The 144179-nt window shown below is 46.0% G+C and overlaps 3 protein-coding genes across 3 annotated transcripts; 1 reads left to right on the top strand and 2 right to left on the bottom strand.

Moving 5' to 3' along the window:
• Positions 1-44386: 44386 nt before the first annotated feature.
• Positions 44387-87054, bottom strand: Efnb2 (ephrin B2). Its single transcript, XM_038328363.1, has 5 exons — positions 86793-87054; positions 65120-65403; positions 49690-49782; positions 48859-48972; positions 44387-47520 (listed from the first exon to the last, which is right to left on the bottom strand). Exons 1-5 carry the CDS (start codon positions 86921-86923, stop codon positions 47132-47134), a joined length of 1011 nt encoding a protein of 336 aa, XP_038184291.1. The 5' UTR covers positions 86924-87054; the 3' UTR covers positions 44387-47131.
• A 5881-nt stretch (positions 87055-92935) lies between these two features.
• Positions 92936-114729, bottom strand: Arglu1 (arginine and glutamate rich 1). The gene is made up of 4 exons (XM_038326592.1): positions 114222-114729; positions 108444-108669; positions 106148-106231; positions 92936-93758 (listed from the first exon to the last, which is right to left on the bottom strand). The coding sequence occupies exons 1-4, from the start codon at positions 114557-114559 to the stop codon at positions 93594-93596; spliced, it is 813 nt and encodes a 270-aa protein (XP_038182520.1). The 5' UTR covers positions 114560-114729; the 3' UTR covers positions 92936-93593.
• Positions 114730-136303: 21574 nt separating this feature from the next.
• Positions 136304-137497, top strand: LOC119813665 (zinc finger protein Pegasus-like). The gene has a single exon (XM_038329068.1). It carries the CDS (start codon positions 136304-136306, stop codon positions 137495-137497), a length of 1194 nt encoding a protein of 397 aa, XP_038184996.1.
• The last annotated feature ends 6682 nt before the right edge of the window (positions 137498-144179 follow it).

Below are 144179 nucleotides of genomic sequence, written 5' to 3'. Positions count from 1 at the left end.
GACTAGGCAATTTGTCTAGGAAAAATATCCTGCCCTGTCATCCCAGACGGTCCTGAGCTCTTTGTTATGTTTTGCTTGAAAAGTTTTCTCTTAAATGTCTGTCATTCAGAAGGTGCTATTCCAGAGGGAAAAAAGAAATGATAAAGAATTGAGAGACAATAAAAAAATAGTTTAATATAGAGCAGTGTTTATTTAAAAGCATCTTAGTTAGTACTTGTTCAATCAATCCTAAAAATCTTTTACCTGGATTACATCAGATTATCTATTATAAACAAAGAAATGTCTTAAAGAATTACAATCTTTTTAGATGCGTATATGTGGGCTCTCTCCTTCATGGGCATGTTTGAAAGAAGTTTGTAGCAGACGGCAAGCTGAGTGACTCCTCAGAGGGAGAGACGGGGCCATGATAAAATAATAACGTCTACAGTCAAAATCAGTGCAAACAAACACTAGGTGTTTGGTAAGCGTGTTGGTGTCTCAGATAGAATAATTGATGCATTCTGTGATTTGAGTCTAACCGATCCACACTTCAGTTTGATTTCTCTCTCCTCCATGCCACCTCCTTCTGGGCTCCAGGAACGTTGGGGGACAGGTGACACACAGGGACAGAATACCCCCCCAACATCGCAGGCATAAGAGGCATTGACACTCAGAGACCACATTTGGAGGTGCAAACTTTTAAAGAATATGTTCACAGTAACTCATATTTACAGCATATATTTACAGCAAATCCTTGAAGAAGGAGCCTTTGCCCTTCGTTCGTGAAAGTCAAGTCTGTGAAACAAGGAGTAAGGAGTAAGCCCTGGGTGCAGTGGTGTAAAAGTAGGACCGGTTGATATTCCCTGAAACCGGAGGAGTGCAGGCAAAAGCCACTTAGAGGATTCTTAGTAATGAGCTGATTAGTGGACAGAATGTCTCCTTTTGGCTTCCTTCAGCCCTGTTGAGCAGAGAAAGGGCTCGGACGCGGGGTCAGCACAAGGGAGACAGAGTCTCTGTAGTGAACTTGACACTGACCTTCCAGAGTTCATTCTCTCTCTCTCCTCATGCTGAGATATGGATTCAAACCCAAAAATCAGATTAGGAGTAGTGTAACTCACCCACAGGGTTTTCAATTTAAATAGACTCTAAAGTGAATCAAACACCTTGCCCCGAGTTCCTCTGTACTCCGCAGAAAGAATAAAATTTCTCTTCTCAGAGAAAGCAATGTTCTGTCATATAATCAATGTATTTAATAACTGAGTGAATTGGGATTGCTTCCTTTCCTAGCTAACACTAAGGAATGTGCCATCACATCCGATTGTATCGATCGTTAAGAACCAAAACTGGCAATCAAGAAAGACCATTTTTAATTTTATTTTTTAAAAATAAACAAAGGGAGATTTTTGAACACAGCAAATTTGACTATTATAGCTTTTTGTTATTAAAATACTTAGATTCCTAGATTTCAAACAATCAAAATTTTATGTTATATTTTAATATGAAAATGTTTCAAATATGTTTGGATCTGCCTGGACTCTCTCTATATATATGTCTGTATACATGTGAATGAAATATATGAGTTTCAACTTTGTCTGTGATAATTAAAAATAGCTACTTATCATATAACCGCTTTCTGAAATTACTTTCTCAAATAACATAAAATGCCAAGAAATGTCAAATGCCTGTGTTGCAAGAGAGGAACATTTCTACCTGTTTCTTGTGATGAGGGCCGGAATTTCATGCCACTGGCACTGTGAATTTTAAGGAGGTATTTAAGCAAGGTCCTTAATGACATGCTGTGTAGGCATTGACTGTGGTGATTTAAGGCAACCCAGTGAGAAAAGAAGTGTCAGAGGAAGACTGGCAGCTTCATACCTTAAGGATGCTCTTAATTCATCATCGGAAGGGTTGGGACACAGCAAAAGCCGGTTGTACAGTCTCCACATTGACACCCAAATCACTCTGCGAGGTAACCATGGCAAATCTGGGACATCAAGGGCTGATCCTGTGGAAAGGTACTTACCAGAATGACAAGTGCCATATGCTTACCTAAAAGTAAATTTTGCAAAAAGGCCGTGGGGACAGTAGTCCCTCCAGTCTGTGGATCCTTTCAAGGGAAGGTGTCTGGGACCTTAGCAGTACCTTCCAGATTCCCAAGATGTGCACAATTACCTCTTAGAGAGGAACCGGAGTTGGGAGGTCTCAAGGGCTTAGACGACACCGTGAAATAAATTGCGACAATTACCCGTGTGCTTTTCCAGGAGATGGATTATGTAAATCCTGTCTGGGGACTTCAAGAATAAAAGACAGAGGAATGTCCACTTTATGAAATTGCTATTAAAATGTGACCTGGAGTTGAGGACAAGGTTAATTATTGGTTTTTAACTGAAGTATCATTCCACTTTAATATCAGCACTCGGGTCTTAAATATTGAAGCAAGTCACATTTTGCAGGGACAATTACCTTTGAATGAAGAATGGCAGGGCTCTGGTCTTTGCTGACCCTTGTAACTCCTGCAGGGTAATCCATGGCAACTCTGTTACCACAGCAACCAAGGACCACGCACAAGAATAGGCAAAGACCGTGAAATCTGATGTCATACTCTCATAAGATATAAATTGCAAACGATATTCCAAAGTGGATTTGCTCAGCGCATGTTCTAAACTCTAAATTAGTTGGAAGCGAGCACGGAGCTACCCGTGGGACAGACAGTGGAGAATCTCACACTGTTGGATCCAGAAATCTTGGAGTGGCCTATTAAACGCAACGCGTAGAGACGGCTGCAGCGCGGCTCCTCCGGGGCTGTCCTCCACCACCTCTCCACCTTCCCTAGAAATCACTGTTCACTGCCTTTCCTGAAAACAAAACAGTTGATATCTTAGAGCATTTCTATTGGTTTGATCCATAAAAAAAACAAAAACAAAACAAAACAAAAAAACATAGCTCCATCTCCTGCGTCATAGAAACCACAGACGTTGATCACATGTCCAGCCCCTTTGCATCGTGAAGCTTTAAGGCTTCGTCTTTCTTTCCCATCTTTGAAAACTGACTTCAGTGTTGACGGTGAGGACACTGGGGGACCGAGACTCCTAACTAACTCTGTATTTGCTGTGGCTCTCAGTGCCTGCAGTGTTATGCTGTCATCAAGCATGTGAATGGGGGTTGGTGGAAGTGCTGCTGTGTGTTCCTTTAGCAGAATTTTGCAGGTAGACGAAACAGAGTCCCTCTGTGAATGGAAGGGGGCATGCATGTCCATGCACGTGTTCCTATGTGTGGGAAGGTGTGCATGCACATACATGTAGACATTTGGCAGAGGTTGATAGCAGTCACCCTCCTCGGTGGCTCTCCAGATCACACTTGGAGCTCACTGTGTCTAGACTGGCTAGTGGGTGAGACCCACAGACTCTCCTGTCCTCCCGTCCAGTGCTGGGGTCACAAGTGCACATCACTAAGCTTTGCTTTTCATGTGGGTTCTGGGAATCTGAACACAGACCCGCATGCTTGCATGGCAAGCATTTCACCAGTTGACTCATTTCCCCAGACCCATGAAAAATGCCCCCTTACGTGGTAAACTGAAGACCAAACATGGAAGCTAGCACTGAGTTTTGCATGAGGGCTCACGTGGAAGGTTTTAGAGACATGAAAACGTGGCGGTTGTCACATCAGTGTGATGGGCCCCTTACCTCACTTCAAATATAGGTCCAGTGTGTCTAGGATAAGACTTGTCTCAATCTGGAGACACGTGTCACCCCCATTCCTTAAACCTCCAAAGTCTACGACAGGAACTATCAGACTCACAGGGAAGGGGAGGAAGTAAATGATTATCTCTCTATCTCCTTTGCAGGTTAATGGGGCTAAAGGAGGTCTAAACCCTGGGTTTCCCAGGTCTCTGCCCACTGGGGATTTGACAGTGAGGCTCTGCGCATCCCCGCGCTGTTGACAGATCTCTCTACAAGCACTCTGCCTGCCTGTTTCCCAGTGGGTAAGTGAGCATTTCTTTCTCTTCCTTTTGGGTCTATTTATAGTACAGACATGAGCCCCAAGTCACTTCAGAGAACAAAGCAGAGTGTATTTGCTCTGCATAAGAGGGTGGATTTAGGCAACACTGCCACCCGAGAGTCTGTTGTCCCTTTGGACACTAAAAAGACAGGCACAGCGCACCTGTTGGTCAACCGTGAGTTTATTTAGGGACTCGGGTGTCTTTAGAAGACACAGTCCGTATGCTGTGGAGGGAATCATACATCAGACATGCTTCGCAAGTGAGTTGTCAGAACTGTGAACAAAGGAAGCACAGCCTGCCACAGCCGATCTGTGGGGTGTACGGGAAAGGGTCTCTGGTAGGGGGCCTGAGATCCCGTCAGAGAAGGTGGGAGGGAGTTCCACGAAGACACAACACTACACGAGCAGAGCGAGAGAGTGGACAGGTTCTGGGTGGCTATCTGGGAGGAGACAGGGATCACAGCAGCAATGGCTACAGTCCCCAAAACCTTCAGAATGTGGAATCTGTGCTACAGCTCCCTTTCTATCTCCTCCACCCCTGCTTCTCCCCACAGCACAGGCCAGACGGGTGCCAGTGAGCTCCAGAGAGCAAGGATGCTGGAGCAGAGCAGCTGCGGACTGCTGCGTGCCGAGTCCCTAACAGCAAACGTGGGCAGGAATCCAGGTGTGGTTTGCCTGCTTGCCCTTGACCCAAGCTTGACGCTGAAGTCAGCCCGGCCGCAGGAACACTGCGGAGAGATGACGGGATGGTCTTCAAAGTCACTCCCACAGACAGACCTCGTAAGCAGAAGCGGGTCTACCTGGTGAACATTCCAAGACAGAAGTCACACGATTTCACAACCCCGTCTCAAAAGTGGCATCCCATCTGGGCATGGTGGCCACACACTTTGATCCAGACACTGAGGAGGCAGAGGCAGGTGGATCTCTTTGAGTTTGAGGTCAACCTGGTCTACAGAGTGAGTTCCAGGACATCCAGAGTGACTCTGTCTCAACAAAAAAAAAAAAAAAGGAAGAAAGAAAAAAGAAGGAAGAAGAAGGAAGGAAGGAAGGAGGGAGGGATGGGAGGGAGGAGGAGGGAGGGAGGGAGGGAGGGAGGGAAGGGAAGGAAGGAAGGAAGGAAGAAGAAGAAGAAGAAAGAAAAGAAAGAAAGAAAGAAAGAAAGAAGAAAGAAAGAAAGAAAGAAGATAAAGAAAGAAAAGAAGAAAAGGAAGACAAAGCAGCAAAGCATTTCACAAGATTGGTCGTTTTCTGTTAGTCGAGGGCTGTGCCCTAGATGGACTAGGACGAAAACCTCCACATTTCTGCGTGTTTGGCCAGCTGCTGATGTAATGCTAAGAGCTGAAGACAATGGAATCCTCCACAGTTACATTAATAATCTCAGGTAACCTTTACCAGGCATTTATTAAACCCTGGGAACAGTATTAAATTCATTATTTACTTTAGGTCTCATCACAGCCGTGTAAGATGGCAAGCATCGTCTCTCCTCAGCTGAGAAAAGTGCAATTAATACGGCCAAGGACAGCCAGGCTACCCTCAGAACGGGGATCCAGACCTGATTCTGGTTTGCCTCTCCCTGAATCCCACTCATTTAACCCCCTGTGTGTTGCGTACCTCCAGTATCTGTCTGAATCTGTGACCTTATTTAATTATGGTCCTTCCAGGTACTTCAGAACAAGGCTTAGCATTCACAGTGCTCTGGAGAGTGACACAGTACCACAAAGGAAGATGTTCAGCCGGGCCTTACACCGGCAGCTCGGCACACTCAAGATCAGCCCTCGGAGCACTGAGTGCTATTATTGCTGAAGAGGAGAGAAAATTGCCCATTCACAGATTGAATTGCAGACCCGCAGTCCCAACCCTGAGGTAGGCGATCTCATCCAATGCTGAGTACCAGTACATCCGCCTCCCGCGTTCTCAGTATTGTAGCCTCGCGAAGCCTGCCAGACACAGTTGACAAAAGTAGCTGTGCACAAAAGCCAACTCTCTGAGGACAATGCATAAAATTCTCGCTGAAACTCAACGCAAAAAAGTATAAATTTGACACCACAGTGAACAAACATAAAAATAGAGAAATTCCTTTCAAAGAGCGCTAAAACTAAGAACTTGAGAGATTAGGAAGTTAACTGTGATGCTCACCCTCACTGCATGGTTCACAGATGAAGTGAGCTTGGCTCTGCTCTATAATGACAGCCTTGCCTTGTTTCTGTTAATTTATACTCTATTCCAGGAGCCCAAAAACCTTTTACGCAAGTATTCCATGCCCAAGAGGCACGAGGCTACGGGGAATATTATTACCCACATTTTGAATGAGCAAGCAGACCCTTTGCTTGCAACATCCCCTATGAGTCGTTCCTTGCCTGAGCAGGTGGACAGAGCCGCAGTTCGGTTCTTGGTGCTGACCTGGACCACGGCAGGGAGGTACAGGAGACGGGATACTCACTGTCCGCGTGAGAGAAGACACTAAGTGTTAGGAAAGGTTGGGTTCCGTGAGCAAAGAACGAAGACCTGAAAGGGAAAGAGATTTCCTAGGACTCTGAGGGGTTGACCCATAAAGGTGAGCGAGAGGGAGGAGAAAGAGAGAGAGACAGAGACAGAGAGAGACAGACAGACAGAGACAGAAACAGAGACAGAAACAGACAGACACACACATACAGAGAGAGAGAGAGAGAGAGAGAGAGAGAGAGAGAGAGAGAGAGAGAGAGAGAGAGAAGAGCGAGCAGTAGTGTTAGAGGTGTGGGAAGTCTGGGCGTTGGAGAAGTATACACTAAAGGCTGAATCCCACCTCAGTCCACTCTTTGGCCTTGCTGACCACACTTTATTTCTGTTTAGTTTAGCGCAACATACACATGTCTGATTTTGTTGCTTGCTTGCTTAGGCTGTACATTTAATGTGTGTGGGACCTAACATGATGATATTAGGTGGGGTCTCCAGAAATGATTAAATCAAAAGCAAGGGCCAAAATGAACAGGACTGCTGTGTGCGTGTGTACACACACACACATGTGCATATGTGTACATACCCTTTGCCCTCTTAGCCTTCCCAGCCATGAGAATACCATGGCACGGTGCTGTCTATGAACCAGGAAGCACTCACTAGACCCTAAGCCTGCTTGTGCCTCAGTCTAGGCCCTCAGTTTCCAGTGCAACGGCGTCTAAGTGGCAGCTGCTGATACAACACTTGGTCTGTGGTCTTTCCGCCCCAGCAGCCCAAATGGATTGCAATTGTCTGCTTAGCGTTGCTCTCTTTGATTTTATAGTTGTTCTTATCCGTGTGCAGCCTGCTAGAACTAGAAAAGGACAACATCTATGACTGCACGCTATAGGAATGCTATGCCGGTCCCTCAAGGGCACATTTCCAGGACAGAACCTGGCTTTCCTTGTGCTTCCTGGTGTGAGAAAAGTCTGTTCTCTCTCACTTTGGTTGATGACCCCTCTGTGGATAAAGCTTCTTCTCCTGTTGGGCAGGCACTGCACTGAGATCCGCTTCTGGACTGTGCTATGTTTAGGATGTGAAATGTCCCTCACAGGCCCAAAGGTCAGAACAGTGGGACCCCAGAGAATGGTTGTTTTAGAAGGGTGGGGACTCTGGGCTCTCTCTGCTTTATCACTCACCAAGTTCAAGCCAGTTCCTCTGCCTTTCCCACAGCTGGTGAGAGACGATATGCCTCCCAATCATGGCCAATAAGAACACTGAGGAATATTCAATAACAGTAGCCATCAGAGAAGTCCAAATAAAAACGACATTATTGAGATTCCTTCTCACTCTGGTTAGAACAACAGCAAAGCAGGAAACAAGTGGCCATGCTGTCAGAACGTGGGCAGGAAGAGTCTTTATGCACTCCTGGTGCAAACGCAAAGGAGTCCAGCCACCACGGAAATGGGTAGAGAGTGTCCTCTGCAAACTGAAAACTAGACCTACTGTGTGACCCAGCTATATCACTCCTGGGTGTCCACCCACACACAGGACTCCATGGCAACACACCCCAGAGACACCCACAGCAGTATCTGCTGCCTCCCTCTTCATAACAGCTCAGCTACAGACCAGCCTAGGTGTCCAGCAGCAGAGGAACTGGTGGAGAAAATGCAGGCCGTGTGCACAGCGGAATTTGATTCAGCCATAAAGATGAGAGAAGTTGAAGCTGGATGGGGTGGCTCAGTCAGCAAACTGCTTACTGCAAGCCTGAGGCTCTGAATTCAGGCCCCCAGCATCCAAATAAAGAGCAGAGGCATGAATCTATAATGCCAACACACAAGAGGCAAAGACAGGAGGGTCTCTGGGGCTGGCTGGCCGGTCAGCCTAGCTAACGGGCACATTCCAGGCTCACACCTTCTGTCTCCAAACAGTAAGGTAGAGAGAAACTGAGGAAGCATCCTAACATGAACTGCTGGCTCCACGTGTGTGAGCATACATATGTCCATTTGCCCGCACATAGACACACACATACACCAGGACAGACAGAGAGACCAGAGAAGAAAGATGAAAATGGATGCACCTGGAAATGATCATGCTAAGCAAATTAAGTCGGTCTCAAGAAAACAAACACCACCTTTCCCTTGTTTTGGGTTCTAGTCTTTATAGACACATAAAATCAAACACATACAGATGACATGAAAGTAGAATCAAGACTCTCTTGGGGAACAAAGGAGATTAATAGGGTGAGAGAGGGGACAGGGGCAGGACGGGAATTACTCAAAGTACATTTTATACTTCCATGAAACCGGCCTCTTGTAGCCCCATGTAATAAAATTAAGAGGCCTTTAAAAAAATAAAAAGTGAATCATTGGCTTTGGAGACAAAAGTCCAGAGCAGCCTCTCACCGGCTCTTCTCCACCGAATGTTCTCAGGCCTTCAGAACCTGCTCGTGCTTGTCTTTCTCAGAACCACACAAATATAAAATGCCGTGAGCTTCAACCCTGAGCCGCGAGTTTGTTTGGGGATTAATCTGTTTTGAGCACACCAGTGGTTTCGCTAAGGACAGCAGGATCCATCGCTACACCTCCTCCCGAGCATGGCTGGGAATAGGCAGCCCAAGGTCTTGCGTGGGGTGTTCTGGGGCTCCCTGTTCCCTCTGGGGGCAGAGGGACAATCAGATGTCTGCCTGTCTGCCACCGCTTCTACAGCAGTGTTCCCACAGGGTCCTTGGCTCCAAGGGGGCTCTGACCTATCGAAGACGCAGATCAGCCTTCACTTTCTCTGGAACGTTTTCCTGTTATCTCCCCCAAATACGAAGGCATTGTGTCTACTTTGCTCCCACAATAAACAGACACAGGCTACTTTTTACATTCTTTTGACATTTTTGAGCCAAGTTTTTATTCTAAAAATGTATTTATTTATCATCCTTTCCAACTAAATAACAGGTCAGGCTTCCCTTTTCCATTTCTGTTGTCTCAACACAGTATCTACCACAATTGTTTGTTGAACAAATGGTTAAATTCCTTTTTAACTTGGACGTCTTCACATGGAAAACTAAACCCTAATATGATAATCTTGAGAGTTGGGTCCAGTGCAGGGAGAACCTTCACAAGAGAGAAATCTGTGACCTTATCAAACAGCAGAAAGGAGGGAGCTAACAGCTCTCTGCTCTCCCCTGTGTGTTGACACAGCCAGACAACCTCAACAGACCTCAAGTGCTGGCCTCTTTGCATCTCAGCCTCCAGATGAAGAGAAATAAGTCTGTGTTGTTTACAAAGTACCCAGGCTTGGGCAATGTGTTACAGTAGCACAGATGGACGAAGATAATAATTAACCAAAACTCTGTCTTTAACCCTAACTTCAGTTTATATCCCGCCCAAGTCTCCCTGTAACCATACAAACTCGAAAGGTGGGACAGAGGGTGGGTGTGGTGATATTTGTTTGTGCTATAACAAGTAAAGCTTGCCTGAGGCTCAGAATGTGGAGCAGCCACTAGTTAGCCATAGAGGCCAGGCGGTGGTGGTGCACACTTTAATCCCAGTACTCAAGAGGCAGAGCCAGGAAGATCTCTGTGAGTTCAAGGCCTTACTGGGCTATACAAAATTGATCCAGCCTGAAAGAGAAATGGGCAGCAGTGGTGGCTCACACCTTTATCCCAGTACCTGGGAGTCACACACTTTTAATCCCAGCACTAGGGATTAAATCATTACCTCGGTCTCTCTGGGATCTAACACAACGCCACAGACTGGGAATATCTTACGTAATGGAAATGAATCTCTCACAACTCCCCAAATATCCAAGAGCAAGATGCTAACAGATTAGGGGCCTGGTTGGTGAGACTTCTTCATGCATCCTTGTCTTCTCATCCCAACCATCTGTTGAGGGAAGGGAGTGGTCTCTATGACGTGACACTTCTGAGAGCACCGCCAGGCACAGGGACTCTGCTCCACATATAGTCACATCCTAAAAAGCTTCTCTTTCTGTGCTACCAGCCCAGGTGAGGATTGCAACCTCTGTGTTTGAAAAGGGACGGAAATTTTCAGACCATAACAGCCTCATCCTGTGCTCAACTAGAAAGCTTGAAGAAACACAGGTTGTCCACACCAGTCCTCCCGGGCTTGTTTGCTCCCAAAGCCAGAGCAGAAGAGTGAGAGAGACTCAGGTGCTGAGACAGGGGACTCGGGGAAGTCAGCATGCACATGGACGTGGACAGGAAGAATCTTGTCTGAAGGAGCTGGTGAATCCAAGATGGAGCATGCCTTCTCTCCACTCCCAACAGGTCTGAGATACTCCTGGGTGGGGTGCTCCCCTTTAAATCGCTCCTGGCTGCAAAGCCTTCTCTGCTAGCAGGGTGAGAAAGCTCAGATCTCACGTATGGTGGGATCATTGTGGATCGCTGGGCAGTGCCCTGCCCTTCCATGAAATGAAGAGGCCTATCTCCAGCCTGTCACCTTTCCCAGGACATCAGAGCCTGGCGCTGTGGGGCTATAATCCAGACCGTTCCTGAACCACACCCCTGAGCACATGGGGGAGTTCCCTTCTGCTTGATTTTCTCAACTTTTCCACAAAATGGAAGTTTCTCTGGCTGCTGCTGGGCTGCCAGGAAGGATAATAGGAGGCTATAAAGTTCCTTCTAAGTATAAAAGCATGTTGTAGAACATAATAATTTCGATGGTCATTAGGTTTTTTTTTTTTTTTTTTCAGAGTTGCTTGGGAAGTGGTGGTTTACCCAAATTTCTGAGCTTGGGATAATTAAAGAATAATTAAGCTGTCTTGCCCCAAGCACCTGGGCATGAGTGTTAGACACACACGGAGTGAGGTTAAGCTGAAACGCTGGTTTACTCTGGAAAATGACAGGCTTGTTTTGCAAGGTGTAGTAATTTCCTTGCTACGGACTCTCGGAGCTGAACTCCGCAGTGATGAAATGGCAGCTCACATCGCTCATCGGCCCCAGAGTTTTTCTTTCATGCTGGATAGCTGTTAAAATCAAAGTCCGTAATGGCCCAGGAATGTTTAATTCTTTACATACGGACGTTGTTATCTTTGCACTCCTGATTATTTTCTTAATCTGCTTTCCAGCTTACTTATTTTATCAGCTGAAAAGCTGGAAAATATCCTTATGACCGAATGCTTTGCTGTTTATTATTTTACTTATTTTTTCAGCCAAACCCTAGGATAACATTCTAATTTGATAATGTTCCATTAAACACATTAATAGACGAGAGAAAAATACAGCAATTGGGGAAGATTTTAGTAGTCTTTAGTAGAATGCATCCTCTAGCACAAAGGAACTTTTGTTTAGCATTTCAGGCATTTGGTACATCTGTGACAAATGATTTACATTCATAAGCTCTAGGGCTACCAAACGGGCACATTGGGAGAAGCATAAGCTGGGAGAGATGTCCCAGGAATAATGTTCAAAAGCAGCATTGCTAAAACCAAAACTCATATGGGCCATGCTTGGTGACACTCGCTGTCACCCCAGCACTCGGAGGCTGAGGTAAGAGGGTGGCCACAAGTTCAAGCCTAGCCTGAACTATGTAATAGGACCTTATATTGAACGAAAACCAAAACAAGCAAGCAAACAGGAATAAAAGCAATAGCAAAAATCCTCCTATACCCTGAATCCAATACTTCTTGTTACAACAACAAATCACTTAGTTTGCCTTATTTTTTTCTGAAAACGGATAGAGGAAATAACATGAATTTGTTATGGCGTCAAAACGATCAACTGTGTCCAGAGAAAGGTGCCCATAGAGTTTTGAAAGGAAGTCAGAACTTGGGTTCTAAGCATATTCCATTTCATCCACAGTAAAGCTAACTTATCTGCCATATGATGTCTAATTAAACTGAATCTTACTATTCCTGCCTATTTTATTCCGTTCTTAATTTTTTTACATTAATTTATTGTGAGTGTTCTCTCTCACATACATACACACCCTCTTTCTTTCCCCCCTCTCTCTCACACACATACACACACACACACACACACACACATACCACGGAGTACATGTCAGGTTTGGCAGGCAGGACCTACCCACCTACCCACCAAGGAAGCTTGCCAGCCCTTGGAAGTATATATAATGCAAGGAACTTCTCCACTGTTAGTATTTAGGCTACTGCTCTTGTATGGTAAACATGGCAATCAGGAAGACAGAAAACCCAAATCACTATTTGTTTTCCCAGTTAAGGAGACATTGCTATGAAGATAATCACACTAACCCACTGATGTGGGATTCCCCTCTGTATGCTGTGTGAATACCATTGGTAACTGCTTTGGGCCTATAGCAAAGCTACAGGGGAACAGAGCTAGGCGGGGAAAACTAAACTGAATGCTGGGAGAAAGGAGGAGGAGTCAGAGAGAAGTCATAGAGCTGCTGCCAGAGACAGACACGCTGAAACTTCGCTGGCAGGCCAAGACCTGGTGATGATGCACAGATTAATGGAGATGGGTTAAATTAAGATGTAAGAGTTAGCCAATAAGAAGCTAAAGCTAATGTGTCAAGCAGCGATTTAAATAATCCGTGTGATTATTTCGGGGCTAAGCCCCAAACCAACAAGCGGCCTCCCTGCAACAGGGATGTTCCAGTGCCTGTCCCACGGCCCGCCACCCTCTAAACTGTCACAGGCCCAGCTGTGGTGGTTATTTTGGGATCAGAGCCAGCTGAACTCCTGGAGATGGTGGTAGTTTGATTTGGATGATAGTCCTGCACAGCAAATATTTCTATAACAACTCAAAAGTAAGCGTGTGTACAAATGTCTGGAATAACAGAGCACAAGTTCAAATGTCCAGAAATGTTAGAACACTTTAAATTTCTTTATCACAAAGGTGAAATAGCTAAATAAGTTTGTTTCAGATAATTAGGGAAGAAAATACATGCGTGTTAGCTGTGTGTGTATGTGTGTATGTGGTGTGTGCGTGTATGTGGTGTGTGCGTGTGTGTGGTGTGTGAGTGTGTGTGGTGTGTGCGTGTGTGGTGTGTGCGTGTGTGTGGTGTGTGCGTGTGTGTGGTGTGTGCGTGTGTGGTGTGTGCACGCATGCACGTGTGTGTGTGTGTGTGTGTATGTGGTGTGTCCATGTGTGTGGTGTGTGCGTATGTGTGCGTGCATGCGTGTGTGCATGCACGTGTGTGTGTGTGTGTGTGTGTGTGTGCGTGTGTGCGTGTGCAGTCCCAGGCTGTTTCTCACATGGGATTAGGGCATTGTTAGCCTCTGTGACAGAAGCTTAAGAAATTAAGCAAATGCTAGTTGGTTCCAAGATCAAGCACTATGTCCATTTTCATTTTTTCTGGGGTTGACATCACTTTTCTTGCTAATAGAGAAGATGAAACCACAGAGGCAATGAAAACTTCCCGGGGACAGGCCGGGGTTGGCGAATGGGAGATGGGCCATGTGAGCATGAGGAGAGTCTTGTGGCGGTGCGTGTGCTCTGTGTGATGAAGGAAATGCCTCATTTGTCAAAATCCACAGAAGGTCATGGGCGGCAAGACGTCTCAGTGGGTAAAGTAGGTAAAGCAGGAGACTGACGGTCAAGTCCCCAGAACCCACATAAAATCAATCAAACAAAGAAAACACCCAAATGAGCACTACAGTGTGAGAAGGCTGGGACTCCCTGAGCCAATCTAACTTCGGTGAGCTCCAGACCACTGCAGGATCCTCTCTCTATGAGCAAGGTGGGTGGTCCCTTAGAAACTACAGCCAAGGGTGACCTCTGGCTCTAATCATGAACACAAATGCACACACACACACACACACACACACGCACGCACGCACGCACTATCTCACAAACACACTTCACCCAAAACGAACCCTGCTGTGGATACAGACTCTGAAGGATTCCCTACTGTGATGAGCAACCCTCTCTGTGGGAGGCATTGAGTCTGGGGAGCCTGATGGGTAGGGAAAAGTTTCACCTTTGATTAGCTATATTCTGAGAGAAGACTAGTTCTTTCAACTTTAAACATTAGGATTATTGTAGGAATAAAAACTTCTACCTAAATGGGTAGTGGTGGTGCATGCCTTTGATCCCAGCACTTAGGAGGCAGAGGTAGGATTTCTATGAGTTTGAGGCCAGCCTGTTCAACAGAGTGAGTTCCAGGTTAGGCTCCAAAGTTACAGAGAAACCCTGTCTTGAAAAAAACAAAACAAAACAAAACAAACAAGAAAACCTTCTACCTGAAGGAACTCCAGCCTATGTATGTGTTTTCCTACGGGACACGAATTCAAATGCTAGCTAGGACAAAAAAGACTGTTTTTCCTCGCAACTATCTCAGCAGAGCATAGCCAAAAACCTCTCCTTCCTAAACTAAATACCGTGTAGCACTGAATTTTCTAAGCCTGCTTTCCTTCTAAGTTAATCTATACATTGGCGATCTGTCTCGTCACTTTCTACAGGGAAGGACTTTCCCCTGTTCACTTGACACATGCATCCATTTCGTACTTTTCCCTAATTGTTTCCAGGCCACAGACACCTACACCCCTAAGAGAGAGGGAGGCAGGGGAAATGAGTATTAATAGCTTAGAGCCCAGTGAGGGTTTCTTTGTTGAATGAACAGACAAACGAATGAAAAGAATCATGTGACTTATAGATGTGTCACTAAGTTGCTGGCTCTGTGGTCTCCTGATTGTCCTTCTGTGTCTTTCTCCTTATTTCTTCTTTGCCAAAGGGACTCCAGTCGTATTATACTGGGACTCGCCTTAGTCATTTCTTCTTGGGGGCTGGGACATGGCTCAGTGGTTGAGAGCACTGGCTGTTCTTCCAGAGGTCCTGAGATCAATTCCCAGCACCCGCATGGTCGCTCCCACAATCTATAGTGGGATCTGATGCCCTCTTTTGGCAAAAAATCAATAAAGCACTCATATACATAAAATAAATAAATAAATCTTAAAATAAATCGCATCCTCTTGACCTGTTGATCCCCGCTAGAGTGTCTTTCCAGATCAAGCTGCACCAGGAGCAAGGACTTATTCTACAGGAAGCCACAGCTCACGCCTCCCAACGTCTTTTCCTTACCAGCAACCAATGTCCTTCCCTCCCAGATAACACAGCCAAGGCAAGCAAACAGCCTCCCAGCGATACTTTAGACAAGCTCACCTTTGCAAAAAGCATTTGTCCCAAACAAGCTGAACTCAAAACTTAAGAAGAAATAGTCTCTGTACCTTTAAAGCGTTACAGACCAAACTTAGCAGGATTTTCAAAAGATATGAGAAGATGAAAGACGGAGCACATGATAATTATCTCTCATGGTGTAGTTAGGCCTGCATGGCCAGAGGCCCTCGGGCTAGCCTGTTATTATGCTGTGCTTGAATTACTGTGTGTGTGTGAAGAATGCTGGCCCAGCTTTAGTGTGGCTGCTCTGGGAGTCCGTGCTGCTGTGGATTAAGCCTGGTATCTGTGCTGTGGTGGGCGGTGCACAGAGGATCCGCACACACATAGCGTGTGGGGCTTGAGTGGGGGGCAAGTAGAGAAGAATGGCAGAAGCCGATATACTTCAAGAAGAGCTTACGCCATTACTAGGAAATGCTAGGAATTTAATATGAGGGAGAAATGGTCCCAACCACAGGAGTGAGCAACTTGGAAGATAGAAAATGGTTTGACAACTTTTATTTTGAAGGGGAAATAACAAATGAAAATAACTATGGGAGGGTAAAGGGTCAAATGAAGAGAGAAGGCCGTCCCTGTGCGTAGTCATGGGTCTGAGGGTATTTTCCGAGCGAAGTGGTGTCTCTCACAGGAGATGCTGAGATGCTTTGGGGAATTTCTTGACAAGCTAGCAACTGCAAGCTTTAGCCTCTGAAGCACGAGGATCCTGAGAACTCATGGTGTGGGGAGATGTGAGTGTTAATTAAATCAGCAAGATTACCAGAGGCAGGCAGGGTCTGCTTCGTGAGTAGTCCAAAGGGGAAGGTACTTTAGGAAATACGATCATCGAGAGCTCTCCTACAGGTGGAAGGAAGGAATGGGAGTAAGCCACTGGTCTGTGAGGTTGGTCAGAGCCAGAGGACAACACAGAGCCAAGTTTGGGACCCTTGGGAATTGGAATTATCTGTGCGGTTGTGAGACAGAGATGTTTGGGGGAGTCTGACACAGACGTTTGAAGTTCTGGACACTTGGCTGAACTCATCATCCCAAGCCTCATCCGTGATGACATGCAGTGAAGGTCAGAATCCCTGAGAGCCGTGCGGGAAGACATGGCGGTGGAGACTTCCAGAGTTAGAAACACCGGGGTTGTTATTTGGTTATTTCCTGGACTTTTCTTACATAGAAAGCAAACCACACTATTCACAGTGCCCCACAGAATTTTAGAGTAGTACTGTTTCCTGTTTGGACCCAATTCACCTGGAAAACCCCTGTTTTTCTTCATGGTGACAGCTGTTCTTCTGGGTGTCATCGGTGAATAGAGGTTGTCCAAGGCACAGCCAGTGTTGAGTGAATGTTGCTAATGTAGCCGGGCTCACTGGGTGACAAGAACAGAGAAGCTGGGGAGAAATTATCCTGAATGAGACAACAACTCAAACTTGTAACTCTTTCTCTGACAGCTAGCCATTATGGGAGAATTTGTGTTTACCGGTCTCCTTTGCATCTGCCTGCCTGGATTTCTTAACAGCAAACTACTTCTGGTAACATGGAAGAAGAAGTGTCAGAGCCAAAAGGTTGAGAAGCGGACTTTGATGGGTTGACAGTCTCTAAGAATCATCCATCCAATAGGAAAAAGAAAGCTCTTCAGATGATATCCCATGGAACTCAAAGAAATAAAAAAAATTCAGAGATTGGTCAAAGACAAACCACTATTAGCAAACCTCAACAAAAGTGGGAAATATTGAGTTTTATCAAAACAGCAACTGACACATAGCCTCCCCTTGCCTCCAGCGTCACTTGGGCTACCTATAAAGCTGACAGGCTTTATAGTCAAAGGCTGCTTTTTTTTTTTTTTTTTGATTTTTCTAGACAGGGTTTCACTGTCGTTTTTTTAGAGTCTGTCCTGGAACTAGCTCTTGTAGACCAGGCTGGCCTCAAACTCACAGAGATCCGCCTGCCTCTGCCTCCCAAGTGCTGGGATTAAAGGCGTGCGCCACCACCGCCCGACCAAAGGCTGCTTTTTTATCATGAGTTTCAGAGTCTTCCTGGACCAGACATGGTTGGGAAGAAATTTGGGACGGGAAACTGTAGAAGTTTGATGTGGGAACAATGAATAAAAACACGTCTTTGCTCGAACCATGAATGTCTAGCAGTTCTCAATGTCTGTCAACTACCCCAAGTAGAGGCTTGCTTGGATTTGTGGCTAAACGCCTGCCATTTAAGAGTGGCAGAGTGAAGACACCAGGTGAGGGCATGAGATAGCCATGAGAGTTTGCCAGTCCTGACCGTGGGTGGAAGCCCAGATTTCAGGCAGTGGGAAAGGAAGTAGGCAGTCTAGTCCGTATAATGACTGTAATCCAGGTCATGGATGATACCCAGGTGAACAGCCATGGTTGCGAAGAAAAACATGGCTGTCTGCTTTGAAAAAAAAAAAACTCAGGCAAAAGAGACAACACACAAGAAGCAATAACGCTACAAAATTTGTGGGTGCCTGCAAATAAGGAACTTTGCCTTCCACGTAGAAAACGTCCAGAAAAGAACCAAATGCACACTTGTAAAGCAACTGCTCAGACAACACTTATGACATTCTTGTACATTTGTGTGCATGTGTATGGGTACAGACACGAGGTCAGAGGGTGACTTTGGAAACAGGTTCTCATCTTCCACCTTGTTGAGTCTGTCTTGTTTCTGCAGCTAGGCAGCTTCTCCAGGGTAGCTGACCTGAGAACTTCCGACCAATTCTGTCTCCACATCTCAGCACAGCAGTCTTGGAATTATAGGTGTGACCACTGTGTCCAGCTGTTGACTTTCGGTGGCCGGGGGTGTACACTAAGCACCTTTACCCACTGAGCCATTTCTCCTGGCCCTGTTTTTTCTTTTTTTGGTTTTTCGAGACAGGGTTTCTCTGTGGTTTTGGAGCCTGTCCTGGAACTAGCTCTTGTAGACCAGGCTGGTCTCAAACTCACAGAGATCCGCCTGCCTCTGCCTCCCGAGTGCTGGGATTAAAGGCGTGCGCCACCACCGCCCGGCTGGTCCTGTTTTTTGTAGTGTTCAGAAAGACAAGCAGTAAAATTTCTTTGATATGGTGGACCGTCCTCTCTTCCTGTCTCCAATCCTGTTCCACCTGCTTGGGGGTAGCCATCATGAGAACTTCATGTGTATTTACCGACCACGTAAAGGGACTGCAGTTACATCTCAGTCCCTCTAACGTGACCACGGATACTATGTCGTACCACACCATGTAATTCTACGTCTTACTGTTTGAAGTCCAGCGGTACACATTTCACACCTGTAGGGTTCGGGGCACATCTGTCTGACCCTAGCCATCATGGGGTCACTCTGCTCTGTTGTATGTATGCCCACCCGGCTTCCTCATTGTGGGGCACCTCGCCCTTATTGTAACTGTATGGTATCGATGCTGCCGTGAAGACCTCGGCTCACGCATCCTGCTACATCACTGTACGTTTGTCTAGGATTGATGCCTGGGACCGCATGTCTGGCGCATAACAATGCCTACCGAGCCCCCTGAAGTTATTTACCCGCTCTATAATTTCAACAAAATACATCAAGCCTTCTTTTTTCTTGCTCTCTTTTTTTTTTCTGTGTGGTTTCTAACAAAAGCAAAATTGGCCATTCACTTGTCTAAACTGTACGGTTGCCTGGCAATTTATCCAAATGATTCTATGATTGATGGGTCTCCATGCGAGAAAACCTCACACAAAGCTTGTGATACTTGATGCTGATTTTATTACCGCTGGCCAAGTGCACAGATAACCCTCTCAGGGCCAGCTTCTGTGTCATGATGAAGACTAGAGAAGTGCCAAGTGCCACTGCTGGTTTCCTGCGTGCTTTTGCCAAGGAACTAAGAATGGGACATGCCGCTTGGAAAGAGAAGTTCCACATGCCAGGCTGGGGCTCTCCGTGTCCGCTGCTTCCCTTGACCCAGTGGTTGTTCTGAAAGAGGACATTGCAGTGCAGCTCTCAGTGGGAAGGTAACAGGGACCTAGGATGACATAAAGCTGGGATGAAATGCAAATGATGCAGTTGGCTTGCACTTGGAAGGTGGGACCGTTTGTTACAGCGTCACAACCTTGCTTATCCTAACTCACACACAGGAAGAAGACGCCAGAGGAGGGCGGCAGGTACGGCCAAGTTTGAGATGAGTTAAGTGAACAGCTGTGACCACTAAGAAAACACATTTCCTGACTGAGTGATTAATGAGAGATTGTCTTTTAAAAAAAAAAAAAAAACATAAATCAAGAATCTCTGTGATTCCTTTTTGCTTCAAGACAGCCATGGTACACTGTAAGAAGTGGCTAATGTATCCCCAAGCACGTTGCACACATACTCACACTACATATTTGTTCAACCAGGTCTCACATATACATGTACTACATGTTGCTGCAGAATGAAACAGGAGAAACCCAGTCTTCCAATTCATGTGAAGAGCAAGAAACAGTCTGAGTATCTGCAAAAGCTTCCTTCCTTCTCAAAACTCTAGAATTAGAACCTGCGATTTCAGGAGAGACATGTACTTGTTCTCTCTTCTCTGGATATCAAGCTACATTTTGGTTGTGTCTCTCTCTCTCTGTGTGTGTGTATATATATAATTGTTTTGTATAAATATATATGTATATATGTATATATATATATATGTAGGACACGTTTTTTATAATTTAGTTTTATTTACTATTACTTGGTAAAGGATTAAGGGGTTAGAGGAAATGGTTTCATGGGTAAAGGTGTTTGATGCCAAGACTGAGTTCCTGAGTTCAGCTCCTGGGCCCATGGGGTAGAAGGAAAGAATCAGCTACCCTAAGTTGTCCTCTGACCCTGCGTGTTCACCATTGCGCAGCTGAGCTCATGCACACGCACACATAAACAAATCTTTTTAAATGAAGAAGGCTTAAGATATTCAAGGGACTGCTAAGCTTTTATGATTCTCAACTTTAACTCACTATCTCTCTACGAGTTAACTTTGGAAACTCAGCTGTTTTGATACGTGGTCCAACTTGGGCTCTCCTGACATCTGTGGCTGCAACTGTATCTTTTAATTGTTTACTTTTTAAAAAAAATATTCTTTTCATCACATCATGTCATCCTCATTGTTAATGTTTAGCTTTAAATCGTCTCTTATTTATAAGATAACACAAATAGTAATGGTGGAGGTATTTTGGGCTAGTTATTTTGGTACTATATTTGACAAAATAAACAGCTGGGAATGCTCTAAAAAGCAGCAAAGGACATAAAATATGATGAGGATGTATGGCTTGGAGTTATTTAAGAAAACAGCTTAATTGGAACATGAAGAATTGGAAATATGGGAAAATTACATTTGTTCACAATTAGGTGTCTTGGTACGTGAGAGTGGGGGAAAACCATGAGGATGGATAACCCAGCCCCGTGGAAACTCACTCAGACGTCTTAAACAATAGATATTTGTTAATATAATGTGGAATCATGCTATTACACGAAAGGGACACTCAGAAAAGCTCAGTGCTTGACTCTCCAGCTCGGAAAGCCCCTGAGCAAACTGCACCCCAGCTATGGAAAAGTGCCTCCTGGTCCAGCTGAAGCCACAGGAGTGGCGCCGGCAAAGAGGAAGTAAGAGAGAGGAGGTCCTGGCTGGCCACATACGCTTGTCCAAGGTCCAGCAACCAGCAGGTGGCCAAGACCAGGCTTGAACTTGGACTGTGCCAACCCCGTTTTCCACTCCAGAGAGGACAAACTTGCAGTCAATGGGGCTGTGCACGGAGCACAGACTTACTTACTTTGGTCTTGTATGTGCATTTATTGTTCCAGTTTGCTTGTTTCATGAAATTTAGAAAAGCACAGTTAGTTAGAATCGTCCCTTTCTCATGACTCCCAAGGCTCCTTCCTTCAGGCACCTGCAGGCTTCACCTAAATCATGGATTCAGCAAGAGGACCACAGAGGCTCTGTCCACCATGGGAAACCATGTGGCCACTCCAGTCCTGAACAGATTCCTGGGGCAGCCATGTCTCAAGACAGGTTATGATAACGATGTTGAACAAATGTTCACTGTCCCAGTTAGACTCCTTCCTCTAAGATACTAACACCCCTGCCCCCCTCAGACCCAGGAGAGAAACCATAGTTCACCTTCAACGAATCCCATTGGATGCTTACACTTGAGACACTGTATCACCAACTGCCAAGCCTCCCTAGCCCTGCTCTGGGTGCTTGCTGGGTGCTTGCTCCTTTTCCTCTGCATCCCTTGCTACCGGGCTCCTAGTTTAATCTCTGTTTATACCTCCCCTTGTCACTCCAGCTTGATGCATAGGTCACCTCTCTTAGAAGACGACCTCGGCTCCCTGCCTGACTCTGGCTTTCATCGCTCACTCCTCTTAGGCTCTTTCATAAAACAAACACCCTCCTGGCAGCCCTAGCCTTGTCCGCTGGCCCCATGACCTTCCCTCCTTCTCCAGGTTCTCAGAGGGGCCACCTAGTAGGAACCGCTGCAGCTGCTCCATTGCAGTGGGTCGGCTTCTTCCGGCTTCCGTCAGCTTCCCAGCTTATTTGGTCTGTTAGCTTAGTTTGCATGGCTTTCTGAAGCAAGTGATTGGGAGAAACAGGAACGTGTAATATGGTGGATACAAAGTAGAGACAGAGCCGTGAGAAAGGTGGGAAGGGTTGTATTTCTTAAAAAAAGGACCATTGAGGAGCGGAACGTGTCTAAAGAGAGGGAGGAGAACAAGAGAGGATACTGAGGGAGCTGCAGATAAAATAGCACCTGCATTCCGGCATTTGTAAACTCCATATTTAAGGATCTATCTGAGCGGCATTCAAGCATGATTGGGGGTAAGGAAAAGATGCACCAAGAGGAAGGAGAAGGCGTAGGAAGGACAGAGAGGATAGGACCAAGGCAAAGGGATACATATGTGAAAATGTCATAATCAAACCTGTTACTTTGTATGCTAACTTTAAAAGGTAGTAACATAAGAGATTAAACTATAGTGATTCCAGCGCTGCTTCAAACTTTCCCAAGGCTTCCCCTGCAGCCACAGCAGAGGGTGACATGCTTTGCCCTGGCTGTAAGTCAGCTCATTTATTTCCCGAGGCAAACGGCCTCTCTGCCCAGCCAAATAAAAACACCAGCTACGACTAAGTGCTAAAAAGATAGGTTCACGAGGAAACATCTTTATAGCTAGGCACTATTATTTTATTTTTTATTTTTGCATATGAAGGATAAATAAACCAACCCTTCTACCAAGGGAGAATTTTGATTGACTATAAAATGAATTTCCCCTTTGAGAGTAATGTGCACACACACACACACACACACACACACACACACACACACAGCACAGTAATATCTTCTAAGCTGGAATGTTGTATCCCTGGGAGCCAGGCTCGTCCTGGGTCTCTGGCTGTCTCCGACACGATCTCATTTTACTGAACGCCACTATGACTTGCTGACTTTAATTACCACTTAGCACCTGGAAGCGGACACTTTGAAGACCAGCAAGAACGGCTCTCCACTATTTTCTCTTGACAGGCCTTTTGTGCGAAATAGACTCATCGTTTCATTATCCTCGGACATCGGATTGTTAGGAGCTGTGGCTGTCTCCCCTGCAGCGTGTCGAGGCCTGACAGCTCTTGAGTAGTGTGAGTGACATCGCATTATCTCCGGCCACCCTTCTGACCTGCCCTTTGCCTCTGTGGGGGAGGCCACCTTAAGCCCTTCCCTTAGGGGCCTTTGAGAGCTGTTCTTTTAGAAGTCCCAACACGAGTGCAAGCCAACAAGGGCTTCTCAGAGAACTTCTTTAAACGTTCAGCTGAATGATCTACCCAGAGTCCTCCCTCACTCGATGGCTTAGTGGCCCAGTGTTTACTTGACAGAGGAGCCAGTCCGGTGGATGGCAAGGGGAAATGCTGAATTTTTAGTAGCCATGGGCACATGCCAATCTCCTGGCTTCAAAGCAAATGCCGGGCCTCCCTTGCCAATATGAAGATGGGCATTCCTGTCCCTCATTCTCTGTTCTGGGCCTGCAGCCTTGGCTGATAATATTTTTAGAAACACCATCCTTCAGTTCTGAGGAGGCAGGGGAGCCAGAGGGCGATAGGGTGCCTTTCACTTTGCATAGTGATCTGCCAATCTGCCTGGCCTTGCTAGTTTGCACAGGAACTGCCATCAGCTGCCTCGTCTGGGGTGTCAAAGACAACTAGGTGAAAAAGAACAGCTCAGCTGCACAAGGTACAAAAATCACATCAGATCAGGGACTGGGAGACGGGTGGGGTAAGGATTCTTCAGGGCCAGCCATCCCTGCTGAAGGCACTGCTGCCTCAGGGGACATGTGGAATGTGGCAGGAACCTCTGAGAAGAAGTTCAGATCTGACTGTCTCGACTGAGAGCAATGTCTGACCGTCAGATGAGGGTGCCTGGAGCTCCTATGTCTGTCTAGACTCCAGTAACCGTGTACAAACCTTTAGAGTTTGGAACTCAAGATGAGCTACATTTTTTGACTTTAAAAACATTGCCCAAATAGTTTATAAAAAAATTATCCTAACATCTGTGGGATAACTCACAAGACCCAAGCCCTCCCAGGGAATCTGTGGGCAGCGTCTGGTTGCTAAGGGAGGGAAGGACATTTGCTTCCATGGTTGAGCCACTCACTAGTAAGGATCTCATGCTTCATGCCATCCTCCTGTGGGAAAACCTCACTAAACTCACTGGGTGATGCACGCATGGTGGGGTGTGGGGGTCAAGAGATGTTTATGGGGGATGTAGGAGATGGTTCAGCACAGGAAAGTGCTGGCCTTGACAGCCTGACTATCTGAGCTTGTTGCTCAGAACTCATATAAAAAGCTGGACCTGAGGGGAAGGTAGGAGAATTGGCTGGAAGCTGCTTCATAGTAAACAAGAGACCCTTCCTCAAAGAGTAGACTATGCCAGAGATGTCCTCTGACCCCCCACATGCATGAGACAGCACATGCCCATCTGCAAGTATATGCATGTACACACACATACACACACACAGACACAGACATATATACACATTCATACACACATACATACACATACCAACACACATACATATATACACATATATACTAACACATATGCACACACACACATATATACAAATACACATGCATGCACATACACACATAAATAACACACACATATACATATCCACACACATATATACCAGCACATATACACACATACATTCAAACACATATACACAAATATGCAATACATATACGCATGCACATACATGTACAAACATATGAACACACATATGCTATACATGCACACAAATGTGCATATGAATATACACGTATGTGCACAAATATGTATACATGAAATAAAATTTTTAAAAGAAAAGAAAAAAGAGAGGGGTGGGAGTGAATCTAATCAAAATACATTATAAATATGAAAATGTCACAATGAATCCTGCTAGTGTCTGTAATTGATATAGACTCATTAAAAACTTTTTAAAAAATTATCCTCACATGTAGGCCCTAACTCTGTATTTTCCAATTCTGGCTATGGGGAAGCATGTTGGGCACCATTCGTGTACTTGCGATGAAGGAAAAAGCTTCCAGATTCCATCCAGAGAAAGAGCATTCCCCACAGGTGTGCAGGCGGCACTCCCAGGAGCATGCAGGACTCTGATCCACACGATGGGGTTGGTCCTTGTCGGTGCATGAGAGATGACAGCTCTTTACTGAGATCCACCCACAAGAAGGAGCTGAGCGCTGGGTGCCACCCCTGGATTGTCACAGCCAGGACATGGGATAAATCATAGTCTCTAGTTCACACAAGGCATCGTGGCCCAGAGAGGACATCTAAACAGCTCCCGAAGCCTCTCCAACTACCTGTATGGGCTCTGGTTGTCATGATGTATGAGAATCTCTTCGTTTTGCTTCTAGATTGAAATACAGTGGAGTTGAAGAGCCCCGCCTCTTTGCAAAGTAGAGGCAAGCTCGCCAGTATTTCACAGGAATTCTGAGAGACACAGGAGACCCTCAAAAGGAATATTCTGTGGGATGCTGGGGGGTGGTAAATTCTGCCTTTAATGGTGCATTTTAACCATATATCCTTACTGCTAGAAGGCTTGTTTGGTCCAGATAAAAATCCTATCTGAGGCCAGCATGGCGACACAGGCCTTTGTTCCCTGAAGGTGGAAGGCAAAGGCAGGCGAACCTCTGTGGCTTCAATGCCAGCCTGGCCTACACGGTAGTTTTCAGGCCATCCAGGGCTACATTAAAAAAAAAAAATCTATCTACCACACCAAAAATAAAAATAAATAAATAAATAAAAATAAAAATGAGAACATTGCCGGTGGCCCATGGTGCATTCCCAACGCATTTCTGGTTTCAGATGAGTTAACCCCAAAGGCCTCACACAGGAAAGCACTGAACACAGCGTCTCCACTGCTGTGCACCAAGCCATTTTTAATCTGATCTACTCTGAAGACACTTGGGGGCAAACACCTTTTTGCTTTAAGTTTACTGAGGTGACAAACCAAAGAACCTATTTGCAGAGAAAATATCCTCAGAGAACAAGTTTTCCTTTTCAGTGCCAAGGAGGGCTGCAAAATCTCCTCTGTTTGACTTTATTGTGTGTTGGCCCCAAATGATCTGTCACGTTCCCAGTGCCTTAATTGGGGTTTCTAGTGCTGTGAAGAGACACCATGACCACAGCAGCTCATATACAGAAAAACATGTAATTGGGGAGGCTCACTTACAGTTTTCAGAGGTTCAGTCCATTATCATCATGGTGGGACAAACGGCAGCGTGCAGGCAGACATGGTGCTGGAGACATTGCTGAGAGTATACCTATGTCTTGCAGGCAACAGAAAGTTGACTGAGATACTGGGTGGAATTCTGAGTGTAGGAAACCTCAAAGCCCACCTCATAATAACACATTTTCTCCAACAAGGCCACACCCACCCCAACAAAGCCACACCTCCTAACAGTGCCAGTCCTTATGAGATTATGGGGACCAATTAAATTCAGACTACCACACCCAGGTTGGGTGCAAAAGTGGCCCCTCAGTCCTCTGAGGTTTAGTAAGGAAACCCCTGGTCTGTCTCCCCACCTACTTTGCTGTCCATGTTCTCCTGTTCTCTCTCTTCACATTTTAAGTGTGGTTATATCCATTTACATAAGGTTCATATAGGAATTGATTATGTATTAATGTGTGTGTGTGTGTGTGTGTGTGTGTGTGCGTGCGCGCGCGCGCACGCGCGTGCTAGGAATTAAACAGAGGGCCTCACACATGCTAGGCAAGCAGTCTACCACTGAACTATATCCGAGTCCTCTTTTTACTTGGTGTTATGAGAAAGAGTCTTTTTGCTAAGTTACCTAGGCTGGCGTTAAACTTTTTTTTTTTTTGGAATCCAAGGATCCTATCACATCCTCCCCCACAGCTGAGATGGCAGGTCGGCACCACCAGGCCTAGCCACACAAAAACGTAGAAGCCAGTCACAACCCTTAAGTCTTTGCTCCGTTACCCTGTGCACCTAGCCTCTGAGTCATCATAAAGGGACTCGTGAAAACTTCCGGGTGTGCAGCTTGAGGTTCACAGAGGCCTTGGAGCATAGCCTTTTGTGGTGAAGGTACAGTCCAGACAGAGTAGGAAGTGGGGGCCTCAAAGGAAAAGGACCTGAGCTCTGCTCACGTCTGGGCAAGGACGCATTCGTCACCGCATGGACACAGCAATGTGTTCTACCATTTTAACATGGTTCCTCTTCCTGGATGGCAATTATTTGAAGAAGGGACTGGTTGGCCGCCATGGGTACACAAGCAGCATTAATAAGTGTTTCCTTTTAGTGAGCCTCTCTCCTATCCCAGCTCCATGAGCACTGTGCTGTTTCCCGACTGTTTCACGAGAGACACTACATTTGTTTGTTACACAGATGCCACTTGACCATAACAGATCAAGATTTTTGGCAGAACCTTGAAGTGTCCTCGTAGTACGGGGCTGTAGCTCTGTCGTGTAGCACCCGCTTAGCATCCGCAGTGCCTGGGTTCCGTGTCTGTCACAACAATAAAAGAGAAAAGCGGGCCTTTGTGCTCATCACCACCACACTGAAGGGTTTCTAGACTCCAGGAGTGTGAAAGAGGAGAACATCTTACATTATCACAACCTAATATTTGATGAGCAGATTTCAGGATATTTGGGACTAGTTTCAATGTAGTTGGTTGACTTTGTGATGTGCTATGTACTTTAGTTCATGGGTTCTAAACTATTATCACCGAAAAGGAGGGGCTCCATGACTTACCCAAACTGCGAGAAGGGACCTTGACTACCAAGCTTATCAAGAGTTCCTTCCTGACAGTTTCACAACGGCACATGCTTCATAGAAGTAGCAAATGCTTCTACTTCCCAAAGGAGAGTTGCCTCACTGAGTGGAGATAGTTTCTCTTGAGGCTGAGGGGTGGGGACTAGAAGTTCCTGGGGCAGCTTGGGTTCAGGAGGCAGGCAGCCCTGCCCAGTTCTGAGTCATTCATGCCCCAGGAGCTAGAAGGAGCAGGCACGGCAGGTAGACTCCACTTGACACTCTCCAGGCTCCCTCATCTCTGCTTATCTGGTGCATTGTGTGGGTTCCAGGCCTGTCTCACTCTCTCACCCTGGACTTTCATCCCTGCTCTGACTCAGCTTCCTGGGGTAACCACGCACAGCCCCAGGCTCTTCTGATAGAGCCACCTGGTTGACCAAGCCCACTTGTTTCCCCACTTCCCAGTATCTTGACAGAAACACGCCCTTCCTGAGTCAGGTGGACTCAGTGTCGGCTCATAGGAAGCAGCTGAGAGCAACCTTGCTTCTATTCATAGTGGCCCAAGGTGGGAAGCTGAGCGAGAGGGTACAGACGAAGAGGCAGCCTTGGGGTTTGCTTGTGTTTCCTGTCTGAGTTCACAGACCTGTAAAACAACCACAGAGCTATCAGATTCCAGGTCATTGCTGTGGAGAAGAGGGGAGGAAAGTCTCACTCCCTTTGCCTGCACACTGGTACCAGGTACAATAGGTTCTTACGATTCTTCCAGGAGCCCTGCCTTCCAAGTTCATCCAACCCATAATTCATACGCCCAATGGTAGATACGAAGGCAGTCCACCCAGTGTGGCTTACCTAAAACATTATCATATTTTTTGATGTTTTTAAAAATAAAATGGTGTGGTGGGCTCTTGAGTGTGAAGTTTACAAACGACAGCTTCCTGTCGCAATGGCAAAGGGTTGTCTTGAGATTCCCACTCAGGGCAGAGCGTATCCAGGACCAAAAAGACTGAGTCGCCATAGGAGCCTGAGGGCCAGTGGTCCAGGTTGCTATGTTCAGGACCGAAAGGACCAGTTAGGCTCCCACTTGAGACGTCCCTAAGGACTGTGGTGGTGGTATTGTCCAGGCTGGCCTAGGGTGCTGCCTGTACTCATTCCTTTGGCAGATTACAGGGGTAACAAACTAGAAGCCCTGTCCCCTGAGACTTGACTATAATTGAGCTAAACTCTGCAAGAGCTGATGATGGACTCTTGTGTGTTTTAATAGTCATTCTTTATCCAACGCTGAAACGGCAGTTGAGAGGGACTGTTCATCCTCGGGTGCTGTTTTTAAACTTAAATAATCATATTTCAAAGCTCTATGTTTCTATGCAATGCTATGGCAATGGCAAACACAGAAGCTAACCGCAGGCCAATGGGAGCCATTACGACCACCCTTGAGATTGGGATATTGGTCACAGATGAGGGTATTGGGGTACAGGACCAGAAACGGAAGGTGTTGGGAGGGAAGAGACATAAACCCTCTTCCTACTTGTTTATCTGTGTGTTTGTGGGGACACGCGTGTACCACAGCACGTGTGGATGTCAGAGGACAATTTATGAAACAATCCTCTCCTTCTGCCACATGGGCTCTGGGAATCAAATTCAGGTCATCGGGCTTGGGGGCAAACACCTACTTCCTGCTGAGGCATCTCAGTGTCTATAAGTTCTGCATTTAATAGGGAAAGAAAACATTTTAAGTTGAAAACCAAGATCCTCATAGGAGTGGGGCATGGTGGCACACACCTGTAATCTCAGCACTTGAGAGACTGAGGCAGCAGAACTGCCATGAGTTCAAAGCTATTCTTTGCTCCATAATGAGTCCTAGGCCATCTTAAAAATATGTCACCAAATATGCATTCTGCTGCCATGTGATATCTGATCTCTGCTTGGATTGAGACTCCTACAGCTGCTCTGCAGGATTTCAGAGTGTGGGGTTGAAAGTGGAAGAGTATCGTGAAATAAATGCAATAAATTACTTAACATACATGCGTGTGTGTGTGTGTGTGTGTGTGTGTGTGTGAAGTGCACATGCACTGTGTAATGCAAAATTGGGTTATAATCACAATATATAGTTAGGTTGTAATCATAAGAATTCTACAAACACCTCCCCACCCCAACTGGGCAGGGCTGCATGGCTTTGGGCTTGAGCTAACTGACCCCACCAGAGAATGCGGAACTGGTCCCTTAACCTTATCTAGAATAAATCTTATCACCTGGCTTTTGGGCACAATGGACAGCCCTCAGTCAGGCTCCCTGGTAATGTCTGTGTTATCTTCCTGGCTGGACTAAAGCACACAAAGAAGACGTGGAGATCACACTCCCACAACAGGAAGGAGGAGGGAGCAGGCCTCCTTGGATTCACAAGCATCTGGTCTGGGGTGGCTTACACTAACCCATCCAGGAGGCATAGGGCACACATAGGCTGGTGGATGCATGCCCTCCCTCTCCCTCTGCTGGGATGGAACTCAGACATTTGGAGGGTCACCCATCTCTCTCTCTTTGTATTCTTCATGACCAAGTACAGATCACTAACCATTTGTGGCACTTGAGGGTCACTGTTTTCGGTGTGTACAGACATTTTGACATGAATCGTGTTTTATATAAATATATTTGTGAGTGATACAAAAAAAAGGAGTCAAAATTGTACATATGTATGAGGTGTCACAAGGTTCAGATGGTTAGTCACAGACACACATTGTGTTCTGTTAACACTGAACATACCAGGGATATCTTGAACAGAACTTACTTTGAACATAACTATATAGAATAAAATGCTGCAGCAGGGAAATGTACTAAAAGTTGGTACCGGGTGCATATGTTAGGACCCAGTGAACAGAAAAGCTCTCCTGAGGAAGAGACGCCTGCCCATCCAAGCCTCCTCTCTCAGCCTCACCTTGCAACATGACCCTGACACTTGCTCCGGATCCAGAATCTTCTCAGGCCATGCTGCACCCAGCAGGTGCTTGACTGAGCCCAACACCAACCCTCTGTGCAAATAGCTTTATGACTGTGTGGTTTCGCTGCCTATTCCTCATACAGCTTGGAATCACCGAGCATTGGCAGAAAACCTTCAAGGAAGCTGGGAGACAACTTAAGAGTTCTCTCTAAAACCACAAAGAATTCCCCGAGGGACGATCTTGTCTTTGCAGAATCCCTCCCCCTCCCCAAATCTCTGCTTTCCTTCTTGCCTTCACATTTAATCAGCCGGTGCTCTGTGAGAGAGGGAGCCCCGTGACACATTCACGGGCTCTGGTGTCGTTGACTTCTCTCTCAGGAGGCAGGAGCCACCACCAACCTCACTTTGCACAGAAACTATTTAGGCTCCACAGTTAGGGAGGAAGAAGTCATGAAACAGGGTGATCAGGTCAGAAATGCAAGCCAAAAACTGACCTGAGACCTTACCCTTCGCCTCTGAGCTACCCTGGTGTTTCTAAGCTGCAGGGTCACCCAGGAGTCCAGCGCGAAGACATTGTCTGCCTAGCCCACTTGAGAGCAGGCTGTTCCCTGTCTCTCAAGCAGGCTTCTCATGCTTTTCTATGGCACCGTAGCCGCGGTTTTATTCGGTTCCCAGTGTCGTTCTTTTGCATGGTGCTGAAGGATAATTTCCTCCCTCAAACAGGGTGAACCGTGACTCTCAAATCAATGAGAAAATGAACTCACGCTCTAGAATGTGCTCAGGAGACCAAACCAAGAGCCTCATGTGCACCCTAAGCCAGGGCTCTAGCCCTGAGCCACACCTCCCATCCTACTTAACTCTCCAGTGAGGGTACTAGTTAAATGCAGCAATCTATTTAAAGGAAGATGCAACCAGGTACATGCCTGAAATCCCAGCACTCAGGAGACTGAAGCAGGAGGATTGCTGAGAGCTTGAGGTCAGCCTGGGCTTCATCCCGAGACCCTGTCTCCAAATAAATAAATAATAATGAAAGACAATGAAGGCCAGGCTGATTTTTTTTTTATGCTAGAAATTATAGAAATGAAAGTGCTTTATCCACAATGTGAGGAAAGTCACAGGAATGCCTCCTCCCCCCACCCCAGACAAAGCTCAGAGCTATCTTCAGGCATTTGCTGTCTGTGGTCTATAGATCTTAGAATTCTCAGTCAAACAAACCTGGAAGATGAGTATCTGTGGCCCCCAAGTCTCTGTAGGAAAGTGTAGGACCCTGCTTCATACCATTTTCTTTCTTTCTTTCTTTTTTTTTTTTTTTTTTTTTTTTTTGGTTTTTCGAGACATGGTTTCTCTGCAGCTTTAGAGCCTGTCCTGGAACTAGCTCTTGTAGACCAGGCTGGTCTCAAACTCACAGAGATCCGCCTGCCTCTGCCTCCCGAGTGCTGGGATTAAAGGTGTGCGCCACCACCACCCAGCTCCATACCATTTTCATGTAGCCTTTGTCAGCCCCCTTTGTCCCCTGCCATTGGTGGCAACAAGCAGAGTGATCACTAGGAACCAGTGGCCCACAAAGCTTGACCTGGATCCTACCTGACCCTTGATGAAGATCTCTGTTTTCCTTCTCCACAAAATTCTGTTTAGAGCAGGAAAATGGTTTGGTGTGTTTTGTGAGCTGGGCAAACAGGCGCAGAGCACACCTCTCAGAATAGTAAGGGAAGGGGATGCTGTGAGTGCAAGCTTGCAAGGGCTGATCTAGCAGAGTGGCTTCACAACAAAGATTTGCTCTCTCATAGGGCACAGTTCTGGAGAACAAAGATCCGAGGCCAATGTGTCTTTAGATAGAACTAGGTCCTCTCTCCCTGGTTTGTAGAAGACTGCTATCTGCCATACTTATGTGTGTTTCATTTTTGTTATTGTTCTTGTTCGAGACAAGATCTTACTCTGCAAGTCAAGCTAGCTTGGAACTCCCTGGATAGCTCCAGAAAGACCTCAGTTTTGCAGCAATTCTCCTGCTTTGATTTCTACATGTGGCCCAAGACAATTCTCTTTCATCTCCTATGAAAGAGAGGCTAAAAGGTTGGTGCCCCTTACTATAGTGCTACAATTACAGGCAGGAGCCACCACTTCCCACTTCCTGACCGCCTTCCTGTGCGCTAACTCGTTCGTACTAAGTTAGTGTCTTCTCTGGGAGCTTCATTTTCACCTCCGTTTCTTTGTAAACATTCTGAAAACACCCAGGGTCCAGATTTGAATATCTGAATTTGAGAACACGCAATCCAGCCCATACAATTTGCATACTCGTTAAAACATTCCGTGAAGGTCACCTGTCAGGACTGTGCTACTGTGCCGGGAGCCAGAAGAGATGTATTGACATTTAAGACCGGAAGTGAGTGACTGCCGGTGGACACTCAAGCCCCTACCCTTAGCCGCCTTGGGAACATCCTGCTGTCTTGCGACTGCTGACCTGGCTGTTGTATTTCGCAGAGCTGCATTCTTTGTGTGTTTTCACATCGTCATAGCTACTGTAACTATTGCTTTATTGTACAAACCAGGAAAAACCAGATCTTAGCTTGGGTATGAGTCAGAGGCATTTAGTGTGAAGGGTATATTGGCACCGGGAATATAGCACACTTGCCCTTTCTACCCTGGGAAAGAAAATGAGAGTGGTTTCCTTGTCGTCTAGAGATATCAGAAGACTCTGCGTGGAAATCACCATGTTATCATTAATGTCTGCACACCCACTAGAGATTGCAGCTGTAAGAATCTATCAACAGCAGCTGGTGGCCAGGAGTAAGGTCCTTCGTAAAGCCTGACCTCGGGGTGAGCTGCAGGAAGTGCGGACTCTGGTCAGAGTTCTTCATGGAGTATTTACTGCCTTGCAGACGCATCTGCTCTGGCTGTTTATACGGACCACGCAAGAGCTCTTCAGGGCAGTCTTGATAGACCTTCATTTCCTTCATGAAGGAAGCAAAGTTCAGCCAAAATGGCTTTCTTGAGAAATTATGGCTGGTAAGCAGCAGGCCAGGACTTCTCCCTGAACCTTCACCCACGGAAAACCACCCTGGGGGACTGAGGAGGTGGCTCTGTGGACTGTTGTATAGGCATGAAGGCTCAAGTGTAGATTCCCAGGACCCGCGTGATGGCGTGCACCTGTAATCCCAGTACTGCAGAGACCAAGACAGGTGGATTCCTGGACTGGATTGGCAGTCCAGCCTAGCCAATCACTGAGCTCCAGATTTAGTGAAAAAAAGAGAGAGCAATGGAAGACATGCAACACAGGAAATCACTGTGGAGACCAAGGCCTCCACACACATATACAGACTCACCTAAAGACACACATGAACACACACATGTATGCACCACACCATGTGCGAGCACACACACAAACACACCAATCATCTTGGGTATGTGTCACAAAAGCTGGCCCAGGGTGGGGCTGCATTCTTTAAAGAAGCCCTCCCAATGTCAGACGCCCTGACTTGGAGAAGAGTCTCACTGTAGACTGTGTTGTTCAGCGAGGAATGCCTGAGGCAGGTGGGGATTGCAGCCCCTCAGGAAGCTGCATGCCCCTGGATGCCTAACACAGAGGGAGATGGTGTGGGCTGGCCAGGGCTACTCTTCCTCACAACAGGACTTTCCCTTAATGTGTTTGCACAGCACGCTGTGGAAGCCTCCCGCAGCTCACACAGCCCAAGAACCAGCCCTGGGAGCTCTCTCCCCACTGGTGGAAACTAGCGGATAAGAAAGGAAGAGAATCTGCGAGTAAACAGACAACACTCGTGAGCTGTTGACGACCTGTATTTGCCGAAATAATCAAAAGCTGTACCAACTTTCTCAAGTCCTATAAGGAGGGGGAAAAAAAAAGGAAAGAAATGAAAAGGTTCATTGTGTGAAAAGAAGAAAAGAAAAAAATCTGCTTCTGCTTCCAATCCTCGGAAGTCTTGGACAAAGTCATTCCAACATCTGGATGCAGACGATGCACAGCTCAAAAGTTACAGATGTTTTCCTGGCCAAAAGGCTTATTTCTGTACTGATTTTCTATGTGCTGCAGGAGCAATGGAAAGAAAAAGAAAAACGGGGCATTGGACTGCTGTAAGCCACGAGTTTCCTGAGTCACCTTGGCAAGCCGTCCACCTGTTAGACAGTTCCAATTCGGAGATGGAAGGCCTGAGATACCAACCAGGAAACTCAGAGCACGTACTCTGCTCCAAAGCGTAACGTGGTGTGGTGATGGGGGCGGGGGGGGGGGGGGGGGGTCAAGGTGGGAGGAGCTGAAGTTCCCAGCCGCCTAGCTTCCTGGGAAAGCTGCTGAAGCGGGGAGAAAGGGGACGCACTTCTTCTTCGAGCAGATCATCCGCCACTCTGTCCGCTGAAGTCTTCTTTACAGTTTGATCCCACCTCGCAAGCCATTTGAAGTCTGAATGGACCAGCCCGGTCCACGAAGTCAGTGAAGAGGCACAAACTGGGTGTTTAGGTAGATACTAGCCCAGTGAAAGTGGGCAGGTGCATGCAGAGCCCTGTCCCAGGAGGATAAAGTCCACGCTCAGCCTCAGATCGGAACTACTTGGGAAGAAATGAAAAAAGACACAAACACGTGTGTCCTTAGCCCTGTTCCTCCTAGCTGCTAAGTGAAATTATGTTAGCTCTTAAATCCTTTAATTAAAGAGATTGAGCCTTATTAAAAAGGAAAGTATTCTCATGGGAAAAAATAATCTCCAAGCTGTTATGGGTGGTTTATATGCCAACAGCCTTCTATGCTTGCTGGGAAAGAAAGCTCTGTGTCATATCTAGACCTACTGAACCAGCACAGGGGCACAGGGTGCTCTCTCTCTCTCTCTCTCTCTCTCTCTCTCTCTCTCTCTCTCTCTCTCTCTCTCTCTCATAGAACTGCTTTTATAAACAGTTATAATTCTCAAGCAGTGACCTTATTTTCCTAAAATTTAAATTTTCCTAATAAAGAAAATTTATTGCCGGGCATGATGGCTTGCACCTATAATCCCAGTACTCAGGCTGAGGCAGGAGGGTTGCACAAGTTCAAGCCAATCTGGGCTACACAGTAAGTTCTAAGTCATCCTGGGCTTCAGCGTGACACAGGTGCTATCTCTAAAAGCCAAATAACAAAATATGTTCTTTAGATGCATGTTTCTTTAGGAAAAAAATCCGTACACATTGTATAGCATGATTTCTGCTTGCATTGCACGTCTGTCTGTCTGTGGGTTCCCCAAGACTCTCTCTAAGACCCCATAGTGTGTAATGGATGGAGACACAGCCAATGGAGACACAGTAGAACCATATGACCACGTGTGTGCGTTTAAGCTGATGTCTCTAGCTGCTAACCTCTTTTTATTGGTCCAAGAGGACAGAATACTTCACCAACAACCTGAGTTCAAGCTCCAGGAGCCACATGGCAGATGGAGAGAAATGACTACCGTTAAGTTGTTCTTTGAGCTCTACCCTCATGCACGAGGGTACCCATTGTGTGTGTGCGTGTGTGTGTACATGCACACATGCACTCTATAAATAAATGTACTAAGGAAATAAAGGAGAGAGGGGGGAGCTTCAGACACAGTAAGCCACAAACAGCACCTCTTTTGCATTCTATTTGCTTCTTGTAGATTTGTAGGGGACATTCAGAGTTGACATGGTGAACGAGGTGCAGAAGCAAGGCACTGTAGTAGAATGAGTGTTGAGTAGTCAAACCTGAGAAGCCAAAGGGAGGAAATTGGAAGGCAGCCCAGCAGAGCCTCTGCAAAGCTCCAAAGGGCATGCCCTGCACAAGGCGGTTCCACCATAGGCGTTGGCTTGAGGCGTTGCTCACAGAGGTACCTCGGCAAGCATGTACGAGAGCGGAGCCCCCCCCCCCCCATCTCCTACTAGTTCCGCTTGCTCTTTACTACTTTCAAGCTCAGTGTCTCCGGTTGCTAAGCGCCTCTGTCCCCACAGTCACCCAGGGACCAGCTTGTCCAAGCCTCCATCTTGGATCCTCACCCTCCGATGTGAGTGACAGCCTCACTCAGTACAACAAAAGGAATGTACAGAACACATAGCTGCTTGCTCCAGCTCCCCTCCTCATCGCGGCTATGGCCCCTCCCCCAGCCTTACTGTAAGCAGGGGAAAGGGGGAAATACCGCGGCCACCCAATCCTGCGGTTTCCCACAGACATAAGGTGTATCTGTGAGAATGTGGTGTGAGGCAAACTTAAAAGGCAGATCCTGCAAGGAGTTGCTGATTTCAACGAATGGTTCTGAAAATGCTGGTGAGAAAGGAGATCTAAATGTATTTAGAAATATTATACTTTTCTAATATTATATACTAGAAGCATAAACAAGGTGTGCCCTGTGATCTTTAGCGTGACCAGTTTGTAGAAAGTACATCCATTTATAGGCACGGGTGTGTGCACACACTTCTAAATGGATTGGTGAGGTAACTTATGATGGGGAATTTGAGAGATGGGTGTGAGGAAACACATTTATTTTGCAAATACAAATAGCATCAGACTTTCCCAGGGGTGAGCCCCTAATGTAGCATCCGATATCAAATGGTCAGTCCTGAAATCCTATATACACAAGCAACATTGAATAAACTCATTAAATAGCATTAAACATTAAATAGCATCATTATATTTTATTTTTATAATTTTAATTAAAATATAATTACATCATTTCCCCCTTTTCTTTATTCACTCCAAAACCTTTTACGGCCCCCACCTCATTCCCACTTAAATCCATGGTCTCTTTTTTATTATTATTGCTGCACACATACACACATACACACATACATACACACACACAACCTGCTGAGTCTGTTTAACATTGCTTGTATATATAGAATTTTAAGATTGACCATTTGATATTGGATACTACATCAGGGGCGCATCCCTGGGAAAGTCTGTTTGTCCCTCTCTCTGCAGCACGTGTGTATGTAATTCCTTCTCTAGGGGTAGGGCTCAGTGAGATCCTCTTTCCATGATAACAAATCTGTTGATGTTGTTGTTTAGGTCTTGTTTAGGCAGCCATATTGATGAGGTATCATGGGCATGGCTTCCCAATCATTTCTAGGAAACACAATCTCACAGCAGACTTTTACTGGAAAAAAAAATAAACCTTTTAACTACAAAGATGAATTTCATAAGTTGGTCGTATTATGAAATTGGATGTCCGCCAGGTGTAAGTGACATTGTGCTCATGGGAAGATTCCCTCTTCTGAGATACTAGGATGAGGGAAGAGACAAAGTTTGCATGTAAAACACGTAATTGTGCAATGCACGCCTGTATAAGTGTGTTAGAATACGGGCTAGGCATTCGTGCTTAAAACATTGTGACACAGTGAGTTGGGATCTAGATGTTTTTTAACTTTTGTTTTATTTGAAGCTTCTCAAAGTAAAAGGCTACAGAAACAAAAGATAAACATCACAGAACAGGGACACAGAGAGAGCCTTCTGCTGTGTTGTGGGGGGACATTCAAAAACAGCCATCATCTGAAGTCAGCCTGCAGACACCCACATCTGAAATCCAGAGATACCCTAACATACCCTGGTGACCGGACGGCTGGAGACGTCTTGGAGGATGATGTCTGTCTGCTCTTTGTTTTAAGGAGTTGAAAGATACAACTGATTAAAGTGTGGAGAATAATTGTCACCTCAGCCACAGATGGGACATTTCTTGTATCACACCCTCCACGAGTCTCAAGCACCTTCAGGGAAAAGATGACAAGAGACAGAGATCAGGGAGAAGTGGTGTTAACTGGTGTCTTCTGGATATGACAGGACCACGGAACTCTGGAGCTGGAAGCAGGTGTGGTTGCCTACACAAGACTTGTACAAGGTGAAGCCAAGTTAACCTCCTAGCATGGAGGGGGAAGGGACTCAAGACACACCGTGTGCAGTTCTCAGAGAACTCATAAAAGGGTGAGCAAAGGATGGGAGGCCCGATTACGCGGGCCAGGCTTCTTCCACGGCTCTACTACCACCGTCATCACCATTCTGCGTTGCTGGTGGTGCCACTTAAACAATTCTACTGCTGTATTTCAAACATTTATTTTGTCAGAATCTGTGCTCAGAGATAACATAAAGCATGTGGTGAAAAGCCACGTGACTTATCCACTCTATCTGGGTCCTTGAGGAGGTGAACGATTCAGGGTCAAAGCATGCTTCTGCCTGTTGCTGTCTCAGAAGACCCTCCGGGGAACAGTGGTCACTCCCATTTGATAAGATCAGGACTGCAGCTTTTATGAGCCCATGTGCTGGGCTGTCCACAAACTCTCATTGTCTCCCACTCTTCCAGCAAGCCCTGCAGTGAGACTGGCCCTGGAGCATGGTGCAAGAGATGGGTGAAACCGAGCATCAGGCCGCTGTGTCTTGCAGGGTCTGCACCTTATTCTTTGGAGGTGGTGGTAAGTGTTCCTCTCCATCCAGTGCACACACTACAGCCAACAGCCTGCCTCCCTGACCGTGGGACTGTGTGGCCCCTGGAAAGCCTTGTCTGTTCCTCACACCCAGCCAGCAGGGTCTGAGGGAAGGTGTGATGAATGCAGCTTCTCTCCTCTCTCTCTCTCCTCTCTCTCTCTCTCTCTCTCTCTCTCTCTCTCTCTCTCTCTCTCTCTCTCTCTCTCTCTCTCTCTCTCTCTCTCTCTCTCTCTCTCTCTCTCTCTCTCTCTCGGGAATTGGTAAGAAACCCTGGTCTTTGCAGCTCTCTTTACCAGTACAGGGTGGGGCTCAGTAAGAGACACCTAGTGAAAGACTGGGGTGGTACTAAGATGGGGGGTTGGTCACTGGCACACAACATAACCCTGATCTATCTATCTATCTATCTATCTATCTATCTATCTATCTATCTATCTATCTATCTATCATCCTTCTATTCATTCATTTTTCTCCCTCCCTTCTTCTTTTCCTCCCTCTCCCTTCTCTCCCTCTTTTCCTCTTTCTCTCTCCCTCCTCCCCTCCCTATCCCCACCCCTCGAGCTCAGCACTAACTCTTGGTAGTAGACACTCTCTGCAGTTCTTTCCTCAGAACCAAGCACACCAAGTGTAGCCAGGAAACATCCTTTCAAATACATCTCCACATTTAACGTGGGCCAGAAACCAAATGCAAACTCTCTTACTTGCCCTTTAAGGCCAGAGGCAGGCTCTTTTTTATTGATATAATTTATTAATTTATTTTTTAAAACAATCTTTTCTCATTTCAGAGGCAGACTCTTAAGGCATACTCCTAAGACGTTTGAAAGAGCAGAACGGTTGGACTAAATTTAGCATCCTAACAGCCAGTTGGCATCTATGTAATGAAAGATTTAAACAGAAAGAAATGCAGCCCCAGACAGAGGAAGCAGAGAGGGATGACAAGAGGAGATCTAACAGACAAATACATTTTTAAAAGACGCTGAAGGAAAAGAAACACGGTGGTTAGCAGCCTTACCATTTCCTTTCTTACCAGCATCTGAGATGCCTAATTGTTATTCATGGAGTTGCTGACTGAACACGGAATTGCCTAATAAGAGGATGCCTGTCGTTCATGTTGCAATAGCCAATATTTTGCACACTGCCTAGCATATAATAAGGGATAATGAATACATGTTGTAAAAGTGAGCAGATTGGTGTGTGTGTGTGTGTGTGTGTGTGTGTGTGTGTGTGTGTGTGAGAGAGAGAGAGAGAGAGAGAGAGAGAGAGAGAGAGAGAGAGCACCATATCAGAGACTTCTAGACTTGTAGGTAAGCCAAAGTTCACTTACACATGTAGGTTAATTTCCAGCATCTTGGGCCAGCCTAACTAGTACTCATTAACTAGTACTCAGGGGAGGATGGCCAAAGCCAGTGCTCTCTGCTCACCTGCAAATAACCTGTGAAGGTCTCTCTACCTGAGCTAGAAATGCTGCTTTGACTTTGTTGTTTTATCAACCATGCTTCAAATCTGAGACTCCACAGGGAGTCCCAGTGTGGGTACAAGAGTGTGTAAGAGACTCCATACAGACTGCCCGGGTGCCATGACAGGGTATCACAGGTACCCCAGAAACTTCCTTCCTCAGGGTCAAGTTAGGCTTCATCCAAGGACTACCTGTGCACATCAGAGAAATTTGGGGTTATGGCTGTAGACATCTCACGTGTTTTTAAAAACATGAAGATGATTTGTGTGTGCGTGTACATGTGTGTGCACGCGTGTACGTGCCATGCATGCATGTGTGTGCGCGTGTGCGTGCACGTGCATGCGTGTGTGCGCTGCATGTGTATGGGCGTGCGTGCACACGTACATGTGTGTGTACATGTGTGTGCATGCATGTGTGTGCGTACATGTGTAGGTACATATAGCACTTTGCATATGTATGCAGATGTCAGAAGATAACCCGTAGGAAGAAGTCAGTTCTCTCCTTCCCCCGTGTGGGTTCTGGGGATCACACTTAGGTCCCCACTCCTGGTGAGCGCCTTTACTCGCTGGGTCACCTCATCTCTCTCACACCTTGAATGAACACACAGTTAAGAGTCGAACACGGAAGAGACCAAGCATTGTACCTGGGGGCCCGGATAGAATGCAGACGTCCGGAACTAGAAGCCCTCCCTTCCCTCAATCCCCCTTTCTTCACTCCGTGTATCTTAGAGTTACATATGAATTTTACTTCTTTATTTCCTTTAATGGTGTCTTCATGACACCACCTCACAAAAACGGCATGACATGAAGAGGCATTTGGTAGAGTTTAAAGATCCCAGTTGGTTTGAAGCAATTTTCTTTGAAGACATCTATCTCCTCTACTATTCCTGGACTCAAAAAAGTTCTTATGCCTCTAACAATAACAGCACACACATATTCAGGACTTTTTAAATCTCTTTATTAGAAATAAATAGTACTTCGTCAGACAATAATAGCTCTATCATCAGCTAACTTTTCAGTGACATAGTTTCTGTGGCAGACTGGCGACCCAGGGGTCTAACTCACGAAGGAGGTAAAGAGTGTGTTTCTGATACCATCCACGAGACGAAACACAGCGAATTAGGCTCATACCATCCATGAGAAGAAATAGCAAATTAGGCTCAAACCATCCATGAGAAGAAACAGCTAATTAGGCTCAAGTCTGCAGAGAAGGCAAGGGGAGGTGGGCCACAGGAGCTGGTGGAAGTGAGCCCACCACCAGGCTTCGAGGCCTGGCCACAAAGCACTATCCCCGAAGAATATGCTACGGGCTGATGTGGCTCTGGTAGAGCACTTCCAAAGCTGGCCGCCGTTCTCAGGTGTTCTGTGCACAGGGGAGGTTCTCCTGTGAGCCACCTGAAGACTGAACCCAAGCAGAAAGGAAGGCAGTTGTTGGTCTTTACCCATAGTTGAAGTGACCATTCTGAATTTTGCTTATTATTATTGTTGTTGTTGTTGTTGATTTTCAATTGCTTACTCCTTGCTCAGTGGCTCTGGAGTCTGACAGGGCTGGCTAAGCACTTCCTAAGTGGGTAGTATTCTTTCAAAACCCTTTCCCTGTTGCATTGCAAACCTCTACCAGTATATGAATGAGACTCTCTCTCAGGAGAGAGGAGAGAGAGAGAGAGAGAGAGAGAGAGAGAGAGAGAGAGAGAGAGAGAGAGAGAGAGAGAGAGAGAGAGAGAGAGAGAGAGAGAGAGGAGAGGATAATGGCGAGAGCCACTCTGAAAGCAGCTGCAGGAGGCTGGGAGGTGGCAGAAGGAACTGGGGTCTGTTAGTACAAGTCTTTCTCCCCAATGGAAAACTACATTGACACATCTTAGTTCCTTCTTCACTGACCCTCGCTAACTCAGTGTGGAGAAGGGTTCCCGAAGGAAAGGTGGGAAGTGACGCTATCGTGTCTGTGGGGACTTTACTTGAGTCCGCAAGCCACAGAATCCACCGAGTTGGAAGAGGGACCTCTCGTTGCTACCGTTTGCCCACATGAAGTCAAGCCACTCTTGCATGCAGGACTGAGGGGCCAGTTTAGTGACTCGGCCCGGAGTGGTGTCAGGAAACTTGTCAGTGAAACTCAGCAGCCAGAGGAAAAACACTGGAGATAAAACAAGAATGGACTACCACTGTGCCTCGGAGGGCTTTCTGCGGGTCTGTAGCTGTGTAAAGCATTTACTCACCATTCAGTAAGTGCAGGAGGGCTAGTCTGAAGCTCCACGGATCTCCACACTGAGTTTCCATCCCTGTCTCTTGTGCGCGCGCGCACACGTGTGTGTGTGTGTGTGTGTGTGTGTGTGTGTGTTTGTAGGGGGGAGGGGGCTTGCACATTTTCACATCTACAACCCTGGACTTTTCCCATCTGCTGGGGCTGTGATCTTGAGCACAGCAGTCAGGTTTGGGAAATCCTGTCCCGTTCACTGGCCTCAGGGGACCTTCACATCCCCCCCACACTTTACCTAAGCTATATCACTCCTCGGGCTAAGGAATAAGCCAAGTGAGGTGGATGGCAACTGATTTTAGCAATAGCGCTAAACCCCCTGTGGGTTAGACTCTCACTGCTTACAAAGATTCCAGGCAGTGCAAAGACTGAGACCCCAAAGTCGACAATAAGCATGGAAAATACTCCCAAACCTCACGGTAGTTGAAGGAGCACATTAGAGATGTGTTTCATTTTCTAAAAATGCATTTTATATGTATACTTATAAGTGTAGCTGTGTGCATATGTTCTCTGTGCACGTGTCCGTGTTCTCTGACATCAGCTGTCCTCCTTGGATGACTATCCACCTTTATTTTATGAGATACTGTCTCTCACTGGACCCTCGCTCACTCATTCCATGAGACTATTGCATAGTCTTTCTCCTGGTTTGGGGGTGGGGCAGGAGGGGCTACAGCCAACACACCCAGCTTTGACATAGTGTGTGTGTGCTATGGTTCAGGCCACGAGATCTCATGTTTGCACGGCAGGTTGACTGAAGCATCTCCCCAGCCTTGAATTTTTAATCTCTGGCTTGCCTTAATGCGATTCTATAACATGTTTTCCTCAAGGTATGACTTTATGAAGAACATTTGACATCTGCCTCTATCGTGGGGTCACCCTACCAAAGTGTTCGGCTGACACAGACTTGTAATCTGTCTGCGATTAAGCAGCAGAATACATTATTTCCTACTATCTTCGAGGGTTCACTGCCTGGATGACCATTCCCACTTGTGGAACAGAGGTGCAAGGGCAGGCTTTTCCTGCATGGGATGTCAGGGCTTTAACCAAACTTTATTTGTAATACACACATGACTTGTCTTGAGAAGTGGGCATAGAGGGGAGAAAAATCAAAATAAACAGAAAAAGAAAGAAAACGAAAATAAAAGAAAAATAATAAAAAGGAAAAGAAAATACTGTGAAGGCGCTTTTTCCATAGGAAAAAAATATTTTATTTTTTTAAGAACAAATTCAGTTTGAAACAGACGTGGAATGTGACTGCTCGGATCTCATTTTCTGGGGCTAACTGTCATGTGGAACTAAAAGCAGATTTGAAACCTATGACAGGCTATTAAAATAAAACAAAGAAAAAAATATTTATAACTCAAGCATAATACTGTGTTACTTACAAATTGGACAACAGAATTAAATAAATATTCATGGTACATAATTACGGCACAAATATGCAGCAATTTGGCAACCTTTTATACCATTTTTTTTCCTCATTACAGTGCAAAGGGGGAATGACACTACCGTTAAACAAGCTGTAGCTAAATACATTGCAAAATTCAGATTTTATACAAAACATCTCGCTTAGACTTTATAAAAAACCAGCATCGCTCTATGTACACAATCTGCGTAAGAAAAGCCATTTCTGTCTTGTTTTCATGTGTATTTTTATTAAAAAACGTGAGTAAGGCTACTGTAACACCCCGAATCCATAGACGGTAAGATCTGGACCTACCTATTTACAGCATCTTCTCTTAAACAGGATGGTGCGAGCTCCCGAGTCAGGTGACTCGGGACGGGAATACAAGCAAGGCATTTACAGTAACTTTTCCAAAGCTGAACCAACTCCAAATAAGGGGACAGTTGGTAGATTGTCATCTTCTGCACCAGACACAAAACAGACGTACAGGGTAACTCTTCATCAATTCATCTGATTTTTCACAGTTTAGCATAGGACCAAAAAAATGTAGCCAACTGATGACACAGACATTTGATTTTATTTAAAATCAGACGGCTTCCCATGTCTCCCCTCCTCGTCCCTCTCCCCCCGGGTTCCTACAACTTTTGATGGCTTACCAGAAAATCTTGCGTGAATGTACAGGAGAGGCTGGGGTGACGGAAAGAATTACATATGTACTGTGGCTGATCACCATGGCAACCCTCCACAGAAATATGATATAGATATATATAATATATACTGGAGATATATATTATACATATATGTACACACGTGTACCACACACCCACTCACACATACACATACACATTGAACCAACATCATTTTCAGGTTTGGGAAGTAGGGAATAATTTCTGTGACAACTCATTGTTACAGGTACTCGCTGGAGGTCTGAGAACCTTCAAATGCTGTCGTTACAATACCTGGAGGTCTGAGAACTTTCAAAATGCTGTCGTTACATTTTTTTTTTTCTCCTCCCAATTCAGAAAGCAAAATGTTACCATGGTAACAGGACTCTGTTAAAGATGTCTATTTTGCATAGCACATAAAAAAAAAAAAAAGTAGGCTTCCTGCTTCCTGTTTCTTCTTCTGGAAGGGCAGGGATAGGAACAGGAGAGGAGGGACCCACAGCTAAACTTTTACTCTAACCCCCTCCGTGTGACCTGCTGGATTCCAGAGAACACTTCAGCCCATAGGGCAAGGGAAAACCCAGCACAGACAGTGAAGGCCAGCACCCCTTGTCTAGCATAGGACACAGTGCACCCGTTTCCTGGTGTTTGGGGGCTGGCATTCCTTGTCTACGGTTCCATGAGATGTCTGCGGGACTTTGTTATCTGTGTCTTCTGCTCTCATTACTGATAACTTTTTGGGGCGACACAGCGTCTCTCAGAAGTAGCTATCCAATCGTTAACTCTGTAAAGCGCTAAGGGCTGGGATCGCTTGAATCGCCACGGCTAATGAAATCCCACATCTCCTGGTGTGTATTGTGTGTAATCTTAAAATATATATTAGTAAAAAATCTTTCATTTTATATCCCTTGTGTTCTATACACCTAATATAAATATGTCCTATCTCCCTCCTTCCCCTCGACATCATAACTTACTTCCATCTTAAGGACTCTTAGACGTGGGCCATGTGTGCTTTGCTTTGCTTTGACACGGAGCCCGGGTACAGCCTCACAGCCCGGACAGCACGGCCGCCATAAACCAAAAACCAAAGTGTAAGGCTCAATCGGGGAGGGGGAGGGGCACTTACGGGGACGGGGGAGGGGGGATCTGACCTACCTTTCCTAATGAGAATTCCCCAATAACCTCAGTGGTGATGGACTTACAGCCTGTTTGACCTTTGGCTTTTCAACTTGTAGGTCAGATTTGGCTCTCTGCTAATCTCCTAAATGCTTTCCCTGTGTTTAATAAAATGGGGTAATATAGCAGCTGAGTCTGCTTAGACCATCTCCCAAAGCAGACGGACTCTCCCGCAGCTCCAGGGCTGCGCTTTATTTTATTTTTTTATTGCCAGTACCTCAACAGTCCTGCCCCAGGACTTTGCCAGAGGCCTGTCCTCTCCCTCTGTGCTCTGGCTGGTCCTATCACAACAAATGACCCCTCTGTTCCACAGCGGGAGAGGGACTTTTGATTCCCCGCTGCCTGGCCGTGTGACGGTGAGTTGGGCACCACTTACCACAGTCTGTGGTCTCCCACCTGCCTCTTTCGGTAAAGCCAAAGCCCCATCTATCATTTCCTTCTGGCTTCCCCACTACACTCCAGGGGCAGCAGCCTTGACTTGCAGTGGCTGGAAGCTGTGGAAGCCAAGCCGTCACCCTTCCCACATCTCCACTCCTCCAAGGCTTCCCGGCTCACCCAGACTCCAGGAAAGCACGACTCTGTACCTAATACCCATCTAATTTGATCTTGGTGTAAAGGGTGGAGCTGGGACTCTGTGGTGAGGGTCCCTTAATGATTCAGGATGTGGTGAGGGGTCTGGGGAGGTGTCGTGGAGCCCTGGCAACAGAAGGAGTAAGGACTAAACGCTAGAGATCTTTTTGAAAACCTTACTGAGCCCGAGGTCCGAGTGACAAGTCCAGCGAGCACGGCAGGAAACATGGAGGCAGAGGCCGGCCTGGTGCACGGCCTTCTCCTAAGATGCTGCTGCGCCTTCCATAGCCTACCGTGTCCTCCCCGGGCTCTGCAGATGCCTGAGTGGCTGGGTGCATGGCTTGGAGGTCCGCAAGGGAACACGGCAGTCCAAGTGGGAATCTCCTAGCAGTCTTCCAGCTTCCGGGGAGGGTCTGTGGTTCCCCAAGGCCGAAAAGCTACAGACTACAAAACTGTCCAGCTCCAGGCTCTTCCAGGAGGCGTCCCGCCCCCACAGCCAGGCTCAGGCAGTCCCTGCGCCCACATCAAGGCGCGAGTTCCCTTGGGAGGCGCAGGTCCCAGGCCTCAGACCTTGTAGTAAATGTTGGCAGGACTCTGTGGGGGCATCTCCTGCACGATGTACACTGGGTGCCCATAGTCCCCGCTGACCTTCTCGTAGTGCGGGCAGAAGACGCTGTCTGCAGTCCTTAGCGGTATGATAACGTCACTGGGTTCCGAGCCGTTATTGTTGCCACCTCGCTTGGGTGTGGCCAGTGTGCTGAGTGACAGCGTGGTCGTGTGCTGGGGAGAGTGTTTGCGGTGCCTCCTGCGGTACTTGAGCAGCAGTACTACCAAGGTGATGATGATGACAATGAAGATGACGCACCCTGATGCGATCCCTGCGAATAAGGCCACTTCGGAACCCAGGAGATTGTTCCCGGAATGCCCCGCGCTGTTGCCGTCAGTGCTGGAACCTGCACAAGAGTAAGACGAGCCCGTTACTGTGGTCCAGGGACTGCGCTGTGGCTTGCAGGACCCTCGAAATGCAACAATTAGACATGGCCAACAGTCAACTCACAGGGAGAACTTGACAGAGATCAACAGATGAGGTGAAGGAGCTCGAAAGGTCCAACACTCACTCACACACTCTCCCCAGTGGCTTCCTTGTCTGTGTCTCCTGCAGCAGAACGGCCGGACAGCCAGCCCCGGGGCTTCCGTAGCCTCAGCCCTTCACGGTGCACCGGACCCAGCAGAAAGAAAAGTGCCTGCTGCCGCCACCGCAGAGCATGGTGCATCCTTGCCCCGGCCTGGTCTTCCCTCTCTCTAGAAGCCGTGTGTCATGTGCATCTTAAAACGCCTGCCTTCCGCAGACAGCCCTGCCTACTAGCTGATATGTGCCAGAAAGGAAGGAGTGATGGGGCCTGGGAAAGGGTTCAATTCGAAACTCGGTTGTATTATTTGATTTACACTTAAAATATATTTGGAAGGCAGCAGACGCTCTGGCACCGAACAGGCTGCTAACCCAAATGTTAGCACTAAAGAATTGCCTGGCACCATTATCCTATCCGTTTATCAATTTGTCACAAGGATTTGACACATCTTGTCATTGAAAGTTAGAGGGAAAAAAAAAAAAAACAACAAAACTTCCTTGAGTCTTGGAAAGACGCATAATATTATGGTAGATCCGAATTCTTGCCACCCCTGAAACCAGCGCAAAGATCCTTAATACAAAGGTGCTGATGTGTGTGCCACATTTTGTGAAATGGCAGAGCACAATGAACCACGACTGTTGAGAAAATGAGCCCGTTCTACAGGGCACGCTTCGGTCAGTGGGCCCGGTAATATTTTATTTTTACACGGAGAATGTGAAAAGCATTAAGGACGGCCACCTGGAAAGTATGCCATTAGGCAACGTTTTCTAAGATTCAGAAAAGGATCGGCAAGGCTCTTTGTGGATGAGATGTAATTAGACAGGGATTAGGGCACGAATTATATAGACATTAGCATCAGCTTTGGGATGGCGTCGACACTGAGCAGGGTACAGTGTCAGCCAATGAGAACCCGTCTGGCGGAACATCACTGGGGACTGGCACATCTGGTGAGCGCTGTCACTGTGACAGTAGGACTTTGATGGGAATGAATTAGTTGGCTTTAGTGGCACAGTTAAGACTGACTCAGTCTGGGTGAAGTTCCCAGGCGTCTGTGCCCACTGGTGAATCCCACTGGCTTGGAAGGATGGTGAGGCTTCCCTGCCTCTTGGGGCTCTACGAGAACACAGCCCACAGATACACATCCACACCATCCTGCTGTACCTGGGTTTGGTTTCACAAAGGGACTTGTGGTTGAACTTCTCCCGTTGGTACCAGCTTCAAGCTCTGGACGTCTCGTTGGATCGTTTCTCCTGGTGGATCCGGCAGAGCTTGCATCTACGTGAAGAGCAAGCGATTAACCATGGCACTGACACCTGACAACAGCAAGCTTCAGGAGTTGCACAGATATCTCGAGAGGCACGAATAGCAATGAACATAAGACTCTTTATGCAAAGCACTGTGAAATACAAGAATATAACCTTCCTTTTTAATCAGAACGGTTATCCTAGCTATTTCGGAGGTTTAGATTAGGAGGCCATCTGTGGAAACTATAGGGATTCTTGCATTTGGCAGTCGAAGTACTGCAGATGACATTTCAATTTAACTGAGCAAGTTGATTGACTACCATACCGGTCTCTAATTAGAAGAATAATTCTTTCTTTCTGCACAATAGGTTTTTCTACATGAAAACGCAGCTCTTGGGCTGTCCAGATTTGAAAATAAAACAAAGCTGCAGAGCCAGGGTTTAAACACTGGACACTTTGATTTCCCAATCAAAGAGGCGTTCTGCATTGTGAAAGAGAAGCACACATATCTGTGTCAACATCTGTCTCACGGACCTGAACTTTTGGAGAGATCTCCATAAGAAAAACTGAGCATATCGCCTTGGGGAGGTGGGGGGACTCTGCCAGTGGCTCAAAGTGCAGAGAAGGGGCTGCCTTCAAAACTAAAAAGAGGGGCAACGGTGGCGCTCACCGTCACCCTGGGTGCCACGCTAGCTGGGGGCTACATCCGGTCACAGTGGCTTTCACAAAGCAGCAGATGATCTTTTACCTTGTCCAACCTTCATGAGGATCTTCATGGCTCTTGTCTGGCACACCCCTCCCTCCTGGTTATCCAGGCCCTCCAAAGACCCATTTGATGTAGCTGATTAAAAATAAAATGGACAAAACAAAAAAATAAAGAAAAAATCAGGAAATCAATAGGCCAAGATTACATGAACATGAAATGTCTGAAAACAACTTGAAAAATAAGAATTCACTCTTTGTCACAAGTTCTCTGAATGTATGGGATGCTGAAAGCCGAAAAGAAACAGAAAAATAAACAAAGAGAAATGGATCCTAGAAACATGGCCGCTACATGTAGGCTGCCTGCTCCCAAATGCGCTTAAACATGCCCTCCCGTTCACGTATGATCTAGTATTACTCTACAGGTAAAAGGGACAGTACCATCCAAAAGACCCACGGATTCCTAGGGGCTGAACCAGAGTGCGGAAGAGTGAACACAGTCTTTTCACAACTGGGTAATCAGCTCCCAACACCTGCTTCCTCCACTCCAGACTTCCTGCTTCAAGAACAATTAACTTGATTCTCTCCTTGTCAAGCATCCAAGTCCTGTAAACACTAGCAGGGGAGCCTTCTGACACCCCTTGCTCCCTTCTCCAGCCAGAAATGTGCTGAAGCAGCATACAGAACTCGGGTCTTCAGAGCCCGCCTTCGCATCACCAAGGAAGCCCCTGCAAGCTTGTGTTTTTATCAAACCCCCATCAGCCCCTGCAGCCAAGTTTCCTGCAGGGGAAAACTCCAGCAGGACAGATTTCAGCACACACTCCTTTCCCTGTCTGGGACTTGTGACAACTTCGATACAACACAGGTGGGGGCAAACACCTTGCCCCACACTGGCAAACTGGATTCCCTTTCCATAACATCCCTTCTACCAATGTCTTCCTGCTTTCCGAGGCTGCTATGCTATATCTACACACCCTGCTGTTTGTCCCTAGGCCAGTGATTTCTCTAAATGGCTTCGTAACTCAAGCTGCAAAGAGATGGACTGTCAGGCTCGTAATGAGGAGCAGGCTTTCAATTACAGTTCAAGTTTGAGCGGGAGGAGAGGCTGGAACGCGCTGGACACTGCCTCCCCTTGAGTTCAAGGGGCAAGGAACAGAAGTGTTTCATATATATCCACGCCTGGAACTTCAATCACCTTCCACTTGGACTATCAAAGTCTTGTCCACCAGCGCTACACTCGGAAGAGAATGGAAAAGGGGCAGGTGTTCTGGCGCCTTCTTTCAACCCGGTTGTTTTGTTTTCCAAGCATGCCATCCCCAAAGAGCTCCAAATGCCTTCAGAGTGGGTAGAACTTTCTAACTGAGAAACTAGACAGGAATTCGCTTCTGTGCTCTGGGTTACCAACTTCCTTTCTCACTGTTCTCCTAAAAACAAAGGGCGCCTCTTGTGCGTATAAATATCTCGCCCCTTATCTGAGAGTGTCTCATAACTGCATCTCTTTCCTCAGCTCTTGCTGATGTTTTCAGTTTTCCTGGGAAAATAGGTAAGAGTTGCCTTAACTTTGTTGGGGTGTCGCAGTAGGTTAAACAGTATCCACTCACAGACTGGAGAAAATGCTCGTCAGATAACTCAGAAGAACTGTCTAGAGAGACTGTGTTTCTGAGAATCTAAAAAAGGACCTCTGCTGCTATTGTTACCATTTCCCTGTCTTCCTTCCCCTTCTGCAATAAAAGTGGCTCAGTCTCAGAGCCTGTCTCCTAAGGCTCCTCACAGCGTGGGGTCCTCTGAGAACTATTTCTGGAGGGTCCAGGGCACTGCTGAATCTTCAGTTATTGCTTAGAGTTTTCTCCCTTCATTTCTCAAGAATCAGGATATGTCCCCACACAGAAAAAAGTAGAAAGGTGACCTGTTTCAAGGAACCACTGGTCAAACGTCTAGCTTCCTGAACTCGAGAAGAATACTAAGTTTAGAATCAGGAACTCATAAAGCATTTCGTGCTAAAGTGCATCCTATTGAAAGCTAGTAAACAACTTTTCTTTTCTTGCTAAGAGTTTGAACCCTCATCTGACAAAGTACAGTGATAACTGAAAGCTGAGCAAGGGGTGGGGAAGACTACAGATCTCTTTGATGTAATCTCGGAGGGAAAAATCAGATTCAAACTAAAAAGAATACCAAAAGGAAGGCAGGTTAGGAAGCACCACTACCTGCAAGCACCAGTATCTGCAGAGCCCTGCTGAATTCCACCACGCAGCAGGCACGGGAGGGGAACACACACACACACACACACACACACACACACACACACACACGCACACGTGCACATACACATACACACACTAATACACATATTATAAATATATTATATATTATATATATTATACATAAATATATATTAATTTGTAGGCCAGTGATGCTTCTAAGCCAGAATGTTTGTGTTGAGCTTCCCAGGTTTGCCCCAGAGGATGTTCAAACCACCCCCCAGATGTAAAGATCACTAAAGGAATTCAAATTAAATTTCAGTTTGTGTTTTAGCACCCAGAGACCATAGAACTGTGGGAGGGAGACAGGGCTGCATAAAATAGAAACCACTTCACAGCTTTAAAATCTGAAATGTCCCCCTCTTGACTGACCAAAGAAAGAAAGGAAGGAAAGAAGGAGGAGGTAGGGAGGAAAGAGAGAGAGGAGAGAAAGGAGAGAGAGGAGAGAGAGGAAAGAGACAGAGAGAGGAGGCAGAGAGATGGAGGGAGGAGGGAAGAGAGAGGAAGGAAGGAAGAAAAGAAAGAAAGAAAGAAAGAAAGGAGGGAGGGAGGGAGGGAGGGAGGGAGGGAGGGAGGGAGGGAAGGAAGGAAGGAAGGAAGGAAGGAAGGAGGGAGGAGGGAGGGAGGAGGGAGGAGTACTGTATTACTGTATCAGTTTGGTGGGAAGAGTAGAAAAGTCTAGGGCAAGCACAGTATTCTAGACAATGACAGTTTTTCAAAAGTCAGTGGAAAAACCTGGGAAGAACTCATTTCTACCCGTTGTTTGTTAGAAATGGCAAATTGTATGATACTGTTGCAAGGGCCACCTTGAAAGGTGATGGCCACAAGGAAGAGTGGATTAGGAAACTTGTAGGGTACTTGTGAACATGTCTTTGAACATGTTAGATCTCTTCCCAGACAGAGACCACTGAGGTGGTTGGATCTGTGCTACATGTGGGGGAGGGGGCACCATCCAGGGCCTGTGTCCCTGACACATTGGGGGAGGGGAGAAATCATGCCGAGGTCGGGCTCTTTCACTGCTTCCTGATTGTCTGAGAGGGGAGCAAGCAGTTTCATGCATGGTAGCATGTGACTGTCTGCCACCACCGTAGCCTGTATCCCCGTAAACTGCAAGCCAAGAGCAAGCCTTCTTCCTTGAGCAGCCTTTGCCACAGCAACAGACCTGGATACGGCTAGGAACGAGGTATCATGGAAAAACCCATTTTCAGATGTCTGCGCCAACAGAAACTTCAGAAGGTTATAAACTTTAGGAGTGTAACACGGTAGAGAGAAGCCTTATGAGATACGAGCCATAGATCTGATGTAAATTCGATTTTCTACACGTCTTCAACAGGTAGAGTAATTCTTACTCCAGAGGACCTGCCCCGGCTGGAAGAATGGCCCCATGTTCTGTCCTGATTGCCTTTCCTTCCTGGCCTCGAACTACTGAAATACACCAAAGGTTAGTATTCCGATATTTCTCCATCAACCTGGGACCTAGAAGCTTCAGAAAGCTCAGCACTGATTTTGAAACATAACAAGAAAATTGCTAATACGTAGGAATAAAGTCTATTTCCATTTCATTAGGTAGTTTTGCAACTGTATCATTCATGTGAACGCCCAGGGAATTTTTAACTTAAAGAATAAAAATAAACATTACCTCACTATGCTTAGCTTTCCTCTGTATCAACCCCACCAGCATTATCTAATGTGGCCACGATCATTGTATTACCCAATGGGTAAGACTGTATTCATTCACAGCGAGACAGGAAAAATAACATGGCTATACCTAGGCTTCTATGTAGGGTCCATACATTTCTCTCCCTTGGCCTCGTTGGGGGTGAAATACACTTTATAAAATTAAAAATTACCTGAAGTTTCTCTATCCATTTGGGAGGTAGGCTTAATAAAGACACATGCCATTTTACGACTGGGTTTTAAAAGCTTTTGCATCTTGGGTCTAACTCAGAGGGCACGGACAATACCACTACACTGCCCTGTCTTCTCCACAGTCCTCTCTAGAGTGAGCAAAGCATCCTGACTGGGCATGGCGTCCATGTCTGCAATCCTAGTGCTCGGAAGACTAAGATGTGAGGGTCGAGGGTTTGAGGTCAGTGCGGGCAATGCAGGCAGACTCTCTCTTAAAACAAAAGCAAAGCAAACGTTCAGAGTTTGAGATGCCCACGTTTCCGACTATCTACAGCTCATACTGGGTGGTGGTCCTGGCTAGATGAACACAAACAGAGCTACAGAGGTGGGGGCTGGAAAAATAGATGACACAGACAGAATATTCCTGATAGAGAGGAACGCCACGTGTTCTGCTCTGCTCCCGGAAGGCCAAGCTGTGGCTGCAGCTGGATCGAGCCCAGTGCGTAAGAGTGGACTCATCAGATGGAGGGTGAAGTAGCCCACGTGGAGGCCTTGTTCCCACAGAGACTGGCAAGGGAGGAGCCAAATATTCTGCAGCTCAGTACCATCCCGCAAAGGCCACAGCTTGGGGTCCTATGGCAGGATCGTGTCTGAATGCCTAGTCACACCATGGAGGATAGGTCAAACTATTTTAAGTGGCTTACGAGAGCCATGATAATATAATAATTAACGAGAACGAGTTCACCAAAGAGACACATGATAAGTGTATGGGGTCAGGAAAACCACAGAAGCTCTGGCCTTACACAGGGCTGACCTTGACGGCACACCTTTGATTAGCAAACAGCCAGCATTCTCTGAGAATTCCCTGCCACCACCAAATCTATCACGCTGTGCTTGCCCAGCCTGTATCATACACTGGCCACGCCAACCCTGCTCTCTTGGATGAGATTTCATATACACCCTTCCACCAAGCTCAGCACAGGCATCTGAGGAGCCAGCAGCAGGCTACCTGGCAAACTCAAGAAGCATCATCCAGAGAGACACGACGTTAAAGTCACCCCAACACCGAGAACCAGGCTGCTGTGTCCTCCCATGGGCGCTGCACCTCTGAGCATCAACAAAATAAAAGTGATGTATGCCAGTTGAGACATAGGATGCTGATCAAGGTAAAGTTATTTAATGTCAATATCCAAGCTGGGGAGCTAAAATCTTTCTGCTTAGCTTGGTATCGGTTTAAATTCCAAAAACACAATAGAGATTCAGAGAACAGACCACAGAGATGGATTTAATCTCTTAAAGCCCAAGTTACTGTGTTTTCATGCCTTGGTTAGCAAGGTCCTTCTCGAAGACAACCGACTCAGAAGGAGCCAAGTCCTCAACACAGAAACAATAATGCCCAGGAAAAGCCAGAACTCAATGCCTGTCTTTAAAAAGGACAATGAGAAAATGTCTGAAACAAACATCAGTATCAGTTCAAAGCACAGGGAAGACCGTGGCTTCTCAGGGACAGGGTGGAATGCATCTGCCTACCCCCACACACCCACACCATCTCATTCCATAAGACCAAGCTCGCCTGGTCACTGAGCAAAAACACCATGGTACTAACTGTCTCACGAAGAGACAAAGGATTTTCAAAGAGAAACATTCATTCAACAAAACATAAAACAAACACACAACAAGAAAACAACCCAGTGTGCCTCCCGGCTGGGCCGCCACTCACATTTTATCTACTTTCTTTGAAAGTAGAGGACTGGAGGACTGTCCTTGAACATCATAAACCAGCAGGGATAGAGGGTACATGCATTTCTCATCCACGGGGGCACAGGCCCTGCTCACAGGAACAATCCCTCCCGTTAAAACCATGTGGCTGTTCAACTGTTTTTCAAAATCTCCAAGCAGCCAATCATGCATAGAGAATAACTGTCCCTGGAGCGTCCACACAGCACAACCAATCAGCTTCTGCACTGGGCAGAGTGGCTTGGAAAAAGCCCATCTTAAAAAAAAAAAAAAAAATCACAATTGAGGACTTTTTCTCTTCTCCAGCTTTGAAGAATCACTGAAGTCACGGATGAAGAACAAAGAGATGTGGTTTTGTGTGTGGTGTGTGTGTGCTTTGGAGAGATGTCTTAACTTATATTCTGTGCTCCAATATTCTATATGCACTAAGAAAGGGCAACTCATCGACAGCTCAGAAAGAGAAGTCTTTAAACATGTAGCCCATTGGGCATACCTTCTATCCAGCTGTTTTTATAAGGATCTATACTGGGAAGACTTGAACAGCATCAGCTACTTGGCCGCTTTCAGGAGTTGAGGTCACTCTATTGATGAGTGTGCAAGGGCCAGGAAGCAACCAAGGCTTGAACCCCCAGGGATAGCCACCCACCGGGAGGACAGTCACAATCCCTACCCATGAATGTCATTCTGATTTATCAGGTTACTCCTAAAACCTTTCAACCGTTGAAAACTATACAAAGATTAAGGACATGACCGTGCTGGATGATGGCAAGAGTCAGTTGTCCGTGATAAATAGTCATGGCTAAAAGTGAAGCAGGAATACACGCAGACGCATGCCTGTTAGTGTACCACATGTCTACAGGGATATGCATGAGTGTGAGTGCGTGTGTGTGTGTGTGTGTGTACGAGTGTCCATGTGAGCATGCACATATGAGAGCTTACAGAGGGACTGGTAGGGTGGCACACCCCTTTAGTCCCAGCACCCAGGAGGCAGAAACAGATGGGTCTCTGTGAGCTGGAGGCTAGCCTGGTCTACAGAGTGACCTTCAGGCTAGCCTGGGTCTTTTGGAACACAGCATTGTTAGCACCAAGCGTTTCAGGTTCTGGACTCTGTGTTTCAGATCAGGGCTTCTCGGCCTGGACCCTCGGAACTCAGTCCAGGCCCCAACACTGTTCTGAGCCAGGTTAAAACACTGCTGGCTCCGTTTTAATTCAAGAGATGCTCATGCATGGGAGATCAGTTATGAAGCTATGTATTTTTTTCCTTCAAAATATTGCTTGTGCTAATTTGGTCTCTTGATTTTCAGTGAATTCTGCTGAGGAAAATGTTGTTTTCTAGCCTAATATTTTATGGCTAACTCTGTGGTGACTTCTCATTAGGACAATAATAGTAATAATTTTTTAACAGAATTTCTTAAAATGGTTTTTTCTTATTTAGACACGTCCAAGTGTTTTGGTATTGCTACAAAGATTCAGAGACGGTCATGAACGTGAGGACAGCATAGTCAACAGTAAAGAAATAATTCTTACAAAGGAGTCACCATTTGCATGAGCTATAACTGCTATGAGAATTGTGTTTTAAAAATAGGTTTCCAGATGACCATTTCAATAGTAATGACTGAATTCACAGTAAAAAAATGATATAATCGTTCTAAATAAAAACCATAATTCTCTATTGTCTATTAGCTTAACTTAAAACCCCAGATTTTTAAAATACAAACTTCCTGTTCAAGACAGTGATAACATCTCATGAAAATACCCCAAATCATGAGCCACATACAGTTGAGGATTTGTAGCACATAACCCATTCTCTACTCTATTTTTTGTTTTTATTAATATGTCAGTGGCCATGCGGACATATCTAACTAGGAAAGGGTCAGAGTAGACGTTCACGGGCAGTGGGGCTAGGGAAGGACATCCCACAATCCTCTTGCTCACCCAACTGTCACTAATTGCGGGCAATGATATTAATGACCCAGTAATTACAGAAAGAGCCGCAGCGAAGTGGAAAACATCCATCCGAGTAGAGTTCATGGCTAGGCGGCAGCAGCTTCTGCAGTGGTTGAGCTGATGTCTGCTGACAGCTTAGGACGGAACACGGCAGAAGAGGTAGCATTTCTCTTGTGGCACAACAGCTTAGATGGTCTTGACGTTATTGGCCTTGACCACCGAGAGACCAGAGGTAACCCCGATAAAATACCCCCGTTTATATCCGCCCTGCGTGTGATCCTTACTCCATTCAAAGACTCCAGGGCAATTTCCCACATGTTTATTTCAATAAAAAGAATAACTTCATCCCATAGTTTACTAGTAGGAACAGCAGACTGGGTTAATTCATGAACGCAAAGCGACTTTCAAAGCAGGGCTGTCATTCAGCAGCACATAGCCTGGTTCCTCTATAATGAGATAAACTCAGCTCTTGCCCAAGGCTGGAGTGACCTATCAGTCTTTATCCTGCTATGCACTAGCCAGCCAGCCATATACCCACCATCCACCTATCCACCCATCTACTCACCGTCCACCCACCTATCCTCTAACTAACACCCACCATCCACCTATCCACCCATCCACTCACCCTCCACCCACACATCTGCAGCACATGCACTTAGTGAAGGAAAGTTAACGGCTCTTGATGTCTGTGTCTACACTGAATTAACTTTTTAATTACATTATTATTTAGCAATGTTCTGTTGACGGCTCAAAGTACTTGCTAATGCCATGAAACAATTCTAGTATAGCCTTATTGAAGAAAAGGAACAGATTTTAGACCTGAAGTACTAACAAGGGCATCTCTCCTGTCTTTCTACCCTGCAGATAGTCCTATGTTGTCCAGGTTAGCGGTCAGCTCCCGCAATTGGACTTCTTGGTAGCTAGGACTAGCACACCATGGTACCCAGCTTACCCGTACCCTAGTAGGAGCTAAGCTCTGAGGATTTTTGATAAAGTCAGTTATATGTTATATAATGTATGACAGGGCATCACCACAAACATGTTTGACAGAAACACTTTGTTATTTATATCGCATGAACTCGGCATGAAGCATGGACGCTTTGTGCCTGCCTGTTCCAACGTGTCTGGCCCTCTGCACTGTCACGTGTGTGCTTTGCATATTTGTACATTATAGTCACTACTATTTTCTATGTATGCTCTCTTTGTTACCCGTGCACATACACCATACATCTCTGCATGTTCTCTTTACAGGGCATACATGGCCCAGGTGTCATAGTTACACACTTACAATGGTGGATGAGGGTTTGGAGATCCTGCGTTGGGTTTTGCACTGACATTTCATGGTGTGCAAAGTGTTCTAAGCCACACTGTCTAGGTTTCCTCACAGCAGTAGAAACTCTTCTATTCCCTGTGTTGTTAGACTTGAAAGTAAGTGGGGCGTGAAGGTCACAGCGTTTCCCCAAGGATCAAGCACACCCAGACTCTGAGTTAGAGCTTTAGGGATAAACGTGTGCATCTTAACAAGTATATAAATTAGATCTTCTCAACATAATCTTTTTTTCTCCCTCCAAATGTCTGTCTATGCCTCTTGGCTATTTTTTTAAGTGTTTTATTTTGCTTTAAAATTTTATCTTCATGATGAATATTTAAGGGCTGTTAAGAAAGAAACGTGTCTTCTTTTATCCACAAGGTCTCTAGTATTGGTCTCAATTATTTATAAATCTGTGTGAACATTAGCAAGCTATAAATGCAGGGGGAAAGATACAAAAATGAGTTTTATGAAATTATGAAGACAGTTTTATTCTGAGTAATTCCAGAATAACCTTTTGGTTCTGTTAAGCCCTTTATTTCTCATCTTACTTATTCCGCATTATGAGTTATTATCTATTTATTATCTATTCTTCCTCAATCTTTGTTCCTCCTTCTGGAACTCCATCATCTTAGCTCACCATTGGTTGCTTTCAGAGCAGGGAGCGGCAACGGCAGGGCCCATATCTGTGTGGTTTACATGAGATATGCTGTTCTGCTTCCCAGGAGATGCCAAGGAGCATGAACAGAGTCTCTGTGAATGGTAATCTCATCCTCTGTTCTCTGTACCACCCAGGCTTAGTATCCAGGTGGCCATGATGACACTAGACTCAGGAACCTGAGTGTCTCGGTGCCTCCCAAGATCGGCAGAAGCGAGGCTGCGCTTTCTTTATGTTAACTTCAACATGGATCCTCCTGATCTACCCTGGGGGAGGCTTCCTACAGATGGAGCCCATGAGGCAACCCTGGCATGATGACTATTGGGAGTTTTCTCGGTCCTAGGGAACCACAGCAGGTGAGAGGCTGGTGAACTGGGAAGTAAGAACCATGACTGTGGGTGTGTCAAGACTCCTCCCTGTCTGTCAAGGAACCTGCTGGCAAGCTGAGGCAATCCCAGAATGCACCACACATAAATGTGTGCTTCTCGGTCAAGGAACAAAAGCAGAAGACAAAGTGGGAAGATCTAATGGGCAGGGCAGCGCAGACTGACTGGGGCTGGGCAACTTCTCTGAGGCTTGGTTAATGCCCAGACTGCAACCCAAGGAAGCTTTCTGCACCCATCCTCCTCAGGAGCTCTATCACGCAACGAAGTCCAGTTCTGCCTTCAGCCTCCAGCCTCTCACTTCCTCCCTGTTCCAATGTTAACATGTGCTTGGTTGGTGACCACACAGATGACCACAAGCCATCTGACATATTCTCCCCCATGACCAAGTGTTCCCGTGATGCCATTTTAAAGACGAGAAGACTGTAGCAGGAAATTGGCTTGAGTTACTTATCTATTGGCACATAAGGCCCACGGTGAGCAGACGTGGACTCATAGCTCCTATGCCAACTTGTGTTTCTACATGTGGTTTGCACCCATCCATCCTCTGTGCCTTCGACCGTGTGGTCTCTGGCAAGAGTCCATCACAAAGAGAACAGCTACAGATAAGGCTAGAAATGCGCTTACACGCCTCAACTCAACTGCGTGCAGTGAAGGCATCAGGCACAAATCTCACCACCAAGACAGGGAGAGCAGGAGGGCAGGACGGGGTTTCTGCATCGCTAAGCTATCTGGTACGCAACGAAGGGAGTGTGGCTGCTGCTACACAGAACACAGATAACCCACCGAATAAATGTCGTAACCGCTCTAGGGCTGTCATGCGTTCTTTCATGTTCTAAAAGCTATCTTCATGTCAAAGGGCATCTGAGAGCCGCTCTGGGATTTAGCACTTCTCCAAAGAGATGTGACAGGGCAGGCACTTAGTATAGTTAGTGCGACTTGCCACACTCATCACCCAAAAAGAGCAAATCAAAGCCAGAAAAAAAAAAGAAATGCAACATATGTTCAACCAAATAAGGAACAAACCATTGTTTTTGGCTCATTAGTACGGTTATTTGGATTTATTTGTGCAAATATTTCTCTTTTTTTGTGAGTTCTGCTCTGAAGTGGAGTGAACGCTTTAAAAACAATTTCAACAGTATCTGTGGAGCCTGCCACTTTTGCACACTCTTATTAAAGAAGCTAAAGAAACAGAGGCTCTCCCAGACTCAGCAAGGCAGGCCGGACATGGAGAGCTGTCTCCAAGACACTCAGTGATTTAGAACAATCAGTCTTTAGAAAATGGTGGCTTCTAGATGATGCTAGAATATTATGATATGCCTAGGGGTGCACAATAAAACAAGACAGAAACCACATGAAACGAAAGGCAAGAGCAGCATGAAGCTGTCTACACCCCGAGGGGGGCCCCTTGCTCACCCAAAGTGAAAGAATATGAGACACTAGCTTCCACCCCTCACCCATGCGATCACTTTGTGTAGACTTCGCAAGGTTTCAGCTCAGGTTGGGTATCAGCCCGCAGCACCGGCCTCAGCACAGAGCTGAGAGGCCAACACAAGGAGCTTGCTGACTCAGCCCTGCAGAAGCAAGGACAGTTTCTCTAAGAAAACTTCAGTGCTTCAGGGCACTCAGAGGACGGGTGCCTTCCCAACTCAACCTGGATGGCTTTTTAGAACACTATATCCAACAGTGAGCTTCCATTGCAAATGGATAATATCAGAAGATGCAGTTATTTCATAAACGATTCAATGAAAGACACACACAAAAAAAAACAACAACTACAGACTAGATAAAAGCCAGTTCTGTTTTTAAGGCCATTAAAGATCTGAATGTAATGAAGAGCAGGGAGTTCTCAGACCACACATTTCCAGATCATTCATAATTAGAAGAGTGTATTAGTTATGTAAATTAAGCCCAAGGCTAATGACTGAAATAGGTCGCTTGAAAAGTCAATTCAAAGCACGAAGAAACCCCATATATATCATTTTGCCACATGTCAAAGCAAAGAATCATTGCGGAGGAGGATTAATGAAGAGGCCTATCATTCTCCAACGTCACTTCTTAAGAGAACTCTGGAGATATGGGGGGTATAAACAGTTCTAATTACACATTAATATTTACTATAAAACCCAAAGATGCAGTGACTGTAAGTTGGGTAACATTACAAGTTAAATAAAAAATCCTTGTCAAAAAAAAAATAATAACCAGGGCCAGATCCTGCTGGCTTTAACTGGGAAATATCGTTGACACAGCAGCGGCTCTGTGCGTCTGACCGTCACCGTCTGGACAACAGCGAGAAAATGATGTTCTAGAGGAAGAAATTAAAGTGACTTCCTCAGGCAGCTCAGGCAACATAAGTGAGACATACGGCGCTGGACTCCTGGGAGGACAGAGTAGCCATGTGTCCACCCCCACGGGGGCACGCCAAGCACTCCTCCACACTACAGCTGCTCCTTTGCCCCCAGGACGGGACCAGCACATGCTGCTCCTGACACTGCCCGGGGTGAAAGTGCCCAGCAGCCAGCTGCTAAGCCTTGGCGTCAGCAAAACACGTACGCCAGCTATTGCAATCTCAAAGTGGATCCGTGCTTGGCAGAACAAAAATACGCTTGCGAATCTGAACACTTCCTGTTGTGCTCTCCAGCCATCCTCATGAATGTACTGGTGTAAAGATTATTGCCTGTATACTTTCCTTCTGAGAAAAGAACAGGCCTGTATGTGTGTGTGTGCAAGCGCGTGTGTATGTGTGCACGCGCATGCGTATGCTCGTGCGTGTGTGTGTGTGTGTATGCACGTGCATGTGTATGTGTGTATGCGCATGCGTGTGTGTGTGCGCGCGACGCGCGCACATGTGCATCCTGCATACATCTGTTTGATAGGACAATTGGTTACCTTTTCAAATCCCTTGACTGTTTTTGGTGCTATTTTAAAATCTGATCTTATCACTTCTCTCTTTTCAAGGGAACTTGTACAGCAGTGGACGCTGCTATGGAGTGTGTGAGAAACTGGCTTCTCCATGTCACTAAGTACTCTCTTCTGCCTGTGACGTAGGGGAAGCCTTTCAAGCAAGCACAGAGCTTCCTGGAAAAGTCCTGAGCCACTCACAGGCCTGGGAACGTCTTGTTAGAAGCAACATTCTCACAGTGCCTCATGGCTCGACAGCCAAGGCTCTGTCTTTAAGAAGCTTTCTAGTTCTTGAATGTACAGAAGAACCTTGTGTGTAGAGTAGCCTGGCTTTCAGCTTGAGGTCCTCTTGCTTCAGCTCCCTGAATTACAAAAAGCCATCCCATGCTATGACATGGTAAATCCTAACTCCAAGGACAGTCCTGGAGGTCAGAGTAGGGAGAAACATACCATAAATCTGTTAATGTGGCCTAACGGATTCTCCAAAGGAACAGGTGCCGTTATTGGGTAGACTGCTACTTTAACTACAGATTAAACTGCATGGGTGAGTCCAAAGCAAAGCTCCTACACGTTCATGGATAGAAGAGCAGTTGGGACAGGCTCACTATGACGCACAGAGGGAAGAGGGTAAACCAATCATTTAGTTACATTTCATGTATACTATTTGAAATGAAAGGTTAAATCTGTAATGTTCACCAAGCTTCCACTTGCCCCTCGTAGGAAGCTGGGATTTTCAGTGGCATCATTTTGAAATCTAAGCTTAAGATGGAGGAGGAAATTAAGCAGACCTGCTGGTACCCCCCTTCCGCTCACCCCCCACCATTGGAGGAGCCCTAAGATTTTCTTTGGCAGTGTTTTTGGGATCAGGTATTTTCCTGTCTTGGGAATAGCTGAGCCTCCTTTCTCCACTCAACTGGAGCAGTGACCTTTCGAAAGGAACTAATCTGGGGTCAGTTTCATTTTCTCCAAAAGTCATGCTAGATCATGGCAACCATTAAAAGCCTTTATTCATATGCGTGTGTGTTTCCAAAACCTTAACTTCCATTTATTTTACGTTGTGACTACTTCATTATATCTTCAGAGATAGCCCTCTTTTCTTACCCTCCCATTTGCCTTTCTTCATCTTACAATGCTCCTATTTTTCAGTTTATGGTAATTATTTCATTAACTATCTAACTTGCCACTTTCTCCTTTTTTGGTTATTCTTAGAAATCTATTTCCTATATATTATGTAAGCTTGAAAAATCGGTTCTTCGTCTCTGTGGCATTTGAAGCCACAGAGAAGATGATTGCGGCCTGGGACCACCTTTGCTTTAATTGCTGATGTAAAAACTACACATTAAGGAACACTAGGTGAATACAGGAATGGCTGCTTCTGTCATGGAAAGAGTAGGTCACAACTAGAGAAATCAGACCTCCAGTCTCAGGATACAGAGGTAAGGGGGATCCAAGCCAGAGGCCAGCTGCACCACAGGGAGCTGCGGTCCAGGAACACAGGGTAGAGAGTGTAACCCAAGGGCTGGGGTGGAGTGGAGCTCAGTAGTCAAGTACTCGCCTACGTGAATCAGGAGTTTCATCTAAATACTACCATTAAAAAACAACCACAGAAAGCCCACAAAGAGTATACCTTGAAAGCAAAAAAAAAAAAAAAAAAAAAAAAAAACTCATTGTTTGAACCACGTGAGCAGCTGCCTGAGTAACAGATTTCACAGTACCCATGACCCTGAGAACAGGCCTGGTCGGTGCTCGCTGTGGCGTGTGCCCAGCACGCATGTCACAACAGGCTCAGCTCACAGATGCACTTCAGATATATGCAGTGGACATCTACCCTCTCCTCCTGAAATAACGCCACGTTTATCATGACAGATTTGGGGGTGTCATCCAGGCACCACACCCATGCTTTACCTTTTAATCAGGACCTAACCACCCATACCTGCACCTGTCCCTAAGCCCCACGCTTCTAAACTCCGAGTTCTGCCTGTCTGGAGTGATGGAGCCGCGGCAAACTGTGCCACCATTACACCTTGGTCTACCGGGTCCTAGCATTGAAACACAGCTTTCGGAACAGAATGCACACTAAATGAATGAGTGGGTGGACAGATGGATGGGTGGAGAGAAAAAGCATCACACAGATTTACCTATCAAAACCTCACCAAAGGTCCTTAAAGATGGTTCTGTTAGTAGAGATGTTGAGTCCCTTCACATAATTTTACTTATTTCAACACCGTAAGAATCCTGGCAGGTTCGCCCCTGCTGAGTATTTATATTTAATTAATACTGTTACAACAGGGTCCCAAATTTCAATTAATTTAAAAAAAAAATGACCAAAGCTTCTCAACAAATAATTTGCCATGCTAAGTTAAAGAAAACAGAAATCAATACAAACCTAGTTAGCTCCTAATTCCTACAAAATAAAGAGAGAGAACTATACTTACATATAATGTAGTAATCTTTGTTCTTCTGAAATTCTAGACCCCAGAGGTTAGGGCTGAATTCTTGAAACTTGATGGTGAATTTCACATCTTGGTCTGGTCTGGCACAGTTGAGCAGGGGGGTATTCTCCTTCTTAATAGTGCATTTGTCTGCTTGGTCTTTATCAACCATATAAACTTTATAATATTCATACTGGCCAACAGTTTTAGAGTCCACTTTGGGGCAAATAATATCCAATTTGTCTCCTATCTGTGGGTATAGTACCAGGCCTTGTCCGGGTAGAAATCTAAAAAGCATAAAAGAAAAACCACTGAGTTGATAAACATGAACATCCTTAAATGCAGACACCAACGAGCCAGATGCTACCAATCACCCCCAACCACGCTGCACTCTGATTCACCAGCGGTGTCTCCAGGGGACAGATGCTTTGGGGGAATTTACCTCAGAAAACAAAAGGTCGAACCATCCCTCCTTTTGAGCCATCAGGCCCTGCAGCCTGCTTTGACACTTGGTTCTCACCCCCGCCCTTATGATATTTCAATACTCTTTTGTGCAGCTTTACAACTCTTCCCCCTGCGGTGAGTCAGACCTTCCCACCTGTTTGTTATTTTTTTTTTTAACCATTGGCATCACGGTTTATTGGGCATGCCAGGGAGAGCTCATCCATTCCAGGAACAGCGCATGCACGGAACCTTTGTTGTCCTGGTAGTTTCCATGTGCTGTTGATGTTAATTAACAGACAAGTTTCATCAAGAATGTTTCAAATTACTTATCATAATTAGTCACTCACTGATCAAACAATGGGCTTTTTTTTTTTAATGACACAGAACAAAAGAAATGTCTTACAAACCCATAAAAGATAACCAGAAATAATTAGTGTCGTATTGATTCAGCTGCAAGATGAAGAGCCCTCTCCTTGTGAAGACAACAAGTACCTCCTTGGTCTACAGTCTTCCCTCCCCCGCCCCCCTTGAGATGTATTTGTTCCAATTAATTCTCCGAAGCAAATCTTTAGAACTAAGACTACTGATACCAAATCCCTTGGATGCTCCCGGCGCAAGGCTCTCCTCCTTTCCTTACTTGCAGGCCCTGTTGCTGAAAGATCTGCTCTAATGGGGAGTTTCTCTGAGATGCTGAAACAAGAGCTTCCTAATGAACATCCTTCTGCAAGTGCTAACACTAACAACACACTCAGAGAGAGCAGCCAAGCCTGCAGGCTCATTAAAATATTAAAGCTCCAGAACAAAGCAAGGCCTCCCAATCCTTCCAGCCTGGACTCTGGCATTATTTAGCCAGAGAGGCCCACCAGCCTTGATGACCCTTGGGGCCAGGATGCAGCAACAGGTAAGGAAAGGGTGAAGGAGCTCCCAAAGTCCAAATCCACACCAGCTGTTGTGATTTATGTAACCAGTGGCCAGTTCTCAGCCAGTGTATTGTGGTTACAAAGTAGCAGAAAGCAGGACTTACATTTTAGATTCACATTCATAACTGATATTTTAATTCTTAGAAAAATTTTAGACATGTATACAATGTATCTTGGTCCTATCCATGCCCTACCTCTTCCCTCCAGGTCCCACTGCCCCCAACCCACAAAGCATTGGTTCCTTTCACAGCTTCACGTCTTAAAAAGATAAAATAAGTTGCTGAAACTTTTTTTAAGGCATTCTCGCTCACACACACACACACACACACACACACACATGCACAGGGTTGCTTGTGACTGCCTTGGGTGTTCTTGTAGAACCTCAAAGAGAGAGTTGTCCACTGACATCAGTATTTTATTGTTGCCTATTTAATTAAATCAGTCCCTTTAACAAAAACATATGATATTTACTGTTCACTCACTTAAAAACAAAACCAGAACAGGCAAGAGGGCTCAAAGGGTAGAGGTACTTGCAGGCAAGCCTGCTGACATCAGTTCAGTCCCAGAGACCCACATGCTGGAAGTACAGTCCACCAAGCCAGTCTCTGTCTTGCAGAGTACAATCACTTTCTCTAACCCTCCCCTGGAAATACAAATGATTTTTTTAATGGAAAATTTCTATGAAACAAAACTCAAAATGAATTTATAAAATTAAAAACATCCTTGTGTATATTGCTGGAGAATTCTCTATAACTCTTAACAAATGCCACTCTGGCATTTTCCACAATGTTCTCAGGAGACTCCGTAAAAATATAACCCTGGGGACTAAAGAGCTTCCCTAGGTAGGTTCTTCTTGTTGGATACAACTCAATAAAGTTCCACAAGGCCCAAAAGTCACCCTCTCTTCCTTCCCCCAGGTGATTCTGAAGTGTCCTGCAGCTTTGGCAGGGCAGGATGGGGGCAATAGGTACTGCACTAAATTCCAGAAACATTGAGTTGTTCACCCTCTTAGTTTGTACCTTCTTGTGCTTATTCTTCAACCTTTAAAGGAAATCCTTAAGGCCTGTACAAAGCAACAGCAAATGCAGGGGTCAATTCCTACCGGAGGCTTTCCTTCTCCCTAATCTGTTTATCCTGTAGTTGGTGTTACTGGCATAGTGGGACCCTATGGAACGTGCTAGCTAGCCTTGGCACATGTCTTCTACACAAAAGTCAGTCCCTTCACCATCGTGCAGTGGGAGGAGGTGGCTTCCTGGCCTCCACAATCAGGAGTCTTTCTAACTGAGGCGTATGATCTCATTGACCCATTCAACTCTTTAAGGGTGGTGCACCATGCCCACCTGACCGTGTATCCGTGCGAGTCTTGGGGATAACCACCCCCACCTCCCCACCCTCCCACCCGTGCCATAACTTCAGACATTATGTCTGAAGTCTAACTCATTAAGCTCTCTCTTCATTTCCAAGGTCTCTATGAGGATTGTTCTCTCACTGGTTAACTCAGGCATCACGGGTGGCTCCGCCTACCCAGATAAGTCACATCCCAGCAGTCCCTTCTATCACCAGGGTCACCAGGCCCCAGCCCCAACGCTGGTGCTAATGAGCCGAGGTCAGGAGCACGGGGCTATCAGCTGGCGTGGCTTCAAGAACTGCTGTGGTTTTTATGATATTTTTCAGGAGGATCAAATCACATAAGTAATTAAATGAGCTTTCGATTCATCTTGTAAATCAGCCTTGATGTTTAGTTTTAACTCAGTGTGTGCAGTTTGATGGTGGAGCAGCATGGTAACCTATGGTAACCTGTGGATACACAGCTGCAGGGGCGGGGAAGGGACCCAGCACTGAAGTGCTAGGCTGTATTTGAGTCCGTCTGTGGAGGGTCAGCACACCATCACACCAACCAACTGGTGAGACATCGAGGGAGGCTGAGCACAGCTGAGCCCTTACACATCTCCCAGAGCAGACCTCTGCAGAGCCCTCACCTTCCCAGACCAGAGTAACACAACACAAAGACCAGACTGGGGTCTTGCTGTGAGACAGGGACAGGTTGCTGCAGGGGGCTGTCCTTCAGGACAGTTGTGACCGCTTGCAAGAGTCCCTGGATGGGCCTGCTGCCTGTTGACATCCCCTCATGGAAAGGAGCGGGGAGGATCAACGCACTTCCGGACTCTGAATGCTCCCTCCTTTGCCTGCCTGATAGCTGTATGTAATTCTGTCCCATGGTCTTGTATTCTCTAGAGGCGTTAGCATGTATAAACTGTAAAAGGTGACTGAAGGCACATTCCACCGATGCAGCTACAGAGACATCACCACCCGTGCTGGGGTGAGACTATGCAGTGGCATGTTCCTCTAGGGTCACTCACCCATGCTCTGAAGGCAATCTCTCACCCTGCTCTGTAAAGGAGCCTCCAAAATTCATTGGTTCCTCAAGTTGGACTTTGATGGGACCATCGTTTGGTTTGTTGTTAGTGTCCTATGAGGAGCGAGGAGGCGTTTGCTTACATCTTCCCAAGGAAACAGTTCCCACAGCACAGTCTCTTCTATCCCAGGCTGGCTGGGGCAACTGATTACGTACGTGAGGTGTGAGGTTAGCCTAAACTGCTAACCCTCCTGCCTCCGCTGCCCAAGTACTGGGATTACAAACGTGCATCAATACGCCTAGCAAGCTGCATATTGTTCTAGATGCTCCGAGAGACGTTAATGGATGAGAACTGGGTCTTCAGGAGCTAACAACTCGGTTCCCTGAAGGTGGGCTGCTCCCACGTGTTCGTGTGATTCCGTAGCAGGCGCCCATATGGTTGCCGTACAATAGCGCTCAATAAAATTGTGTCCTGGTGGAAAAACACAAGTGAGCAAACAGAAGCTAATGGCGGGTGACACATGCTGACGTCGGGTACGTGCTGACAGTCAGGTACGTGCAGTCGTAAAGTGCCCCAAACTGACGGCCGATCACAGGTAAGATTGGAACTTTCAGGACAGGCCACGTCACTGGGACAAATATACAGAGGAGCCAGGCCGAGGTGTCATTCCACGGACTGTTGGCAGGCAGATTCTGACCCTGACTCTGTGGGTCTCCACGGTCTCTCACACCCCGTCCCCTCTTGTTTAAAGCACAAGGCAGCTTCCGCACGCATCCGGGGTGCTAACCACAAAACCACAACCAGGCTGACGCAGGGCTGAGCCTTGCTCCCCTCTCACCCCAGAGTGTGAGCCACACAGGTACCCCTTGTAGAAGAAAGTCCCCGGGGACAGTGATGGAACCTGGCGGGAAAAGCCTTTCCCTGCCCTTCTCGGTTACCGCTGCATCTAGGGCATTAGGATCTAAACCTGGTTTTGTGAAACACATGTTTTTCTAAATCGAGTTTTTCATAGATAAACTATGAAGTTAAGGGGAAGGGAAAGAAAGTCAATATACACTCAGGCTTGCAAGACTCCCACAGAGAGCTGTGGAAATCCAGCTGCCTTCCCTGTGTACGATGGCTGCGCCAAACAGGGCCTTCCTAGGTGGCCACCTGGCATCCATTCCTTGCTCTAGGAGGCCAAGAACCAACAGGAGAAAAAAGAGTGGGCCAACCGCCTAGAATTTGTATTTTAGATACAAATTAGATGTAAAGTTTCAGATGAACTCCAAATACACAGGCAGACAGTGTTTGTCAAGGGCAAATGGAATGCTTCTCAGTGGCCTTTGGAACACAAGGCCATGAAGTCTGCTACATATAATCAAGTCAGTAAACAGAGCTACTTTTGAAGCTATGGATTTGGACTTGTTTTCCTTGAAAGCCGCTAATACGTTAGTTAGACCTCATACACATGTACACCGAGCAGCACTCAACAGCAATCCACTGACAAGGGGTGACCATGAGAAAGTGTTTTAAAAGTTACGGTGACGCTGGGCGGTGATCGCGCGTGCGCCTTTAATCCCAGCACTCGGGAGGCAGAGGCAGGGAGATCTCTGTGAGTTCGAGGTACAGAGAAACTCTGTCTCGAAAAACCAAAAACAATAAATAAATTTAAAAGTTATGGTGACAACCACCGGCTGATGTTAAATTACTGGTGGAGACCCACGCCGGGAGCTGTGTTCTGACTTGTTTCGGCATAGTTAGGTAAGGATCATCTTGTAAGGATCATCATCAGTCACCACTCTCAGCATTGGTACAGACGTGTAGGGTGTTCAAGGACCGGGACAACGTTCCTGGCCTAGATAGAACAGTCACACGCTCCCTCTCCACGTTGGCTACTGAATATCATTATTCTGCTCTCGGCCTGCCCGGAGCAGGCGCCACCCCATTCTGCTCTCTGCCTGCACAGAGCAGGCGCCACCCCATTCTGCTCTCTGCCTGCACGGAGCATGCGCCACCCCGTTCTGCTCTCTGTACGGAGCATGCGCCACCCTGTTCTGCTCTCTGACTGTAGCGGTCTAAGCTCTGCCTCCGGGCTCCATCGGCTTTCCCTGGGGAGCTCCAGGGGGGTCCTGGGGAATACTATGCAGAAAGAGGCCACTCCTCTGGTTTTCCCCAGTGAATCATTTCCACGCAGACAATAGATTCCATGACTTTGACTCAGAGAGAAAATGGGACTGGGATTTAAAAAAGGCAACTCTGAAGTAGGGTTTCCCAAGCCAGAGGCCTGGTGTAAAATGATTTGATGCCAGAAATCTATTTTTACCTATGGGTTGCCTATTGATTTAACTCGGGCTGGAAAGAGTTGCTCGCCAAACTAGACGCCAACGAAGGGCTCAACATAGAATACTTTGAGTAATTCTAATGATCTCCATTAGATATTAATATTTAGTAATCCAAATTAGATCTCTAATAATTTAAATTAGACACCTCAACTTCATACTTCTCATTGTAAAAACCTCAATTAACATCAATGACTTAATATTCTTTAATGTTCATAGCTGAGAACGTAGCAGAATTAATGAGGAGTAAAGGAGAAAACCCAAGCCTGTGTGTGAACCCAGGCCTGTTAAAAATGCTGGAATAACACATGGAAGCCAATCAGCCGATGGAGTTGGAAATAAGATTTTCGTGGGCACAAAAGACCACGTCACCAGGGGCCTGGGAGCAGAGAGAAGTACGTGTTGCCAGATCCACCTCTGACCTTTATCCTGTGCCATAGGAGATGAGATACTTTGGGGGGAGACTGTGCTATGGACCCAACGTTCCCCTCCAACACCTGTCTCTTACCAGACCTCAATGCAGACACCTCACGACTTCATGGGTGTTTTCCTCACGGCGGGCAAAACGCAAAGGCTAGCTTAGAAATGACCACACAGCTATTCGATGCTGATGCTGTCTGTGGCTGCACGGGTGAAGTCAGTAACACATCGCAGTGACCAGCTTCCATGTCCGGTGAACTGAGCCAGGTAGAGCACCTCCCAGACACAAGGGCAGCCCGTCTCAGAAATGCTGAGCAATAGCTTTTAATGACAAAATGTCAGTTGCTACCTAACACGATTTGCACAGAAAAATCGATTTAACTGTTTCCTATTTCTGCACCATTAGGTCAGGTACGGAGCATCCATGATGTATGGCCCCAGAGCTCACCGAGAAGATGATGATGCAGCCACAGAAAACTGAAGGGGAGGATGGGAAGGAGACAGCACATCCTACTACAAACCCTAGCCTTCCTTTCATTTAAAATGACATCAAGTGCAATCATACACTTCACGACATCATTTTGGTCCACCACAGACTACATAGAGAAAGGCGGTCCTATAAGGTTCATGCCACAACTGTCTTCGTCTGGGCGCGTGAACACTGAGCTGTTGCTGTTCATAGAGATCAGACCCACCTAAGAACACACTCTCTGAAGATGCCCCACTGTTAGGCAGCCCAGGTCTGTGTATGAACGCTGCACATGGATGAGTTACTCGAGCTGGAAATAGATAACACCTGTGAAAACATGTGGCTGACCAGAGACCGACTCACACAGAGTCCGTACCACTGATGGGGGGGTCACCAGTGACCATTCGGGGCTACGGTGATTTCTAGCTGTCTGCGGGTTTCAAAGTTCTCTTTAGGAAGCAGCGATTTCTGTGAAGCAGGTTGGACATTACTTTTTAACATACAGCTTCAAAGCTCCCTGGGTCTGGAGGCCCAGATCTATAACCCCAGTTACTCAGGGGCTAGGGCAAGAGGGACACAGTCCTGAGGCCTGCCGGCACTATACACTACAGAGTGACTTCAGGGCCAGGCTGGGCAGCTCAGTGAGATCATGCCTCAAAATAAAAAGCAGAGAAAGAAGTGAGGAGATTAGTGTCAGAGCACCTGCCCGTCATGTGCTGCCATGTGCTGCGTAGCTAAGTTCAACCTCCCCCCCCCCCCGGACTCCAAAAGTTAACAATAATCAAAATCTGACCTAACTTTTTGAACTAGCTTTCGTAGCTTTAATTTTGAAAGTATTTTAAATGTTGAAGGCTTACAGGTATTTTAACTTTCTGATGCGGTGCCTTAGAATGCACAGGGCGGCCTATGTAGTCAACAGCCCTCCAGTATACGGATGTGCAGCAGATATTTATCCAAACAAATGAAAAGTAAGATCATTAGAATTAGATTTCATCACTGAGCAGATCAGGAAGTGGGCTGACATTTTTAAGGTTTACAAACTGGGTCATCCTTGAAGGATGACATTAAGACACTAGAATATTCCTGAATCAGTATTGTAAATCAAGGATACTTGAAACTTGCAACATTTTGGGAAACAGTTTTCTCCCTCAAATGCTTATATTGCTACTTTGAGTCAGTGGTGAAGTTCAACAGGAAGAGGGAACTGCAGTGTTTGGGTTGGTTCTTCCTCCACTGTGTGTAGACCCTCAGGATCAGGCCAGTCCCTCTCTGGCCCTCACCTCTGCAATGCCTCGGATGTCTGTAGGCAGCTAGGCTAGCATCACACATCCAGTGAAGTTTCCTTTCTGGAATGTTCTGTGCAGTTGGGAGTAGGAATGCTCCACCAAGAAAGGCTTCGCACCATGGGTGTGTGAACTTCATACAAACAGGCAGAACACGCAGTCTCGGGTTTACCTCCGTTTACTGCTCGAGTGCTGTAGCAGCGTCATCAGCTGCTCTAGGAGTGAGTGCCCTGCACAGGAGCGACTGTTCGGAAATGAATAAGGAAAATGGTAGCACCCAGGACAGACAAGGCAATAGCTTCCAGAAGAAATACTTGGGAAACACTTTTGCCCCCTTTTAGTGAATAGCGCTGCACTGCCCCCTTTGGCGCTTCAGCATCAGAACAAGTTTCTGCACAGGCTTATTCTGAAACCAGAGAAATAGTGGGGTGTAGCAGCTATAGGGTGTCAGGTTCACACAGAACTAGGTTACCAGATACCATGCTTAGAGTAACAAGTAATTAGCCTGAAACTTCCAGCAAGCACACCACTGTCTTCTTGGTGGCTCCCAACCTCCAAGAAGTAGGGAGTAATTGGAGGCTCTAACTGACGTTTTCTGCTTTAATTCGAGTGTGTATGTGTGTTGGAACAGTGGCCTGTTTTCACAGGTGCCCCTTTCTTTCGGCTTCTCTAAAACAAATACTCTGTGCAACTTGAACCCGATTTATTCAAGGATAAGAAAAGGGGCCTAAAAGCAGGCTGTACAATTGGGGACCATTAAAGCGTTCTCAATGCGAGACAGCGAGGGGGTGGGGGTGTGCATTTCAAACTTCACACTAGCCACAAGCCAAACCTTTTCAAGAGCCGAAAGATGAGAAGAGCAGAAACCCAAGCTCCAGGAGAGTACACAGCCCCAGGAACCAGTTCAGCAACTCCACCAGGTGAGGAGCTGAGCTGGGCACCAAAGGAAGGGCCTGATCTACAGCCCAGAGAACGCGCTGCTCAGCAAGCACTACCTTGATGGCGGAGGGCCTCTGGCCTCGTGGCCCCAGCTTGCATTCCACAGTTACATCACGGAGGATACATCTCTCCAGACTTATCATATTCCTCTGCCTTCTACAATTACCAACGAGTCAAAAGGACATTAAATTTCACAGCTTATACTGCTGTACAGCTGCATGAAAACGGACGCCTTTTGACGTTAGTCTTGTTTTTTTGTTTGTTTGAGATACGCTGCTTTGAAAAAAACACCACTGGTAACTAAAGTAGATTTCATTTTGAAATGCTCAAAGATAGTATTCTGAGAGTTTAAGCAGCTTTTTCCTCCTCCAGAGAAAATATCCCAGGTATTTATTTCAATTCTATCCATGTAATTGTTTTTACTGCCTCAACACCTTCCCTTCACAAAAGGGCCCACACCTGTCACAGGCTAAGGTTGAAAATGTATTTCCTATTTACCACCCCCAAGTCAGGCTTCAGCTGTGTGACGCAGACATCAGAGTTGTTGTTTTTATTTTTTTCACAAGTTAACAAGCACTATTTAAATCTGCTATGGAATTAAGAACAAAAGTAGGTCTTCATTTATGTAATTGACCGAAGAACATTCTCTGCCCATTCTACCTTGTCCTTCAATTAGAAAGAGAAAAAAAGTCAACACAGATTCTGTGGCCATCCGAGGCACAATCCAAAGACTGGAGCATGAAGCTGGAGCACTGGGGGTAGGCAGTGAGCGAGCAGGGAGGGCGATGGAGCATGCCAGACTGCCCTGCTGGCAAGCCGACCAGGCAGGCTCCCTGATTGAAACCGGGTTTCCTAACCCCAGTGACAAGAGACACTGCGGCCTTCTTTCCCAACTGTAATTTGTTAGCACCTGTATGGTCATGTTCCCAGCCGTGCTTTGAGCAAGAGTCTATAAAGGAAGGTGGAACCCACGCTATTTATAGGGCCAGGCCCTAGAGAGAGGGACGGCTCTCACAGAGAAAGGGTCCAAAGGGCACCTCCAGCTAGCTAGTTCTCCGTTGTTTCAGGGCCATTTGCTCGTTTACCTAGGAGTGAAGCCGCAGGGATGAAGACCACATGTAAATTTAACCAGGAATGAGGGAGTGGTCCTGCCTCCTCCACACCCCAAGACAAGGCATCCAGGAGCAGTCCCTTCAGCCCGCCATCCTCCTCATCCCCACCGCCATCATGCATTTCTTTCTTCACTTCAAAGTGTTCTGCCTTTCCCTTCGGGGAGGTGTCCAACAAGCAGAACCCCATTACCCCACCACATGCCTGACCACCCCCCCCCCCAGCACAGAGCTGCACTCAAACGGGGGTGGGGGCTTCTGGAATGGAAGTAGGCGTAAGTCCACAATAGACAGAAGGGACCATGACACTCTGCTCTCTGGGTCTAAGAAGGGAGTCTTCTTGACAGGCAAGCTTAATAAGCCCAGCAAACAGTTTACAAGGCTGTGTGCAATGGCTTTACAAGGCCCTAAAAGGCAGCTTCCCAGCACTTCCTCCTTCCCAGGCTCCAGGGGAGGGGTCAGGCCCAGGTCCCCATGGTGGGTGTGGTAGAAGTTGTCTTCCTCCTGTGGCGGCCAGTGGAACAAGGGAAGAAGGGGTAGAAGAGAAGCCCAGCGGGTAACAAAACTGCCACCATCAGAAATGAGGAGTGGGACTGGCTCCTGATTGATCCACATCACCCAGAACGGCGTCACAGGGTGGCACTATGAACGAATGGTGCCCTGCTGCGTGCGTCTTTCTCCCCTGGCTAAACCACAGAGCAGTTGGGAGTGAGGGCCTCACAGCTCCTCCAGTAGGCTGACGTTGAACCAGAGAGAGAGCCATGCAGGGAAGAGCTGGGAGGATGCCGTGCTGTGTGTGGGGCTTTCAAAATCTCAGTTCCAAGAGAGATGACGACTCCACTGCCTTCTCTGGCAGTCTGTCTGTCCTGCAGGTAGGCAGATGCGGGAGTAGAGAAGATACAATCGAGAGGCTCCACAGTCCAGAGAACCCCAGGCCCACCAATATTCACTGCCTGGGCTTCCTTAAGTAAACTGCTTCAAACTTGCAGAACATCAAAAGCCAGATGGGCTGAACTGAATGAATCCACAGGCAAGAAGCCAGACTCCCTGTTTGCTGTAGAAATAGGCCTGGACTTGATTTGAGTCTTCTCAGCTCTGACAAGCTAGAGGCTGGCACAGTTCCCAAAATCCAAAATAAAATGGCATTTAATTGTGACTAGACTCTAAAAAAGATGTCATACTATCTCCTTAGCTTGACACACACTCAGCAGCAAACTGGAGGTGACCCTGGAAGCCTGGCTTTCTCCCGGGGGGGATTGACCAGTCACTTAAATTCTTAAAAGGAAAACGTTGATAGTCAAAGGAGTCCCACACAGTAAATGCACTGGTATTATATACTATAAAAAAACTGCCTAGTCATCCTTCAGATGGCCCGACGATGACTCTGCTTCCAGTGGGTATGACCTCATCAGATCTGAGGTTCAATGGATGCCTGGAACGTATGATCTGCCATTGTGCCAACATTCAACACTTCTCTTTTCTCTACCTGGTGTGGACTGCTCTGAGAAAATACACACTTAACTTACTCACAGACAGTCCCTTCTAGTGACAGCATCAAAAAATGGGGCAGAGAATCAGACAGGCAGACAGTGGGACCATAACACCTTACTTCAAATCTAAGCTTCCAAGACCTCGGGTAACTCAGTTAACCAATTTGGCCCAATATCTCCACTAGTATTAAGAGGATAATAAAAATATTCCCATGGTGGCTGCAAAAAGATTTAATGATGGGGGGGGGGGGCTGGGGGACATGGCTCAGCAGTTAAGAGCACTGACTGTTCTTCTAGAGGACCCGGGTTCAATTCCCAGCACCCACATGGCAGCTCACAACTGTCTGTAACTCCAAGATCTGACGCTCTCACACAGACGTACACGCAGGCAAAACACCAATGCACATAAGATAAAACTACATAAAGTACAGTAAGAAGGTTTAATGAATATCTATCCAGCAGTTGGAACAGCAGCTGGCATGTGGTAAAGGTATACAACTGCCGTCCTTATATAAAACAGGGTCCAACAGGAACTGAGGGTTCCACATGCAAAAACCACCATTCTGCCCGTCCCCGAACCCCGGGTGGATTCACGGATCCACTCAAGGACAAACATCTTTTACTAGGGTACACAGAATGGGTCTGGCCAAAGTACCTACCCATAGTGCACAGCTGAACCCTTTAACAAGAATGTCCAGGACTTGTTCATACACCTGTGTTCTAAGAAAGCCCTGCTCCGGGTAGGCAGAGGAAGAAGGTCTAGGCTGACAGTAGACGGGGCGGATTAAAAGGTGCTTCGTGGGCCAGAGAGTCTTATATTGGTAGGAATGACAAGCAAGCAAAACAAAATAACATCAGAGAGCTCGAAATATTAGTGTTAGTCTTTAACAACGTGATTTCATTGTTTTTCTTTGTATGGGCACAGTAGATATCCAATGAATTTTATTAATGGCTGACGTTTACTTGTTTGTTGTGCCGAGCTCAGAGCTCAGCCTTTAAACGCATTTAATCCTGGCCGCCCGTTTTATTACTTTCTCACTCAGGACTACTACGTGATTGTCTCTAATTTAAGGCTGGACAAGAGAGTGACCCAGGGGCGGGGGGTGCTGTTCCAAATTGCACAGCTCGTAAACGGCTAAGCAGAGATTGGCTCACACAGGTGAACTCCAAAGCCTGTGCCCCTGACCAAACCAAGCCACCGTCCTTGTGAAATCAATGGCCTGACCTGACCATGATGACACTCGCTTTCAAAACAATGGGTACTGATAATCCCCACATCAGAAAGGCTGCTGAAATCAATGAGGTGCCATCTCAGAGGGTCTGTCTGTTCCACTCTGGGATTTGACTTTGTGCCATGGCCATTCAGAGGCAAAGAACACTTTATAGACATCACCCTAGGCTGAAATCAGACTCTTCTGGCTTGCGTACTTCTGTATTTCAGCAATCTGCCATGACTTTGTTCAGAGAAAGTACTTTCTTTGAAAACTCAAGTTTCCTCTCATCTGGACTGCATGAACACTCAGGATTGGCCACCTTTCCCTCTACATACAATGCCATGGCATCCCAGCACAAAATGTTCCAGGTTCTACTTGGCATGCAAATCTCAAGGAAAGAGGTTTTTCTACCTTGACTTTATTCTCAGAGTAATGGAGTTGGCCATTACTAAACATTTATTGAATGAATTAATCAAGTTACAACAGCCAGTTTTCTTAGGCCCTTGTGATCTCTAAAAGGAACAACAGGGGCCAGGGTAAAGGCCAGATTTCCTCCAGGGCCCTAGGCAGCCTTAGAAAGTAGTTAGACTGCTAAATTCTATTCCACAAGAGGCTGACTCACGGCCACAGTTCTCCAAGAATGGTTTCCACCAGCAGCTAGCTGGTGACATCTTGGGAGTTTGCTAAAGTGTGTATCTCCCAGCCCCACCTCAGCCTCCAGGAATCAGAAACTCTGGGGAGAGTTTGGAAGGCAGTCTTCATAATCGCAGCAGGTGACTTTGGGACCCTTCAGTTCGTGAGCCTTGGATCTGGAGGGTAGATCTTGAATCCCTGACAGGAAGCGATAAGAACCTGGGCAACCAGCAGCATTAATCTTGGTTGTGCCTGCACGTCCCACAAATACTGGATGCCCACAAGAGTCAGAAGTGACGGAACTGTTGGGACAAATAAGGCAGCGTCCAACCCTTGTTCTGCCAATAAGGCAGGTGGCAAACACCTGAGAATGCCTGGAAGCGGTCCTACACCTAGAGACCTGGGGTTAACTGCCAGGCCTGTAGGGTTGCAAAGGAAAACTAGACAGATATCTCCATCATACAGAAGGGAATGCACCTAGGGTCTTTCCCAATGATCTGTTTCCTGTAGGCAATTCTGACTGAGGATGAGTGTTCTGAGGACACGGTAAGGTAACACGGTGGGGGAGGGGGAGGCAAGGATGGAAGGGGTTTTGTCAGGTGGTGTGACCAACCACGCTGTGCCTCAGGCTGATCTGCTACCCCTTCAGTGGATGGAAGAGGTCATCTCAAAGACATCTCTGCCTTTGAAGGACAGAAACCCCATGAAGTACACATAGGTAAGGAAACAGCCAGGCAAACATGAAGAAGCAAGCTGTGCCCAACAATCCACATACCTCAGTCAAGATGAGGCCTAAGCAAAATCAATCCCTTCCAACACAGATACACCGAACCTAGAAGCAGCATTCACACATATTCTAGGGAGACCCAAGATGAGCATTCACAAAGAGCACAGGTGAAAGTCCTGGTGGCGGTAGGGACTTCGGTACTAGAGAGGAGCTATAAATACTGCAATTAAAATTAGATACAACTGGATTTACAGAGGAACTGTATGTATTGTTTAATAGTCCTGTATAGAATCTATTTACAATCCTGATGAACAGAACGTCTTCTGAGTGTGGAGCTCACCTGTGGCCCGTCCACAGCCTTTGGAAAACGCTCCCCAGGGGAGTTCCCACTCCCACTGTGGAAAAGGGAAGCTATGAAGTCTCCCTTCTTCACTAGAACCCAGTTGCCCTTCCTGTTCTGTTTAGAGAATTCCTCTGGGCAGAAAGAACCTGCATTCTTTAAGAGAGCCTTTTCCTACTATGGTTTTAACATCTGAAGTCAGCAAGAATGTACCACAGTCCCAGGATGCTCTGCTCTAGAATGACATATTGGAATTTGTATATGGAAGGGCCCTATTTGAATGAGCCACTGCTGATTCCATGTGGCAACCCCAGAAGCAGGTCTACTCGGAATGCTGCTGCCTTAGGAATGCCGGGAACCCATTGCCAGCTCCTCACTCCTTTTTCTCGGCCTTCCATTCGTAGAGAGTATTTCTAGAGTACATCCCACAGATAAGCCCCGTAGAAGGGAGGGTTCGGAAAAGCAGTGAAGAAGAGCTCAGTCCTGGACGGCAGTAAACACAGGCAGGGCTCTCTACAGCTCTCTAATCACTTTAACCCTGTTCCTAACGGAAAGCCGAGGCCAAGGCGATCCGGCTCCTCCTTTTGTCGTTGTGCCTGCCATAAATATGCGCCAGTCTGTGTGTGAAAAGCCGACGGAGGCGGCAAGCTTGCTGGACATTTATCATTCCCTGTTCCCAGTTAACAAGCAAATACTTTAGCTGAATGGGCCATTAGCAATCATTGTCAAATGGAGAATGAAAGGTGCCAGGATGTGACCGGCTTGTAAATGAGAGAGTATCCCTCCTCTTTGATGAATCTCGACAAGCAAAATGGATATTTTGGTATATTCAGAATGAAGATGGGAAGGAAGGCACAAAGTGGCAGGTGTTTGGGCGCGGGAAGGGTGTGCAATGTGCAACCGTCACGTCTATCCTCATTCTAACGGTGGTGAGGAAAAAAAAAAAACAACCAAAAACAGATCACAGAAGCAACTTATCTGCAGCCCCAAACTATGATCCAGCATGAGCACTAGGAAGAAAGTCAACAACATGGGTCTAAAGAGAATACCTAAGGTTTAGCAAGGAAGTGGTAGCGTCTGCAAACGCGCCTATAAAACAGCTCCCAGACCCCATGTGTAAGTTCACAACCAAGTCCCACTCCATGAAGAAGAAAACCCCTTGTCCTGAAGAAATGGTCAGATTTGCCTTAAAGGCCAAAAGACGACAATAAACCAAATATTTCCTTTCTGTTGGCTTAAACCAATTGTGGGTATCACTCGGCACCCAACCCAGCAGTCAATGGTTCACTTTGTTTAATGGCTGAGATGGAAGGTCCAGCTCCCTCACACAGGAGTGGGGACGGGGGGGGGGGCGAGGGTTGCAGGGGGTGGTACCAGTCAACAACACCAAGAGTTTTGTGTTTGCCTTTAGTGTGTGTCAGCACCACCATTTTAGAGCCCCGAAACTTCCACCAGGAAGCCCATCCCATCTAACTAGAAGATGACCAATCACAATAGTTGGGAAAGCCAGGAGTCTCTAGGTTCACCGGTATTGAGGTATTATTGGATGGATTATTTGAATTAAACTAAATTTCCTCCCTTTTCAATACTGTCACCTGTTTTCGTTTTTTCTTAAATTTCCCCAGGGAAGGAAAGACCAACCTCACAGAAGGGCCAAGCTTTCCTTCGCCTCTTCTACAGGCAAAGGGGCAGAGGGGAGGTGCAGAGGGCCCTGGGGGAAGCCGGAAATCAAAAGGCCTCTGTTTTCTTTTCAGATAATTCAGGCCCTACCTATCTCCCTCTGGTCTCCCTTGCTGCCCAGCAGGTCTCTGCCCCAAGTCCAAGCAGATGAAGGCGAAGGCGGTGTAGGGCAGTTAATCCTACAGAATGGCTGCCTCTGTCAGGCCAAGAGTTAAGCAGGAAAAGCTTCCAGGCCCTAAGGACTGCGGCGAGCTGTTGAGTTTTAATCAGCCTCCACCCCGGTCTATGAAAAAGGCCGTCGATGAAAGCTACCTTGGCCATATTATCCTTCCACCAATGAGCAAGAACTGTACCGCTTTCCTTCGCGGCTCCGGCCACCCCATGACCACAAGTAGCGCTTTCATGGTTCTTAATCCGAGTTCCCAAGTCTGCCTGGCTCTCACATAATACCCAACAGCCTGGAGCAAGGCCTTCGCCCCACACCCTTTTCAGGAACATGTCATTTCTAACATCAAGCTAATCTATACGTTGCCAAGGCTTCCCCTTTATCTGCCTTTACATCTTATGAACTGCATGGATTTACCACATTTTTTTTTTATCTGAAAGACAGAAAATGGTGGTTTTATTGCCATACAATCAGATTACTGCTGCCAGCTTCTCTATGCCTTTTCTACCGTACTTCAATCAAAAGGGATCAGTTTCTTTATGCTCTACCCTTGATTTACTTTACATCTGTAAAGACGTAGTCTGGGTTGTAATCCCCTTATTAACTATGACCAGGGTTGATTTGCCTAAAAATAAAAGCAAATTGTGTCAGACCCTTTCACTTTGTTTTTGATTCCGAACTACAAAATGGATTACTAAAGAAATCTTCAGAGTTCACACGGCTGGTATAGTGCTGAATTTAAAATGAGAATTAAACAAGTTAAACAGGGGAGCTGTGTCAACGGTTTACCTCTCCCATCACGGGAAGGGCTGACTGCTTGCTTTTGTATTCTTCGGCTTTATGGAGACAATGAAGCCACAGGAGTTTTTCCAAGCTGTTCGGAACACGTCTCATTTGCTATCCTTCCTTTTCGGCTGTTCTGATTCCTCGCCGGGCCCCCTTCTAATCCTCCCCTTTAATGGGGGGAGGGGTCCTACCTAGAGAGAGCTAACCCCTCTCTAGAAGCTCGTAGTTATATAGAATCTGCATATTTTAATCAAAATATTACAAATAGCCCAACACGTCTCTTTAACAAAGGGTGATCTCACAAGCAAATCTATGCAGATGTTGAAGCGACCTGAAAAACAGGTTCTTCATGTCGGCAGCAAAGGTGGGCAGAGACAGTTTCATCACCTCTCGGAGAAGGAGGCGTCTTCGTGTCCAGTTTGTAATTAGATATTTGAAGAATAAAGTTTTCACTGGAATGTCAGGAAATAATGTTCTTTAAAATGAATCTCTTCCCAGGGTCTACATCCTATATTTCCTGTTCTCTGCCACTCCCACTTCTGTGACGCTGCCCTGCAGTCAAGCAGGGATGGGGAAAGAGTCTCCCATTCCGTGAAAGTACTCTGAAATTTGGATCCAAGTTAGGTGATACATTAAGTTCCCGGGAGCCACCCGGAAAGTCTCGCTGACAGTTACACAGGAAAGGTTTAGTTACCCCGGTGCCCATGCTGGTTGAAGGAGGTTATCATGTGGACCCACCAACAGCTTCTAGGAAAGCTAATTAGACCCACCAGTTCTCCGGCAGACTGGGGAAACCGTTCCAACACGTGGCTTCTAGGTAGACCCCGGGGGTGGCTAATTCACCTGTCTTCAAACTCCAGCAACCAAGTCAGGACGTAGCGGAATGCGGGGGTCATTTGCATTTCTTTGCATTGGTAGGACAAGTGTCAACAGCTAAGCTTTGTGAAGGGTTCAGAACCAAGTGCCCAGTAGATCATCCTAACCTTGGCCCTCTTTTCTGGGGCTGGAAGCTGTAATTGCTGAAGTGCAGTCCTGGGACACTCAGACCCTCATCTGAAGAGGCTGCCAGGTTAGTCTCTGTGTCCTGACTGGCTCAGCTGTGGAACAAGGAAATCCACGACCTACAGTTTATTATCCTGACAAAATGTGAGGAATGTGGACGGACACAGTACCCATCCCACCCTAGTGCTCCCTGCTTCTTCTCTCTCTGTTAAAACCGACAAGATTAACCCAAGGCAAATGGTGGAGCATAGGCACCTTTCAAGGTGATAATCATTCAAGGTTGAGTCGGCATTTATTTATCTACAAAAATAAGAATTCCAGACACAATAGAAGGTAGGCTGGTGCATATGTGTCACTGAACAGCTTTTTAAACAGTTCTATCCACTGTAGTTTAGTTTATCAATTTGACAGGGTCTGACCTGGTGGGGTGGGGTAGACCCGTGTGTTTCAGGTTATCTGGTTTTTATCCAGCCATTCTTTTGTATCAAGCCAATCAATTTCAGGAATTCAGCATTATATGGGGGAAAAACTACATGGGAAAAGCACAATGCTTTGTAAAATAACTAGTATGTAATACTTACAGAATAAAACCTCCAGACATAAATTAATACTAGAACACAATTTTTGAAGGTGTAATTTATCCTCGAATACAATGCCAGTGTAGCACTGTTAATCCTAAAGTGAAACTATTATTCATCAAAACAAGCCGGCACAACCAAAAAAACCAGCCGCCACTTTATTTTGGCAAAAACACTATGACGGAGAGAGGGGTTCTACTGAAGTGCTAATTAGAAATGATTTGCTTTGCTGTTCTTTCCAGAACTTAAAAATAATTGAGAAATGACCTAAACAGTACCAGCATCTATAGATACAATGTGGCTAGTCTAACAGGGCAGCCACTAATCTCTGAGTACACAGAACTTGTGATTATTACATAAACTCTCCAGGATGGGATGGCAGGCAATGTGATTAAAGTAGTTATGGAGATCCCAGTTTACAAAGGATTTTCTGGGCCCTGCATGCACACAGCTGCTGCAGGCTCCCCGTGTGGACCACCTGCTAAAAAGGCTGACCCCTGAATGAAACAAATCTAATTACTGATGCCTGTTTCAGGACAAGGGACTCTTCCCACAGTTCCCACACAGGGAAGTGGAACTTGCAAGCCTCTGGTTACCTGCCGGCTACATCTCAGCCAGGGAAACTTTCCCCTGGAAACGTGAACAAGGGAGGCAGTCCCAGGCACTAAACATTAAAGGCTCTTTTGTAGTCCTCGGGAAGAGATCTTTCTGATCTCACAGATAGCTTTTCGGCCACATGCTTTCCAAAGGCTTTTTCGAGCCATCCTCGGGAAAACTGCACGACATTTTACTGGGGAGGCCAGGGAGCAGTCACACCGACAGCCAGGCGGGGAGGCCTACTCCTCGGAAATGCAGGCCCTTAGCAACCCCCTCTCCATCCGTGGCTCAGAAAACTATACTATTAAAGATCAAAGTAGTCATCATTCCTTCCCTAATACGTAGCAAACAGAGGACACGATTCTCCACATGCTAGGCACGCGTAATACGGCTTACCCCGCCACCACAAATAAGTCAGCATTTCTAATTCTCCCTGCTGCACACCCAAGTAGAGTGGTCACTATGAACATAAAAGAAAATACTTATTTCGCTCTGTTGCTCTGAAGGGTTTCGGGAATTTCTTTAAGCTAGTTTGAAATATAAATATTAAATCCAGACCGGGATGGGAGGTGGCGGGGGGGGGGGGGGGGGGGGGGAGAAGACAAGGGGCTGTGAGTGGAAGGGCAAAGTGGAGAGAGGCAGACAATTCGGGAGGGGGAGGGGCGCGCCCACAGCGAGCATTCGGCAGGGAAGGGTGACCTCTGTAGGCACTGCGAACGAGCGTCAGCAGCAGCCACCACCAGGGCCCCAGCCCGAGCGGCGACGGCGCTCAGGTCCCAGCCAGGCGCCTTCCGGCACCAGTAGGTGCCTGTAGATCCCGTGTGGCTGCAAAGATGACACGCCAGGGGAGCAAATACAACACCTTACATTAAAAAAAAAAAAAACCCAGAACAAAAATTTCTATACCAGATCAGACTACATCAAAGAAGGCCGGCAGTAACTTTAAAACAAGGGCCTCCTGGCAACACGCAAAAATGTCTGCTTCGGGTCATTTACAGTTGTAGAAATTTTTTTGCCCTTTCGTGTTTGGTCACTTATGTTGGTGAATTCAAAATTTACCACTGGCATCTAAGAGAATAGATGCAATTCTTTGCTTATGGGGTAATTTCTAAATCAATTCGTTCATCTCTACTCTGAAGCCAGCCACCATCCATACGCTCAACTCCAATTAGGCCATTGATTTTGCTTCTAATCTCAAAGGTCTGCCTCCCAGGAGCCAGCCAGCGTCTCCACAGTCTTCCAGGGCTGAGTCCAGAATCCCTCACAACACTTTCTAGCCCTAAGTTGGAAGATGAGGTAATGGGCAGCACTAAGGTGCGGTTACCGGGACCATACCAAAGAAAGAATGGCTAATATTTTCTAAATCCCGAGCGCACCCTGGGAGCCCAGACCTGAAAGTTAGTCTCAGGCCTGGTTTTCTTCCGGCAGTGCGCTTTGCTAAAAAGCAAGTCTGATCAAGGGACTCCCGACTCCCCAAATGCGAAGGCTGCAGCGTTGACTAGGTAGGGCCCCGAGTTTTTCCAAAAGACGTCGTTGAAATTGAACCAGCTACCCGGACCGCGCCGGGGCTATGCCACCGGTTCCGACGCAAAGGGAGAGGCGGACGTGCGGAGGGCTGGCAGCCCGAGTTCTCCCTCCGGCCGAGCCGGAGCACCCCGCGCCCGTTCCGGCTAGCGAGCAGACTCTGAGCCACGCCAGCCCCCAGGCGCTGTGGGCTCAGGGTCCCCTCCCCAAAGGGACGTTCCACTGCCCCAGACCCCCGATTTCTGTCGCCTTCCCGCGAGGCCCCGGCCGGTGGCTCCCGCGCTTCTCGAGAGCGCAGCATCTCTGCCTGGCTCCGGAGCCCGCCAGTCGCTGCGCGCCTGTAGCCCCTTTAGTGGCGACGTCCCCCGCTCTTCAAAGAGAAGGGAGGATCGGGTAGCGCCATCAGACACCTTTCCCGACGTGCCACCCGAGTCGCCAGGGCTTTGGGCACCCTGGAGCACTTGAGGTTGGAGCCCCAGGAAGAGGCCCTTGGAGCCTGCGCTCACAAGTCCAACCGGTCCCCACCTAGAGAAATGTGGCGGGGTGGGGGCTGGGGGACAGGAGCCTCAGGTTCTAGAAACAGGCTCCGAGGCCTCCTCCCTCCCGGACCATACGGCGTCCCCCCGGGTACCAGCCCGGGAGTCGGGGAAGAGGAAGGGATCGTGGACGCCACTTACTTTGAGTTCGAGGAATTCCAGTAGATAGGCTCTAAAACTATCGATCTGGAGATCGCAGTTCTGCATAAAACCATCAAAAGTCCCCAACAGTACTTCCACACCGAGTCCCTCCTGGACCGGGCCATGGCCATGGCCAAGCAGCTCCCAGTTCTGCGCACTCCGGGTCGCGATGGGACCGGCCACGGGCCTCGACCCCCAATCCTCCGGGGCGGACGCGCCGCGCCGCTCCAGCGGTCGCCGAGGCCAGGTGCGCTTGCCCTGCGCGGCCCTCAGCGCGCGGGGTGGGGTCGAACGCGCGGGGCGCGGCGGCTCGGCGGACTCGGGGCTCCGGGGCGCCGCGCCGGACGCAGCTGGGACGGCCGGCTCCCGTGCGGCTCCAGGGTGCCGGGCCAGCCGCGGAGAGCGGGCGCGGCGGGGGCGCTGGGCTGGGACAAAGGCCCGCAGCGGAGAGGCGAGTCGGCGTGGGGTAGCGGGTGCTGCTCCCTGAGAGGGGCCGCTTGACTATAGATCCAGGGCAGCGGGCAGCGGCCCGGGCAAGTGGGCGCCGCGTCGGCGCGGTTCCATATCCCGGAGCGCAGAGAGGAGAGGAGAGAGAGGGCGCCTCCTGAATTCTCGCAGGTCGAGGCCCGCCGAGCAGGCAGGAGGGCACTGGGACCCCCGCGGGCGCCGGACGCGCGCGGGCCTTTGTGTGCGGGGAGGGCGCCGAGACCCGCTATGAGCGCAGCTCCGCGATCCGACCGGCGCCGCCGTCCCCGCCGCGGAGAGTCAGCGCGCCGGGCGCGCTGTCAGAGCACTATAAACGCGGGGCCCCGCCCAGTCGCACGCAGTCCATTGGCCTGCCGCTCCGCGAGCGCGCACTGATTGGACAGCACGCCCGTCCGTCCGCCGCCCACCCGACCCTGGGCACCGCGAGGTGGGGCGCCGCTGACAGGTGAGCCCCGCCTCCGGGATGAGCCCCGCTGGGCGCCGAGGACCGCGCACGAGTGGCCCCGTGCGGCTCAGGGCGCAGGGTCAGCCGCCTCCGAGCCACTGGTGCCCGCGCCCCCGGAGTCGCTTTGGCCCGCAGCCGCCGGGGCTGACGAGCGTCGGGAGTCTCACTGCTCTAGCTTGAGTAGAGCGAGGGTCCTGCGAGCGGCGCTGCCCCCGGGTGCCGTGCCGAGGCCCTTCGCGGATGCCTTCGAAGCCTCAAATTGAGGGCCTCCTCTGATTCAGGAACCAAGTGATCGGCCCGGCTCGACACAAGTTCAAACTGACTGTGGCGGGGCAGCGCGAACCTTCGAGGCCACCGGCTAGGCAGTGCTAGCCGTCAGCCGCCCATCCCGACCCCGCGCCCCACTCCGTGCGTCCCGCGCCTTCTGCGTTGGCCCGCTCCCCATTTCCGGTCCTCTCTCCTTGATGCTTCCCGCCACCCAAAGCTCCACCGCTGACGTCTGAGCGGGTTTTCCTTCACTAGGTCCCGGGAGACCCCTCGACCCCACAGTGGCCGGGAAGTTAGGGGTGACCCGGACGACTATCAGTCAGAGCAGAAGTGGTAGCAGTTCTTTGAGCCGTGCTTGCCCAAGACCGGGTTTGAGAACCTGTATGTCGGTGACTTCCACGGAACCACAGCGCCCACTAGCGCTCATTTTTGCCCCTCTGTATTTAAGAACAAGCCTACCCACTACCGGATCAGAATCTAAGGAATGGATGAGATACTCCCAACTCAAAAACACTTGCTTAACGCGCCCCACCGCAGGGACAGCACGGTAGGCAAAAGGCAGTCCCATGGACAGCCCACCGTGCGACAAAAATCAACCACGTGCTCTTAAATGCTGTCTGCAAATACCAGAATTTCTTCAAACGGAACCAGGCAGCCTTCACACCGATTCAACAGAATTCCCGCCCAGTTAAATATTAAAAAGTAAACATGGCTTTGTTACTGTCTAGCATCCCCCCTTCATCATTCCTTTTAACAAATCTGGAATTTTTTAAAAGGTGCTGACTTTCAAGTCTTAATTTAATGTGTACTGTAACTAGAGTTAGTTTGGAAAAACTAAGATCTAAGACCAAAACACTAGAGCACTTACTATGGAACGGGTTCACTCTCCCAAACACAGCTTTCAGAAAGCCTTTTTAGTAATTGCTATTTTTATGTAAGCCTGCAGACTTCACTGCAGAAGGTGAGGTACTGAAGTCTGAACCGAGGGACTCCCGACAGGCAAAGAACACACACACACACACAGTACACAGCCAGCCAGCCCTGGGAATAATTGTTTTTTAACTTCATGACTCCCGGAAAATTGGCAGCAAAGCTATTTGAACTTTAAAAGAAAAAAAACCCCACCTATTTTAGAAGATTTTACTTAAGGAATTCATAGAAATCTAATGTGAAGTTAACGTTTTAAGTCATGGTTTGAAGGGATGTTCAGTATGTGTTATGAAATTTAAGTTGTGACCTCTTAGCTCCCCTTACATCCTCTCTGGTAAACTAAAGAAAGGAAATTTGTAATGTCTGAAAATATCCCAGTTTCCAAAAATACCATTTTCAGTAAGCCAGATATTGACACCCAGAAGCTTTTCACCTTGAGAACAATGTAAATATACTTAAAAAAAATCACCCAGGAATATTGCTACAGTGACTTCCACGGTCACCTTCAGTGAGCAGACAGACACCTGTGATCATTCTGGTCCTCAATTGTTTATCCAGTCATTTTGAAAATTAAAATGTAACTTCAAGCCATTCCTATCTATTGGTACATCTATCATAATCCCTGACAAAAAATGTGATGGGGTTATGTACAAAAGGTAATTGTAGAAGGAAATCTAAAGCATGGCCATACCAATCAGTGTAATTAATGCCCCTGCCTAGAACCTCATTTTACAAATAAATTCTGGGTTTGTTTTGAAAACAGGACACAATTCTATGCCAAAAGACAAGTACTTCAGCAGAGGAAGTTACTGATTTCTATAGCTAAGGAAGTTTCTCAAGTCAGCAAGACAATCTATTATAAAAGTGAACATAAATGATTTCTTGGAGGCAGCAACACTGAGTTTCTGAAAGGCCAATCTATAAGCCAGCAAAAATATACCTTAAATTAGTTAGGCCTTACACCCAATGCTAAACAGTTTGGTCTTCAGACAGCTCTGTAACTTGACCACAATGAAGGATCTTAATCATTGCGTCTTCGATTTGGAAAGGAAATAACACAACCTGCAGATGCTGAAATGAATCCTGTTTCCTAAGGTGACCTGAGCGGTCTGGAGGCCCATCGATGATTCTCAATCGAACTGTATCAGGTATTACGGTGGACAAAGAAACACATAGCTGGTCTTACTCTACACAAGGTCTCTACTTTGTGAGCTGATCCGATATTTGGTTAAGAACATGAAGCCAAATGTCACTGTTTGTAATTTCAAGTCCGGACTCATTGGGGCCAGCAGCAAGAAAATAAAGGGAGCCTCCACTTTGAGCTCACAGACCTTTCTGCCCTTCTTACAAAAGGCCCAAGAGAACCTTTGACAAACCAGTCCCATACTTCTTCAGTCCTATCTGTCAATCAACCAAAGCGAAGGGCAATTGGCTAAGAAATGAGACCCACGACCACTTGCACATGCGCAGTGAGGACTCTTTCCAGCACGGCAGGTACTAACGTGTTTAACCTGGCTGTGTGAGACTGCTGGCATCAACGTGCACTGCTCTTTAATTTACTGGTTTCACTCGTTTTTTTTTTTTTTTTTTTTTTTTTAATTATGAAAAACACCATCATTCCCACATCCTCAGATCACTGAGGACTGGGGAAAGAACAAAACTCTTTTCAAACTGTTATCAATCCAACAATGACTGGAGTATAAAAGATATGTCTCTAATTTGCAGAGCACTCTAACATACAGAAAACAAACACTGGTATTTGTTTTAAAAAGAACGGGGGGGAGGTGTTCATCATACCTTGAATCCTCTGTACTGTCTGCCCAGCTGCTACTGGCTCACCAATCACCTCCTCTAGTAACCACAATCTCTCTGTAAACCACACAAGAGCATCCCAATCATGCCAAGCAAGTGGCGACCAGCTACAGAACACATGGTGCTGTGCATTAGCCAAGGCAACCAACACCAGGGTGCCAGAGTCCCTCACAACTCACCTCTAAAACCATCAATACACGTCACAGATGCAAGGGAATCAAACATCAGGTGAACAGCAGCTGGACAAATGGAAAGATGCGCTACCTTCTGCGGGAGAACACCTATGCCCCCCATGTTTGTCCTTTAGCAAAACTTGATCAAGTATTCACTTGTCGGCTGGAGCAGGTGGTGACTCCATCAGTGTCTCATGGCCAGTAATGTGAAATGCACACATGGCTCTGGCGACAACTGAGTACCGGAAGCTCACGGTAACAGCAGCATGGAAAATGTTCATTAAGTGACAAACCGAGCATCCTAGTCATCTAGGAAAGGTGGCCACACAGACACAGGCAGGACAGCACATGTGCATGCACGCACACACGCACGCACACACACGTCCGCACGCTGGGAACATACACTATTATAATTAAGTGACCAAATCGTTATTCAGAACAGCAACAGGCTCATTTGCTGCATCCTAAGGGAAACTATAGTCCTTGCCTAAGGTTCCCTTCCCCTACTTGAAGCATTGAAGAGTCCTCACACCAGGCTAATTTAAAGGTTTAGTTTATACAGTCAAGAATTCTGCAAACTCCACAATATTAAGGGCAATAACTACAAATGTTAAATGCTATAGTAAAAATAAACAGTCAATAGTTAATTCTGTAATGCATCAAAAAATTTAAATAACTCAAGAAAACAAAACTGGGAATTAAAGGCATATTTAGTAAAATAGGAACATTTGAACTGCTAATAGATTGTGAAAAAAGTCTTAGCTTTTATAATATGTATACAAAAGCAGTGGAACAAATGAAGAAAACAATTTACTACATTGTTGAAGCACAGTCAAAGGTGGGTGCATATCATTAACAATGACATCCTCTTTCCTGTAGCCTGACGGACAGCAGCAATCAGTTACCAAGAACAGGACAATTCAATACCTAGGAGTCTCCAGCAGCACACACTGAGATGTGTCATTTAGCAACTGTGGAATAAGAAAACTTAATGACGGAATAAAAGGCACGGAAAGGCTGATCAAGTATTTGAGGCCCAGGCTCCTCTTTAGATACAGCGCCTAGAACACTAGCAGAGCAGAAGCAATTTTGACAAGCACTTCCAAACCTTGGATATACAACTGAGGAACAATGAATCTCAATTTAAAAGTTACACCAAAAGAATAAAGTATAGTAATCAGGAAATAATTTGAGCTAACTTATGCTTTATAATCTATTCGGGTAAAGAAGCAAAGGTGTATTTAGAGTGCTAGGGCATTTTGTTTACTAAAACCTTGCTATAACCTCATGCCTACTTAAAATTCTAACATTCTTCTTTACTGTATCGAAGAGTTGATTTTCCAAAGCATGCAAACACAAAATAATCTGCCATTTCATCATCTCAGGCAACATTTCCAATGTTAGACTATGATAGGACTGTCTCTAGGGACTGGATTCTCCACTATATCATGCCTATGCACCTCTGATAGCATTTTATAGCCTTTCCTTGAGTGTTTAACACTAGTAAACTTCAACAAATCAAAAAATTAAATGAGGCAGATTCTACTGAATAAAATCCAGGGTGATCTCTAAGTTTCCACATGCAAAAATACCCACACCAAAAAAAGTTAATTTAAATGTGCTTATCCCCAAAATAAACATGCAAAAAAAAGGTTATCTTAGTCGTTCTGAACATAAAAAAAATCAAGTTCTGATAGTCCACCCTAAAAGTGACCTAATTTTCCATAAATTTTAAAAACATACCTTCTAGTGTTAATTAAGTATAATTTGTGGCAATAATATTTATTTTCTATAACAGAGGCACAGGTTTAGGATTTTTCAAAGATAATACTTGATGTTTTAACTCTTATCAGCATATAGTGTCTGTAAAAATAGCCAGTAGTACTAATTCACAAGTTTATTTATTTAGTGGACATAGAAACCTTGTGGAAAATATAAACCAGAGGAAATCTAGTACCGTTCTAAGGATTCTAAAAGTAAACCACCCTTTAGACTTAACAGAACTTTAAGAAAAAAATTGCTTAAACATATGAATTTAAGACTTTACTTTATTCAGCAAAATCATTTATTTACAGTGGGGAATGCTGGTTTGATTTTGTCAATGAAAGAAACAGAAGTCCAACAAAGACAATACTGCACCAGGTGCTTCTGTAGCAGGTGACCAACTGTTATCCTTACCTGTTATCGGGAACACCAAGAGCCACAGCATCACAAGGACACTGCTGTAACACACACCACACAGGTCCAGCACAACCCTGGGAATTTTGCAATGCAATTACCAACTTTTTCTTTTTTTATAAATGTATAAAAAAACAAAAAGTCAGCAACACCAGCATTAGGACGTAGTAAACAGAGTATAACCCCGAAGTCAGTGGTCAGTGAACACCTTACCAGACCAGCTAGTCACCACGTGACCTGCTCTATGGCAGACCACCAACTAGTACAGAATCCCAACAGGTGAAAAATACACCACTTCTAAAGACAGCAATGATCTGATAAGGACTTGATGTAGTGGAGGAGGAGGGAAAAGTAAAGGGATTGCAGAGCATAGCCCCTATTAGAACAAGCTAACTTTCCAGATTCTCCAATTAAAAAAAATAAACAAACAAAAACAAAAAACCACTTCAACATGAAGCTACAATACGAAGTTTTTTCATTTTTCTTTGTAAAAAGTTCAGAGTTTGCTGCTCAGTCCTGGGTCTTTAACGAGAAGGACAGTTTTGGCCTGGACTTCCCCTTGCCCAGGATAATTTTTTGTTCTTCTTTTTGTTGACGTTGTCGTTCTTGTTCTAGTTTCATCCTTTCCTCATGAATCTTTCTTTGTTCTTCAACAATTCTCAACTGTTCTTCAGCCTAAAAGTTAAAATAAGAACAAGATCTGTCATTCCTTTCTCTCAGTATCTTCTGGTTACCAGGTCACAATCTACAACCTACATAAACCAGGAAAGACTTCCTTAATTAACTCTACATATTTTATCTATTTCAAGTTTATGAAAATCTAATTTTATGGACTTCATGCCTTGACCATAGACTTGATTCTGTTTTTATATTTATTACCAAGATTAACAGTTATCTAAAGCAAAGGCACAGACTTAGTCCCAGGGTACATTATCTACCCAATCACTGTATTTTATAATTAGACAGACATACACAAGAACTGTAGTTAAAAATTTCCACTTTATTGTATACTCAATAGTAACCAAGAATTTACCCAGATGGTGGTGGCGCACATCTTTAATCCCAGTACTCAAGAGGCAGTAAACCTCTGAGTTCAAGGCCAGCCTGATATACAGAATGACTTCCAGGATACCCAGGGCTACACAGAGAAATTCTGCCTCAGAAAATTAAAAAGGAATTTTTCTATGTCTCAATTTCTTGGGAGAAAAAAAAGTACCAAATGTTTGACCTAACTGATTATAAAATGCTATTTTAATTTCACATTGGCCACAATGTCAATTCCTGAGGTTCCTTTATTGCCTTTCATCTCAAGCAACTGGCTTTTCCTCTCTACAGGAAATGCCCCCTGACTACCATGAAGAGTAAAGCTATTCTCACAACTCCTTCATCAGGAATCCCTTCCTGACCTTCCAAAGACCACTTACACCTCTATTCTCAGGGGTCACCTCTGCCTTTCTTATTAAGAGTGGGACTAGTACCCAGAGGGTGACAGGTGGACAACAAAGTCACCCTCCCTGAACCTAAGCAACACTGTTAGTAAGAAAGGCTGTTTTAACTCCTGAGTGTCTGGCAGTCACCACCACATCCTCCCATTTTTACTGTGACCTAAAACACGCACTCTGTCCTTCCTGCTCAAAGTTCCATTTGAAGTCACTGCTTCTTTCTCCTTGTCTTCCTTTAACTGGTCACCAGCACTGACCCCACAGCCGTCCCCACAGTCAGCAGTCCCCACCTGTCCTCACTTCTCTGCTGCAAACGAGGCTGGGCTGGAGCCTATAAGGGAGCATGACGTGGTGGGGCACACGCGACAACGATGTCACCTGAGTATCAAAATGGACAGAGCCACGGGGTAGGAAGGCAGACAGGTGGAGGTGCAGCCCTGAGTCCTGTAAACTCAGCTCCGAGGGAAGGGCCTAAGCAGCCCCCCAGCAGCGGGCCAGGTAAAAGCTCCAGAGCTCCGAGGGCCGCTCCATCCTTTGTCTTCTGAGCACCTCTGCAGCAGCCTGGTCAACATGGTGCCCTCACCCCCAACTCTACAGACTTCAGAGTTAAATAAGTCCATCCTTTCTGAGGGTCGAGTTCTTTTCCCCCTTTTCTAATCTTGAAAATTATTTATTTATTTAGTGGGTGGAGAACACCACAGCATGACTGCAGAAGTCAGAAGATGTCTTATAGGCATCAGCTTTTTCTTTCTATCATGTGGGATCTGGAGATCAACAGACCCAAGCCATCGAGCTTGGTGGTTAAGCACTTTACCAGCCGAGCCACCTTCTGGCCAATCCCTGCCCCCCCACTGTTTACGTGAATCTTACACATAAACAGACTCCAACTCCCACAATAATCTATCAGCTGTTCACGACCAAGGTGTCCATTCTTTCATTCTCTCTCTGGCTTTGAAAGTATTTTCAACTCTGCTGTCACCATGCCTGTTTCCTGTGCACCTAAAATGGTGAGACTGCTCCCATTGTACACAGTACTAAGAGATTCCTTTGCCTTCAAATTTCCAGTGATTTCTATGGGAAAAGAAAATTCCAGCTGAACTTCCAAAATTACTCTGCTCTGCAAGCGGCCAGACTGCCACTTAACCCTACCTACACAAGACTTCCTTCCAATCACCACCTTCCCTAGCTTCACTAATGATCACAACACAAAAAGAATGAGATATCTGGGGCTGAGGAAACAGCTCCGTGAATAAAACCTTTGGTAAGGACTGCCACTTAGATAATCAAAGCCCACAAGCAGGTGTGGAGGCAATCCGCAAGCTGCTCCTGGTTCACTGAATGAAGTCACACCAACTTTAGACCTTTACCTTGTGCGTGTGCACACACCCCCATCACTTCTAAAACTTTAAGCTAGCCGGGTGGCAGTGGTACACACCTTTAATCCCAGTACTTGTGAAGCAGAGGCAGGTGGATCTCTGTAAAATTAGAGGCCAGCCTGATCTACAAAGTGAATCCAAGAGTAGCCAGCGCTACATAGAGAAACCCTGCCTCAAAAAAGACGAACAAACAAGCAAGCAAACAAAACCTTTATGCCAACTATCCACATCAAACCATGTACTTGGGGTGCCAGCACTAGATACTGAACAAAGGTGCATGTGTGTGCACGCACTTGAGAACCCTTTGGCAATGTAAACACAGGTTTACTCCTATCCACTTGACCCTAGTAAAGCGTTAGGACCGTTTGAGCTGAGAGTCAAAAGGACAGCCTCAATACATGAAAGCTCACTGACATCACAGACGCAATTCCAATCCCATCGAAGCTTACTAAAGAGCAGTTTGATTCATCGAAACTACCTTTATAATAAATTTATTCAACAATTTCAGTTCCTGAAATTGCATTCATGAATATACCTGTAAACATGCAAAATTTTTAATTACTGTGTGTGTGCAGCCAGGTAAGTCATGATGCTCTCCTCAAGGGTTTCTTCACCTTGCTTTTGGGACTGCCTCTCTCTGGGTCTGTAGCTAGAGGCTGGGCTACCATGGCTAGTCAACAGACTCAAGGACAGTTCTTGTCCTTATCTCCCTGGCTGAGATTACAAACTATGTTGTAGGACACACGCTGTGCGCTTGGGTAACATTCGGGTCTTCACACACAGCAAGGTCTTTTCTGACTAAGCCATCTTCCTGGACTCCCAGATTCTTATTTCTACAGGGGTATTTATTTTAACATTTTGGAAAAGGAAATGACGAAGGCTAAATAATCTATACAAGATCTTTAAAACAATATTGCAGACTCATAAAGAAACCAATCAGGTGGCCTGTGAAATGCTTAGCAGTTAAGAGCAGAAGAGCAGTGGCTACTTTTCCAGGACTCAGGTTCAATTCGCAGTACCTCTAACTCTAGTCTCGGAGGACTGGATGCCCTCTTCTTGTTCTTGGGCAATAAACCCACGTGGTGCACAGACACATTCAGGGAAACATTCATACAGATAAACAGAGTATTTTTCAAAAGCAACAACAACAAAACAAAAACAAAAACAGGGGAGAAGGTTCTGGGGTAAAGTGCTCACAGGGCCTCATGTTAACAAAGCTGGGTTCAGTGACGGGGCAGTCATCGTCTACCAAATGGTTAGGACCACATTCACTGAGTCACCCTGTCTAACAATGGTGGAAGGACTTACGGAAGACACCCAGTGTCGACCTCTGGCTTCTATGTGTGCTCCTGTGCACACACACCAGAGGGCTCGCTCACACGTCCTCCCCCCAAAACAATATCCAGAGGGGGGGGGAAGGGGCCTGCACATTCTGAAACAGAACTCTTCAATATATACTGGGTGAAAAAGGAAAATAGCAAATAGTAGCAGAGATCTTTTGTGTTTTTGTGTAATCAAGGGAGAATAAAACTACAACATATTCATATATGCTGAACACACATTTCAACAACTCTGGAAAAACAAACAAAAAATAACTGAAGTCACCTTTGAAAGTAGAGGATGGTGCATGCCTTTAAATTCCAGCAATTGGAAGGCAGAGGCAGGTGGATCGCTGAGTTAGAGTCTAACCTAGTCCAAAAGAGCTAGTTCTAAGACAGGCTCCAAAGCTACAGAGAAACGCTGTCTCAAAACACAACATAAATAAATAAAATAAAAAAAGAAGAGGATGGGAAGTAGACAAATGAGGTGAGACAGGAAATTACCTTTGCTTAATAACCAAGCAAAACAGAACTTTAAATGTAATCACATTAAACAAGCAAAAATTCAGTAGCCAAAGTTTGTCTTCAATACTGCACTGGGCTCAAGTCTCAGCTGCAGTCAGCCCTCACTCGTTGTAGGGCACACTTAGGAACTGCTGCACTAGGAGGGCTGCAGGGCTCTGGCATCACCTAGTAATAGGACTATCTCTAGTGCTACAAGCACAGACAGCTAGAAGCCTTACTGTTCAGTGGATTAGCACATAAGCCCAGCAGGCACACACCTGCCCATGTACTCACATTTGTTCTTTATGCTAGTGCAGTTAGCTTCACATTTCTTGACAAATGAAATTCTCAAACAGAAATTTCCATCATCTCTCACTTTTAATACCCAGGCTCCCCAGTGATGGAAACTAGTTTGTCATCCATACATCTGTCATCATGGTGTCAATCCAACACCTTACTTGCTAGGTATTTCCTAAATCCTGACTTCCCACCCCAGTAGACACCTCTTGTCCTCTCCTCTCCTCTCCCTCGTGATGAGAACTGCAGTATCTGCATGGGGAAAAGAGGAGCACAATATGCCGCTTATCCACAAGGGTTGTTCTGTGGACACCTGAGAGGCCAACAAGATTAGTGTCCACTACACTGCAGTCATTAAGACCACTGACTGCTTCTGGCCATTATGCCTAGAACTCTGCATCTCATGCCCTTGAGTGGCTGGTGAAAAGTCAGAAAACTAAAAGGATCTGTCTTCATGAAGGGCCTGCTGCTCCTCCCAGCACCTTAGATACCATCTAGTTTACCACAGCCTACGCAACATAATCAATCAGTATTCTCCTTCGTGGACTTTCTAAACACTTTAACAACCTAAAGAAAGAAAACACTTTTTATGGTAGTGATTAAAAGGACAAGGGGAAAGAAAATGGAGAACTGCACCCACAGGCACCGTGCCACTCAGAAATGTGACTTCCACTGTAAGCCCTCTAAGAAACAAGGCCTGACCAGCTCTGCCATTTGTAATTCTAATGACTTAATTTATTTTCCTTCCTGGAACATATATACTAATGCATACCTTGTTTTCACAACAAAAAGGAAATGTTTTAAAAGTAATTAGAGCACAGTAGGGCACACCAGCACTTACGGGGTAGAGACAAGAGAATTGTGAATTCAAAGTTATCCTCAGCTACAAGACCCTGCTGCAAAAACATATAAATTTAAAATGTTTTAAAATTCAATCTGTTGGGCTGGACGGTGGTAGCAAATGCCTTTAATCCCACACTCAGGAGGCAGAGGCAGGCCAACCTGGTCCACAAGAGCTAGTTCCAGGACAGCTACCCTGTCTCAAAAAAACAAAAATCAAAACAAAAAGTTTAATCTGTTGGTCAAACTTCATTATACTTTTCTCTAAATTTTCATGTTCAAACTTTAAAGGAACAAAAGAGAAAAAACAAAAACACAGGTGGGCATTGGGTGGCACACCCTGTGGTCCAGCACCTAGGAAGCTGAGGTCAACTGCAGAGCTGCAAGCTGAGAGCCAGCCTGCATACGGGTAAGAAGACACAAGCACCAGTACCCGCGTTAAATGCTGACTTTATCTTCCTGAGGAAAACATGCTCCAAACCCACTCTGCAGAGGATCACTTGTTACCATCTAAAGAGGATTGATGTCCACTGCTTTTCTACCCTTGCTTCTCAATTTTAATTACTTATAAACTCCTCAGTCATTTTCAAACTTCAATTTTAGATACCTTAGGGATATTTTGTATTGCTCAAAAAGAGGGTTGGGGTGGGATTTGAGAACACTGTCTCAGTTTCAGAAACACTGCTCTGTACACTTAACCCAGCCCCCCAAAAAATGGGGCCTTCAGGATTTTCTTTTAATTTTATGTTCTAAAATTTCAAATTAATGCCTGGAGACGGCTCAGTAGTTAAGAGCACTTGCTTGTTACTCTTGTAGAGGGCCCAGGTTTGATTCCCAGCACCAACATGGTTCACAACCATGTTGTTCATAACCCTTCATAAATTCAGTTCCAGGGGATCTAAAACCCTCTTCTGACTCCATATACCAAGCACACGCCGTACACAGATACATGCATATAAAAGACGAACAAATCTAATAAATATTCAAATAGAAGATACAATTTCACATTTAAAAGGCAAAAATCTCTATACTATATGTAATAAATGAGGCTCTTTTTCATCTTCTATACCCCAAATTCTTTCTCTTGGGAGAACTTTTTTGTGTGTACTGTCCATTCATTTCCCTTTGAATGACTGCAATTTCCCTCAATGCCTAGAGCTCCCAGGCACTGGGTTCCGGCTATGCCCCACTCAGCAAGTTTATCAATTCTCTCTAAAGCATCTAACTGCGACTGTGGATATAAGCCTGTCTTCTCACATTCTGTTTCTGTTCAAGCCACTCCATGCAATATCTAACTTTTGCCTTTTATACTGTTTTCCCAAACACAGCATCAAAAGGTCACAAACCAGTGTTTCTTCCCTAACATACAAGGAACAACCCCTCACACATAGGAAACCCATCCCTCATCCTGATTTCCTAGTCAATCCATATTCAATTCCTTACACATCTGATGCCATCTCCTGAAATGTGTATGTACAGCACTATGACCTATTCTGGTACTGGGGCATTTTATCCTATCTATGACCACTCCTAAAAGTGCCCTGTGTTCTTTCCAACTGTTATGTGCGGTGTTCTTTTCAGTCCCAACCTCCCTCTGACTACATGTGTCTTGGTCCCTTCCTGTAGTACCCTACAACAGTGAGGACCAAGTCCTCAGAGCTCCACCTCCCAAGACAGGAGCAAACATGTAAATGGCTTCACTGAAAAGAAGCATTCAAACAGCAGCAATCTCCAAACCTTCATTCTATACCAAGTTCTGTGTATTTTGTGTATACGAATGTTTTCACAGCACATATGTATGTGCACCATGAGTACTTCGTACCCACAGAGCTCAGAGGGTACTGGATACCCTAGCATTACAGTTACAGGATATTGTAAGCTGGCAGGAATTGAACCTGGATCCTCTGCATATGTGACAACTGCTCTAACAACTGAGCCAACTCTTCCGGTCCCTTCTGTGATTATCTTTTGCAATATAGATGGACTGAGATTCTCTCAAATTGCCAAGTGGACATTTTATTCCTTGGCCCCTTTTACTGTTTCACTATGGAGTCTGACATAGCTGTAGGCCATAACTGAGCTAGCTACGGACATCTTCCCTCCAGTTTCAATCACAGGTTTGAATGTGCTTCAGAGCACTAAGGAAGCACTTGTAAACGACCCGCATTTCTGAGGATAAAAACAACAGTGTTTTCTGTCATGTGCCTCAGCATCGTCCAGTTTCTTCACAATTTCAAACCCACAATCACAAAGGAAGTTCAAAGCAGAATTTTATTCCAGAGCCTGAAAGTCTGAACTCAGCATGTTAGCAGGGCTCAGTTCCCTTGGAACCATCAAAGGAGGCCCTTGAAAAGCTGCTGGCTTCAGGTGCCTCCAGGAAGACCATCTTCAGACTGCAATCTTAAACCTCACCTTTCCTGGAGACAACATGTCTCTTTAGTATGTAGCTCTGGCTACTCTGGAACTTGCTACCTACACTAGGATAGCCTCCAACCCCGGCGCTGGGATAAAGCAGTGCATCACCACACCTGGGGAAAGACGACGTTCTGGAATCTCATTCTGCTCTGTCCTTAGCTCCTCTGATTTATGTTACAGCCTGCCTCACTCTTAAAGGACACATGTGGTGCTATTCTAGAAATAACTGAGATTAACGTTTCCCTCTCAAGATACCTCAATCACACCTGCAAAGAGCACTCCTCACTTTTTGACCATATAGAGAAACACCTGAAAATTTTAGGAATTAGGTATGGGGGAGGGGCTGTAACACGCGCAGTCTACTACACCAAGTGTCCAAGTGTCCTTAAAAACAAACAATCCTACATTTTCCTGAGAAGTTCCTCTCAACTGCACACTGAGCACTAATTTATACTCAGGTACGTACACCTCTCAAGTTCAAACACTGCACTTTCAACCTCTCAGCGATAAACTTACACCAGAAAGTGACCCATCTCAGTAGACATAACTGTCAACTTACACTTTGCAGTGACTTCAAATCCTAAACATCCATCTACTCAAAATCCATCAGCATTCTAGTGACTCCCAGCTCAGTGATGCAGAGATGGCTCAGGTCAATCTCCACACTGCAGGACACTAGGCAGACAGGCACAGGCGGAGGCTGCGTCTCTTACTGGTAACTTAGTCAGAAGACATCCCTCCACAGCAATATCTAAACTCTACTGGTGGCAACATGCCTGTAACACTGCATTAGGGAGGTGAAATAGAAGTCCAGCCTGAGCTACAGAGTCAGTAAAAACACTAACGAAGCTAGGCTACAGAGTTGAGACCCAAAACTAAACAAAATTCTGCTTCCTTTTCATGATTCATGTACTTCTGTACCATTCCTGGCATTTTTAAGGACACACTATATAAAACCTGTGGAAAACACCTCCAAAATTTAAGCACTTCTAGAAAAAGTAAATGGGCTGGGTGATAGCTCAGTGTGGAAGGTACTGGCTGCCCAGCATCAAGACTGCAGGGCAAGACTGGAGTCCATCTCCAGCACCCGTTTAGACGTGGCCCTGGTGGTATGCATGCACCACAAACCTGTGACCTGGAAGTGAGGGTGGAGACCTCTGGCCGTCAGTCTGCTGAAATGATAAGCTCCAGGTTCAGTGAGGCCACACTTCAACACATAAATGAGTAAGTGAACAAATGAGGGGGGAGAGACAGAGACACCAACCTCAGGCCTCCACATGTGTGTGCATACATTGGTAAGCACATAATCATACATATCAAAAACACAAAGGAAATTAAAATTCTGCATTAATAATCCTTAAATTACTGTAAGACGGCTGTCAATTCAAGTTTAAAAACTAGGAATGTACCTGCTCACTGAAGGCAGTCCACATGGGGATTATGTGATTTTATCAAATATGTATGTGTTACTTGTTTGGTCATGTTACAGAGAAACGCATCTGTACACATTATTTGGAACAGATTGAGCAAGAACTGTGCACAGATTAGCGTTAACAGAAACCTCCGCACACTCCACCTGACTAAATCTAGCACATTCCTTTCTGGTCCCCACTCAACTCCAGATTCAACTGTTACCCTAACAGGGTCTACTTAAAGTGTTCAAAAGGATGCCTTAGCATACTTGCCCAGACAGCTTTCCTTCTATGCCACAAAGAAGGAATGCATCACTCACAACATGTGTAACTGAGGAAGGTGTAAAATTATGCTTGGAAATACTAACTAAAGATAACTGTTCTTAACACACTGACTTAATCTTAACACGTACAACTATGCTCTTTGTGAGCAAATGTCCACCTTTAAGAGACAACAGTTTTTTGTTTTGTTTTTTTTTTTTTGGTTTTTCAAGACAGGGTTTCTCTGCAGCTTTTTTAGAGCCTGTCCTGGACCTAGCTCTTGTAGACCAGGCTAGCCTTGAACTCACAGAGATCCGCCTGCCTCTGCCTCCCGAGTGCTGGGATTAAAGGCGTGCGCCACCACTGCCCGGCTGAGACAACAGTTTTTATCTGGCTACTTTGTACATCATGTCTCCTGTTCAGAAGTTCTTTGTCTGCAAAAAATTCACCTGGCTCCAGCTGTCACTCTTAGTGACCATAAAAGAAAGCACTGTGTGTGAATGGAATTTCCCATGAGTAAGTTTTATAGAGTAAATTTGTAGAGGCAGAATTTAAAGTCTGGGGTATATACAGATATTTAAGCAGTTTCTGAAACTTGTTATCCCTCTATATCCACAGGATTACAGAAGTGCTTTCACCATACTCTATCTTTCAACAGGATACTTCCTAAAGAATGGAAAACTAATTTGGAACGGAACCTCAACACAATGGGAAAAAAAGATTTTGTTTCCACAGATGTTAGGATCTATTTTCTAGGAATTGCAGTAGCTAATTCCTCATGCCATACGCAATAATTCTGCATGTTTCTGGGTCCTTATCTGGAAGCTGGTCTTTATCAGTTTCCTGTTACTCTGAGAACTGTCCGTGGCAGGGGCACTATGTCCTCAAAGCACCCTCCTGCCTGGCCTGCCTCTGCTCTCACACACCCTTCTTGGCATGCATCACATCTGCTCACTACTGTCTGTAACGCCTACTACTATTTCCCCACTGTCCCAGAGACTTCATCCCCTACCTTACCTCAAGGCCTGGCCATTTCACTTCTTCACTCTCTTCAGAGGCCTACTTCACAGAGCTATCTCTTGGAAGGCCTCTGTATGCCACTCCATCACAATTAGGTCAATCATACCCTACCATCCACACCATTTGAACATTCCCATAGAATTAACTTTTCTTAGAACCGTCCATGTCTCTACAATAAACACTAATAATTTACAAGAATGTAATTCCTTACCTACTTTCCAAACAACTTTAGTGAACATAGATTTTAGTGCAGTTACCTTTGGCCGCTCCTATGTCTTCTTTGCTACAGCTTAGGAACACGCACAGCCATTACAGCACCCAGGCCAGCAGCACAGCACTTGTCTACAATACTGCTGCTTCACTTTCCCTTTGACTGACCTGTCCTCAGTTCGACTGAATTTTAATGTTTTATAGCACATTTCCCAGTAAACAAAGAGAAGGGAAAGGAAAGGACCAACAATACCCAAAGAGCTTCAACGTTCAACCTGCCGCCATCTCCTGCCTCCCTCATAAAGGACACTGCACTTTCCACACACAAACCTCCCTCAACCCCAGACATTCCTTAGACTCCAACCCAAATGACCGAAGTCTACCCGGGGTGTTTATGAGTTTCTAGAAGCCCAGCTTCTCTACCCAAGGCACCCTTCCACTGAGCTTCAATGATGTCACTCCCTAGGCTATCAGCAGACAGACTTCATTTTCTTTTAATTCATTAGAGATGTGAGAAACAGGATAAACGACAGAAATTGGCCATTAAGTACAACCTGAGAAACAGTCCTGTAGACTATGATCAATCTTCCCACCACCACCACCCTCCAAAGAGAAGTTTATTTTCCACATAGGTGCACTAGTACCTGACAGGAGTCACACCAAGGTGAGGGTATCAAGGCCACCACCAGCCAGAGTTAACACAGCCACCTAACCCTTCTACCATGTCCTCATAGACCTAGATCACTAACATTTCTCTCTGAAGTGTTTGTCACAAACCAGACTCTATTTACCCTTCAAAGTTCAACCACCCAAACCTGAAATAAAACTGTCCTCCTCCTTCTACTGTAGATGGAATGGCGGGCTGTGTCCCGCCACCCGGCTAGCTTTACCCAAAATAATTACACGGAAACTATTCATTTAAACATTGTCTGGCCCATTAGTTTCAGCCTCTTATTGGCTAACTTCTCACATCTTGTTTTAACCCATATTTAGTAATCCATATAGCACCACGAGGTGGTTGCTTACCAGGACAGATCTTAACCTGCATCTGTCTTGGAGAGGAGAAGCATGGCGACTGACTATGGCGACTGCCTGAAGCGTCTGCCTCACTCCCAGCATCCTGTTCTGTCTACTCCACCCACCTATGTTCTGACCTACTGGGCCAAGCAGTTTCTTTATTAATTAACCAATGAAAGTCCTCCATCATTCTACCTGTATGGGATCTACTCTTATCCCACCCAGGCCCTAGGACAAGCTCCCGTGTGTTCTTCTGAATAGTCAAGTTTTCAAGAAATTAAGTGACACAACTTGCTTTTCCCCTAACCAAGTCTTAGCAGCAAGTATCTCTGCTGGTCTTGATACTGCTACTTTATTCAAATCAGACTTTCCTAGAATCTCTCCTAAATTGTATCTATACTCATGGGTTACTGTCTTGGAGGTTCTGAACCACTTATGTTCATAGTCTCTCCTCACACTGGCAGATTATATTTTAAATTTGCCTACACCTTTTAGAGTGCAGATATAATTAGTTTAGTCTCTGTACTTCTGTTGAGATGGTAAATTAGAAACATGAGATAACATGTGTGAGCTGCAGTGGAGCACACCTGGAATTCCAGCACATAGGATCAGGAATCCAAGGCCAGCCTAGATTATAGGAGATCTGTGGCATGAGAGGGGAGAATCCGACTGCATTTAAGCATCTTCCTTCTGCTTAGTGAAGGTGAGTAGGGTCAGGGCTGAAGATACTGGGGCAGGGACAGTATACCTCCCCCCAAATGCTCTAAAACCACTGAAAACTTTATAATTCTCTCCAAATTAGAGATTAAGATATCGCCAATTCTAGCACTTTTACCTCAATCTCAAGGTCTTTGAAGCAATCTTGAGAATCTCCACAAAGCCCAATTACTCAACACAAATCCACATACTCTGAAGACCCTGCACGATGCCTTCCAAATCCACAGCACTCACCAGTTTGGCCTGTGCTTCTGCAATTTTCCGGTTATTTTCTTCTAATATCCGCTCCAGCTCCTCACGCTTTGCTCGTTCTTCCTCCTAAAGGGGAGGACATGTTACAACGTTAGGAAAACAAAGTGTTTAGCTCTACCAGCAAATAATTACTAATCTTCCTCTCAACTCTGCTGGATCTGACTTACAGGGCGGCTGTACAGCCACCTTTCTGTCTGACAAACGATAACTGTGCAATCTAACACTAAATTTAAATCATCCCTCCCAGTCCAAAACAGCAACCGACTAAACCCTCCCTAATAGTCTCCTGGCAATTATCACTAATACTTTAATATCACACAAATCAACAAGGACAACTACAAAACTGGATAGTATTTACCAAATTAAAAATATATATAAAATATAAATAAAGTGAATATTTGTCTCACCAATTATGGATACCTACGTATTCTTTACCTATACTCCTTTAATCAGCATTAAAAGTTGAGTATTTACTGTCTTGTCCAGTGTCCTGCAGAGTGTGCTCCTCGGCTGCCATACGCGCCAGCTTCCTCTTTAAAATGATTTGTACTGTTAGCTTGGCAATACCTGCATCAGCAGCTCAACCATTTTTAAAGAAACAACATACAAGGAAGGCTGAGCTGAGGAATGCAGATGTTTATGGTAAGAAGGAACAAAAAATGTAATTCATCATTCCTAAGGCAAACAATTAATAAGAAAAATACATTTACTGTTAGTGAAAAATACAAATGGTAATCCATACTAAGGACTGCTTCCATGGGGCATGGACTTAACATCAGATGTTGACAACCACTAAAGGCAGCTTATATTGTCATCTACAGTCTGCACTGAAATTCAGGAATCCGGGGAATGCACAGTCAGGAAATAAAATTCTGTCATTTTTTTTCTTGGAGAATTTAATGAAGTTTTATAATGCAAACTATATGAAGATTGCTTGATGGTTTGGGCAGTGTTCAGATCACAGCATACATACTCAAATGATTTTAGTATTTGGGAAGACTGTCAGAGGATTGTGTCCGTGTTAAAAAAAATGTTAATATGAAACAAAAAGCAAATGAAGAGAAAAAAATCTTGCTATGATTAATAACTCGCTACAAAACAGCACAATTACTCCAAAAATATCTCCATTATTAAAGGCACTGATATGAACCAACTACAAACAGGTCTATGTATTAAGACAGGACAAGGGAAATGCACTGTACAAGCAAAGCTTACTAGAAAGCAGACTTAACACAATGTCAACTTGTCCACAGTAACGCCAGGATGAAGAATGACAGTAAGCCATATATTTAAGCCAAATATTTATAAATTTATGTTCAAGACAATGTAACTACAGATTTCCTGTGTCACACGAATTCATTTGTTCATTAGCAAACTGTGGAGAGACACTCAGTGCTGTGAAGCAATTTGCCTTGAGTGTCTCTGACTTTCGCATACTTTAGGATCCTGGAGTAATCAGTGCAAACAAGCCATAAAGCTTCAGTAGCAAATTACTGTCTCACAGAAAGACATTTTCAACTTCTGCTCCAGCTGCTGATAAAACAAATCATGTGTTTAGCTTGACTCCAGACAAGGACAACCTGTTCCTTCATAACTCTCTAGAGAAAAAAAGGAGTTGTTAGTAGGTACTTAAAAAAAAAGGAAAAAAAAGATGAACAATCTGGACATTTTTCCTTAAAAGATTCCTTGAAACACATTATGAAAATGGAGGGCCTTATAATCAAAATGCTAGAATTAGTCCACTGTGTTGAAAGGATTTAGGGAGGGGATGAGGGATAACAGAAGGAAAAAAAGAAGAGCGAGAAAACCCATGTATCAAAAGCAGGAGCTGCCACTCAAAGTCAGGCCCTGCTCTTTGTCATCTGACTGAAGGCAAAAGGCTCTCAGTCGAGGTCACAGTGATAAACTTTAGAAAGGAAGATGCAACCGCAGGCGGACTTTTAGCCTTTTCCCTTTTCCACTCCCTGGCTTCCCCCTACCCTCCCAAAAAAGAATGTAGTCCTGCAGCCATGGCAAAAGTTTCAAACACTTCTCAAATACATAAGCCAGTTCCGTTAGATCAAAAAAAAAAAATATCCTTGAATAAGTTTTAAGAAAGTAGCTTTTAAGTACCAGTCAGCACTTCTGGCTAAAAAATTATCTTTCGCAGCCATGTGACTTTGGATGAGAAAGGAATAGGATAGTCGCATTCCATCTCGTCTGGACTGAGCAGGAGGCACACCTGACACTGAAAGTTTTGCCATGGACTGTCTCTACTTTCCAAACGACCGAGCGTTACCTCTCTAGCTTTTTGTGCTGCAAGCTCAGCTTGTCTCTGTCGCTCGAGTTCTTCGAGCAACTGCTTTTCCATGATGCGTTTGGCCTCTTCCACCCTTCGGAGGACTTCTCGTTCAATTTCATCCTTCCTTTTCTCCAATTCTTCTTCTACCCTCTTTGCTACCAACTCTTCTACTCTTCGTGCTGTTTCTTCCTCAATGAGTTTTTCTTCTATTTCTTGTTGCCGACTAGCAAATAAAAATAGAAAAGACAACGTTTTAACCTAAGAATTAAAACTAATTTTAAGCCTACTTATTATAAGTCTTATTTCTTATACTCGTAATTTTATAGATTATTCTTACAGCACATTCAGCAAAGAAAGCAATCAAGATAAGTAATACAGAAATTCAAATGAGTATAAATATCTTGGGGGGGGAGGGTTGTACGCACTCTAAATATAGAAAGGCGAGTGTGTAACAAGAACCTAATTCCTTAGGTTTATTTAGGACCTGTAAATCTGAAACAGGAACCTACTCCTGTTATCAAGTAGGTGATTCACTTAGCCACTCTGTCCAAGGTTGAGCTACAGAAACTCCTTAAGTAAAGGACAACAGCACCGTGGTCTTTGCTCTAGGCTCTATCTTAACTTGTTGTACCTCTTCCTCCTTTAATATTTGATTTCATTTAAAAGCTGTTCTAGATTTGACAGAATAAAAGGTTAAGACTATACTATATTATCAAGGCTAAATGAAGCCTTACTGTTCCCATTTTAATCCCATTGAAACAATTACTGACTGACTGGAAACAAAATTTTGGATAAGAACATCTATCAAAGTGCTATCACAAAAACCTTGCGCATTTGTAGCAATGACAGTCACTGGTACCAAACAGCTTGTTGGCAAGTTAGTAGGAGGAAAACCTAAAATGCTCTTCCATTTTATTTGGTTAGGTGTTAAATGTAAGTATTCTGGATAGACTGGAAGCATACTAACACTATACTGGTCTTGGAATTATAGTTTAGAATACAGAATCAGTAGATAGTATTGACGTTCACTTTGCTTCCATTATGTTTCTACCCAGGAGCAGGCCAAGCATTATTTTATGTAGAATGAAAGAATTCAAAGGTTCTTAATAATGCATCTAAATCCAACGAGGTCAATTTAGTAATACTTCCTCCCAAACGATCAAATTAACAAAACTCACAAGTTTCATCTTTAGAACCTATTTGACACGCGAGACAGTCATTCATCTGGCATGCTTAGTAAAGACTTTCTAGTTGCTGTGACCGTCCAGCAGTCTAACACATTTCTACTCAATTCCCACACAAGGTCTTTCAGCTCAATACATTCGCTGCACTGTCTACACTTATCCTTGGTCTCTATCTACCAGAGGCAGAAGACAGGACAGTAATTTGGTTCTTCTCAAGGTTCTAGCTATTTTCTAACACTGTAGGACTTGTCTGCATCTTTGCTATTTCCTTCCCAACTGCACATTCCAACAGTACAGGAGTGCTTAAGACTCAACACAGCCCTTTCTTCTTAAGGTCCTGTCAAATAAAGGCTAGCTAGAGTGAGCCTTTGTCAGCAGACACTTAGGAAGACACAGCAGATAGCCTCCAAGGTGATGAACGATCTACGGTGAACAGAACGACGCTGAACAGAGAGCTCGATTCAATGGCAATCACACAGAAGTTTCCTATCCACCCACAAGGAAACTTTTCAGCTATTTTTTTTAGAAAAATCAGATATAGTAAAGCCTAAGAAACTCAGCATTTACATCTTCAAAATCTCAACTTTTAATTATCAGTGTTAGATGGGACAAAGTACTAAGTACAAAAGAGATAATGATGCTTAAGTGGAGACTTCCTGTGAGCAGAAAGGGAGGGGAGTAAGACCCTAGGAAAGTTCATCAGTGAGCAGCAAAGCTCTCACTTTAATAGGAATCTGATAAAGTGATCGAGACTCTCAGTATTCACGATCTACATCAGGCACTCATCCCCCCCTAAGCAGCACAGGAACGGAGAACCAGCAGTATGCCCATAAATTTGGATATAAGGAAAAATAAGCAAACAAATTCAGTTTTTTACTCACAGTAAAAGCCAAACCAGCCTGAACTGTCAGCTCTAGCAGTCTTCACCCAGTGATCCCACCAACCGGGGAAGATGACAGGCAGTAAGTTGCTGAATTACAGGTCAAGTCTATCTGCAGCTCAAGGGTTTTATAGTCTAAAGGGGAGGAGAGCAAATGGCAAAGTCCCAGCCACAGCTGAGGCAGAGCAGGATGAGAACTGGCCTGCCCTGTGTTCTCACAGGGCTGCTTATCTCCCTTTGTTCCTGGAGGAACTGAAGGGCACCCCAGCAGGCCTCCAATAGCCTTACTTATGTGAACTGAGTGAGGGGCAGATCAGGCAATGAGGTCTGGGCACAGGGTTGTAGCACTGCAAGCCTCACAGGAACATAATTTTGGTTGTTATTCTCATAAGATTAAAAAGGCATCTTCAGAATCCAGGGACAAATTTCTAGTCTGTTTCTACAATCTGTGGCAAAAAACCCTTAAGGCCCCACCACTCCATCTTGTCTCCTTTCCACAGAAAACCAACTGGCACATAAACTGACTTAAGCACTAGTACATCTTCTTCCCTGATGGCCAAAATTAACAGGAAGCCAATAATAGCACCACCATTAGGACAACTTTTCCATTAAAAACAATGAACTTTCTTCAAGAGAGAACCAAACCACTCTGGGCATTATCATAAGAATCACACAGAATTCTCTAAAACATTTTGTTTTGCTCAGAAGCTGCTGCCTGAGTGAATGCCAGGACGTCCTGCTTGCAGGTTCCCGAGTCATCCTGGGGTAAGTGGCTCTAGCTTCTTAAATCTGAGCTCAAATATATTGGGGAGTGGGGGTTGCAAAGGGCTCTGTCTTGTCTGTCTCTCCAATTTTTGTCTCAACTTCCCTGCTGAGCCCACTGCTCTGCTAAGAATCTCCTGCCAGAAAAGAGTTATTAAATCAAGATCAAGGTGTTTTTCAAGTAGTATGATACCAGGTCCCATTTTTCCCCTCGGTCATTAAAAAAACAAAACAAAACAAAACAAACAAACAATAAAGACCACCACTACTCCTAGTCAATCAGATGGTAACTGATTAAAACAAACCAGGGCGGGCACAGCACTGAGTGCATGGCTTGCAATACAAAAGTAATGCCGTATTTTTAAAGCATCTATCCTTAAAACAAGGGGACTCACTTCTTGAAACCTCTAGGATTGCTTAGTAATTACTAGTAAACATTAATTACTTTATACCTAGCAGGGCACTAAACACTGGGCCGCAGTGAATGCTGAGGTGATGAATGGCCCTTGCCAGACCCTGACCTTCCCAGCAGTTTCCCCAGGACAAAGGTGAGGCAAGAATGGGGACAGAACCAAATGCACGTCCTGTGCTTGCTCCGCCATTGTCTTAAAGCTCTGCAGAGTAAATTCAGTTATAAACTTCTTTGCCCTCAATATAAGCTCTATTTATTTTTCAACGAATCACATACACGATGAATTCCAGTTCACCTTAGATACTCTCAGGCTCCCGATCTGTATTGTAGGTAACACTAAGACTATTCAATCTCAGATGTCACAGGCTGCAGGGCTTACTAGACCAATGATAGGACTTCTACAGGTTGTTCCAGCTACCTGCTTTCAAAACAACATCAAAGAATCCCTAAGAAATGTTAGTATTGGTGAAGTGCAGGGGCTGGGACCCAAGCACAAGAGGGAGATCTGATATGAAAGGCCGGTAGTACCTTTTCATTACTTTCTGTGACTTACTGTCCACAGGCTGTTAGGCTACACTCAGGAACACTGACTGACTCTATGCCAAACACTAAGTCCTTATAAAATGCATCTCCATTTCACACACACTCAGATGATTTAAGGTCTCAAAATTGTAAGTAGCAAAGCAATCAGTCTCAGTTATCAGGACTGAACTGGGTGAAGCCAACAGACTTGTTTTACCATGTCTCCGCCCATCAACCAGCGCTCTGCATTTTAGAGCCACGTGTTCCCACCCTGGGCTGTAGCACACATTCCCGTGCAGACTGCTCTTCTCTCTCCACAGTCCCCAGGGCACTCTATCTGTTGCCCAGGTTTAGACACACAGCCTACACAATGCACCCTATACGACAGGAAGTGATCTTTTAAAGGGTACTGTTTCATTTCCCTCCTCAGAACTTCCTGATCTAGAATGAATTAAACCAAATCTCATGCATACAAGAAGCCACATAGAATTTCCAGGCTCTGCTCACTTCTCTAGTGACTCCTGGGCTTCAGGGCCTATAGTCTCCCATGGTGACCAACACCACCGTGTACTCCAAGGCCTCCCTCCATTCTGTTCTCTCGGGGAGGGGGGGTTCAGGAAGACAGCTCACTCCTTTGGTCCACAAATACCCACCCTCATGCAGCCTGACTGCCTTACCATCCCTACCCCCACTCCTGGAGATAGTCTACTATATCACCGAATCTGTCTAAGCTAGCTCAGATCAGTCATCTATGAACAGCACACCCACCACACCACAGCTCCTGGCACTTATTTAAGGCTCAGTCAACACTAGCAGCTAGCTCAATAAACAAGCCAACAGGCATCTGTAAACAAACTTTCCCTCACTCCCAAGGCTCCGTCATCTACACCGGTGTGCTCTGCAAGACATAAGTCACATTAAACATTGTCTATTACACACAAGATCTAATATTAAGGTGGCCTCCAGCCCCGCCCCTTCTCAGTCCAGAACCAGAGCACAGCTCGATGCCCATTATGCCATCCTATGCTGCCCATGTGCAGCGTACAATGACTCTAATTAGCATAGCAAGCTTCCTGTTTTCACACGGAGAATCACCTTAACTATCACAGCTAACTTTTCCTATGTCCTCCTGGTAGTTATCGGAGTTACATCTTCAAGGCTACGGGCTTGTTCCACACCTAACGGGATTCTGTGTGGCCAAGGTGTACTGAGAACAACCTGCTCACAGCACAGGGCAGCTCCACCTACAGTATTAGCTGTGTTCAATCCCTTACCTCCGAAGCACTGCTTCTGGAAAATCTGCCCAACACAAACTCAAACACAGGGGGGAAAAAACCCACACAAGTCCATACAACGTAAACTAAAGTTTCTGCTTTGTAACCATTTATCCAGTCTTCACTGAAGAATTCCGGAAAAGATGGCTGGCTGACCACGGAGCACTCACGAATATGCTTAGCACTATTGTTCCACGTGGCTTTGGGGGTGGGGTGGGAGGACACGTCTTTTAAAAGTACTACGCACAAGTTCACACTGGCTGGGTTATCCACACCTCCTTTTTACACCGAAGGAAGCCTGACTTTCAAAACCACGTGATCTCCACCCCATTTCAAGTTAAGTTCCCCCTGAAGGTAGCCGATTTCACCCGATGGGAAAAGGCAGTCGAGAGCACTCTGGAGCTGGAAGCAAACATTTCGGCGGGGACCAGAGGGCTCAAGCGTGCTCCCTAGAGGGACTGATGAGGCCGGGACAAAAAGAGGCGAGGGGACGATGGCCAGCCGGGTGCTCGCTGGAGGTGTGTGCACCTGTCTTACTACGACTGGAAAAAGAGGGGGAAGAGCCCACACCCCCAAGCACGGACCCCCCTCCAAGGCGGCCCAGCGCTCCAACGCCTCGGGCCCGGCGCTGCGCGGCCCCGCCAACCTCCCGCCTCGCGCCCTCCACTCCGACTTCCGGGCCGGCGCTCCCGCCCGTCCCGCAGGCCCGGAGCGCGCCCCCGCCAGCCGCGCGCTCCTCACATTTTTCGCTGCCGCTCGAACTCCGCCTTCTTCTCCTCCTCCTCCCGCTTCTGCTTCTCGTCCAGGCTGCTGCGCTTGCTCACCGTGCGCCCGAAGATGTCGATGCGGTCGGGCGGGGAGGCGCGCTCCCGCTCGCGCCGGGACGCCGCCGCGTTGGTGGAGCGCGAGCGCGAGCGCGACTCCCGCCGCCGGTTCCGTTTGCTCTCCCGGGACTTGGAGCGCTTCCGCACCCGCTCCTTGTCCCGCGAGCGCGAGCGCGAGCGGCTGCGCTTCTTGTTGTGCTTGGAGCTCTTGGTGTGCTTGGAGCGGGACGAGCTCCGGCTCCGCGACCGGCCCATCCTCGCGCGGCGCGGCGCCCGCCGCCTGTCACCCGCTGCCCGCCGCAGGCCGTCCCTCGCCGCCGGGAAGCTCGGCCCCCCGCCCACGGACCCTCCGCCTCGCCCCGAGCGCACCCGCCGCGCACACGGCCGCCTCAGCCGTAGAGGCCTAGCAGGCCTGGCCCGGAGTCCCTAAGATGGCAGCTGCGGCAGCACCGGCCGCCCTTCCCACAATGCCCTGCGCCGAGCGTGCCGGCGTGAGCCCCGCCCCCCGGCGACGTCGCCAAGGCGGGCCGGCGAGTGGTGCCGAGCGCGCTCGGCTCTTTCCGCCACTGCGCGGAAACTAGAGCCTGGGGTTGGGTCGCCTTCGGGTCTTTCTCTACTTGTTGAGTTCAACAAGACCCACGAAAAACTTAGGAGTTAGAAACTATTTATGATAAACGTTGGCTGAAAGGCAGAATAAGGTCCGAGTAAGTGGGAAATGCGTGTTATTTTCCTTAGCCAGCTTTGAGAATTTACCCTTTGCAAGCCGCGTGTGCTGGTATAGACTCATACCTGTAGCCCTAGAAATGTGGAGGCAAGTGGATCAACTCGGTCAACCTTGGCTATGCAGTAAATTGGAAGCCAGATGGGGATACATACATAAAACATATTTTTATACACATACATGCAAATTATGCATACATGCATACCATACATATGCCAACCACAAAATTAGAGCAATTCCTGGAGGACTCCCGAATTATCCTCGGGTTGTATATATTAGAGCTAAGTTTTATTGAAAAGGTTGCATCATTGTGGATTTTCAAAAAATTCGAGGCCAGCCAGGGCTATGTAGTGTGCTCCAGGCCTAGCCCCAGGAGGCAAGGGAAAGATGAGGAAGAGAAAAATGAGAAATGACTTATCTCATTAGGGTCTTTTAGCTTTTGGGCTGCTTTAACAAAATATCAATAACTCAAAAGAAAGTTGTTTCCCAGGCTTTCGGAGGATGAGAAGTACTCTATTAAGTAGGGTGGGTCTGTTTGAACTTCCAACAGGAGACCATAGTGCTGTGCTTTAGGAGGGGTGACAGAGCTTCTAATCAACACCCTATCAACTCTAATCCCATTTTTTTGAAGCCAGAGCCTCCTGGGCGACTTCATCTCTTCTGAAAGGGCCCCTCTTCCTCCTCCTCTCCCTTCTCCTTCTTTTGGATTTTTGAGACAGGGTTTCTGTACCAGGCTTGGCTGTTCTGAACTCCATCTCAGACCAGGTTGACCTCCAACTCAGAGATCTGACTGCTTCTACCTCCTGAGGACTGAGATTACAGTGGACGAAGGCCCCGCTTCTTAATGCTGTCACGTTGCATGTTAGGTCCAATTTATGAATTTTAGAGGGAGAAATCTTCTGGGGATGCTGCCTTCCGTGGCTGTGAAGAAACCCAGACTCCGCAGACACCCAGGGATGCTACCTTCCATGGCTGTGAAAAAAAAAAAGGGCTCCGCAGTCACCTGTAATTAGGGTTTCTACCATCTATGACTGAGGTGATACATATAATAAATTACATTTGTTCTGAATTTGGGGAAACATGTCTTAGGAACCCCAGGAAATGATTGAAGCCATTTAACACGAAGCGCCAGGGTGAGGGTGGCAGAGGGTGTTGTCGTCTTTCTGCTTCTGTATGTGAGGTCTGCCGACTTATTAACAAACCAGATCACTTTAGGCGAAAGCAAACCTTTATCCCACCTTGCTCTTGGCTTATGAGCCACTAGATAATATGATAATGATGATAACAATAATAACATCAGGGCTGGAGAGTTGGTTCAGCAGTTAAGAGCACTGGCTGCTCTTCCAGAGGACACATGTTCAATTCCCAGGACCCACACGGTGGCTCACAGCTGTCTGCAATTTCAGTTCCAGGAGATCTAATGCCTTCTGGCTTCTTTGGCACTGCACATGCATATGCTGTACAGACACACATGCAGATGAAACACCTATGCACAGAATAATTTTTAAAAGTACCAATAATGTTTAGTGTGCTAGTTTCTGTCAACTTAGCACTAAAGTCATCTGAGAAGAGGGAATCTGGGCAGTCTGTGGGGCCCCTGGCAGTGGACCCCGGATTTATCCCTAGTGTTTGAACTGACGTCTAGGGGCATATTCTATTTGAAGGGATATCTTCCTCAGCCTAGATATAGGGGGAGGGCCTTGCTCTTGCCTGAAGTGAAGTATCAGACTTTGTTGACTCCCCATGGGAAGCCTTACCCTCTCTGAGGAGTGGATGGGGACAGGGAGTAAGAAGGTGGAGCAGAGAGGAGGGGCGGGAGTGGGAATGGGGATAGCTATGTAAAATGAGAAAAGATTGTATAAAAATGTCTTAATCAGAGAAAAAAAAGAAAATGTCTCCAAGGCTGGCAGTTGTGATGCACACCTGTATTCCTAGTATTCAGGGGTCTGAGGCAGGCCTGCCTGGTCTACAAAGAGAGTTCCACAAAAGTCAGGAAACCCTGGAGGGGAGGGGAGGGAGAAAATGCCTCCAGAAGACTGGGCTGTAGGCAAGCCTGCCGGGCATTTTCTGAATTAGTGATTGACTGGGAGAGCCCAGCTCACATGCTGGTGGTCCTGGGTTACTTAAGAAAACAGGATGAGAAAGCCACCGGGAGCAAGCCAGTAAGCAGCACCCCTCCATGACCTCTGCATCAGCTCCTGCCTCCAGGTTGCTGCCCTGTTTGAGTTTATGCCCTTGCTGCTTTTTGATGAATGAATGAACTCTTATGCAGAACTGTGAGTGAAATAAACCCTTTCCTCCCCAAGTTGATTTTGGCAAACCAGACTATGACAGCAAGCTTCCCATGGCTATAGCAAGTACCTGAGATAATCAGTTTACAGTGAAAATGTTTACGTTAGAGTTTGCAACCCATGGTTTATTAGCCCCTGTGCTTGAGTAAGATGGGATTGGCAAACATAGCAAGGCAGGGCGTGTGACAGAAGAAACTGCTCAAGTTAGAACCATAAACTGAGGAAGAAAAGGTACAGGGGTTTTATAATCCCCCCTGAGGGTACACCCCAATGATCTGAAGGCCTTCCACTAGACCCCACCCCCTGAAGCGTCCTACGTGTCTTAGGTGCATCCATCTTGAGAGGAAGCCTTCAACAGGTGGGCCCTTGGGGGACGGTAGACATCTAAATTGTGAGGGTAGGGCTGTAGTGCAGAGCGGAGACACCCTAAAAGTGACCCAATCATGTTGGTCCTTAGAGAAACACATCACTTAATTTTATTTTTAAAAAAACTTAAAAGTATTTGCATTTTTTATATACATAAAGTTTTTTTTTGGTCATATTTGTATTTTTAACAACAACAAAAAAATGTTGTTCCCTGGGGGGGGGGGGGAATTTTGTATATGAGGCAGAAAGGAGGGATGAGTGTGATTAATTACCTAGATTTTCACTCAGGAACTACATTACCAAGCAAGTGTTTATCATCCTCTGGAATTTTATGACATTTAACAAATCCCCTGAGACTGCCAAGTATTTGCTGCTCAAAGCCTCTGTGCTGCCACAGCTTAAAACTCAGAACCAGGTTCTAGTTCGTTTCTTTTTTCAAATCGAACCCAGTATTTTGGCACTCATCGGCCTTGCGTGGGGATAAGACTGGGGATGGATTTTTCTTCCTAGCTCACCATCCAAACGTCTGTAGTTGGAAGAAATATAAATCACTTCCTGCTCCTCCTTCTGAACTAAAAGTCACCGCAAAACTGATTGGCCGAGAGCAGGCATTTCCTGTCACGTGATGAGGGTATACAGGCAGATCGTAGTTCGAAGGGCTGGCCTCTGTCCTATGGTGTCTGGGGCTCGGCTGGGGAAACCAGAAACAGAAGGGGCAGGGTGCCTTCATGGCCAGTTGCTTTCTGAGGGCGTTTTCAGTCGAACCCACCTGCAGGTGGTCTCTAAATTTATTTATTGCGGTGCTTTGAAAGGGAATGTCCCCATAGACTCTTCTGTTGGAGTCCGTGCTCCATAGGGAGGAGCACTACATAGGAGGAGTGGTCTTGTTGCAGTAGGCGGCTTTGTTGGAGGAAGTGTGTCTCTAGGCATTGAGGTCTAACATGCTCAAGCCATGCCCCGTGGCTCACGGTTCACTTCCTGTTGTTTGTGGACCAAGATGTAGAACTCTCAGCTAGCTCTCCACCACCTCGTCCGCCTGCCTGCACATTGCTATGCTTCCCACCCTGACAACAGTGGTCTCAGCCTCTGAACTGGATACACAATGGAATATCACTGATGTGTTAAAAAAACAGTGACGTTATGAGATTTGCCGGCAAATGGATGGAACTAGAAAAGATCATCCTGAGTGGGTAACCCAGACTCAGAAAGCCAAACACGGTATGTTCTCACGTATAGGTGGATATTAGCTGTAAGGGATAACCATGCCGCAGTCCACAGACCCACAGAAGCTAAGTGGCAAGGCTCGAGGGGTGGGGGGCAGACACATGAATCTCACTGTGAAGGGGAAATAGAGGAGCTACCACATGAGGACTGGGATGGGGGTTCTGGATTGAGAGGTGGACATGGGACCAAGAGGGGTCAGGAGAGGATGGAGGGAGAGAGTACTGGGAAAGACAACGGGAATCAGGGACGCTTCTAGGAAGAGCTCGAAACTAGTGTAGGGAAACTCCCAGAATCTATGTGGATGACCCTAGCTCAGACTCCTAGCAATGGGGCATACAGGGCTTGAAACGGCCATCTCTTGTAACCTGGCAAGACTTCTGGAGGAGGAATTGGGACTCTGACCCAGTCACATAACCTTTGACCTACATTTTGACTGCCTACAAGATAGGCTGGGACAAAGGTGGCCATAAATTATGGTACTGGCCAACCAATTACTGGTCCAGCTTAGAAGTTAATACTATGAGAGAGAGAGAGTCCACCCTGACACAGTCTGCAAAGCCAGGACCCAGAGGCTGGACAGGCCAGAGACCTAAGATAGAACCAAACTTGACTGGTAAAAAGGAAAACAAGTTATTAAATGATTAATAATGATATTCTGCTATACTCACAGATCATTGCCTAGCCTAATTGTCCTCAGAGAGGCTTCACCCAGCGACTGATAGAAACAGATGCAGAGATCCACAGCCAAGCATTACATGGACATTGAGGAACCCTATAGAAGAAGGGGCATTTGAAAGTGGTGGTTTGAAAGAAAACGGCCCCCAGAGGGAGTGGCACTCTCCAGAGGTGTGGCTTTGTTGGAGTGGGTGTGGCCTTGTTGAAGGAAATATGTTACTGTGGAGGTGGGCTTTAAGGTCTCCTATGCTCAAGCTACTCCCAGTGAGATAGTCTACTTCCTGTTGCCATCTGGTAAAGAGGGTAGCCAGCACCATGTCTGTCTGCACATTGCTGTGTTACCTACCATAATGATATGTAGAGGGAGCTGGGGGCAGGCCTATATCTCGTTGTCCCACATGGCTCCCATACAGCTAGCTTTACACCCAAAATAACAACATACAAACTGTATGCATTTAAACACTGCCTGGCCCATTAGTTTCAGCCTCTTATTAGCTAATTCTCACATCTTGCTTTAACTCATATTTAGTAATGTGTGTAGCACCACAAGGTGGTGTCTTACTGGGAAGGATTCAACATGTCTGACCTGGTGGCTGGCTTCATGGCGACTGTCCCAGAGAGGAGAGGCATGGTGATTGCCTCAAGTGTCTGCCTCACTGCCTTCTTCCCAGCATTCTGTTCTGTCTACTCCACCCACCTATGTTCTGACCTATCAGGCCAAGCAGTGTTTTTATTAATTAACCAACGAATTCATCAGATAGATAGAAGACACACCTACATTATTTCCCCTTTTTCTGTTTAAACAAAAAGGAAGGCTTTAACTTTAACATAGTAAAATTACATATAACAAAACAGTTATCAAGCAAGAATTACAGTTACAATATTTATATCTATTTTATCTTTTATCGTAACTAAGAAAAACTATAACTAACCATTCTTCAACTCCATCAAAGACTCCAGAGTATATAATATTATCTAAGTAAACAAGAAATAAGCAACTTCCAAAACTCTAGAAATGACAGAGACATCTTGCTGCCTGTACAGTCACCCAAAGTTCCTCTGTACCGTTGGGGCATCCATCCTTGGCCTACAGGCCCATAGTATCCAGGAGACATTTCCATGAAACAGGAAATTTCAAAGGCAGTTCAGTCACTATCTGCTGTGTCCTGCATAATGTCTCACAGACTCATTCATGAATCAGGAACCCTGAAAGACCATCTCACTTTTAGGCAAGTTCAGCAATCCTCTTTCTGTGGGTTCTTTGTGTCCAGTTTATGCAATAGTCCAGGCAAGAGCAGTTTCTTGCCAAAATGGCTATCAAACTCCATAAGGAGCCTCTTTAATGCCCATCTTTCTCTTGAAGTAGATTGGTGCTGCCAGGAGCAGACGTGTCTCATTGTCATGAAAAGCCCTAAGTTATTAAAACATTAAATGTCATATTCTGTAGTCTTTGAAAGATATGAAGAATGTCTATCTAAAATATATCTATGCACATCTAGAAAATCTAACACGACTACAAGTTTGACTATTATTGATGACTATCCATTAACAACCTATATACATTACATTTTTAAATGAACTACACAATCACAATACCTTAACCAAAATCAGAAATACATATACATATAACAAAATTGACCTTAAATTTCTACCAATAAACCAAGATTTATACCAATGCAAATTATTTATATCTATATCATATCCCCCTTTAAATGTAAAAGAACATTTATAAACAATGTTTGGGAATATGGGCGCTGTTATTTCTTTCCAAACTGCTTCCAGCTGAATGGGGGCTCTGTTAATCAGATCTTTTATGGTGTAACCTGTGTGCCAGCTTCATCTTAGTTGGCAGTTGAGTGAAGTAATTTCTTGAGGGTGTTCACAGTAACCTTTCAGGAGGACATGGTCTATCATACCATATTGGGATAGAATCAATCCACAGGGTTTCATCCTCTATGAAAACAACAGAAGAACTTTTCCAAAGCATCATAACCTTAGATCCAAATTTTGAAGTCAAGGTATTTTCAAAATATCTATCTTGGATTAGTTCAGCAGCATTTATAAACAAATATCTTTTAAGAGCTGTTGCTCCTTCCTCAGCATTCAAACAATTCAAAGAGAGAATAATAGCACACAGCATCAAGATTCTCTGTGTATTTTCCATCTTTGTGTGTCTTTATTTTAACCTCTATTTCGTTTATTTTTACTTTTATTTTTTGAGACAGGTTCTTTGCATATCTTTGTCCTGGAATAACTCTGTAAACCAGGCTATCCTTGAACTCTCAGAGATCTGTCTGTCTCTGCCTTCCAGGCATTGGGATTAAAGGTGTGTGCTACCATACCTTGAAGTTACAGAGGTCAATCTACCTCTGCCCCTTGAAGTTACAGAGGTCAATCTATTTCTGCCTCCCAAGTGTTGGTTTAAATGTGAATACTACCACACCCAAGTACTCTCTTTCTTTTTTCTTTGTTTTTTTTTTTTTTTTGCTTTTAAGAACTTTAACCTTTAGCCTGCATATATTTTTAACACACTGTAAACCATTTAGACATTTTCTTCGACTTTAAATCCTTTTACTGTATATCTCTCTTTTTGTGACCACATGAGTCTTTACTTTACCAAACAATATTGGTAGGACTAAAGCCGTGACTTTGGTGGTTGGATCCAGCCTATTCCTTCACACCTACATCAATGATAATGGGCTGAACTCTGAACTGTAAGCCACCACCTCAATTAAATGTTTTCCTTTATAAAAGTTGCTGTGGTCATGGTGTCTCTTCACAGAAATAAAACCCTAATTAAAACATTTATTTATTTTTATTTTACGTGAAAGAGTGTCTGCTTGCATGTATGTCTGTGTCTCACATACTCACAGAGGCCAAAGGTGTTAGATCCCCTGGATCTGGACTTACAGAGGGTGGGTTCTGGGAATCAAACCCAGGTCCTCTGGAAATAGCCAGTGCTCTTAACTGCTGAGCTGCCTCTCTAGACCTTTTATTGTTTTTTTTTTTTTTATTTTTGAGACAGGGTGTCAGTGTGGAGCCCTGGATGGCACCTAGGCTAACCCCAAGCATTGGCTATGTCAGATGGCCTCAAAAGTGAAACTCCCATACAGGGAGGTGACAGACAGGCCCTGCAGCACCCAGTCTGGGATCTTGACTGAGACTTTTCACCTCTGTAGCCCTTCATTTCCTCAACTGCAAGATGAAGGGTTGTGCTGGGTGGGCCTCCCAAGCTCACAGACCTGTGATTTTGTTTCTTCCTGCAAGTATGCCAATCAAAACATTAGGATTCTGGACTGGATTTATGACCAACATTTATCTGAGAGGAAGTTTCTGTGGCACACACAGCCACCTAGGACAGAGTGAAGTAGAAACACACGCAGTATCAACCCTTTGATTCTATTCTGCCTCATTATTATTAACACTCTACATAGCTTCATTTATCAAGAACACCGCTACCATGTCTTAGTCTCCTTTGCTGTCCATACTCACAGGGCTGACCTTGTAAGGTGATGACATTCTGACGTCTTGCTATTGTTACCCTGGCTGGCAATGACCAGTAGGTCCTTCTGCCTCCACCACCCTTTATTCCCTGGAAGCAGAGGTGGGCGCTGAGTTCGAGGCCAGCGTAGACTACAAAGGGAATTCCAGGACAGCTAGGCAGGGTGACACAGGGAAACCCTGTCTTGTATCCCCACCCTCCAAAGAACAGTGTCAGGAGGGAAGCTCGTGCAAAGATTGCTTGTTAGTTTATTTGAGACAGGCTCTCACTGTGCATCCTGGGCTGACCTGGAACTCACAGTGTAGACCAGGCTGCCCTTGAATTCGCAGAGATCCATCTGCCTCTGCCTCCTGAGTGCCGTAACTACAGGAGTATACCACTAAGCCTGGACCAGCGCATGGAGATTTATTACAAGTGCTGACGTTTTGAACACAAGGTCCCATGGGCCTGCCCCGGCCCCTTGGTCTCTGACGGCATTGCTGAGCCACTGACTCAGCCTCTGCATGCACAGGAGTGCTGCTGTGACCCTGAGACCTTATGACAGATGCCTGTGCATACGTGTATCATACGAAACATTCCGAACTGCACCTTTGGTTATTTTCAGCCAAAATCTGTCCTCATAAATGGCCCTGAACCCACTTGCTCTTTCTCTAACCTGACTTTTCTCCTTGGTTTCTCTCCACGCTCTGTCTTTCCATCCTAGAGCAGGACATTATTCCTTACTTATGAAACCCTCCCTAACAGCCAGCTTGCTGTTAACCTAAGGTGCTCCACTCAGACCCAGTGGTCTCTTCACACAACACCTGTATGCCTGTCCACACTCCACTGCCCCGCCAGGGTGACCTCCTTAGCTTGGGAAGAGCCCTGACTATGTGCACGCTAAACACTAGACTCATTGCTCTTACCTGCCTCCCTCAGGTGAGGTGACACTCAGGTAAGTTCTGCTACTTCCTAGTGTCTCTTGCAGTATGAGGTCTCAGCTGCCACAGAGTGGCTTGGTAATCTGTGGCTATTGCCTGCTCTCTCCTCTCATTACAGTGCTCTGTTTCCCTACGAGACTCTAAACAGCTTGTCATTGAATCTGAGTCGCCAGGCCTTGTTTTGTGTGTTTATGTGCTTTGTGGCTGAGTGCAAATGTTTTCCTACAGAGCAAAGATGATGTGGGTGGAGCAATCTCAGCATGGACACCCTTTACAGTGTGAGTCAGGAGAATGGCAAGTTAGAAGCCAGCCTGGGCTACATAAGGAGCTGTTGTCTCAACCAATCAACCAACCAATCAATCAAACACTTTAAACTAAGGGAGATCTCCCTTTGTAAGAACCCCTGAATAGGATGAGTGTGTGGATAAAGATCCTTTCCCAGCATAGGTCAACTTCAACAAACACCTCTGGGTTTTTCTTTCTTATTGGGGACTTGATTTGGGAGCATTTTCCAGTGCTGACAAGTCAGCTTAGCCCTAGAAGCCCCATTCTTTATTATCCAGTCACCCTGGGTATCTGTGGTAGTTCCAGTGAAAATGGCCCCGTAGCTCATAGGGAGTGGCTCTATTAGGAGGTATTGGATTGGATTTTGGCTTGTTGAGGAAGTGTGTCACTGAGGTTGGGCTTTGAGGTTTTAGATGCTCAAACTACGCCCTCTCTCTCTCTCTCTCTCTCTCTCTCTCTCTCCTCTCTCTCTCCTCTCTCTCTCCTCTCTCTCTCTCCTCTCTCCTCTCTCCTCCTCTCTCTCTCTCTCTCTCTCTCTCTCTCTCTCTCTCTCTCTCTCTCTCTTTCTCTCTCTCTCTGCTGTCTGTCGATCTGGATATAGAACTTCCGGCTACCTCTTCACGGACATGTCTGACTGCACTCTACTGTTGCAGGATATTTGATTGCACAATGACACTCCGAGATTGTTAACCTTGAATCAGGCTCTTCAGTTAGCAACTAGCTGACCAGAATTAGCCATAGAGATTTTGGAGGACCAGGATAAGTATAGAGAGACACAGGAAGTAGTAGGGAGGGGCTTAGAAAGCTTCGTGGGCCATTTAGCGTCCAGGAAGGAGAAGAAAGAGTTGAGGTCACTGGTCTCTTCTCCAGCACTTCTCTGCTGAATCAGGTTTTTATCTCGATATTTGACTTCCAAGTCTTTATTAATAATGAAAAATTTAGATAACCTCTTCATGCCACCATGCTTCCTGCCATGATGATAATGGACTAAACCTCTGAACTCTAAGTCCGTCCCAGTTAAATGTTTTCATTGATAGGAGTTGCCGTGATCATGGTGTCTCTTCACAGCAACAGAAACCCTGACTATGAGAGCATCTGAGGAGACATGGTCCTCTCCCTGGAGAAGAGCCGGGTATGATCTGCTTGTCCAGTCCTGTCTTTCTTTATCATGACTCCTGTTAGACAGAGCTAGCCATATCCCCCAGCCTCTCAAGTTTCGTCTTGATAATTTTCTCCCCATTGACCTCTACTCCGCCTCTTAGGTACAGATCTCTAACTGTTCTCTGAAACACTTACCTGCCAAACGTAGCAGGTCACACCTTTAGTCCAGCTACTTGGGAGGTAGAGTCGGACAGATCCCTGTGGGTTTGAGGCAGGAGTGGTCTCCACACTGAGTTCCAGGCCAGCCAGGGCTTACACAGTGCAACCCTGCCTCAAAAAGGAATTTTCAGTACTAAAAAATGTTTTGGGAGGGAGCTGGGGAGTCCAAGATCAAGGGCCCGGCAGACGCGCTATCTGTTGAGAACATGCGTCAAAGTTGGTGATTTCGGGCTGTGTCCTCTGTGTGGAAAGGAGAGCCTGAGCTCCCTTGAGGTTGGTCTGCTTGTTTTTATAGAAATTACACATAGGAGAGGTTTTCTTGTGACATCTTCATGCATATTTTGTACCTCGCTCATATTGTCCTCCGTGTCTAGGAGGTTGGCTGCACGTTTTTTTCTTTCTTCTGTACTCCTATCCTCTTTACTCACGCCCCCCCCCCCCTTTTCCTTGCTGCCCTGCTTCTCTCCCTGTTGCAAACCCTCCTGCCCAGTGTCCCCACACCATCACGTCACTGCCATCATTCCCGCCTTACTCTGCTTGAGTAAGTGAATGCTGGGTTTTCTCCTTTTCAATGGAAGTATGTATAATGCATTAACACCCAACACGGAACGGACAGGTTTTGCTCACAGTTCACTGCAATTCTCGAGCGCTTGTGCCCAAGTATACAAATGAAGGGAAGGGAAAGAACCACAGAAACAACGAAGACAGAGCCTATGTTTGGCTGGAAGCCACCGCTGTTCACCGCAAGTCAGACATTTCAACATAGGATTTAAAGCCTAAGTCAAGCAGTCTACTTGTTTGGGCTGGGAGGAAGCTGAGGGAAAAAAGCCTGGGGGCCTCTTAATCCCACCAAAGCTTTTCCTTTCTGGATTCTAGCAACTGTGGCCAAGGGTCTCACCAGCCAGAACAAACAATGCCTGTAATTCCTCTGGGCTTTGCTGACCCAGGGCTTGGTTATAGGAAAGGCACCCAGACTGCTGTACTCAGAGAGGACGGCAAGCCGTGTGAGAACACGTGAGGGCAGACACATCCACTCACGTAAACAAAGCCCAGGTAGGAAAAGCAGCCAACTGATTCTACCAGGCGTTCTTCATAAATAGCTGGACTTCTCAGGCGGTGTGCTCAGAATCACTAAAAAGAAAGCGTGCAGTTGCCAAGTAATGGGGCTCCTGAAATCAAGCTGCCAGGATGGGAAGGCTCTGCTACATGACTCCATGCTTCCTGGCAGTGCTGGGCATTTACAGACTTCACAGGTAAACTATAGAACACTCAACTTCGACTCCAGATTAGCAACGATTTATTTCTAGCATCATCATGTCACAAATAGTGTATCGAGTATACACAATACATGTGACATATTTATACCAAAACATTGTGTTATTTATCTGAAAGTCAAATTAATGAGGAATCCTGCAGTTTTGTTTGCTAAATTTCCCAACGTGAACTGCCTGTCTTTCTTGTTTTCCTCTGTTGAAACAGTCCTTGCTGTGCTTGTGGACAACTGGGATGTGTTGACAGTCACAGTGATGTAGCTGTAGCCGATCTTGTGGGTGTGCAAGCTGGCAACTTCACTCTGGAATACTGGTAGACACTCTGGCCAGCCCCAAACCAGCCTTTGCTGCAGCTAGTCTGAACAGCAGGTTGTCCCCCTTAGATCGCTTCCCCCTGAGCAGATGAGACATTGGATGTCTCAGCCTAGTTGTATATTTTGAGATGATCCCCCATAGTCTCAGGCATGTGAACAACATTTGGTCCACGGTTTGTGGTCTTGCCTGGGAAGTCTTAAGAGGCGTGGCCTCCGCTGGAGGAAGTGTGTCACTGGAGATGGACCTTGAGGGTTTAAAGACTTGCCCCGTTCCCAGTTCACTCTCTCTGCTTTGTGCCTGTGGTTCAAGGCCTGAGCCCTCAGCTTCCTGTTCCTGCTGCTGCACCTTTCTTCCACTGTCATAGACGAATCCTCAGCCTGCATCCCAAATAAACCTCCCTGTTGTGAGTTGCCTTGGTGGTGGGTGAGCAGAAGTAACTAATGCAGAAGCTGGCAGCAGGAGTGGTACTATTCCCGTGACAGACAGCACTGTGGTGCTTTTCACTTGGGAGTGCGGAAGACTTTGGGCCTCTGGTCTAGAAAATCAGGGCTTCGTGGGACATCCTAGCTGAAGCCTGGGAGACAGGGCCATGACAATTCAGACTGTGGAGACTCCGCTCAAGGGTTTTCAGAGAGAAATAATATTAGCAACTGGGTTAGAGACCCGTTCTGTGGTATTTTTGACAAAGATCATGACTGCTTTCTACTCATGTCCTAGAACTTAATCTGAAGGTAAATTTAAAAGCAACGTACTAGGAGGGACAGGGGCGATGGCTCAGCACGTAAGAGCACTACTCCCTGCAGAGATCCAAAACTGGATTCAGTTCCCAGCACCTCCATGGGAAGTGTAGTTCCAGTTCTAGGGTACTGGGCAATCTCCTGTAACCTCCACTGGCAGCAGGATTACACATATTCATACATCCAGGCAAAACACCCATACGCATAGGGTAAAAATAAACCTTTTCCTGAAAAATTAAAAGTAATGGACTCATTTCTTTGGTGGAGGAGATTCTAACATGCCCTAATAGTGACTCTGTCATTTATTAAGTAATAACTCCTTTGCAGTTCTGCAATGAAAAAGAACAGCTAGGGCAGAAAGAAATGAATATATATATATATGCATATGTGTATATATCTATAACTATAAAACTATATAAATATATATATATAGATTATAATATATGTAAACCTCCATATATACAGTTTTGAAAGAAAAGAACACTGGCAAGCTTGGTGTTTCAGGGAAGCTTGCACTGGAGACCAACTGTGAGAATATTATCACCAATAAACAAAGTACTGATCTACATAAGAATAAAGGGAAAGGCACCCTCAGGGGATGATCCCACCTAGCTAAGCTTCCAGCACCTAAAACAGAGCATAAGGCATTTCCTGCTCCCGAAGAGCAGCTACCATCCAAAACTGATGCTGATGGGATTCCAAGGAGCCGGGGTCCATCCCAAGTCAGCAGCTGAACTCAGCCGTTTCGTCCACATGATCCTAATTTTAAACGCATAAAAGATAAGCGGTCGTGGATTCGTTCTCCATGGCTTCAGAGAGCTCCCGATGACAAGAAATATATGTCAGGGGAGTCCTTGTGTGAAGAACCGAGAGAAGAGGAAGAGGTCCTGCAGGGCCATTGCATGAAGCAAGAAAGTGAAACCGGTGTCGTCCTGGAGAGCTGTGGGACTGTCAAGGCGCTAGCCTAAGGGAGAAGAAGAGGGCTGTGATCAACAGAGCTGGAATGGCAGAGCCAGCTAAGCCTTTTGACACTAGACATGGAGGTGTAGGATTTGGCATCTGACTGCTGGGTATCAGTCTTGCTTTAGTCCAATACTTCCTCAGTATGCTCCCCCAGTCCTCCCTTTTGGAACGATAATATATATTGTGTGCCATTTCATGTTGGAAGTGCATAATTTGCTTTTTGGTTTCACTGGAGGTGATAATTAAGAGATTGCTTTGAGTTTCAGAAAGGAGTTTGGATTTAGAACCACTGTTGTGACTGTAAAAATCTGGTGGCTTTGAAGTTGGAGCACATATTCTGCTCTGTGATACGGCCACAGGCCCACGAGGGCCAGAGAGTGGAATGCCGTGGTTTGGATGAGAAGTCCTCAGAGGACCTGGCACCTGTGAAGACCCAGTGCATGCGGCTTCAGCCTCCTTTAGTTTGTATGGTCTGTGCTTAGTTGGCTCAGAGGGTCTGTTCTGGTGTCCTCTGTCCCCTCTGGCCTTTACGTGCTCTCCACCGCCTGTTCCACAGCATGCCCCTGTTTTCATTTGACAGGTGACAAACACACCCTCCCATACCTTATGCTGATCTCCACTCTCGGTGTATTTTATTTCATTATATAAATGGGTTTCGTTGCCTTTGAGGCATTTGGTATAATCAAGGTCTATATTCCCGTCTTATTGACTTTTCGAAAATAACAACACACATACTTCTTTTCATTTTTTAGACACTCCTTTCTATTATATCTTCGCACATGTATTTTATTTCCCTGTCACCATCACTATGCACACGACAGAAAGGGACACGAACCCTGTGGACACTGCCTTGCAAATTCTTGGGTATCTTTCACCTCTTTCCTCATCCTTTAAATTTTATATATTTATTTTGAGACAGGGCGTCTCTATGTATCTCTCTAACTGGCATGAAAATTTACGTGGATCAGTTTGACTTAAAAATGGTAGAAGCCCACCTGCTTCTACCTCTGGAGGACTGAAATTAAAGGTGTATAACACCATGGCCAGATGTTAAAAACTTTCATGTATTTATAAACAAATAAATTTTAGTGCAAGAGGTTTATCGGCGGAGTGGGGGCTTGAGAGAGGCAGGCAGAAAAGAGGAAGGAGAGAGAAAAGAAGAGGCAAGAGAGGAAAGAAGAGACAAAGACTAGAAAGAGGCAAGAGAGATGGAAGGACAAGAGAGGTAAAGAGGCAAAGAGCTGCTAAAAACTTTTAATTTCTACTTCAGTGATCTGATCTCCTCATTTATGTTTTTTGGAGCTCTCTTTATTCTCTTATTCCTTGTAAATATACTGATTTATCTCTATTTTTGTATGATTTTTTTCCTTCTCTGTTATGTTTGGGTTTGTCTTGCCATTTCAGACCGGAGGCTCTCTGTTTCTCTTGTTCTTCCCTTTCTTCATAGAGGCCTTTTTCTTATGTCTTACTTTCCTATTGATGTGATTAGGTACTGTGACCAAGGTAACTTGCCAAAAGAAAAGGTTAATTAGAAGCTCACAGTTCCAGGAGGTGAGTCCATAGCCCCCATGGTGTGTGTGGAGCATGGCATTGGAGCAGTAGCTGAGAGCTCACATTCTGAGAGCTCACATCTCTTCATGAAGCAGAGAGAGCTGGGGAATGGTGTGAGTCTTTTGAAACCTCAAAGCCCACCCTCGTGGCATACCTCCTCCAACAAAGCCACACCTCCTAATCCTTCCCAAACAGTTCTACCACGGGGGGGGGGGATCAAGTATTCAAATATATGAATATAGGGGCCATTCTCATTCAAACCACCACACCTTATATATTTCAAATAAGGATAGCTTATGAATCAATAAGAAAAGTGGATATCCTAGTAACCAAAAAATGTGAGGAGATATTTCAATAAGAAGAAAAGGTCTGGCAAGATGGCTTAAGTGAGCAAAGGTACTTATCATTAAGACTGTCTTGAGTTCTGTCCTTAGAACTCACATGCAGAAGTAAAGAACCCGCTCTTGCAAGTTGTCCTCTGACCTCCTGTTCTGGCTGGTTTTGTGTACCATCTTGATACAAGCTAAAATCATCAGAGTGGAAGGAGTCTAAGCTGAGGAAATGCCTCCATGAGGTAAGGCATTTTCTCAATTAGTGATTGATGGGGGAGGCCTATGGTGGGTGGTGCCATCCCTTGACTGGTCCTAGGTCCTCTAAGAAAACAGGATGAGCAAACCATATGAAGCAAGCCAGTAAGCAGCTCCCCTCTATGGCCTCTGCATCAGCTCCGGCCTCCAGGTTCCTGCCCTGTTTGAGTTCCTGTCCTGTCTTCCTTCAGTGATGAATGACAGTGTGGAAATATAAGCCAAATAAGCCCCTGCCTTTCCAACTTGCTTTTTGGTCATAGTGTTTCATCATAACAATAGAAACTCTAACTAAAACACCTCCATGTTCCTCAACAAATAAATGTTTAAAAAAGCAGAGTAAAGAAAAACATTAAAATATGTTAAGTTTTAACTACTTATACGTAGACATGACATGGTTTCTTCTCCATCATCTTATCACATAGCACGTTTGTTTAAAACACAGCCTTTATTAGGGTTTCTATTGCTACGAAGAGATACCATGACCATAGAAACTCTTATAAAGGAAAACATTTAATTGGGTTCAGTTCAGAGGTGACAATCTATCATCGTCATGGCAGGAAACATAGTGGCACGCTGGTAGATATGGTGCTGGAGAGGTAGTTGAACGTTCTACATTTGGATCACCAGGCAGCAAAGAGAGTGACACCGGGCCCGGCTTGAGCATCTGAAACCTTAAAGCCCAACCCTGTGTCACATTTCCTCTAACAAGGCCACACATTCTCCAACAAGGTGTCACCTCCTTACAGAGCCACTCCCTATGGAACCAGGGGGGCCATTTTCATCAAGCCACCAGGAACACCAAAGCTGTATAGAAGCAGGCAGGGGCTCACACACACACTCTTCTGCTTCAGGAGATGTGGTGGCACTGCAGCAACACAGAGCAAGTTGAAGTCTAGAGGTGAGAAGCAAAGCTCCATCATCCCACCAACAGGTGTACCACAGGCTTTGGTCAGACCCCCATTCCCTGAATGCCTGGTCTGAGCTGGAGAATGGTCCTTTAGGACAGTGGTTCTCAACCTGTGGGGTGGCTGCTGGCTGCAGCTTGCTTGTTGGCAAGGACCTTGAAACGCCATAGAGTTGTGGCAATAAAAATGGCTCCAGCAGTACCTTTGCCATGAGGCTGGAAAGCTAAGGAATGGGCTGGATTCAGCCATCAAAGCCACGGCTCTCCATATTGCTTAGTAAATTAAAGGCTCATGTGGTCAGAAAGAGAGATATACAGTAAATAGAGATTCAAAGAGGAAGAAAACCTCTAAATGATTTACAGTGTGTTAAAAATATATGCAAGCTAAAAGTTAAAGTTCTTAAAGTAAAAAAAAAGAAAGAGAAAGAGAGAGAGAGAGAGAGAGAGAGAGAGAGAGAGAGAGAGAGAGAGAGAGAGAGAGAAGGAAAGAAGGAAGGAAAGAAAGAAAGAAAGAAAGAAAGAAAGAAAGAAAAGGAGTAGTTAGGTGTGGTGATACACACTTTAATCCAAAACTTGGAGGCAGAGGTAGTTTGACCTCTGTGACTTTAAGGGGCAGAGGTAGTTTGACCTCTGTGACTTCAAGGTGTGGTAGCACACACCTTTAATCCCAATGCCTGGGAGGCAGAGACAGACAGATCTCTGTGAGTTCAAGGTGTTGTAGCACACACCTTTAATCCCAGCACTTGGGAGGCAGAGGCAAGTGAATCTCTGTGAGTTCAAGGACAGTCTGGTCTACAGAGTTATTCCAGGACAAAGATATACAGAGAACCTGTCTCAAAAAATAAAAGTAAAAACAAATGAAATAGAGGTTAAAATAAAGCCACACAAAGATGGAAAATACACAGAGAATCTTGATACTGTATGCTATTATGCTCTCTTTGAATTGTTTGAATGCTGAGGAAGGAGCAACAGCTCTTAAAAGATATTTGTTTATAAATGCTGCTGAACTAATCCAAGATAGATATTTTGAAAATACCTTGACTTAAAAAATTTGGATCTTAGGTTATGTATAATGCTTTGGAAAAGTTCTCCTGTTGTTTTCACAGAGGATGAGACCCTGTGGATTGCTTCTAACCCAATATGGTATGAAAGACCACGCCCTCCTGAAAGGTCACGGTGAACACCTTCAGAAAATTACTTCACTCAACAGGTTATACCATGAAAGACCTGATTAACAGCGTCCCCATTTAGCAGGAAGAAGTTTGGAGAGATAACTACATCCATATTCCCAGATATTGTTTATAAATGTTCTTTTACATTTAAAGGGGGATATGATATAGATATGAATAATTTGCATTGGTATGGATTTTTAGGTCAATTTTGTTATATGTATATGTATTTCTGATTTTGATTAAGGTATTGTGATTGTGTAGTTCATTAAAAAATGTAATGTATAATTAGGAAATACAGGTTGTTAATGGATAATCAATAACAGTCAAGCTTGTAGTCATGTTAGATTTTCTATATATAGAGAGATATATTTCATAGATATAGATAGGCATTCTTTATATCTTTCAAAGACTACAGAATATGGCATCTTAAATGTTTTAATCATTTAGGGCTTTTCATGACAATGAGATATGTCTGCTCCTGGCAGCACCAATCTATTTCAAGAGGAAGATGGGCATCGAAGAGGCTCCTTATTGAGTTGGGTTAGCCATTTTGGCAAAAAACTGCTCTTGCCTGGACTGTTGCATAAACTGGACACAGAGAACCCGCAGAGAGAGGACTGCTGAACTTGCCTAAAGGTGAGCTGGTCTTTCGGGGTTCCTGATTCGTGAAAGAGTCCGTGAGACATTCTGCAGGACACAGCAGATAGTGACTGAACTGCCTTTGAAATTTTCTGCTTCATGGAAGAGTCTTCTGGATACTATGGGCTTGTAGACTGAAGATGGATGCCCCAATGGTACAAAAGAACTTTGGGTGACTGCCCAGGCAGCGAGATGTCTCTGTCATTTCTAGAGTTTGGAAGTTGCTTATTTCTTGTTTGCTTAAGTAATATTATATCCTTCTAGAGTCTTTGATGGAGTTGAATATATAGATAGTTATTTCCTTAGTTATGATAAAAGATAAAATAGATATAAATATTGTAACTGTAATTCTTGCTTGATAACTGTTTTGTTATATGTAATTTTACTATGTTAAAGCCTTTCTTTTTTGTTTAAACAGAAAAAGGGGAAACGATGGAGGAGGGTCATCTGTCTATGTGCTACTTTCATTGGTTAATAAAGAAACTGCCTTGATCCTTGATAGACAGAAAATTAGATAGGCAGAGTAGACAGAACAGAATTGTGGGAGAAAGAAAGCAGAGTCAGGCAGACGCCTCAGTCAGTCGCCATAGCTCTCCTCTCCGAGATGGACACAGGTTAAGATCTTTCCTGGTAAGTCACCACCTCATGGTGCTACACAGATTACTAAATATGGGTTAAAGCAAGATATGAGAATTAGCCAATAAGAGGCTGAAACTAATGGGCCAAGCAGTGTTTAAAAAGAATACAGTTTCCATGTAATTATTTCGGGTGTAAAGCTAGCCGGGTGGCGGGACGCAGCCCGCTGTTCCTTCTACAGGTGGCAACCCGTTAGGGGTTTGAATGATTTTTTTTTTTCCACAGGGGTCGCATATCAGATATCCTCCATGTCAGATATTTCTATTATGATTCACAACAGTGACAAAATTACAGTTACGGAGTAGCAAGTAAATAATTGATGGTGGGGTCCCCACAGCATGAGGAACCAACCGTATGAAAGGGTCACAGCATTAGGAAGGTTGAGAACCACTGCTTTAGCATCACGTGCGTGTTGTTTGAGGTCTGGGGAAAAAAAAAACAGATCTACAAGTTCACGCCTATGGTTTTGTTTGTTTAGATGAATGAGAACTCAGTGCGTTTTGAAGTGTCTGATGCCGCCATTGCTTAAGTTTGCTGCAGAAAAGGTGGTCGCATGTTGGGAGCTATAGATCCCTGGGCCCTTGACATTCTTTGCCTGCAACTGCTCTGAGCACAAGACCCTGATGGCAGGCTGAAGAGTCTGCAGCTGCAATATCCCAAGAGCTGGGTGTGGCTAAGGATCCCTATATAAGCTGCCCCTGAGCACGATAAAGGAGGCATTTAGCATTCTTGTATCAAGGATGACCCGTGTCTGCATCTCTGTCTCTCTCTGTGTCTCTATGTGTTTTTAAGTCTCCAGCTTAGTTCCCAGCTGGTGCAACTGGTCCCGTGGTGACACGGGAGCTACAGGACCGGTTCGGGTTTTTACAGTGGCACTCCACAGTGACGGGTTGGAGATGGAAAGTCATGCATATGTCTCTAAACAAACTACACAGCATGCTGGGCCCTCATATGCCAGGAGTCAGAGCTCACTATGCTGGGTCCTTGCTTAGTTTCTAAGCCCTTGCATGAATGTGGGTGGATGAAATTTTAATGTGGTCATGAAGGCTCTTGATTTGAGTACTTTTATTTAGCAAAACTTAATGACTGGATTAAAAACACAACTTTTTCTCATATGAAAGGGGATAAAGTTTAATCATTACTGTTTTTCAGATCTCTTCCCCCTCCCCCCAACAGCTAAAGGTTATTTTAGGGACTTAAACATAAAAGGCACAAACACACAATTACCAGTTTCCATACCCTCAACAAGAAAATGTTGGAAAGTAATTTTCACAAAAGGTGTAAACAATAAACACGGAAACAAAAAGAATAGAAGGGACAACAGCCGGCAAAGCCACTGCCATTTTAGTAGCTGCAGGCAAAATGAGAGGTAGCTGAGTTCATTTCTGGACCGAGAATCAAGAAGTAAGACCATTGGAGCCCCTGGCATGGGAGAAGGTAACAAGACAGGACTAGTCCGTATGAGGTTCAGGGTTTGTATGCAGCATGGCCCATCCCGACTTTCATCTCTCCACACCAGTGACCACCGGGTCGCGCAGCCCTGCGGAGGTCCACGTGGGCAAGGCGTGGCTCTGGACCACGAATCCCGACTCTGGGATGCCAGGAGCTAAATGTTCTGGGATGGAAATACGGATGAAGTCAAGTTACAACCAAACACAATTTGCCCATCCCTAACGTTTTCCCACGAGGCCGCCTTTCATCCCCGTGCCTGTGTCTTGCATGGCATGGCCTGTGATCCAGGCGAAGCTGCAGGCACTAAGCACGTGGCTTCTAGAGCCCCGCCCCCTCCTTACCAGCATCCACGCTCTCGCGAGACTTGTGTGCAGCCCAGGACAGGAAGAGATGTGTTTGGCCACCATGGTGGGCGATAGCTGAGCGCAGCGAGGCCTTAGGAGTTTCTCTGGGTGTGAGCAGAAGGAGATGGGGGAGAAGAGGGTGGAGCCTCAGGACTTCCTGAAGAACTTCCCGGAGTACCTGAGCCAGCAGACCCGCCAGGTGAACGAGCTGGCGTGGGACCTGGCCGAGCAAGCCCGTGACCCCGGCCTCCCCGGCGATGGCGATGCCCTGGATGGGAGCCCGGTGCTGATGCTGGACGACTTGGGGAGGACCTTGGACGGGAAGCTGCAGTGCCCGTACTGCAGCTATGCCAGCGAGAGAGCTGAGCGGCTGCTGGAGCACACTAGAATCCACACGGGCGAGAAGCCGCGCCGGTGTCACCTCTGCCCCTTCGCCTCGGCTTACGAGCGCTACCTCGAGGCTCACATGCGGTCCCACACCGGAGAGAAGCCGTACAGATGCGAGCTGTGTGCCTACCGCTGCAATTACAGAAGCAACCTGTCGCACCATCAAAGGCGCAGGCACAATTTGTTACCGCTCACCGGGCCCCGGGCCTCCTTAAGCAGCGTGAAAATGTGGGGGGACTTGCAGAATAAAAGCACCGTAGCGGGTGGCAAACGAAGGATGCTCATTGCCCTATGTCCACCTTCTGGGGTCGTTCAGAAACCAGACTACCTGAGCGATTTTCCCCACAAGATCCTAGATGTTCAGAATGACTTCTTTGACAGTATGGATAAGCCTTCACTCTGTGGACTGCCGAGGGACCCCGAGGAGCTCTTGCTAGTGGACAATCCCTTGAATCAGATGTCTGCTCTAGCAGGACACTTGGCTAACTTGCCACCTGAAAACCAAAACTGCGTCTCAGCTGATGTAGACTCCAGCCTCGATGAAAATCCTTTCATGATCCAACAGCCCTCTGCCCAAGGGAGTGTCCCTCAGAGCTCCCCTATGGTCCTCGAGCCTCATCCACCGTCATTTAGTCAGACGGACTGCAGTCCGTTTGCAGGGTCCAGCAGCCAGCCGAGTGGCCACACCACCAGCACCTCCATCCTCGGAAACAGCCAGCCGAGCACTCCGGCCCTAAGCTTGCCGGCGGAGGACCCTCAGCTCCTTTTCCACTGCCAGCACTGTGACACATACTTTGCAGACAACGTCCTTTACACTATTCATATGGGATGCCATGGGTACGACAGTCCTTTTCGCTGTAACGTATGTGGATGCAATTGTAAAAACAAGTACGATTTTGCCTGCCATTTTGCAAGAGGCCAACATAACTAGAGCTGAGAACAACCAACCTTATCTTTACCCAGGTTAGCCTTTTCGGGTGTTTAGAGTTTGCTTTTGGTTACTCCTGGTAGGGCGTTTTCTAATTTAAAGTTTATATTGTAAGATATAAATCTGATGGTGGAAACTGTTGTCCCCCCCCCCCCCCGTATTCTCTCTCCCTCCCCTTCCCCCCTTTTTTAAAATAAAACTTGATCTGGTCAAGGTTCAATCATAGTCTTACCAGGTGTTTAGTAAAATTTTCCTTTCCTGTGGCCCTTTTGACTTTAAGAATTATTTATGCTCTTGGTATTTCTAATCTTCATTGCATTTAGTTATTATTTCTGTCATATTTCAAACCAGTAGAATACTTTTTCTTCTGTAAATCTGATACACCACATTTCTGTGCTGATAGTAACTTTGAAGTTGCCGTTAGTTGGTGCTATCTAGTTCCTACACTTAAGTTAGACTAGCTGTTTCCTTTCACCTGGAAACCGTAAGGTTGTTTTAGTGTAGTAGCTATTTTTTTCTACATAGGGAATATAAAACAATTTTTTGAAGTTATAAAAATAAGTGAAAGTTATGAAAAAGAAATGAAACATAGGACCAAGTTTCCTTTAGCTTAAATTGTTTAGTTTTTATAATACCTATGGAGTCAAAGTCTAATGTAGATATGTTAATAACCCATTGAGCTGCTTCTGCTTCATGATTATTTTTTAAAACCAGAGGGGAAAAGATAGCAAGGTATTTTTGTGCAGTTTGTGTTTCTTTGTGCAATTTAAGTTTTTCAGTTAAATTCTTAATTGAGACACGACTGGTGTTAGTTGAGATTGGTAACTGTAGTTAGATTCTGTGTTGCCTATTCTTTTGATGACCAAAAAAATAAAAATAAAAAAAAAGAGGTATAAAGGAATTCATCCATTTTAAAATGCAACCATTCCCTAGCCCCTTCCAAGGCAGGGAGTGACCCTGGCAGTGCCTGCCACGTGGACTTCAGGCCTTTAGGACTGTGCAGATTGTCTCGTCACTGCTGCCATGTATGCGCAGCCACGAAAGCTTCATGCGGGCTTCTGGGGAAATCTGATGATCTACTTCCTGTATCTTACTGAGAATGAAGCACCTTTCTGACACTTCTACTGAGCAGGCACACCAAAACTGAGCTGACTCACTTCCCGGCTGCTCCTCTCTTGGCCACTAGGACGCTCCCGGCCAAACCTGAGGGCACAAGAGGAACCTCAGCCCTGCGGGGTTCTCCTTCATTGCACTGCGTGGTCACAGAGGGCCATGGGACCCTTGTTAGTCCTCCTCTATGCGGCCGCCACTCTGACCGTGGAGGAGGCTGCCTCGTGTGGAGACATCAGGTAGGTTCTCCTTTCCTGTAGCAGCAGCAGAGCTCATTCCAGGGAGGTACCACGGAGGGGATGAGCTGGTAGTCCTGCCTCATACTCCACGGCACAGCAGCTGCCTGCTGCCCCATTCCTTTCACCACCCATCAGATCAGGCTAGAAATGGCTTCTTCTCCACCCCATGCAGGCTTCTGGTAGCTCTGACTTCACTGCTGAATGGTCACATCTGTGCCCCTCGTGTGTCCTTTCTGACAGAAGCCTGACCCACGAAGATGCTTAGACTCCAGGGCTCCCACAAAGCCCTCTGATAGGAACCGTGGAGTTAATAGCTACAGATTTCTTTAGAATTTTTTCTTTGAATCTGTAGCACGTGTTATGGCACTGAGTGGTGTCTCACCCAAATTCTTACGTTGACATCCCCTGAGCTTATGAAGACGGCTGTATTTGGACACAAATGAGGTCATGTGGACATCCCATGAGAAGAGGAGATTGTACAGAGATCTACACAGATGGTTGGCCACGGAAGACACAGAGAGCCTGACTAACGCCTGTATACCTGGGACACAGGCCTTGGAAGGGACCAGACTGGCCTGCATTTTGTGGTCAGGTTTCTGGTCCCCAGAACTATGAAGAAGTATGTTTCTGAGTCAAAAGATAGCTGTGAATTGCTGAGACAGCCCAGCAAGTGGATGAAGTCTCCAGTGTTCTGTTTCTGTTTGATTTTTGGTTTTATTTGTTTTTGAGTCAGGGTCTTACTATGTAGCCTTGGCTGGCCTGGAGCTCACTGTACAAACCAGCTTGCCCTGTGGTTCATAAATATCCATTTGTCTTTGTCTTCCTAGTACTAGGATTAAAGACGTGTGCTGTTTTCTTTTTTTAAGGAAGAAAAGTCCCTAAGGAGACAGAGTCATGGAGGAGAAGGAAACATGTAATTCCAGGACCCTATATTTTCTAGCTTGGTGCAGTGTAAGAGTGATTTCCTGGGTTTCTCTAGTTTTTCATTTATTACTTTTTTTGTCTGTTAGTACTTCCTTTGGAATGTAGCTTGGCATCTACTTTATATTCTCCTAAAGATTGTTACCTACTCATAGTGCTTTGTAAGTTTTCCTTTGTCGCTTTGGTAATTTATTATATGGTAAATGCCAAAATAAATGATTGAGTAAGAGTGAGCGGACCCCCGAGCTGGTGGCTCGTTGTGGAGGGTGCCGGGTTTCCTCACCCACACATCCTCACTCTTGGTCCTCAGCACTGACGTCAGTAAAATGAAGAAAGCGACATTTAGGAAATTGAGTCACATTTAAAGCATCAACGTCTTTTATTTTATTTTTGTACTTAAATTTATCTACCATAGTAAAAACAAACAATCCACTTTACTACCACTTATGCTTCAGGTTAGAGGACTGGTCCTGCTAACTGTAATGGCTGGCGTTTCCTCTGAAGGCTGGTTTCTACTCCGTGGCTTGGTCTGAGCCCACCGCTCCTCCACTCAGACCTCTCTGCCTCTTCACCAGGCAGGGTCTTTAACAGACTTTGTGCTGATTCACAGACTGGCCGCCAGCCCTGAGTTCATTTCTGCCTGACTTCCCAGCCCCTGGGTGTGAAATTGCTCACTGAACATCCCCACCATATGTCTTGGATGCCTCAGGCTCCCACTGCCCAGAGTATCATTGCCTAAACCTGCGTGTACATTTTCCCATGCTGGTATTTACCCCCTTCCTTCTTTCCTCTTTCCACTCCTCTTTGATTTTTAAGACAAGGCCTTAGACTGTAGCCCAGGCTGCCCCGGAACTGAGGGTAATCCTCCTTGTCTCTGGCATGCTGGAATTACAGGGATGAGCTAGCATACTGTTTTTCAGAGACACCTATCACCAGAGACCTCCTTACCACAGTGTGAATCCCATCCTCTGCTTCCTCCCACCTCCCATCTCGCCACTCACCAAGGCTTACTTCTTTCATACTGAATATTCAGAACACTCAAAAATGTAGTTTGTCTCTCTGGTGCTAAGACATGTAAATCAGCAAAAAAAACAGTATGAAACACGGTAAAGACACACTCAAAATAGTTGAAAGTCAGAGCAAGTAAACTCATTTGTAGGCAGTCGGCTGGAAAGTAAAGCTTGTGCTGGGCAACTGGCAAAGGACACCGGCAATTTTTAAAAAATGCATCTCTTTTAACTCGGTAACTTATCTTTTAGAAATTTGCCCTAGAGAAGTAAGGTGGGAAATACAGGTGTTGACACGTTGGGTTTACTAGGTTTTCATGAATACTAAAAGACCATAAATACCATCAGTACCAAACAGCCCAAATGAGCGATTTTCTTAATGCACTATATTAAATTTGTAAGTTTTGGCACCATCAATGATGATGCAAGGTGTGTGTTTACCAACAGCAGTGAAACCTACTTGTATTTTACACACAGAGAAAGGTTGTGATATAGATGATGAGCACACTTGATGTAAATATGCCCATATGGGCAAGTCTCAACAGGAAGCAAGACTAGCTGGAATGGAGGTGATCCTGCAGAGAATAAATTCTCTTCATGCATCTTCTGTAGCTGCTCATTCTTTCCCCTCACAAGCACTGGGGTCTTTGTCAGTCCTGAGCTCTTTCTTGTAGTTCTGGAGACTGAGCCTAGGACCCTGAAAGTGCTGGGCTATTGCTGCACTCCCAAGTTGCACGCCAACACTGGAATTTAAAATACGCTTGTACACACACACACACACACACACACACACACACACACACACACACACACACACAGTGCATATATGTGTGCCCGAGTGTGTGTATGTGTACCATGTTTCAGAGGAGGCATTGGGTTCTGTGGAACTGGGGTTACAGATGGTTAGAAGCTGTCATGTGGATGCTGGGAACTGATCCCAGGTCTTTGGCAAGAGCAGTCAGCTCTTCAATTGCTGAGATGTCTCTATAGCCCCGACCCTGGGATTTTTACTTACCAGGTACAAGTTCCCATTCCCGAAGGCTTCAGGGACTGTGTAGACTGCTTCCTTCCCTTGCTATGGATGTACTGATCTTTCACAAGACAGCTCACAGTCTCTTGTGCACAGGTTAGAGTGGTACCACACAGCTCTAGGTGAACCTGGCTCATCCATGTGGAGGTCCTGAGGCTTCACCCTGTGGCTTCCTGGGAATCAGCTCTTACACTGAAAAACTAGGGCAGTGTTGTAGAGACAGGCATCTGTCTCCTTTGCTGCCCAAAGCTCTGTGTCCCTGATCTGTCCCCATCTTGCTGCTATGTGTGTTTAGTTAGTTTACTCAGCGGCTGCCCTCAGTAGGACTTCGGGTGTCTGACGCAGAACTTCAGGCAGCCTCCAAGTGATGCTGTCCTTAGTTCCTGCCGTTCAGCTCTTGACTCTCTCTTCTTGACAACCCTCCCCCCTAAGCCTCTGTGGGTTCTTCTGCTGCTGGAACTATTGAGCCCTTCCAAGCAAGTACCAGAATAGGTAACAGTTTGTTAAACATTGATTGAGAGGCAGGAAGGAGCCAGGGCGCCAGTATCCCCTTATGTGCACACCGCACCGTGTTTCCTCCTGGTTGGCTGTTCTTCCCGGCGATTCCACCATCTCCCAATAGCACCACCAACAGGGCACCAGTCTTTCAACACATGGACATATGGAGGTCTAAATCATGATAAAATCATCACAAGTATGACATTGATGCCATAGTGCCGCTTTGCCCGTGTCCGCAGTTCCAAACATGTTTCTAAGTGTAGCGCGCGCATACGTTTAAGTCAGGGAACAACGTCTGGAGTGCTCTCTACCTGGTACGGCATGGCAGTCGCCCACATGAACCCGCAGCAGCTGAGCATCTGTGCTAGACCTGCACAGGATCAGGTCCATCCCATTCCATCACGGAGAGAGGAAGGGACTCATGAAGCCTCACCTCTCCCTGAGGACTAGACAGTTAGCAGTGCTGGGGGAGGGGCTCACAAGCTCCTCTCTTCTCTGAGGATCCTTAGGCTAGGTAATGAGGGGGGGTGGGGAAGGAGAGGAATACTCTTCACTGGTGGATAACCTATGCTGCTGGAGATAACCTCATCCGAGCTCACGGACAACCATCTTAACACTCGCTGGGTTATGAAGGAAGGAAGCGAGGGAAGGAGAGAGAAGGAGTGAGGTATGATGACAGCAGGAGCAGCTGGTAAGAGGGTCACACTGCTGCCTTCGGGCAGAAGAGGACAGTGAATGCAGTCTAGTCCTCAGCCCACTTGCTCTGTCTGCCCTACATGAGCTCCCTCCCTGCCCCCCCCCCAACAGTCCCAATCACAGTTCAGATGGATCTTCCCACATTAGTGACGTACACAAGACAATCCCTTTCAGGAGTTCTAAGAGGCTAACCTTAGTGTAGACAACCCCTCACAGGGATGCCTGCATCAGCTCCTAACTTCAGGTTCCTGCCCTTCTTGAGTTCCTGTCTTGACTTTCTTCAATGACGAACAGGGATATGGATGTCTGAAGTGGGTTTCCCCTCTGTATATCATGGTTGCCATTGGTTAATAAAGAAGCTGCTTTCAGCCAATGGCTTAACAGAATATAGCCAGACTGGAAGAGCTATATATATAGAGAGAGAGGAGGTGGAGTTAGAGAGACACCATGTAACCACCAGAGGAGAAAGACACAAACTGTCAGCCAGAACCTTGCCAGTAGGCCACGAACCTCATGGTAAAATATAAAGTAATATAAATGAGCTATTTTAAAATATCATAGCTAGATAGCAGTATGCTTAAGCTATTGGCCAAACAGTTTGCAAATAGTACAGATTTCTGTGTGATTATTTTAGGAGTCTGGGCGGCCAGGAAACAACAAGCAGTCTCTGCCTCCAGGTGTCAAATGGACCCTTTCCTGCCCATGTTGCTTTGGTCATGGTGTTTGCCACAGGAATAGTCACCCTGACCAAGACACAGGGTCTCTGCGGAGTCCTGGCTCTTCTTGGATTTATATATGTAGACCAGGCTGGCCTCAACTCACAGAACTTCTGCCTCTGCCTCTGCCTCTGCCTCCTGAGTGCTGGGATTAAAGGCATACATCACCACCCCCAGGTTCTCAGGCTTGAAACAGGACCCTAGATTCTGACCTAGCAGATGGGTTGAAAGCTCGTGCATGACACTACCAGGCCAGCTGTGGGGTCATTGTGGTGTCCAGGCCAGAAATGCTTGTTTGGTTAGAGGTGACAAAATGAAGCACTATGCTTAAATTATAAACTTATAGACTTGCTTATTATTTCACATCTAGAGACAATTTTTTTCTTTCTTTTTTATTTTCTGTGTCTATACGTCATGAATGAGGATGGCAATGGCATGTCATTCAATACGAATATCTTTCCTCCAGTG

This window comes from Arvicola amphibius, chromosome 4 (genome assembly GCF_903992535.2).
Source record: "Arvicola amphibius chromosome 4, mArvAmp1.2, whole genome shotgun sequence".
NCBI classification, from domain to species: Eukaryota; Metazoa; Chordata; class Mammalia; order Rodentia; family Cricetidae; genus Arvicola; species Arvicola amphibius.
This window is presented reverse-complemented; position numbering and strand designations above follow the sequence as displayed.

Coding starts and splice junctions, on each gene's coding strand:
- Arglu1 (XM_038326592.1), bottom strand. CDS start 114,559: ATGGGCCGGTCGCGGAGCCGGAGCTCGTCCCGCTCCAAGCACACCAAG. Junction 108,670..114,221: donor TTCGAGCGGCAGCGAAAAAT/GTGAGGAGCGCG, acceptor TTTATTTGCTAG/TCGGCAACAAGAAATAGAAG. Junction 93,759..106,147: donor CAGAAGCACAGGCCAAACTG/GTGAGTGCTGTG, acceptor TTTAACTTTTAG/GCTGAAGAACAGTTGAGAAT.
- Efnb2 (XM_038328363.1), bottom strand. CDS start 86,923: ATGGCCATGGCCCGGTCCAGGAGGGACTCGGTGTGGAAGTACTGTTGG. Junction 65,404..86,792: donor TGGAATTCCTCGAACTCAAA/GTAAGTGGCGTC, acceptor TATGCTTTTTAG/ATTTCTACCCGGACAAGGCC. Junction 49,783..65,119: donor CAAAGATTACTACATTATAT/GTAAGTATAGTT, acceptor ATTTTTAATCAG/CTACATCAAATGGGTCTTTG.
- LOC119813665 (XM_038329068.1), top strand. CDS start 136,304: ATGGGGGAGAAGAGGGTGGAGCCTCAGGACTTCCTGAAGAACTTCCCG.